The following is a 144,179-nucleotide window of genomic DNA, read 5'->3' as shown; positions in this document are numbered from 1 at the left end:
CAGATCCCATAGGTTGTTAATTCTAAGAATTAGTATTGAGAAACTTAATGGATAACACATATTTCTATTGTGTTTTGAATCTGTTTATATAATGTCATGGTGATTTATGTGATATTTTTCTTTGTATAATAGATTACACACATATACAGCCTTGAATGAGGGTGGTCTCAAGAGATATAATTTAGATCCTCATTGATGTTCCACATTTATTTTATTAACACCGTCTGTAGTATTAAGTCAGCTAAATTATTTCAGTAAAAGAAAACAAAACAGCTTTTTTCAAAAAAAAAGTAAAACTTTTATGATTATTCTAGAAAATAATCTAATACTGTATTAAATTTTTTTTTCCCTGGAGTTCCTGTCGTGACTCAGCCAAAATGAATCTGACTAGTATCCATGAGAACACAGGTTCCATCCCTGGCAGGCTGGGGATTGAACCAGTGCCTCCACAGAGACAAGATGGGTCATTAATCCACCGTGCCACAGCAGGAACTCCTATATTCAATTTTTTTCCCCAGAAATCTATGTTCAGAATCTTTTGTTTTGTAATACTATTCCCTTCTGCTTTCACTAAATATTTAGCCCAACTTTAGGTTGCGATTATTTGTTATAGAACAAAGGATAAGTATCATTTATTCACTTCAGTCATGAAATTGTGTACTTTGCTTAAAATTCTCAGTTGCCTGAAATTGTATAAATTATTATTATTTTTTTTTCCTTAGGGCCCACACCTGCAGCATATGTAAGTTCCCAGAATAGAGGTCAAATCAGAGCTGCAGATGTGGGCCTACCCATAGCCACAACAACAGTAGGTCCGAGCCGCATCTGTGACATACACTGCAGCTCACAGCAACACTGGATCCTTAACCCACTGAGCAGGGCCAGAGATCAAACCCGCATCCTCATGGATACTAGGTTCGTTACTGCTGCACCACAGAGGGAACGCCAGGGTTTTTCTTTCTTTCTTTCTGTTTTTTTGTTTTGTTTTGTTTTTTTGTTTTTCCCTCTTTATACAGATGCATCTACAGCATGTAGAAATTCCTGGGCTAGGGGTCAAATTGGAGCTGCAGTGCCTGATCCTTAACTCACTAGTGGGGTCAGAGATCGAACCTACATCCTCACAGACACTGTGTTGGGGTCTTAATCCACTGAGCCACAACAGGAACTCCAGGAATTGTATAAATTCTTGCTGAAACTCTTTGAATATAATACAAACTTTCTTTACCGCTTAGCATTGTTGCTGACCTCAAGGGAGCATATACTTTCAGTTTTGTGTTTTACACAGTACTCTTCATTGAATGGCTATAGACTTCATAGGATTCTTTTTTTTTTTTTTTTCTCTCTGTTTAGGGCCACACCCAAAGCATATGGAGACTCCCGGGCTAGGGGTCCAATCTGAGCTGTAGCCGCCAGCCTATACCACAGCCACAGGAACGCATGATCCAAGCCATGTCTGTGACCACCACAGCTCATGGCAACGCCAGATCCTTAACCCACTGAGTGAGGTCAGGAATCGAACCCACATCCTCATGGATGCTAGTTGGGTTCATTAACCGCTGAGCCACGATGGGAACTCCAAGACTTCACGGGATTCTTGGTAAGGGAATATTATTTTCAAATGGAATAAAGGTGATGTATAACTGAGGTAGTCCAGGATCCTAGGGCTGCCTTCTAGGCAGCATGTGTTGAACTTGTAGTTCTATAAAGAATACCTTGGGAGTTCCCATTGTGGCACAGGGAAAACGAATCTGACTAGGAACCATGAAGTTGTGGGTTCAATCCCTGGCCTCGTTCAGTGGGTTAAGGATCCAGCGTTGCCATGAGCTGTGGTACAGGTTGCAGATGCGGCTTGGACCTGGTTTTGCAGTAGCTGTGGTGTAGGCCAGCGGCTACAACTCCAATTGGACCCCTAGCCTGGGAACCTCCATATGCTGTGGGTGTGGCTCTAAAAAAAAGAGAGAATATTTTGTTTAGGCCAAGTAGTACATAGGAAAATGTGTTGGATTTTACATAAAGTAAATACGACAGTCTGTCCCATGGTACCTATTAGTCACTTAATACTAAAAATTAAGGTTATTGTGAGCATAGACACTGAAGATGGTTGCAAGACTTTCTGAAGAGCTCCTAGAAGAAAAAATACATGTAGATGAGAAGAAGAAAACGGCTGATGGAATTTTGATTCTAAGCAATGAGGGAGTTAGTGAGAAATCTACAAAGGATCAAGGCTAAGTCCTTTTAGGTGAAGATGACAGTCTGGAAAGACCTTGCAACAATAATACTGTTTAGAAAAGACCGAAATGTGTGCCACTAAAGCTTTAAGTACCTAATTTTTACAAAAACCCTGCTAACAATTGGTATTCAGACCCAAGAAATAATCAGATAACTGGCTTTTTGTTACCCAGAGACTGAAGACAAGAGTGTTTAATTAGAGATATTTTTACTGTCCTGCTCATTGTTACCCTGTTAGAGACTAAAGGCAAGAATGTTTAATTAGAGATATTTTTACTGTCCCATTTTGCCTCAAATAAACACCTTTTGTCAAGTTCTCTTATGACGCAATAGGTTAAGGATCCGGCATTTCCGTAGCTGTGCTGCAGGGTGCAACTGCAACACAGATTTGATCCCTGGCCCCCCTTTGGAACTTCCACATGACAAAAAAACCCTTTTGCCTTTTTTTTCGTCTTTTTTTTTTTTTTTTGTCTTTTTTTTTTTTGCCATTTCTTGGGGTGCTCCCGCGGCATACAGAGGTTCCCAGGCTAGGAGTCGAATCGGAGCTGTAGCCTCTGGCCTACACACGGAGCCACAGCAATGCAGGATGCAATCCGCGTCTGTGATCTACACCACAGCTCATGGCAACGCTGGATCCTTAACTCACTGAGCAAGGCCAGGGATCGAACCCGAAATCTCATGGTTCCTAGTCAAATTCATTAACCACTGAGCCACGACGGGAACTCCCAAAAAACCCCTTTTGAACTGCTGTAAAAATTGAATAGATGTACAGGAAAAATCTTAAAGCCTAAAACTCCATACAGAATGCCCGCCAAATTTATTGTGAACTGTATTATAATGAATATATTAATAAAAAGTATTATACTCTCTTAACAATGCTCAGTAATAATATTGTTTGTTGCTGAGTTTTTTAAACACCAATTCTTGCCAGTCCAGGATGACCCTTTTCAGCTTTGGGAGTTTCTTAGGAAAATTTATGATTATTTCTTCATCTGTAAAATAAGGATTAAAAATTGTAATAATTGTACCTACCCTCTAATCTCATAGGATTATTATGAAGATTAAGTCAGAAAGCCTCTAAAACTTTCTTGGCCTATTTGCTGACACATAGTAAGTGCACAATGTGCTTAATAACTGAGAAACCATCATTAAAAGAAAATGTGTATTCAAATTTTGCTGACAGTTTCAGGACATTGCAGCTAACCACCCATGGGAGGCACTAAGGTCCCCATTCCAAGGACTCAAGTGAAAAACTTAATGCCTTCAATTATTAGGGAAAGTCATGCCTAATGTAACCTCTAGCTTTTATTTTCCTAAAGAAATGTATTTCCTTCCTAAGACTCAATAGAATTAAATGACTTGGCCAAGGTCAACCTAGTTAACAGATTACTGCTACTACAAATTAATCATCAGGGTTATGAAGATTCATTTACTCTGAAGAACGTTGTATATTTTGATGGAATTTTGAACCAGTCACAGTAGGATTTACTATCTGTTGGATTCTAACTTTTTCTTATCTTTTTAGGGCCAAATCGGCAGCATATGGAAGTTTCCAGACTAGGGGTTCAATCAGAGCTACAGCTGCCGGCGTATAGCACAGCCAGAGCAACACAGGATCCAAGCTACATCTGCAGCCTATATCACAGCTCACAGCAACGCAGGATCCCTAACCCACTGAATGAGGCCGGGGATCGAACCTGCATCTTACGGATACTAATCAGGTTCATTACCACTGGAAGAAATTTTTTTTTCCCAGCCATGCCAACATGTGGAAGCTCCAAAGCCTCTGCAGTGACAATGCCAGATCCTTAACCTACTGCAGCACAAGAGAACACTAAAAGATTACTTCCGAAAGCAAAGCAGGAGTTCCCATGTAGCTCAGCAGGTTAAGGATCTGGCATTTCACCGCTGTGGCATGGGTGTGATCCCTGGCCCAGGAAATTCCACATGCTGCCAGCATGGCCAAAAAAGCAAACAAACCATAAAACAGTGCTATTGGAAGAGGGGAAGCCATGTGCTGGTGATAGAAAAGTGCTAAAGGAGGAGTTCCCGTCGTGGCTCAGCAGAAGCGAATCTGACTAGGAAACGTGAGGTTGCAGGTTCGATCCCTGGCCTCGCTCAGTGGGTTAAGGATCCGACGTTGCCGTGAGCTGTGGTATAGGTTGCAGACAGGGTTCGGATCTGGCGTTGCTGTGGCTCTGGCATAGGCTGATAGCTGTAGCTCCAATTGGACCTTTAGCCTGGGAACCTCCATATGCTGTGGGTGCAGCCCTGAAAAGACAAAAAAAAGACACAAGAACTAGAGGAGCATGAGAGCTATTGATGTGCATTAAGGGGACAGGTGGATTCTTTTGCCCACATAATATAATGTGGCTAATATAATTGTCAGCCTTACTGCTGTCCGCACAAATTATGCCACCATGATTGAAGCTCCTAAGGAGAAAGGAATTAAAGCAGCATAGCAACCAAAGCAGTGCTAAGAGGTGGTGGTTTTTTAATGTTAACAGTGCCGTTCATGGAGTTCTCATGTGGGGCAATGGGTTGTGTCCAGTATTATCACAGATGTGACACACACACGTATATGTCTTTATGTATGTGTGAAAAGTGTCATAGCCGATAACAAAACCAACTTGATTGTAGTTACTTCTGGGTAGTCGTACTAGTCTGAGGAATAGCATAAACAGAAGAAATGTACACTTCTATCATTTGAACATTTGAAAATCTTTTTACAATAAAAATATATTGCTTTTATAATTTTTTTTTGGCCATGCCCATGGCGATGGAAGTTCCCAGGCTGAGAATCAAACATGACAGAAGCCCCTACAGTGACAATGTTAGATCCTTAACCCCACTGCACCACAAGAGAATTCCATAATTTTTTTTAACTTTTTTTTTTTTTTTTTTTGTCTTTTGGCTTTTTCTAGGGCCTCTTCCGTGGTTTATGGAAGTTCCCAGGCTAGGAGTCGAATTGGAGCTGTAGCCACCGGCCTTCGCCAGGGCCACAGCAACGTGGGATCTGAGCCGCATCTGCGACCTGCACCACAGCTCATGGCAACGCTGGATCCTTAACCCACTGAGCAAGGCCAGGGACCGAACCCACAACCTCATGGCTACTAGTTGGATTTGTTAACCACTGCGCCACGACAGGAACTCAAACATTTTTTAAATGAAGACTATGTAGAAAACGAAACATTTAAGGTGATGAAAATTAAAAATAGGACGCAGTTTTGTGCCATGTGGAGTCCCTGTTGTGGCACAGCGGAAATGAATCCGACTAGGAACCATAAGGATGCGGGTTCGATCCCTGGCCTTGCTCAGTGGGTTAAGGATCCAGTGTTGCTGTGAGCTGTGGTGTAGGTCACAGTTGCGGCTCAGATCTGGCATTGCTGTGGCTGTGGCGCAGGCCAGCAGCTACGGCTCTGATTGGACCCCTAGCCTGGGAATCTCCATATGCTGCGGGTGTGGCCCTAAAAAGCAAAAAAATAAAAATAAAGTAATAAAAAATAAATAAGATTTTGTGCTATGTGTGATTGGCAGCCTCTAAGATGGCCCCCAATGATCCCTGTCTCTTGGGATTCATGCTCTTTTGTCATCCTCTCTCCTTGAGTGTGGGTTGGACCTACTGAATCACTTCTAGTGAGTAGAGATGTCTCTGCTGAGATTGTTCTAAACAGCCTGTGGTTTCCATCTTGGGCTCGCTCTGATTCTCTTCCTCTCAGATCTCTTCTGTGGCACTATAAGGGAACTTCTGGGAGGACTTTTTTTTTTTTGCTTTTTAGGGCCACACCTGTGACATATGGAGGTTCCCAGGCTAGGGGTCGAATTGGAGCTGCAACTGCTGGCCTCCACCACAGCTACAGCAACAAGGGAACATAGCCTCTGAGAGACCTACACCACAGCACAGGCAACGCCAGATCCTTCACCCACTGAGTGAGGCCAGGGATCCTCGTGGATACTAGTCAGGTTTGTAACTGCTTGAGCCACAATGGGAACTCCCTCAGAGGACAATTCTGAAAGGCTATTTTAGCTCCCAAGCACTCTGTAGGCTTGGCTGAAGTTGTCACTGGACTTGCATTGCAGCTTAACTTTTCGCTCTGCCCTATCCTACCTTCTTCCCTTACTGGTGTTGACTCCCATCAAATTCGTTAATAAATATTTTACACATTAAATTCAGAGGGTGCTAGCTAGAGAATCCAGTGCATGACAGCCATCCAGAATATCTGTGGACCCTGTGTAGCTGCTCTAATTATTACTGTGTCTCAGCCAACAAGAAGTGGAGAGAGAGAGGAAATGAGGACAAGCACTAACGTTTTACTGACACTAGGAGGTTGCCTCACTTCCACTCACAGACCATTGGCAAGACTTAAGAGTCACACTCACCTGCAAGAGAGGATGCTGGGAAATGCAGCTTCTAGCTGGCCAGCCATCTTCTCAACTAAAACAGATTCTAAAAGAAGGTGTTCTAGTTATCTTTTGCTGTGTAACAAACCATCCCAAAACTTAGTGTGTAAAACAACAACCATTTTATTAGGCTCGTGAGATTCCATGGGTCCAAAATAGAGAAAGAGGAGTTCCCGTCGTGGCTCAGCGGAAACGAATCTGACTAGGAACCATGAGATTGCAGGTTCGATCCCTGGCTTTGCTCAGTGGGTTAAGGATCCGGCATTGCCATGAATTGTGGTGTAGGTTGCAGACGTGGCTCAGATCCCGTGTTGCTGTGGCTGTGGCTTAGGCCAGCAGCTATAGCTCCGATTCGACCCCTAGCCTGGGAACCTCCATATGCCACAGGTGTGGCCCTAAAAAGACAAAACAAAACAAAACAAAACAAAACAAAACAAAAACAACAAAATAGAGAAAGAGCACAGAGAGATGGGGGCAACTTTTCTCTGTTCCCTAAGGTTGGAGCCTCAGGTGGGTGGCTAGAATATTCGGGGATGACTCCACACAGCTGGGGGCTCCCCAGGCAGCATCTTCACTTAAACGTTTGGCTTGTGGCTGGAACGGTGAAAGGGCAGATTCAGATGGGATTGTCTGCCAGAGCATCTACCTGCGGCCTATTCAGCCTGACAGTCTCAGGACAGTTGTACTCATAGGGTGGTTCAGGGCTCCAAGAGCAAGAGCATTCCCAGAGACCAAGAAGGAAGCTGCAAGGCTTTTTATGACAACCTCAGAAGGTAAAGAGCGTCACGTCACTTGACTGTACCTGACTGGTCAAGCCAGTCTCAGAACCCACTCGGATTGAAGGGGAGGAAGCACACATCCCACCTCTTGATGGAAGGAGGGTCATATAGTTAAAACCACTACAAAAAGAGTATAGGTATTGGGGGCCTGCAATGACAGATACTACAATCATGAAGAGGGGAGATGCACAGGAGAAAAAAAAAAAAGACTAATAAATTATAAAGTGAAGTTTCCATAATATACCAATTAATCTATGACCATTTTCTCATTACTTACCTCATACCCAACTCTACTCTGCTTTTGTATGCAGTACAGAGTTGCTAAGTCCCCTCTCATATGTAGGACAGTGATGAGGCCCTTCCCTTTGGCTCAAATTCTGTTCGCTTTTAAATATAATTCAAGAACCTTAGCACCTATAACTGAAATGCATTTTATGGGATTAAGGCTGTTTATAGGAGGAAATGAGGCCTTGTTAGGTTGCCTACAAATTGTCCAGCCTGGGTTGCTACAGATTAGGTAAATACTAGGCCAAATGAAGTAGTGTTCCTCAAGTAATATTTTTTATTTTTTTGCTTTTTAGGGCCACACTCACAGCACATGGAAGTTCCCAGGCTAGGGGTTGAATCAGAGATACAGCTGCCGGCCTACGCCACAGCCACAGCAATGTGGGATCCAGCTGCATCCGCAGTCTACCCTGCAGCTTATGGCAATGCCAGATCCTTAACCCAGTGAGCGAGGCCAGGGATGGAACCGGCATCCTCATGGATCCTAATCGGGTTCGTTAACTACTGAACCATGACAGGCACACGTCATATATTTAGTATCAGTTTGAATACAGTAGTAGAACCCAAACTATAGTTTTTTAGTACCTTCTATTCCATTCCCACTTTACAGGATTTACTATCTTCTTGAGCAGGATAAGTAACCTCCCTGCAAGACGATGTACTGTATGTTATTAATACAGACTTTTTTTTAGGGCTGCACCTATGGCATATGGAGGTTCCCAAGCTAGGGGTCTGATCAGAGCTACAACTGCTGGCCTACACCAGAGCCACAGCAATGCCAGATCAAGCCGCGTCTGCGACCTACACCATAGCTCATGGCAACACTGGATCCTTAACCCATTGAGCGAGGCCAGGGATCGAACCTGCAACCTCATGGTTCCTAGTCCGATTCATTTCCTCTGCTCCACGATGGGAACCCCCAGATTATTTTCTGAATTTAAAAAAAAAAAAAGGCAAGTCATGAAGGCAAACTAGGACAGGAACTGAGTCTATTGAAACCTTTAAACTCTTCCAAGACTTGGGGATTTTCCTCATGTTCCTAGGGTTAGGCTGACCTTGTCCTATTGTTCTAGAACAGAAGCATCTACTTTGCTGCTGGGAAGCCCTGGGATGATGTTGGAAATCTAAAAGGAGCAGTAAAGCATGACTACATTTCATTCATCTCAATTTCCCCTGCCAAGAATAAAGGCCAGCATTTTTTTTTCCTGCCTGTTTCTGTTTCTGTTTAAGACTTGAAGCAACCCAGTCTTTATCTGAGTTGTACTGTTGTGGATTAAGTTGAATCATTATAGAGCACATGCCTTCCAGAGGCTCCCCAAACCCTGAACTGTAATTTCCATAAAGGGTAAGGTGGAAATTTATGGTTTGCTTAGTAGCTGGAAAGAACAGCCCCACCCCTTCATGGGATGGGGCTTGTTTTGTACCTGCAAGCCCCCCCCCACCATCCCCGGGGGAATGAGGAGGGCGGGGCTGTGTGTCCCTGGGCAGCAGCATTCCCTTGAGAATTTGGAATTCCTCCTCAGTAACTTGTGTGTGTCTTTCCTCTGTGACCTATGCCCTCGCCTCCTTTACCCTTGACTTTCTAACCATCTCTCTAGGGTGTCCCTCTCTCTTCAAACCTTTTGTTCCGTGAGAGGTGGCATGTGTTCCTTACTCCTTCCATCTCAGTATCTCTGGGGAGTTGTCTCTAATGTTCTCACCTAATACTTTCCTCTCACATCATTCCCAGGCAGATATGAGGTGCTTTTTCTACAGTTTCCCACTGGTCACTGTCATCTCAGGTATTCTGATACCTTTCCTTCACTGTGCCTGAGCAAACAAAATATTTTGCCCTTTGGTAAAACGGGAATGATGCTCCTTCAAAACTGGAATATGACAACACATCTCTTGTAAGGGAATGGTTTTAGTCAAGTGGGGTACCCTGCATAAATCTATAGATTGCCAGAAAAGAGAGACCTAATCTTTTTTTTTTTATAACCTATTTGAGTCTTTGAGAATCTACATCTTATTCTACTATGATCTTTTTGATTGGAATTGGTTCTTCCATTTCATGTTTTCTGGTTTAATTCATTAAATCCCTATGCAAGAAAAGCAATTTTCAGAACAAAAGTGAAAAACACCCTAAAAGGGGATAGAGACCTTTCTGATGGGGATTATTAGGAGCTTCTAATATTCTAATACAGCAACCTGCTATTATCCTTAATAGCGTCACAGCTACGGCTCCTAGGCAAGGACTGTGCCTGCTCAATTCTTTTCCCTGGGTCGTACCCAGTGTGCTCTGAAATTTGAACACTGTGATGCTAACTTGAATTATTATGCCTGATCCTCAAGGTTGAGTGGATCAAGGTAATTACTCACTCCTGGGAGTAGCAGTTAATGTTTCCAGGTACCAAGACAGTGATTAGGTGCGGGGCAAGGAATTTTCCTAAATCGGCCCTGCAGCCCAGGAAGTCATTCTTTTTCCCTTGCGAGCACCTCCCTCCCGGAGAGCAAGGTTGACCCACCCTCTGACTCAGCATGGTTATACACAGTAAACGGTTGAGAAAATATTGTCTCTGCTAGAGGTCTTGATGCAGTAGAACATATGTATGTATTTAGTGACCAAAAAGATACCAGATGTCAATTTCCTAAAGGGCCTATAATTTTTTTCCCTGGTCATTTTTTCCCCCAAACCCATCCATCAAACTAATACATCAAATATTGGCTGGTCATTTACAGCAACATGGATCTAGAGATGATCATACTAAGGGAAGTAATTCCATAAGAGAAAGACAAATATGATATGATATCGGTTCTATATGGGATACGAAAAATAGTACAAACGAACTTATTGACAAAACAGAAACAGACTTACAGAGAAAATAGACTTACGGTTACCAAAGGGGAGGCAGGACAAATTGGGAGTATGGGATTAACACATGCATACTAGGAGTTCCCGTCGTGCTCAGTGGTTAATGAACCGGACTAGCATCCATGAAGACTCGGGTTTGATGCCTGGCCTCGCTCAGTGGGTTAAGGATCTGGCGTTACCATGAGCCATGGTGTAGGTTGCTGGTGCAGCTCGAATCTGGCGTTGCTGTGTCTGTGGTGCAGGCCGGCAGCAATAGCTCTTACTCGACCTCTAGCTTGAGAACCTCCGTATGCTGCGGTTGCAGCCCTAAAAAGACAAAAGACAAAAAAAAAAAAAAAAAGAAAGCACACGCACAGTATCATAAAACAGATAAACGGAGTTCCCGTCGTGGCTCAGTGGTTAACGAATCTGACTAGGAACCATGAGGTTGTGGGTTCGATCCCTGGCCTTGCTCAGCCCGCGGGTTAAGGATCCGGCGTTGCCGTGAGCTGTGGCATAGACGTGGCTCAGATCCCGCGTTGCTGTGGCTCTGGCGTAGACTGGTGGCTACAGCTCCAATTTGACCCCTAGCCTGGGAACCTCCATATGCGGCAGGAGTGGCCCAAGAAAATGGCAAAAAGACAAAAAACAAAAACAAACAAACAAAAAAAAACCCCAGATAAACAACAAGGATTTACTGTATAACACAGGGAACTATATTCAACATCTTGTGATAAACTATAATGGAAAAGAATAAAAAAAAAGAATATAGGAGTTCCCCAGTAGCCTAGCAGTTAAAGGATCTGGCATCGTCACTGTTGTGGCTTGGTTCACTACTATGGTGTGGTTTCATTCCCTGACCTAGGAACCTCCTCAAGACATGGGCACAGCCAAAAAATAGATAGATAGATAGATAGATAGATAGAGAATGTATAACCGAATCGCTTTGCTGTACACCTGCAACTAACACAATACTGTAAATCAACTATATTTTAATAATAAAAAAAAAAAGCTCAAGGAGTTCCCATTGTGGCTCAGCGGGTTAAGAACCCATCTAGTATCCATGAGGATGCAGGTTCGATCTCTGGCCTCAGTGGTTTAAGGACCTGGCGTTGCCACAAGCTGCAGTGTAAGTCACCGGTGAAGCTCGGATCTATGTTGCTGTGGCACAGGCTGGCAGCTGCAGCTCCGATTCAATCCCTAGCCTAGGGTCTTCCATATGCCCTAGGTGCAGTCCTAAAAATAAAGAAAAAAAGCTCAAGAAGTGTGAACAGTAATAACAATCCCTGGTTCTTGTACATTAACTGAGCAACTCCTATGGGTTAGGCACTCTACAAGTGCTAGAGATAGACCCCATTCTCAGTGGGAAAGACAAGACAAATCATTGATAACTGCATATATGTGCGAGTGCTGTGACAGAACTAGAATAGGGTGCCCTGGGAACAGCAGGGAAGGCGCCTTTGTGACAGCCCTGGCTGGGAGGGTATCGAGCTATCAGGGAAGGCTTACAAGAGGAAGTGTTTAGTGTGAGGGGGCTTGCAGGTCAAGTAGGAGTAAGCCGAGTGGACAGGAGGTGCACAGAGAGCAAGGACACGGACATCCGAGAAAGCAGGCCTCTCTGGGAAAGCAGGGAGCAGCTCTGACAAAATAGAGCTATAAAGGTTTGTAGAAGCCAGATAATGTGGTTTGCTTCAAAAGAACTGTATTTGGAGGCATCAATGATGTGCCCCCTCACCTAGAGAGGACATTTAAGTAGAGATGAGAAAAGAATCTCGAAAACATGAAGCAAATACAGGTCTGGGAGTTCCCATTGTGGCACAGTGGAAACGAATCTGACTAGTCCCATAAGGACACGGGTTTGATCCCTGGCCTTGCTCAGTGGGTTAAGGATCCGGCCTTGGTGTAGGTGGCAGACACAGCGCAGATCTGGCCTTGCTGTGGCTGTGGTGTAGGCCGGCAGCTGTAGCTCTGATTAGACCCCTAGCCTGGGAAACTCCATATGCTGTGGGTACGGCCTTAAAAAGACAAAAGATAGGAGTTCCTGTTGTGGCACAGCAGAAAGGAATCCGACTAGGAACCATGAGGCTGTGGGTTTGATCCCTGGCCTCGCTCAGTGGGTTGAGGATCTGGTGTTGCCATGAGCTGTGGTGTAGGTCGCAGACGAGGCTCGGATCCCGAGTTGCTGTGGCTGTGGTGTAGGCCAGCGGCTACAGCTCCAATTGGACCCCTAGCCTAGGAATCTCCATGTGCCACGGGAGCGCCCCTAGAAAAGACAAAAAATAAAAAATAAAAAAAATTATTCAGAGCGAAGAGTCTGAAATTATCTAGTTTGTCAAATGTTTAGTAACTGCATCTCTATAAATTTGAAAAATATAGAAATGTAGAAAAATAATCCATTTATTGACTAGTAACTCTTTCCTTTCGCTGTGCAATTTATTTGTCCTTCAGGAAACCATCTCCTGTTTCTTTAAAATTATTGATACAAAACCCTATTTATGAAATCACTTTGAAGTGATCAGCTATTCAGTAGAAACTAGTCATCTGTAGTCATATATGCTGATAAAACTTACTTTCAGACTATAATATAAACTTATTTTGAATATATTTTAGATTATGTGTATTTTATTGGACTATATAAATCACATTTCATACATACACTTCATCTATTTTATTCCAAAATTTCAATTATCTTGAATAATGTTCCTTCTTGTTGAGTGTATCCATATTTCAAAGGCTTGTACAAATGTGGATATAAATTGAATTCATTTCCCCCCTTTCCAATTTATCTAGACTTAAAACATTTTTAAAACTAGATTGGGAAATATCTATGAACTTCAACATAAATATTTTGGATTCGGGTGTTCTGAAATAGAAAAAACTTACAAGTTGCAAAAAAAAAAAACGAGTTCCTGTTGCGGCTCAGTGGTAAACAAATCCAACTAGGAACCATGAGGTTTCGGGTTCAATCCCTGGCCTCACTCAGTGCGTTAAGGATCCAGTGTTGCCGTGAGCTATGGTGTAGTTCGCAGACCTGGCTCGGATCCTGAGTTGCTGTGGCTGTGGTGTAGGCCAGCAGCTACAGCTCTGATTAGACCCCTAGTCTGGGAACCTCCATATGCCTCAGGTGCAGCCCTAGAAAAGACAAAAACAAGAAAAAAGAAAAACTTTACAAGTTTCTATGAATGAAGTATGTAAGAACTCAAATGTACAAATAAAGCCAACATGAAAAGCAACCTTTTAAATTAAATGTGACTAGAATGTATTATTAAGAATGTATCACAAGGAAGCTTAAATTTATTTGCCCAAGTTTCCATCCAGGATTTTCCCAAGAACTGGAGAAATAATATTGTTTTAAATTGTTTGGGCTGTTGTAACAATATATCACAGACTGGGTAGCTTATAAACAATAGAGGTTTGGAATTTCCTGCTGTGGTACAGCTGAAACGAATCTACTCTTCTTGAGGATGCGGGTTTGATCCTTGGCCTTGCTCAGTGTGTTAAGGATCCAGCCTTGCCATGAGCTGTGGTGTAGGTCGCAGAGGCAGCGTGGCTGTGGTTGTAGTGGAGGCCGGCAGCTGTAGCTCTGATTCAACCCGTAGCCTGGGAACTTCCATATGCCACGGGTGTGGCCCTAAAAAGCAAAAATAAAATAAACAACAGAAGTTTGTTTTTCACAGTTCTGGGGCTGGAAGTCCAAGCTCAGGTGCCAGCATGGTCGGGTTCTGAAGACCCTCTTGCAGGGCGGACTTACCACGTCCTGCCTCGCCCTCATGCGGTGGTTGGGACTAGGAGCTCTGTGGACTGTCTTTCCTAAGAGCACCAACCCCATTTGTGAAAGTCTATATGCACGATTTAAGCACCTCCCAAAGGCTCTGTTTCCTAATGCCATCACAATGGGCATTTAGGAAGGAAATTATTTCTCTTTGGCTATGCCCACAGAGTGTGGAAGTTTCTGGTCCAGGGACTGAACCCATACCACGCAGCAACCTTAGGTGCTGCAGCGATAAGGCCGGATCCTTAACCTGCTGAGCCACAAGAGAACTCCACAAATTGGGCATTCATTTAGGATTTCAACATAGGAATTTTAATGGGACACGAACACTGAAATCATAGCAAATACCTAAACTGGCAGCAGTCTTCAATTATGGGAAAATAATTGCCAATGGCAAAACAAATACGAGTGTATAGTTCTGCCTTACTCTTTTTTTTTTTTTTTTTGTCTTACTCAATAATTGTGCTGGGAGCTACATTCTCCCTGAGTCATGCTATCAAATCAGAGAGTCGATTTCAACAGCAGCAATGATGAACTTAAGTCTGAAATGTCCTGGGCTCCAGTCATTGTGTGTGTGTGTCCACAGGACTTGGATTTACTCAATCTGTGCAGCACTTAGGTTGTTTGTAAAATTTCTGTTCACGGTATGTATCACAGTGTATTGAAACTATAGTTTTTAGCTCTGTGTCAAAATTGGGGGAAATGACCCAGTAGTGAGCAGAATTTGGAGCACTCCTTATATCCAACATTTTAATTTTTATTTTATTTCATTTTGGGGGCTGCACCCATGGCATGTGGACGTTCTCAGGCCAGGGATCAAACCCATGCCACAGCAGCAACTTGGAGCCACTGAAGTGACAATGGCAGATCCTTAGGGAACTCGGAATCCCACTGAGCCACCAGGGAACTCCTAGATCCAACATTTGAAAGTTTTTTACTCGGTGGCAACACTATGTGATACTGTACACACTGATTTGTGTGTTAAAGGACAAAGCTTGGGAATCAGTTCCTCAGATTGAAGTCCTGGCTTTCCACGTAACAGCCACGTCATCTCTATTACTCTTACATATTGACATGGGGATGGTGATAATGATAGTAACACCTGCTTCACAGAGTTGACTAGATAACTTAACACATGAAAAGCCCTGGGCAGGAATAAGTGCTTACTAAGGGGAAGTTGTTACTGCTATTTCATCCTTTAAAAAGAAAGAATGAAAATGTATACCTAGAAGCCTGTGATTTAGTATGCAACCAATCCGTAGCTTAGTATTGGAATAGAAGGCATGAAATGGCTTTTTACACAAAATACTGTATATGAAACATTTTATTTCTAGTTAGTTGAAAGCAATACGAATGGGAAAACCTTGGTTTTAGAAATGACCTCCTAGTCAGAAAATAAGTGTATAAAAATTAGATACTTGAATTACTCCCTGATGTTAAACTGACAAAACAGTACCTCCATGTATATTTTTTCCTCCTTTTTAGGGCCGCACCCGAGGCATATGGAGGTTTCCAGGCTAGGGGTCTAATCGGAGCTGCAGCCACCGGCCTACACCACAGCCACAGCAATGCCAGATCTGAGCCACGTCTGTGACCTACACCACAGCTCATGGCAACACTGGATCCTTAACCCACTGAGCAAGGCCAGGGATCGAACCCACAACCTCATAGTTCCCAGTGAGATTCATTTCCACTGCACCACAACAGGATCTTTAGTACCTCCATATTTTGTCCTTTTTTTTTTTTTTAATCTTTTTAGGGCCGCACCCATGGCATTTGGAGGTTCCCAGGCTAGGGGTTTAATCAGAGCTGCAGCCGCCGGCCTACACAACAGCCACAGCAATGCCAGATCCGAGACACGTCTGTGACATACACCACAGTTTACGGCAACAGGGGATCCCTGACCCACTGAGAGAGGCCAAGGATCGAACCCACAACCTCATGGTTCCTAGTTGGATTCATTTTCCCTGCACCACGACAGGAAATGCAGTACTTCCATATTTTGAACCATGATTTATTACCTCTTACTGGTCATCATTAGTATCTATTGCAGTGTCTTGCCCAGTCAGATAGTCAATAAATATTTGCTCATTAAGTAAATGAATAAAAAGTAAAAGCACAATTATAAGCAAGAGTATGAAGAGAACGTTTAAATTTTTTTTCATTTCACTCTGGCAATGTAATTCCCGACCTGTAGTGTGCATACGGGTTTTATAAACTGAGCTCTCTGGACAGCAGAGACTGCATCATGGGAAATGTATAACCCTTGATTTTATAATTGGGTAGGATCCTGTAAAATCTGTGCTGTGGGTAACAAACAAATGAAGGAGGAGGAGAGACAGATGGATGAACAGGAGCTCCTCACTGCTGCTGGAGGACAGATCAAAACCAATGTCCTACCAATGGAGGATTAAGGACATCTACTTCTATAAAGGATTTAGACAAATGTACAAATATATTGCATTTTTCAAAAAAGTGACTTACTGCGCTATGAAGAAAAAGTAAAAAGGGACCTGGTATTAAAGGGCTATTTTCCTTTTGCCTGATTTATGTGGACTGATGGTCCTTTTCGTCCAAATATATTCACAAAGTAGGCAGAATAATGGCCCCCAAATATATCCATGTTTTGTTTTCTTTTCAAATTTTATTTTTTGCTCTTTAGGGCCACACCCACGTCATATGGAAGTTCCCAGGCTGCGGTTGAATCGTAGCTGCAGCTGCTGGCCTACACCACAGCCACAGGAACGTCAGATCTGAGCCACGTCTGCAACCTACACCACAGCTCATGGCAACACCGGATCCTTAACTCACTGAGCAAGGCCAGGGATTGAACCTGCATCCTCATGGATGCTAGTCGGGTTCATTACCACTGAGCCACAAAGGGAACTCCCTTACATTCATGTTCTGATCCCCAAACCTGTGAATATTGCCTTACAAGGCAAAAGGAATTTTGTAGATTGATTCAGTTAAGGCTATTGAGAAGGGGAGATTATTCTGGATCACCTGGGTGGGCACAATGTAAGCAAAAGAATCCTAGGAAGAGCAAGGCAGGAGGACAAGAGTCAGAGGAGATTGGAAGATGCTATGTTGCTGATTTTAAAGACAGAATAAAGGATCATGAGTCCAGAAAGGCAAGCAGCTTCTAGAAGCTGGGAAAGGCAAGGAAAACAGATTATCTCCTAGGGTCTCCAGAAAGAACACAGACGATACCTTAATTTTAGCCCGGTAAAACCCATTTCATTTCTGACCTGCAGGACTGTAAAATAATAAATCTGTGTTGTTTTTAAGCCACTAGATTTGTGGTACCTTGTTAGGACAGCAAGTGGAAACTACTGTATTCGTTAATCTGCATCTAAACTGTGGAGACGCTAATCTGTAGCCAATCCAAACTGAAAAGTATTTCTAGTTCTCTTGGATTAAAGCTGAAGTTGTCCTTGGAAAAGTGATTTACTCCAGAGCTGGGGCAGGAAAAGAACCCAAGATGAACCCAAAGTGTCTTGTGGTGCCAGAAATTCAAGAAGGGCTCAAAAAGGACACGGGCATGTAGAAAGCACACAGCCGCTAACCTGAAAGAGCTCCCAGCAGCTGAAGTTGGAACAATTTGAACAGCAAAATAAAGACAGTGTTAGATTCTAACTCCCCAAGTTCCTGTAGTGGTGCAGCAGAAATGAATCCGACTAGGAACTATGAGGATGCAGGTTCGTCCGGCCTTGCTCAGTGAGTTAAGAATCCAGCATTGCCATGAGCTATGGTGTAGGCGGCAGATGCGACTCAGATTCGGCATTGCTTCGGCTGTGGTATAGGCCGGCAGCTGTAGCTCTGATTGGACCCCTCACCTGGGAACCTCCATATGTCAAGGGAGAAGCCCTGAAAAGCAAAAAAATAAAAATAAAAATATTAAAAAATTAGATTATAACTCCCCAAATAAAATATATATCCATGAGCCTGCAATGAAATAAACAAAAATAAGTAAATAAATAAATGAGGGAGAATGGACAACTCCATTGATGAGGAGAAATAAAATATCTGCATAGTTCAAATTATCTCCCCCCAAGGTATCTTCTGATTGCAGACAGAAAAACAGTAGTGTCACAGTGGAGAAACCAGAAGACACCCGCTTAACCAAATAATCAAGCTATTATCACTAGTGTGACAGGCAGAATTCTCAGATGCCCAGTCTCCCCCCTTTCCTGTCCACTTTTGGTTTACAAGCCTTTCATAATCAGCCAAGCTGTGAATACAATGGATTTTAATCCTGTGACGAGGTTATATTATGTGACACAGACGACTTTAAAATAAAGGGAGGTTATGGGTTTGGGCCTGACCTAATCATATGAACCTTTTAAATCTGAGTCTGGAAGTCAGAGATTTGAAGTGTGCCAGGGATTGTAGGGGAGGGAAATCCTCCTGTGCCCTTGTAAACAGAGGCACTGCTAGTGAGAACTTTTTTTTTAATTGTTATTTCCCCAATACAATTTTTTTCCTACTGTACAGCATGGTGACCCAGTTATGCATACATGTGTACATTCTATTTTCTCACATTATCAGGCTCCATCATAAGTGATTAGATGGAGTTTCCTGTGCTACACAGCAGGATCTCATTGCTAATCCATTCCAAAGGCAATAGCCTGCATCTATTAGTCCCAAGCTCCCCATCCATCCCACTCCCTCCCCTTCCCCCTTGGCAACCACAAGTCTGTTCTCCATGTCCATGAGTTTCTTTTTTGTGGAAAGGTTCATTTGTGCCATATATTAGATTCCAGATATAAATGATAGCAGACCCTCATACTGAGTGAAGTAAGTCAGAAAGAGAAAGACAAATACCATACGCTAGTGAGAGCTTGATGGTGGCTTCTAAGAACTGAGATTGATTCCTGCTGCCAGCCAGTGAGAAAACGAATGGTCCACCCTGAATTCTGCCAACAACCTGAATGAGCTGTATGAGGACCCCAAGTTCTAGATTAGAACGTGGCACAGCCGGGACCCTGACATCAGCCTTGGGAGACCCCGAGCAGAGAGCCCAGCCACACGTGTCCTGGACTTCCAACCTCCAGAAACCCTGAGATAATAAGTGGATGTTGTTTGACGGTGCTAGGTCTGTGGCGATGTGTTACAGCAGCAGCAGAAAACTAGACCAAGTCACAACACGAGTCAATATCACATCCTCCTTGAGAGGATGCTCCGAAAGGGCACGTCACATCTGAGATTCTCTTGCCAAAAATACATCCCGTCATCTAATCACAAGGAAATACTGGAGTTCCCGTTGTGGCTCAGTGGAAACAAATCTGACTAGCATTCATGAGGATGCAGGTTCGATCCCTGGCCTCAGGCAGTGGGTTAAGGATCCGGCGTTGCCGTGAGCTGTGGTGTGGGTCACAGAAGAGGCTCGGATCTGGCATTGCTGTGGCTGTGGTGTAGGCCGGTGACTACAGCTCCGATTAGACCCCCAGCCTGGAAAACTCCATGTGCCACAGGTGTGGCCCTGAAAAGATTAAAAAAAAAAAAAAAATTCTGAGGGAAAATTATTAAAAAAAAAAAAGGAAATATCAAAGAAACTTAGATTGAGAGATATTCTACAAAATAACTGGTACTCTTCAAAAGGACGGAGGTCCGGAAAAACATGGAGAGACTGGTGTCTAGAGCAGAAAAAGGACATTAGCAGTAGACTGGCAAAATATGAATAAAGTCTGCAGTTTAGGCAACAACAACAAAAATTACAACAGCACATACCCAAAGTTATTTCTCTCTAGAATTGGGCTACTCTACGTAATATTAAGCAATTCATTTCTAGAATTTGTTTTTCCAATTGTTAGGTAACACGAAAAGCATTTGTAGTATGCTTTAAGGTTTTTAGCTGAAATAGTAGCAGTTAGGTTGCTTACTGCTTGTCTTTTTTTTTTTTTTTTTTTTTTTTTTTCTTTTTTGCCCCAAGCCCCCTTCCAGGTATATGGAGTTCCTGGGCCAGGGATCAGATCCAAGCTATAGTCTGATTCTAAGCCAAAGCTGTGGCAACACTGGATCCACAGTGCCAGGCCAGGGATGGAACCTGCATCCCAGCCCTCCCAAGACGCCATTGATCCGGTTTCATCACAGCAGAAACTCCACTGTTTGTCTTCTTTTTTTTTTTTTTTCTTGGTCTTTTTGTCTTTTTAGGGCATATGGAGATTTTTCAGGCTAGAGGTCCAATCAGAACTGTAGCTAGGGGTCCGAGGGGCTGACCTACACCACAGCTCAGGGCAACAACAGGTCCTTAACCCACTGCCTGAGGCCAGGGATCAAACCCGCATCCTCAAGGTTGCTAGTCAGGTTCGCTAACCACTGAGCCACGACGGGAACTCGTGTTTGTCTTTTAATAATACTGTTTTCTCTTAAGATGGCTTAATTTTGGAAGAAGTGGTGTGTTTTGGAAGACTCAGTATGCTTCAACAGTGTAACGACTCTGAGTCAATAGTACAGATTAAGGAAAACAAATACCATTAATGGGTGCAATCCAAAAATGAAAAATTTGACAACTTAGTTCCTCCATATACAGCAGGTGCAGCCCTAAAAAAAATTAATAAAAACCCCACACAAATAATAAAAACTGAAACTATAAATACACAAATTCCTTTCAATAGCTTAAAAGAATGAACATTTCAGAAGTGTCCTGAATTCAAGTGAAGATAAGAGAGGGAAGCGGAATTCCCACCCTGGTGCAGTGGAAACGAATCCGACAGGAACCATGAGGTTGCGGGTTCGATCCCTGGCCTTGCTCAGGCGGTTAAGTATCTGGTGTTGCTGTGGCCGGCAGCTACAGCTCAGATTTGACCCCTAGCCGGGGAACTTCTATATGCCTCGGGTGTGACCCTAGAAAAGACAAAAAAAAAAAAAAAAAAAAAAAAAAAAGAGGGAAGCAAAACCCGCCCCCTCAAAAATAACACACCAACAGTTTGATTCAGATAAAATAGAAACCCTCTTCCAATAGAGTTTTTTTTTGGTTTGTTTTTTTGTTTTTTGTCTTTTTAGGATCATACCTGTGGCATATGGAGGTTCCCAGGCTAGGGGTCATATCTGAGCTGCAGTTGCTGGCCTACCCATAGCAACAGCAACACCAGATCTGAGCCACGTCTTCCACCTACACCACAGCTCACAGCAACACAACATCCTTAACCCACTGAGAGAGGCCAGGGGTCGAACCTCTGTCCTCATGGATACTAGTTGGGTTCCTTACCCCTGAGCAATGATGGAAACTCCCTCCGTTCCAATAGAAAAGTAAAGACAAATGAGTTCCCGTTGTGGCTCAGTGGTTAACAAATCCCACTAGCATCCATGAGGATGCAGGTTCAATCCCTGGCCTCACTCAGTGGGTTAAAGATCTGGTATTGCTGTGAGTTGTGGTGTAGGTCGCAGACTCGGCTCAGATCTTGCATTGCTATGGCTGTGGTATAGCCCAGCGGCTACAGCTCGGATTTGACCCCTAGCCTGGGAACCTCCATATGACTCAGGGGCTGCCCTAAAGAGCAAAAAAAAGTAAGGACAAATTACCTGCATGGAGTTTTTACATGAGTTTTCTAGGAATTGTATCATGTGCCTCTCTCCCTGTGATTATTTTCTTAGCTTCATTTTTTAAATTTTTTTTTATTTTTTTGTCTTTTTTTTCTATGGCCGCCCTCGCAGCACATGGAGGTTCCCAGGCTAGGGGTCTAACCGGATCTGTAGCCGCTGGCCTACACCACAGCCACAGCAACGTGGGATCTGAGCCACGTCTGTGACTTACACCACAGCTCATGGCAACGATGGCTCCCTAACCCACCGAGCGAGGCCAGGGATTGAACCTGAAACCCCATGGTCCCTAATCGGGTTCATTAACCATTGAGCCAGGAAGGTAACTTCTTAGTTTCATTTCTGAGAGCTGGACACCTACTGTGAGATAGAGTGATAATTTATCACATCATCAGAGATTCCTGCGTGAACTGTTCTGACTTTGCTGCTCATACATTTTAGGTAACGGAATTCTTCCCTCCTTCCTCCAGGCAGAGAAACGTGGTGCCTACCATCTAGCTCGAGGCGGGCCTAACGGGCCTTCTCTGAGGCTAAAGTTAACATCCCCCTCTGGACAGAGCTATAGGAAGCATCTGTGCATCCTACCACAAACTGAGATGGTCCACTCTTTCCCCATGTGAAGTACAAATTCTGTTCGTATTAAATTACCTAATTGTGGAGTTCCCATCATGGCTCAGTGGTTAATGAATCTGACGAGGAACCATGAGGTTGCAGGTTCAATCCCTGGCCTTGCTTAGTGGGTTAAGGATCCGGTGTTGCCATGAGCTGTGGTGTAGGTCATAGACGAGGCTTGGATCCCACATTGCTGTGGCTCTGGCGTAGGCTGGCAGCTACAGCTCCGATTCGACCCCTAGCCTGGGAATGTCCATATGCCGAGGGAGCGGCCCAAGAAAAGGCAGAAAGACCAAAAAAAAAAAAAAAAAAAAAAAAATTACTTAACTGTGCTTGCTTTCTACATTTAAAATGTTTAGCTGTATAAAACATCATGGTAATAACCTCTGAGAAAAGTGACATGATTTATGGCTATGTAAATGTTTATTTAATTCTTCCCAGTTGGTCAATATTGATTTTTTTTTTCCTGTCTATAATTTGAAGGAAACTTGTATTATGAAAGCTATTCTGACAAATCTTTTGTTATTATGTTCTAGAACCATCTATGGTGACAGCAAAACTCAGGGAACAATGTGAGTTAATTAACAGCTGCCAAGTTACCTGGAGGAGCAGATGGTTTCATTGATCACGTCCTACAAGGTGGGGGAAGGGAATGCTCAAAGACATTTGCTCAAATATGCTCGAGAGTTTCCATACAAAAGGCTGTAATGAAAGCCCTATTTTATTTTTCCTCTTGTACGGTGATTCTCTTGTTTTCCAACCTGTTAAGTTTTCAATATTAAGTGATGCAAGTCATTTCAAAATAGAGTATACATTAGTTTTTTAGAAATAGAGCACAGATATTTTAAGTGTTTTTAGCAATAAAGAATGCACAACAGAAATATGCCAATAGAAAAAAAGCAGAATACTTAACACCACTCCCAGGGTTTGGCTGTTTTTTTTTTTTTATAGCTTGACTATCACAAGGTCAAATGGAATATAATGCTCAAAGGTTACGGGCATAATTAGAATTGCACAGATATTTTACTAATCATCTCGGACTCTTTCAGTGCGATTAACAGAAAGTCCACACTTGCTTCCTTAGAACGCTTCTCATTTAACTCATCTAAAAGCCATGTCTTAATTATCTAAGAGTCTCAGGGACTGTACTGCTTAAAAATTCAGTATCTAAAATATTCATTAATTCAAGAAATATTTATGGTGTGTATTTTGTGCTAGGCACTGTTCTGGATGCTAAGTCAACAAAACAGATCAAAAGAAAAAGAGGATAAAACCACTCCACTTTCATGGAGCTGATTTTTTTTTTTTTTTGGCCGAACCTCAGCATATGGAAGTTCCTGGGCCAGACAAGGAACTTCTGCCACAGCAGTGACCTCAGCCACTGTAATGACAATGTCTACCCTTAACTCTCTGCACCACAAGAGAACTCCATGGATATATATTTGGCCTTTTTAGGGCCAAATAAAGTCTTTTGGGGCTTTTGGGGGCTGCACTTATGCCATATGGAAGGTCCTAGGCTAGGGGTTGAATGGGAGCTGCAGCTACTGGCCTATGCCACAGCCACTGTCATGGCAACACGAGATCCAAGCTGCATCTGCAACCTGCACCACAGCTCATGTCAACACTAGACCCTTAACCCACTGAGCAAGACCAGGGATCGAACCCTTGTCCTCGTGGATACTAGTTGGGTTCATTACAGCTGAGCTACCACAGGAACTGCTTGAGCTGATATATATTTTTTTATTTTATTTTTTTATATTTTCTAGGGCCGCACCCTCTGCATATGGAGGTTCCCAGGCTAGGGGTCCAATTGGAGCTGTAGTCTCCGGCCTACACCACAACCACAGCAACGTGGAATCCAAGCCGAGTCTGGGACCTATACCACAGCTCACGGCAATGCTGGATCCTCAACCCACTGAGTAAGGTCAGAGATTGAACCCGCAACTTACGGTTCCTAGTCGAATTTGTCTACCACTGAGCCATGACAGGAACGCCTGAGCTGATATTTTTAAAGGTAGGATCTGTATAAAATATTACCCCCCTGAAAATAATCCTTTTCTTTCTTGCCAGACTTAAGCCACTTGAGGGCAGGAACCACTGTTTCCCCAATACTCTAACCACAATGCCTGGCACACTATAAATGATTCATAGGTACTCCTTGAATAATTAAATAGCAGAAGATCCTTTTTTTTTTTTTTTTTAAATAGGGCTGCACCTGTGGCACATGAAGGTTCCCAGGCTAGGGGTTGAATTGGAGCTGTAGCTTCTGGCCTACACCAGAGCCACAGCAACGCAAGACTCAAGCTGCATCTGCAACCTATACCACAGCTCACGGCAACGCCAGATCCTTAACCCACTGAGCCAGGCCAGGGATCGAACCTGTGTCCTCATGGATGCTAGTCAGATTTGTTAACCACTGAGCCACTACAGGAACTCCCAGAAGATCCTTTTTGCTTAAGCACAAACAATGGTTCTTCATTCCCTGTTATATCTGTTCAAACTTTTTGGCTTAGCTTTCAAAGTCCTCTTATTTGGGCTCTACCCTACTGCTTTTTTTCCCTCTATTTTTCTGCAACACTTTCTGTGGAAGCATGCTCACTCCTGCTTTACCAAATACTATTTCCTCTGCTGCAGGGAAATAGAAATTCTCTCCATTTAGATCAACAAACACTGATCTAATATCTTCTATGTGCCAGGACTGTGTGAGATGTCCACGAATCTTCTTGAATCTGCACACACTTTTTTTTCGGTTTTTAGGAGTAGGATAAGCTCAGAGTTCTGAGAGCAGCCCCAGGTCCCTCGGCTAAGTCAGGCTGCCTTCTCTCCTGACCCTGCCCCTTTCATTCTCTACTAAGAGCCCTTGCTTGGTCTCCAATGGCTTTCCAGATGGTATTTATTTTTGCAACTAGATCATAAGCTCCCTGTGCATAACTGTGTATTATATTTTCTTTTCTGTCTCTGAAGAGCCTAATGGAGTACCATGCCCAGCCAGCCTATTTATTATCACACTGAGAAGGTTAACCAACTCAGGCTAAGTTTCATACTTTCGACTGTAAGAAAGTTAACCTTTGCCACAAATTCTGTCTCTTAAGTTCTATATGCTCAGAACCTGCTGTGTGAAAAAATACTTCCTTTTAATCTTATTTGAGATTCAAGTTCTTTTTTTTTTTTTTTTTGGCCGCACCCACAGCATATGGAGGTTCCCAGGCTAGGGGTCGAATCAGAGCTAAAGCTGCTAGCCTGTCCCATAGCCACAGCAACGTGGAATCCGAGCCATGGCTGTGACCTACACCACACCTTGTGGCAATGATGGATCCTTAACCCACTGAGTGAGGCCAGGGATGGAACCCTCATCCTCAATGGATACTAGTGGGGTTCAATACCGCTGAGCCAAGATGGGAACTCCAAGCTGTATTTTGATGAGATAACCTATCCAGATCAAAAGTTTTCATCAGTCAGCAAATTTGCCATCAACATGTTTTCTATTCTATATCGTTCTATTCTTTTCAGTAGGTTACAAACTGCTAAAGTGTTTTTTTATTTTTTGGCTGTGCCCATGGCATATGGAAGTTCTGGGGCCAGAGGTCAAGCCGGTGCCACAGCAGCAACCTGCTGCATGCAGCGACAACACCAGATCCTTAGCCCATGCTGCCACGAGGGAACTCCTGCTAAAGTGATTTCTTAAGTTCCCTGTTGTAAACACTCATTCCACAGAGTTGAGTTGCCTTGACACTGTGCAACCCAGCACCCTGAATAAGACCCCTATAATCATTTTCTGTTACAGCCAAATGCCAGGGAAATGCCTAAGTATCTGGCACATGGCTGAGTGAATAAATGTTTGTGGTTTGTGTTGGCTGAGCCTGTTCCTACTATGAAAACATATAGTTCAATTATATTTTTAAAAATTAATCAGTTGCCCAAGAACACTAATAACTTTAATCAAAAAGAGAAATCTCGGAGTTCCCGTCGTGGCTCAGTGGTTAACGAATCCCACTAGGAACCATGAGGTTGTGGGTTCGATCCCTGGCCTTGCTCAGTGGGTTAAGGATCTGGTGTTGCCGTGAGCTGTGGTGTAGGTCGCAGATGCGGCTCAGATCTGGCGTTGCTGTGGCTCTGGCGTAGGCCAGTGGCTACAGCTCCAATTAGACCCCTAACCTGGGACCCTCCATGTGCTGCAGATGTGGCCCTGGGGAAAAAAAAAAAAAGATCTCACACAAATCATGCAAGAAAATAGTAAATTATGTAAATAGGGTTTTAATTAATTTGATATTTGCTTTTCAATAACTTAGAAATTGACTCTAGAACAAGGTCCCTTTTTACAGTTTTTTTTTTTTTTTCTGCCTTTTTCTAGGGCCGCTTCTGTAGCATATGGAGGTTCCCAGGCTAGGGGTCAAATCGGAGCTGCAGCCGCCAGCCTATGCCACAGCCACAGCAATGTGGGATCTGAGCCGCATCTGCAACCCATACCACAGCTCATGGCAATGCCGGATTCTTAACCCACTGAGCAAGGCCAGGGATTGAACCCACAACCTTATGGTTCCTAGTCAGATTCGTTAACCACTGCACCACGACGGGAACTCCATTTACAGTTTTCTAATTAAAGACCTACTTTAATTCCAGGCGCTTTCTATGAATTCAGAGAAAAGAAACAGAAATGGACAGTTATGGAGTAGTTGTTATATGTCATACATTATACTTCCTATGGTCCTATAAATCATCTCATTCAAGCAATTGTGCTGAGAATGAGAGCACTGAGGTTTGAGAGGCTAGGGAACTTGCCTCAGTTTGTACAGTTAGTAAATGAATATTAGCTCTTGAGTTCCCGCTGTGGCTCAGAGGAAATGAACCTGACTAGCATCTATGAGGACGCAGGTTCAATCCCTGGCCTTGCTCAGTGGGTTAAGGATCCAGTGTTGCTGTGGGCTGTGGTTGCAGATCTGGCTCAGATCTGGTGTCGCTGCACCTGCGGTGTAGGTTGGCAGCCACAGCTTCTAATTTGACCCCTAGCCTGGGGAACCTCCATATGCTGTGGATGTGGCCCTAAAAAGATAAAAGACAAAAACAAACAAAAACTATTAGCTCTGGGATTCATACAAGGTTTTTTTGGCAGGCGGCGGGGGAGGGGGGGTGCTGGGCCTGCGGCACACTGAGGTTCCCCAACCAGGAATCAAACCAGTGCTATAGCTACAACCTGAGCCACAGCAGTGACAACACCAGCTCTTTAACCCACTGTGTCACTAGAGAACTCTGCATGTGCATTTTATTTATTTTTCTTTTCTTCCTTTCTTTTCTCTTTTCCTGGGGCATATGGAAATTCCCAGGCTAGGGGTCAAATCAGAGCTGCAGCTGCTGGCTTACGCCACAGCCACAGCAACACCAGATTCAACCTACACCATAGCTCTTGCCAACACCGGATCCTTAACCCACTGAGTGGGGCCAGGGATCAAACTCACATCCTCATGGAGTTCCCATCGTGGCTCAGTGGTTAACGAATCTGAGTAGCATCTATGAAGGTGCAGGTTTGATCCGTAGCCTTTCTCAGTGGGTTAAGGATCTGGCTTGCTGTCAACTGTGGCATAGGTCACAGACTTAGCTCGGAACCTGCGATGCTACGGCTGTGGTGTAGGCCAGCAGCTACAGATCTGACTCGATCCCTAACCTGAGAACCTCCATGTGCCACAGGTGCGGCTGTAAAAAGCAAAACAAAACAAAACAAAAACAAACAAAACCCAAAAAAACCCACATCCGCATGGATACTAGTCATGAGGTAACAAAACCCTGCTGAACCACAACAGGAACTCCCTGAACATATTTCATAAACCTTTCTATGCCTTGCTGTCAAAAGTCTTTCCTTTTCAATACCTCATATTGAAATTTAAATGCTTTTCTCTCTCTTTAGAATGGCTGGGGAAAGTGTTAATTAGTCACGATATTTCTCCTGTTGTGTAGTCCCCCTATGTACTCTTTCTGCACCCCATTTTACACACACACACAAACTATTTTTGGTCACATCCAGAGCATGTGGAAGTTCCCAGGCCAGGGATCGAACCTGAGCCACAGCAGTGAAAACACTGGATTCTTAACCAACTATACCACAGGAGAATTTCTCCCATTTTATATTTTTAAGACCTTGATTGAGTCTGAAGGACACTGAAATCTTAAAATTCTTTGTTGCAGACTGTCAACTATCTGGGTATTCCAAAATACCTGGAAAAAAAAAATCAATGGACTTTTTTTACAGGTAGCTGGTATGCCATAATCATAATCTTCTATTTTTTTTTCTGTGTTGAATTAACTTGTGATTGGTAGCTGCTAGGTCCACTGTCTCGGTAGTGTTTAAAAACAAAACAAAGCAAAACACAGAGAAAACATGGCTCCATGACCTTGGGTAGTGCCGCCTGGCAAGGTGTTTATTGGCAAGCAACCCAAGAGAGCAGTGACCTTTACATGGCACTAAGACCCCACCTCGTGCCTTACATGCACTCTGCCCTGTAATCCTCAACAACACAAGGAGGTAGACACTATTATCCCCAAGAGGTTAAGTGGCTTGCCCAGGGTCTCACTACCAAGGAAATTTGTGGAGCCAAGTTGCTCAATCAGATGGCCTTGACTGAGGATTAAATTCTTAACCACTACAGCTCTCTGGCACCAGAGGAACCCATGGGGGGGCATTCTAGAAAACAATTCAAGGCATTAACGTAAGAATAAGGTCATTATACACTCAAGCTGGCACAAGAAGGCTTCAGGAACAAGATTTTGGGCAAGGTATCAGAGCAGAGTGGGACTTAACTGGCAGTGCTGAGAAGGAGAGAGGCATCAAGAAGGGTCAAGGCTTGCCATGGGGGCAAAAAACGCACGTGTAAAAGAAGGAGGCTAGGTTGGGTAGTTTTTTTTTGTCTTTTGGGCCACACCTGCGGTATAGGGAGGTTCCCAGGCTAGGGGGCTAATCAGAGCTGTAGCTGCCAGCCCATGCCACAGCCACAGCAATGCAGGATCCGAGCCGAGTCTGCGACCTACACCACGGCTCACAGCAACACCGGATTCTTCACCCACTGAGTGAGGCCAGGGATTGAACCCACAACCTCATGGTTCCTAGTCAGATTCGTTTCTGCTGTGCCACGAGGGGAACTCCTAGGTTGGGTAATTTTTAGTAGAATCCTATCTACTTCTGCTGCCATCATTTCTTTCTCTTTCTGGTTTTCCTTAAGAATTCCATAAAACAGGAGTTCCCATTGTGACTCAGTGGGTTAAGAATCTGACTAGTATCCATGAGGATGTGGGTTCATTCGCTGGCCTTGCTCAGTGGGTTAAAGGATCTGGTGTTGCCGTGAGCTGCGGTATAGGTCACAGACAGCTCAGATCCCAAGTTGCTGTGGCTGTGGTGTAGGCCAGGAGCTGCAGCTCTGATTTGACCCCTAGCCTGGGAACTTCCATATGCCACAGGTGCAGCCCTAAAAAGTGGGTTAAGGATCCAACCTTGCCATAAGCTGCAGTGTAGGTTGCAGATGAAGCTCAGATCTGGCATTGCTGTGGCTGTGACACAGGCCTGCAGCTGCAGCTCTGATTTGACCCCCTAGCCCAGGAACTTCCATATGCCGCAGGTACAGCCCTAAAAAAGAAAAAAAAATTAAAATGCAAATACCTACTTTAAGACCATACGGTATCCAGACATGCATAAAACAGAAACACCAGTGTATGCAGTTAAGGTAAACAGTACAATTTTTAATTATTGTTATTTTTTTGTCTTTTTGCCATTTCTTGGGCTGCTTCCACGGCCTATGGAGGTTCCCAGGCTAGGGGTTGAGTCAGAGCTGTAGCCGCTGGCCTACGCCACAGCCACAGCCATGCGGGATCTGAGCCGCGTCTGCAACTTACACCACAGCTCATGGCAACGCCGGATCGTTAACCCACTGAGCAAGGGCAGGGACTGAACCCGCAACCTCATGGTTCCTAGTCAGATTCGTTAACCACTGCGCCACAACGGGAACTCCCAATTTTTAATTATTGACTGAGGTCTTTTTCTCCTTCCTGGTGTACTACAACTGGCCTTACCATTTTATATATTTGATAATCTTCCTTCCTTGAATTTAAATCAAGCAGTTTAAATTGTGTTAATAGTTATTCGTTATTTTAATTGAGGGAGAGGATTTCCCCCTTTTCCCCCACCCTTACCATTGAATTCCAGTAAGCCTGTAACAGATATATGGCCAAGATATTATAGTACAGGAAGTCCAAACTTATTAATGGGCTGTGTTCCAGAGGATCGCTGTAAATTAGCTATTTGGAGCCTGGGGTTTATTTTCCCATGGAGATAGTGGTTAAGTTCCCAGCGGGTCTGCAAAAGCTTAACCAGGAATGTAGCAGAAACGAACACTGTCACCTTTGTGTCGATCTTACTCCAAGGACTCTGTGGATTTCTCTTCTTACTACAATGTTTTAGCTAACCACCACTTTTGGGACACAGTTTTCTCATTACTAATTACAGGAAAGGTTGACTATCAGTTGTAACTCTACCCAAATCCAATTTTTTTTTTTTTGCTTTTTAGGGCCTCACCCGAGGCATATGGAGGTTCCCAAGCTAGGGGTTTAATTGGAGCTGTAGCTGCTGGCCTACTACACCACAGCCACAGCAACACAGGATCCTCAACCCACTGAGCCGGGCCAGGGATCGAACCCAGAACCTCATAGTTCCTAGTTGGATTTGTGCTGCGCCATGACGGGAACTCCCCAAATCCAACCTTTAATGCTGTTTTGGGGTGTTTCTTTTTACTAATCATTAGTAAACATCATTAGTAAGGAGAGTTGTTCTCCGTAGCCTAACGACAGGAGTCAATAGAATGGCCCAAGAATGCTGATAGCCCAGGCAAGCTCACATTCTCTGCCAGCAGCAGGACAAGAAGGCAGTGAAATGGCACAAGGGACACGTCTTGTCCCTGCCACCTCCACTAACCATCTGGTTCCCAGAGGATATCTTTTGTCCCTTATGGGAATGAAAAAAACCCCAAAACCTTCTTGGTTTCTGGCTTGGCATTAGGTAGTAGTTCCCAGATCTTAGTGCCCCTGGGTAGGTGTTAGAACTTGGAGATTACCTGATCATTCTTTTCCTTTTTTTTAACTTAATTATTTTTTGGCCATGCCCACAGCATGCAGAAGTTCCCAAGCCGGGGTGAAGCCTGTGCCACAGCAGTAACCAGAGCCAAAGCACTGACAACCATGGATTCTTAACCTGCTGAACCAGGGAACTCCTACCTGATAATGTTTTGACTATAGTTGAATCTATATTACAGAAACTTCATATTTGAATAACCTAAGGCTATGATGTGGATGTCTCCCAAATACAAAGCTTGTCTCAGATACATTTTCTTCAGGGCATACTAACCATAGTGAAACCAAAATCTTTGTTTTAGATAGAAACATTGCCAATAAGTGTTTCCCAAACAGAAATGCTTAAAGTGAAAAAAATTTACAGGAGTTCCCATTGTGGCACAGCAGAAATGAACCCGTATCCACGAGGATGCAGGTTCGATCCTTGGCCCCCATCATCGGGTTAAAGATCCATTGTTGCTGTGAGCTGCGATGTAGGTCACAGACGCGGCTCGGATCCTGCATTGCTGTGGCTGCGGCCAGTAGCTGTAGCTCAGCTTTGACCCCTAGCCTGGGAACTTCCATATGCTGTGGGTGTGGCCCTAAAAAGCAAAAAAAAAAAAGTAAAAAATAAATTTACTGAGTAGCATTGAGAACTTTGTCTAGATACTCATGTTGCAACAGAACAAAGGGTGGGGAAAAAAAAAGTAATTGTAATGTATACATTTAAGGATAACTTGATCCCCTTGCTGTACAGTGGGAAAATAAAATTAAAATAAATAAATAAATAAAAGCAAATAAATAAATAAATAAAAGCAAATAAATAAATTAATAAATTTACATTTACGACCATAATAGTATGATTTTGAAAATTTTTAGGCTCTGTACACACCCTGCTTCTTTTCAGCTCCTTGGGAGTTTTTAAACTACTGGGGACCCCTTGGTATGACTTAGAAAAAAACATTTCTGTGATTAGGGAAGGTTTACATTCACACACCTACTCCTCCCCCAAATCCTCCACTAAATTTGCATAACCATGTCTGCTGTCAGTGTCTATTTATTTTTTTATTTATTGTCTTTTTAGGGCCACAGCCTCGGCATATGGAAGTTCCCAGGCTAGGGGTTAGCCTGCCTCTGCACAGCCACGGGGAACACCAGATCTGAGCCTCATCTGCCATCTTCATACACTGCAGCTTGTGACAACGTAGGATCCTTAACCCACCAAGCGAAGGCTAGGGACTGAACCTGCATCCTCATGGATACTGAACGCCTGTCGGTGTCTTTTAAATACTTGGTGATTCTTTATTTTATTTTATTTTTTTGTCTCTTTAAGGGCACACCCGAGGCACATGGAGTTTCCCAGGCTAGGGGCTGAATCGGAGCAGTAGCCGCCAGCCTACGCCACAGCCACAGCCACGCCAGATCTGAGCCCTGTCTGCGACCTACACCACAGCTCATGGCAACAATGGATCCTTAACACACTCGAGCAAGGCCAGGGATCGAACCTACAACCTCATGGTTCCTAGTTGGATTCGTTTCTGCTGCTGCGCCACACGGGAACTCCAATACTTGGTGATTCTGTCAGCAAACATCTGGCAATAAAGGCATTGCTTAAAGATATCTAGTATAGTAAACACGCATAAATCTTTCACTTTAAATCCACACAACCTGTGAATGAGCTCTTTTAAGGATATAGGTGTTATTTTCTTAATAAAAATATTAAGTGTTCACATGAGGTGGCTAATTTTTACAAAATTAAAATCATTAATACCAAAAGACAGACTGATTAAAGCTTCTAATAAGAGTAAAAATATTAAGCAAGTGTATCCTATTTCAACTAAAGACCAAACAAGCTACTTGAGAAATAAAGGCGTAATAACAGAATAAATAAAAGACAGTACTGCCTTTCAATGGACAAAAAAATATAACTATATACATATATATTTGCATTCCTCAAAACAACGGAGAGAGTAAGGGAGTTGGCAAGGTGAAACAAGCCACGGGTTGCCACTAATGAATGAAGGGGGTGCCAACTGCTGGCTACTCAAAGTTTGTTTCTGGCAAAGAGTAAACGGCAGGAACTTAACATTTCCAGACAGACAGTATAAAGCTAAGCTAGCCACTTCATAAACTATAGAGCAAAAGGATTTGGAATCATATTGGGAAGCTTTAGGGCCAAGAAGCTCTGCACTCCTTGAAAGTGAAGACAATTATCCCAACTGCTTTTTTTTTCCCTTGGTCTTTTTAGGGCCGCACTGGTGGCATACGGACGGACATTCCCAAGCTAGGGGTGGAATTTGAGCTGTAGCCGATGGCCCATACCACAGCAACGTGGAACCCAAGATGCGTCTGCTACCTACACCACAGCTCATGGCAACGCTGGATCCTTAACCCACTGAGCCAGGCCCGGGATCGAACCTTCGTCTTCATGGATACTAGTCAGATTCGTTTCCGCTGAGCCATGACGGGAACTCCCCAACTGTTTTTAAAAGAGGAAAAAAGGGGAAAGAGGGAACAAGGAAGGAAAGAAAAATAACAGTTTTTGGGGCTCTTGAGGGAGTCAAAGGAGAGCACATACGTGAAAGTGTCTAGCAAGGTTACCGAGATGTATTAGGTGCTCAGTCTTGGCCAAATTTGAGCATTGGGAATTTTATTGGCCAAAATAGGGTTATTTAAGGTTAATGATGTCAGTTTTGTTAGCACCTGTAGTTTCTAGGAATTAGAGACTTAACACCTGAAATGAGTTCAATTGTCAATCGAAATAAACACTGACCAATAAAATTCACCAATATTGCAACCATAGCAGGATTCCTTTCTGGTTTGGGTTGTAACTCCCCAAGTCTGGGCTACCTAGCTCAGCTGGTGGATAAACATCATGGATTACAGCCCAGAAAAAGTCAAGCTTCATAAAGGGAAAGACATTGAAATGTTAAGATTATGCACCATAACCCTCTCCCCAGACAGACATCATACCAACAAGCTTGCTGGTCACAAGAGGGATTGCATAAAAAGGTGCAGTCAGCTTAAAGCAAATACATCTTAATTTCTTGAAAAATTCAAAGCATATCTATAAAGTCACATCACATACAAGGAACAGGTTGTTCAAAACATGTTTTTCAAGTCTACTAAATTTCTTCATCGAGGGAACGGATTTCCTTGTCATGATCAAGGTGACCGATTTCAGAAAGTTGTAAGGGAAAGAAAATCAGGACTATTCAGGTACTGTATTCAAAATTAAATGATAAAGATGGGGGTCGGCATGAAATTAATAAAAATCTGTTATACGCATTATCTGAACTCACTTTACGGGAATTTCTAAATTTGGATGCTCAAAAAATAAGCATTTTTTTAAAAAATGAGTCAGCAGTTATTTCTAAATGCTTTGTAATAAATTTTAAATGAAAATTAAATATTCAACTTATTCAAGGCACTAATATTACAAATTCATTCCTCCTATGTTAGCCAACATGGGTCAGAAAAATAACTTTTAGTACAAGAATCAATTCATCTTTCCCTGTAGAACATACAAAAAACCTTTTGTTCATTTTCTAGTACTCTTCTCTTTCTTTATGAAAATAGCAAAATATCTCTGAAATTTATTCTCCTCCAATAAGAGTTTTATGGGAATTGTTGCAAGTGGGCAGCATCCTATTCTCCCTTACCTCTGGGTTACCTCAGCATTGGGTAACTTTGATCCCATCTGTCTACAAAGCTTTGCTCATTAAAAAAAAAAAAAAATAGATCCATGACATTCATTGCAAAATATTAAAAGTATTTTATACAGTTTGACAGCACACTGGAAGTTCTGAACATGTCAACTCTTAACAAAAATGTAACAAAAATTGACATATTTCTCAAAAAGTGGACAGCAATATGTGTAATGCACCAAAGATCTGAACCTTAAAGGAACAAAATAAAAAAAAAATTAAATGCCTGGTATAATTCTAAATAAGCAATTTTTCTTTAAGAAAATCTAATGCTGTCTTTAAAATCTATTTCCAGTTTTACAGTAACCTTTCTTCATGGGCAGAACATAACAGCATTAGGATTTTTTCCAGAAACGTGGTCAGTTATACTTAAGTTGTATTTAACCCCCCAGTGATCTCTGCCTTAATTTGCACTGTGAAAAATAAACTGCTCTATCTTGCCTTTCTGGATTGTCAATAGGTTTTATTTACATTGCTTTGAGAAAAGGAGACAAAAGACATCCTTTTACAATTGTCTTCCAGCAATCTCAGTTTGGAGAAGGCTATATAACACAAATTCTTATATATAATATAAGGAGACATAAATATTTTCTATACACAAATGTGTAAGTAGGCAAAGATAAAGTGGCTATGAAGTCTCTTAAAGTCCAAATTTATAAACTGACCACCAGACCCAGAACTTAGATCTGTAATGAAAAAAAAAATCATTATCAGCCTGAAAAAAAAATGTCATATCCCACTGTCACTAACATGGAAAAAATTAAATAGAAAATAGAAAATAATAATCACCGGAAAACCTGTGTCTTGTAAAGATTTCTTTCCATCAGAAGATGCAGAAACATTTTTCCCCCTGGTGCAAATGCAAACGTTTCTCAAGCACCCCCAGTTTCTTGCCCGCTTTTTTCCCCCAGGCGCCGGTGTAGACGGCCGGTGTGGACCTTTTTCCAGAGATGAGAGGTAGAAATTTGTACTTTATCGGGAGCGGGTGCACTTTTCCCCCCGGCCCCCCTTTCCTCTGCCTCCAAGATGGTAGGAAAGTTGTCGTTTCGGAGGGCAGAGGAGCTGCTCTCTGGTGTTATGTCCTCGCAGTGCCTGTAGTGGTGCTGTAGGAGGCTGCTGCCTCTTCTTGTGCAGCCCCGGCAGCCCTGCCTTCTTGGCTGGAGAGTATATTCAGGGATTTCCCCTTAATAATCACCGACCCTGGGAGCACTTTTTAGTTTCCAAAATAAAAATATGATCCTCACCCCTCTTGCTTGACAGGGAAAGGCTCTCGCCGGAGCCCAGGGGGGAGCAGTAGCAGCGGCAGCCGAGCTTCCTAGTCCATTGCCAGCGCCTCTCACTCTGATCTGTCAGCCCAGCCGAGGGAAAAGGGGGGAAGGAGAAAAAAAAAAAAGCAGCTGAAAGGTAAGCAGAGGCGGCCCCAGGCCCGGCCCACATCCCCGGGCTCCCGTAGGGCGGCGGGCTGGGCCGCGCTGGCAGGGCGGGCGGCGAGCGCGCTTACGTGAGGCCGGGGATTCGCCGGCCCGCGCCAGGCCCCGGGCAGAGAATGAAAGGGTGAGAGGGGCCAGCGCCGGGGTGTCGGGGGCTCAGGGCCCGGGGACCTGGGGGGCGCCCACGGGCAGCGACGGCCGGCGGCCGGGCGGGGGTCCAGCTGGGACCGGAGCGGGGCGAACGGCGCGGCCTGCGCGGGCCGGGATGGGGGTGTGGGGCGGGGGGGGGGGGCGCCGGCTAGGCCTCGGGCCGGCGGGCCTCTCGGGGGCCGCGCCCTGCCCCCGCAACCCGGGCCTCCCCGCGCCCTTCGGCTCCCCCGGGGCCTCCGGGCGGGACGGCGGCGCTGCTGGGCCGAAGCCTGCGCGGGCCCCCGGGAGGCTCCCCCGCGGGGCGGCAGGCCCGGGCGGCCGGGACAGGGGCGTCAGGGCCTAGGAGTGGGGAATGGGCGCTCAGTCGCCCCCTCCCCCGGGTCTCTCGCCGACGCCCCCCACCCCCGATTCCGGTAATAGTTGAATTTATTTCTCTCCCTCCTCTGCGCTCCGGGCGGCCAGGCCGGGGCGGGGCGGGCGGCCTGGCGGGCGTGGGGTGGGGTGGAGGGGCGGTGAGGAGTCAGGTGCAGCCGCGGCCCGGAAAGTTTCCTTTTAGGCCCGAATTGGGGGCTGGCCTCCTTTCGGGGAGCCCGGGTCCTAGCGCTCGCGACCCCCGAGGGCGTGGGGGAGAGCACTCGGCTATTTTGAAACTCTTTGCCAGTTCCCGTCCGTGGAAGGTACTCCGCCCCTGCACCCCTCGCCCGCGCCCCACCCCGCTCCCCCGGCGAGCCCTTCCAGGGCTGCGAACTCCAGCCCGGTCCCCGGGAGCCCCCCGGCTGGGGAGAGGGCCCTCTCTGCCCGTTTGCAAAAGTTTTCCAGGGATTTGTCTTAGTCTATTAGTTAGTGACTGGGCTTTTTGCAGTGGGAAGGGAGGAGGTAAATTCAGGTGGTATTTCTACTGGGCAGGCTTTCCTAATCGCTTTTTCAGCCCTTACCCGGGAAAGCGGGGGGGTGTTAATTTCAGATTTCGCACCCACCCTTCTTTCATCCCGGAATCCTTTGGGTCTTGGGCCCCCTTTTTTGGACAGCCCTGCGGGGGGAAAGATGTAGGGAGCGGCGAAGAGACTGTCAGTGAGAGGGGGCTGAAGCAGCCCCCAGATGGAGGAGTTTCCTGTGCTATTTGGTCACTGTCCGGGAAAACAAACACGGGGACAGGAGCCAAAGGGGGAGACCCTGGCTGTCAGGACGGACCCTGCTGGGAAGCAGTAAGAATGGGGGAGGAGAGGAGGTGGGCAGGGCAGCTCCTGAAACGAGGTCTACAGTTTAAAGATGAGTCGTTTATTTATTCTGATGATAACTATTTGGATTTTTGCAATACTGTTATGTTCGACCCTCGAAATAGAAAAAATGGGGATTTTAAGGAAACTTGTTATTGCCACAGCTCAGAAGGGTCTGTGGAAGAGCCCTCGGGGAACTGAACATAGCTGACACAGTGTGGTTTGGGTATGGTTTTTGTTTTTTTTCCTCTATGTTTAAACGGATTTAGCTATATTTTGGTGGCATGAGTTTTGAAAGTTAAAAAAAAAAAAATGTCGAAAGCTGAAATTTCCACATCTAGATTTCCTGCTTTTCGGGGATGGGATGTTTCCTGTGGCTATACACTTAACCTCCTGGGGTTCTTTAGTGTGGAAGTCGAGATGTTAATGTGCCCTGCCCCCTACTCCCAGCCCCCAGCCTGGGCAGGTTTGCAGAGGTTACTTTGACTCTTTCATTTGTTCTTTTCTTCCCTGCGCTTTTTAGCGGACCTAGGGCAGGAGCTTGTGTGTGGGTATGTGGGTCCTGCCTGGTGCAGCCTGGAGTTCGCTGGTAAAGGTGTTCCACATTCTGACCACTCAGCCCCCAGAGCACTATTTCCCAGGGAGAAGCTGGCACTTGCAGAGCAATGGGTAACCCATGACTTGGTCAGTGCTCACTTCTGTTGGTGTGGAAGCAAGATTCCTTCTGTAATCCTTATTAAGTGTTGTGTTTTCCTTTTGTCTGCCTAAAATAAAACTCCTTCTGTTTCTCCACAGTGACAGCTACCCAGCCATTTAGCATTTTACTTAAGAAAAGCGTGATATTTGAGATTGTATGGGTTTCATACAGCAATGCAAATTACATTTAATGGTGGTTTAACATTATTGATTAATTGAAATTGCTTATTGATTTGGGTGTATTCATATACTGGTGTACCCAAAATTGTTATTTCTGTTACAGCTTGCCTTTATTTTTAGAGCATATTGGATAGACGAAATCACTCTATGAGTCTCTTAGGACTTTATAAATTTTTAAAAAGTTTTTTGCCTCATAATTTGATATTTTTAAGCTAATTCGGTCAGTTTCACATTGCTAAGCTTTCAAAAACTATATATGTACAAATCCCAAAGTTCTGTACAAACCCCCCTCCCCCACTTTCCTAATCTAATCACCCATGGGCCACTTTATTCTTGAAGGAATGGTGCATTTGATCATCTAAACAGTTACATTGTATTTGAAACTAAAAAGGCTTTCAGGGCAAATATTGACTTAATTTTAAATTGCTAAGGTAATGTGCTTTTTTGCTATTAAACATTTAGTTTCAAAAGTAGATGATTAATGTATATATTTGAAGTAATCAAGTTTTCTTTCCTCTGAAAGATTGTATTAAGGAAATTTGTATACCCTACCCCAAGCATTTTTCTCAGCACATCATGTCAGTGCTGTTTTTAGAGAAATGAAGTTATAGTTTACCTGGGTTTAAAAATTTCTAAGTCAGAACACCCAAAGTTAAATATGTTATTAAAAAAAAAATGCTGATCCATTCATTCTTATGGGAGATGCCCCCCCCCCCCCAGGGCTTGCAGCTCTCACTGTCCAGGTTTGGAACGGTAGATATGGAAAATGAGAGGTCGTTTATATCTGAGTACAGTTAGCAGTATTCTCAGACCGCACCTCGTAGTGGTAACTTGTAAACAGTGGATGAATAGGTGAAGACTGGGTTGGAGGCAGCAAATTGTTCTCAAAGCAGATACTCTGCTGCTTCTACACTGGTCTCCCATCTAAGTCCCTTTAACTAATGCTAATGCAACTTTGTGCTTTGCAAAACAAACTGAAGTGGAGTCTCCTTCCCACTCCCATCTGGTAACAGTTTGTCTCAGAACCCAGACTGTAGTGGCTGGTTTTAGACGGTGCTTCTGGATTTAGGGGAACACTTGCAAAGATACTCTTGATCAGCTTAAAGTGCAAACCTTAGGCCTCTTTTATTTCTTCCCACCTTGCATTTAAGATGCCAGGCTACTTGGTTTTGATTCTTTCCCAGATTTGACTTGTTTTTAAGAGCGTTTTGGTTGCATTTTATTTGTACCAGGGTATCCTGCACTCAGCCACATTTAGACTGGGCCTTGGGTTCTGATCCCAGTTCTTCCACTGGGCGGGTTCCTCGGTAAAATGGAAGTAAAATTTTTCTGAGGTAAAGGTTAGGTGAGCTAGCCCATGTGCTTGGTCTAGATTCCCCTAGCCCACCTTACTTTTCTATTAGCAACATCTAAATACTGTTTCTATTGTTTGTTTGCTTTTTTTTTCTTACTAAAGGTAATATGTGCCCATATTCATCCCATTCAAGAGATAAGCATTTTTGGAGTTCCCATAGTGGCGCTGTGGTTAACGAATTCCGACAAGGGACCATGAGGTTGCAGGTTCGATCCCTGCACTTGCTCAGTGGGTTAAGGATCTGGCGTTACCGTGAGCTGTGGTGTAGGTTGCAGACGCTGCTCGGATCCCGCATTGCTGTGGCTCTGGCGTAGGCCAGTCGCTGTAGCTCCGATTTGACCCCTAGCCTGGGAACCTCCATATGCCTTGGGAGCGGCCCTAGAAAAGGTGAAAAGACCAAAAAAAAAAAAAAAAAGAGATAATCATTGTTAACATTTAGTTGTGTTTTCTCTTTCTATTTTGTCATTGTATGAGTGTATATACCACATAATCCTAGGAGCATACATTTAACAATGTTAAATAGTTTTGTATTGGTTAAAAGCTTGGGCTGAGGAGTCAAGTTAACCTTCAGTCCTACCTATGTGACTTGGATAAATTACCTTATCCCATTGAGTCTCGTTCATCTGTGAAAGGGGGTGATAATAACACCTTCTTAATAGGGTTGCTGAGATGATCCAACGAGGAATTGCACAGAAAGCCTTTAGCGTGGTGCCTGGTGCATGACCTTTATATACTATTTTCCTTTAAAAAATTGTAATATTCTTGATGTGAATTATTTCAGTGTGAATGCTTGACTCAGTAATACTAGTATTTGGGTACAGATGCAATATAATTTCTTCTATCGGACAAATAAGTGTTTTTGTGCCAATAAAAAATCAGGATATTCACAAAGTTTCAGCAGCTTGATGTTTAGCCTAGTCTCTGCTGTTGAACTCTTGAGGCGGCAAAGGTGGGTTTACTTCTAGCCCCTTTTTAAATTCTTGCAGTAATCTGCCTGCAGGTATCTGTGTTGCCTGGCTTTGAAGGGCCGAATAGTCTGTGGCTTATAGGCTCACCTTGGGAGGGTGGGATGTTTATCTGAGTTGATGATGGGATTTGCTGAAGCCAGTGCTGTTTCCTTCATTAAACTTCTTTAGTGGTAGCTACAGGCCTTGTAATAAAAAGACTCATTCTCTGCCCTTGAGGAGTTTTCAGTCTAGTGGAGAAGAAAAATAATGCTGACATTTACAACATTGAATGATGGGGGATAGATTAGCCCGGAGGAAGGAAACCTACTTATTCTGGCCTAGGGGCAAGCAGTAAGGATTTTTTTTGGGGGGGGGCGGATTTCTACCCTAAGTGAATGGGAGGAGTTAGAAAGGCATTCCAGGAGGTGGGACCTGCAAGTAGAATAAAGGCCTCAGGACAAAGGAGTAATCTGTATTGCAAATTGGAGGAGCCGGGGAGTGGGAATAAATAGTGGGCAAGGGAGGGGCCAGCCTGGCCAGGTCCTAAGGAGTTTGGATGTAGGCAAAGGGGTTTGGATGCCGTTTCCATTTGTGAAGGCCTTTGGCCAGATAAATTGTTTGCATTTTAGAGGATTTGAATCGTACAGAAAGTGGAACAAAGGAGGGCCAGTGAGACAGCTGCTGAGAAGAGAGTGAAGGTTTGAACTAACCTGGCAGTGGAGATGGAGAGAAGTCAGTGGAGAGACGGGTTATAGAGGTAAAGTGGTCTGCAAAGATTGACCGGATGTAGGTGTGGGAAACCATACTTCTGTAGATGGACAGCTGAAGCTGTAGGAGTAGAAAAGTTTGGCTGAGTCGGTGGTTCTTAGCCTTTTTTGGGCAATCTGATGAACTTTCTGGACTCTTCTCCAGAAAAGTGCACTTATGCATATTCACAATTGTATATATTTGGCTTGAAACCTGGGATAATAACTTCTGGTTTGGGGTAAATAAAATGAAAGCCTATAAAAATGTTTGGTTTGACACTCATTCTGTGTGTGTGTGTGACTTTGTCACAGACACTTCACAGATGAGGAAACAGCTTTATGAAATAACTGGCTCAAGGTCACACCTTGTATTTTAACAGTTTAAATGAGCTGCTGACCTGAAAAAGATTTTGTGGGAAAATTTGGATTTTTATTTTCTTTTGAAAAATTGGAAGATCCAGAAACCTTAGATCTGCATTTTTTTACCCCCTAATCGCAATGACTTGTTGGAACTGGTTTGAGTCTGCCCTTTAGATGAGCAAAGTCTGCCCTTGACCCACCCCTGCAGCCTGTGGAGGCATTTCATCTTGCATCCCTATAAAATAAGATTAAAAGAATCTTGGGGAAAATTGACATATAAGTGTGGAGGCTAAGAGAAAGGAGGCCACTGGCTGAGCAGCCACAAAGAGATTTTTTTAAGAAAGAGAAAGTAGTCAGCAGTGTCAAAGGCTGCGGAGAGGTCAAGTAAGATAAGCATGGAAAAGTGTACCTGGAATTTAGCAACTGAGAGGCCATTAGTTTCAGATTCTTAGTATAGAAGAACTTTGAGGACTACAGCTACAATTTAATTTTTCTTCTTCTTGTCCTGCACTATAGGGTTTCTAATTAAGAGTGACTGTGTCATGGATAGGACCTCAGAAAGCATTTGTTGTAAAGGGTTATTAACTGGAACTAATAAACGCTGTGACCCAAACACTGCTCATGGTTAATATTTTCCATCCCAAGAAGACCAGTATGTAGAGTGTAGGAAATATGATTTTTATTATGGATTGTAGGAAACAGTTCTCAGTGGATTTTGTTACCCTTACCCCCAAGAAGATGGGAGGGCCTGATTTAATGGAGAATTACATAGTACCATTCAGAAAACCACCAGCAGCTGGAGACTGCATTTCAGCCCTGCAGATCTTTGATTAAAATGATAATACCAATAAACTACTACTTAGTGCTCTAATAGTAGTTAACATTAAGTGATTACTATGTGCAGAGTACCATGCACATGAAATACCTAATTTAATTCTCTTAAGTGACTCAATGAGGTGTAGATACTATTATAATCCTCTCTTTGCAGTTGAGAAAACTAAATAACTTGCCCAAGGTCAAACACCTAGTTATTAGCAGAACCAGATTTGACCACAGTCTTTGAAACCCCCTAAAGCCAGTGACTGGATGAGCTATCCTTTCCTTTTTAATAAATTAGGTAAGGAACTCAACTAGCATAAAGGCCATTTTAATTACAATTTATAATGCAAACGTATTTGTACAATACTGTTTGAGCACAGTATTTGGCACATAATAGGCATTCGATAAGCTTTTGATTTATTTTTAAATATTCTAGTTTGAATTTTATGTTGGGTATTGTTTATATTTTGGGGCGATAGGCAAATTTTCTCACTGACCTTTCTCTTTGAATCATCAATTGATAGATTTTCATCATTTCTGAGCTAATTTTACTACTTTTCACATTGATGTGGGATTTAAAAAAATATCAATACATTCATCTTTTAGTATCAGATTTTTATGCTCCATGAAGTTGATTTAAAACTCATTTCAGGAGAGTTCCCTGGTAGTCTCGTGGTTAGGAGTTGGCGCTGTCACCACTGAAGCCTGGGTTTGATCCCTCGTCTGGGAACTGAGATCCTGCATTAAGATCGGCATCAGATCCTGCTGCAGGCATGCTGAAGCCAAAAAACAAAACTCATTCCAAAAAAAAGCTTAAAATGGTGGAGGAAGGACACATTTTTTAAGACTTTACAATATGTTATCTGGGATGAGTAAATATTTGTTTGTATTAAATATATTAGCGGAGTTCCCGTCGTGGCGCAGTGGTTAACGAATCTAACTAGGAGCCATAAGGTTGCGGGTTCGATCCCTGGCCTCGCTCAGCCGGTTAAGGATCCGGCATTACCATGGGCTGTGGTGTAGGTCTCAGATCCCGAGTTGCTGTGGCTCTGGTGTAGGCTGACAGCTACAGCTCCGATTAGACCCCCAGCCCTGGGAACCTCCATATGCCGAGGGAGTGGCCCTAGAAAAGGCAAAAAGACAAATAAATAAATTAAATAAATAAATAAAAATGGAATGGTATTACCCCCCCACCAAAAAATGAAAGAAGAAAAATTGTAAGGTTATGTTGTAGGACTAGGCTCCTAAAAGGGGGTAGGTATACAATTACAGATGGCAATTAGGGGAGAATGCTGTGGCGGTGAAATGAACATGCTCCTGAAACATGAGACTCAAAAGAACAGTAATGACATACAGAGATTACACACAGAGGTGAGACAGCAGCAGTCCCAAAGAGAATAATGTTCATACTTTTGGTTTATGGTTGCTATTGCAAAACCAGAAGGACTGTATGTAGCTTTTGCTGAAAGCTTATCTTCCTTACTTTTCTCCCTGCTGTTGTCTTATTCTTTCATATTTGCAGGAAGAAAGAAACTATGGAAAGGAATTGTTTGATTTTTCTTTCTTTCTTTTTTTTTTGTTTTTTTTGTTTTACATTTTTTTTTTTTTTTTTTTTTGCTTTTTTGTTTTTTAGGGCCACACTTGCGACATATGGAGGTTCCCAGGCTAGGGGTTGAATTGGAGCTATCCTTGCCAGCCTACACCACAGCTACAGCAAAGCCAGATCTGAGCCCTGTCTGTGACCTACACCACAGCTCATGGCAACACTGGATCTTTAACCCACTGATCAAGGCCAGGGATCGAACCTGCAGCCTTATGGTTCCTAGTTGGATTCATTTTGGCTGTGCCACAACTGGAACTCATCCTTTTTTTTTTTTTTTTTTTTTCTTTAAATGGTCACACCTGAGACATATGAAAGTTCCCAGGCCAGAGGCTGAGTCTGAGCTGCAGCTGCAGCAACGCTGGATCCTTTAACCACTGTGTCCAGCCTAACCCACTGTGCCTAGCTGGGGATCGAACCTGTAACTCCACAGTACCTGAACTGCTGCAGTTGGATTCTAAACCCACTGTGCTACAGTGGGAACTCCTGTTTTATTTTTCAATTAAATTCAACATATAATATCAAAGAGGATTTTTTTTTTTTCTTTTTAGGACTGTACCCTCGGTGTATGGAGGGTCCCCGGAACCAGGCCGTGTCTTCAATCTACACCACAGCTGGATCCTTAACCCACTAAGCAAGGCCAGGGATGGAACCCGAGTCCTTCTGGATACTAGTTGGATTCATTAACCTCTGAGCCACAACGGGAACACCTTTTTTTTTTTTTTTTTTTACGATTTTACACCTACCCATACCTCCTGGAGTTCCCGTTGTGGCTTAGCAGGTTACAAATCTGACTAGTATCTGTGAAGATGTGGATTTGATCCCTGGCCTTGTTCAGGGGTTAAGGATGCAGTGATGTTGTGAGCTGTGGTGCAGGTCACCTGTGGTGTAGGTCGCAGATGCAGCTCAGATCTGGCATTGCTGCAGCTCTGATTGGCCCCTGGCCTTGGAACTTGCATATGCCGCAGGTGCAGCCCTAAAGAGAAAAAAAACCACCTACCCATATTTCTTACCCCTGAATTCCAGTATATGGATATGCTTGCTGAGCATATTCTTTCTGTGAGTCTGTTTTAAGTAATTGTTATTTTGCTTTTTGGGGGGGTAATAATTAATAAGGGTATCCTAGTGCTGCTTTAAAGTGCTTAATTGCCTTAATTCTCTTCTGTAAGGGAGCATAGATGTGTTTGTATCCTAAGTAGGCTATTTCCACAGTTGAAGAGTATCTGCTATGCCTGTGGTAAATTTAGCCTAGTTTGGATTTCTTTTTTAAGTGATAGTCATGTAGTAAAAGATGAAGCTTAGGTGTAGTTCTTCATGGATTAGACAATGGGGTAGTATTTAAATCTTAGAGTCTGTAGTACATTTGATTATGATCATGTGGGCTTTATATAGTGTATGTTTCTTTTCTCAATTATATCTTACAATGCAAAGAGTGAAGGCCATGTGAACTTGGCTTTTGGTAGAGTAGGGGTAGAGAGCTTCGGTGGTGGAAGACTCGATGTAAGGAATGAAAAAATAATAGAGTTCTTTTTGTTTTTTCCTGAGATCTACCTTAGTGCTTTTGTCATTCTTTCTTTCTTTCTTTCTTTTTTTTTTTTTTTTCCTCTCTTTTTCTAGGGCTGCACCTGCAGCATATGGAGGTTCTCAGGCTAGGGGTTGAATTGGAGCTATAGCTGCCGGCCTACACCACAGCCACAGCAACTCAGGATCCGAGCCGCATTTGCGACCTACACCACAGCTCATGGCAATGCCGGATCCTTAACCCACTGAGCAGGGCCAGGGATCGAACCCACAACCTCATGGTTCCTAGTCGGATTCGTTAACCGCTGCACTATGACGGGAACTCCATGATTTCTTTTTTAATTAAAAAGAAAAAAACTTTGGAAATCCCTTGTAGCCCAGTGGCTTAAAGGTCCAGTGTTGTCATTGAGGTGGCCTGGATTGCTGCTATGGCATGGGTTCAATCCCTGGCCCGGGAACGTCCACCTTCTGTGGGCACAGCAAAAAAAAGAAAAAAAGAAAAAACCTTTAATGTAGAAAAAATCAGATGAATACTTGTTTCCAGTTTATAGACAAAATGATTTTGATATTAAATCATACTCATTTAGAAGGAAGTTAGATTTCATAGCAGAGGGCCATTTATCCCAACAGTTTTTCCTTTTATGGTATATAAAGTGAGTCTGAATACATCAGGAAATTGAAAATATAAGTAAAAAGATTAAATTGGGCTTTTAAAAGACGGGTTTGAAAGTGGAGAACAGGTAAGTGGTTGTTCAAAAAGAAGGTGGAAAGAATAATACAAAGTTGGCATTGAGTAGGACTTCAAAACATTAAAAATCAAAGAACTAGAAAAAAATAATCATAAGTAGATGTAAAAAAGTTTAAGATTGAAGAGAAGTTTTTTATAAGGTGTTGCAATTAAGTACCCTTTGTAATGGCATAGAGGTGATTAGGGAGCGCTTTGGTACCTTGTGGCAAATGCTGAAAGAGGGCAGTTGGATAGATAATGTATTCTTAGCTTGGTGAGACCAGAGGAGCCTGTGGTGCTCAGAGCTGAGTGAAGTCTGTCAGTAATTCACTTCCTTTTTTTTAAATGCATCTCATTGCAGAGATTATAATCTTCTATGAGCAAAAACTATATTGTTTCCTACTATATCCTACACAGCTTCTTGGGAAATGATGGACTTGTCATAGTGTTTAATATATAAATACTTGCCATTAAAGCTAGAATCGCATAGTGGAGATAAACTGAATCAAGTTTAGTAACTTCCTTAATAGCAGGTTGATTCTTTTGTCTTTTTGCCTTTTCTAGGGCTGCTCCCGCGTTATGTGGAAGTTCCCAGGCTAGGGGTCGAATCGTAGCTGTAGCCGCTGGCCTACACCACAGCCACAGCAACGCGGGATCCGTGCTGTGTCTGCAACCTACACCACAGCTCACGGCAACACTGGATCCTTAACCCACTGAATAGGGCCAGGGGTCGAACCCGCAACCTCATGGTTTCTAGTTGGATTTGTTAACCACTGCGCCACGACGGGAACTCCTCAGGTTGATTCTTTAAAATGAAAAAAACAGCAAATGATTATATAAGGACAAGTTTGTTGAAAAACTAGACAATAAATTTATGATTTTGATTTTATTTTGGTATATTTTTCTATATTAAAGATATTTAATATATCTTTATTAAAGATAAAGTTTAAAGATATTTCTGTTAATGATGGAAGGATACTGACATCTCTGTTCTCTCTAAACCAACTAAAAAGAATAAAAAGAATGAGTTACAGAAGAGAAGCTCAATCTTTGATGATTAACAAAATCTTGGAGTTCCCGTCGTGGCGCAGTGGTTAACGAATCCGACCAGGAACCATGAGGTTGCGGGTTCGGTCCCTGCCCTTGCTCAGTGGGTTAACGATCTGGCGTTGCCGTGAGCTGTGGTGTAGGTTGCAGACGCGGCTCGGATCCCGCGTTGCTGTGGCTCTGGCGTAGGCCAGTGGCTACAGCTCCGATTGTACCCCTAGCCTGGGAACCTCCATATGCCGCGGGAGCGGCCCAAGAAATAGCAACAACAACAACAAAAGACAAAAGACAAAAAAAAAAAAAAAAAAAAAAAAAATCTTGTAACCAGAATATATGGGAGTTCCCTTTGTGCCTCAGCAGGTTAAGAACCCAACAAGTGTCCATGAAGATGTGAGTTCGATCCTTGGCTTAGCTCAGTGGGTTAGGGCTCCGGCATTGCCTGAGCTGTGGTGTAGGTCACAGATGTGGCTCGGATCTGGTGTTGCTGTGGCTGTGGTAAAGGCCTTAGGTGCAGTTCTGATTTGACCTCTAGCCTGGGAACTTCCATATGCTGCAGGTAATGGGCCTAGAAAGAAAAAAAATTAGAATGTATGAATTAATGCTATTTAAATGTGGTAATTGAATGGGACATGGAGTTCCCTTGTGGCACAGTGGGTTAAGGACTCAGCCTTATCACAGCTGTGGTGCAGGTTTGATCCCTGGCCTAGAAACTTCCACATGCTGTGGGCATGACCAAAAAAAAAAAAAAAAAAAAAAAAAAATCGAACCAGGGCAAGAGAGGATGATTTCCTCTGTAGAACTTCGGCACAGTCAGGGGGCAGCCTTCTCCCAGGTAGTTGACACGATGGGGACAAAACCAGTGATCCCCACATTAGGAGTGCCAAGGTTGGCACGTACATTGTGCCCCCTGAGTGGCAAGAGAGGTGGGGTTGAATAGCAAACTGCGTAGTCATACTGTTTTGCGAGAAGTTGAGACGAGGGGAGAAACTGGCAGCATGCAGTTGTATAGCTACTGCTGTTGGTCAGCTGGAGAGAAATAAAGCCTAAATGATCATCCCCTAAAAATCTATGCCATGTGGGCCATTGTGAGGTGGGGAGACTAGTCCAGCATTGAGTCAAGCCTCAAAGGAGGAGTGTTGGAGATGATCATTTTCAGAAAGAGCAGAGAAAGTAAAAGTTATAAATAGTTCCTTATAGTGGAAGGTAGCATGTGGAGTTAAGGGTGAGCCATGGCTCCTCTGAAACAGGAATTTAAAGATGACATAAAAAAGCTCAAGAAATTGGGAGTTCCCGTCGTGGCACAGTGATTAATGAATCCAACTAGGAACCATGAGGTTGCAGGTTCAATCCCTGGCCTTGCTCAGTGGGTTAAGGATCCGGCATTGCCGTGAGCTATGGTGTAGGTCACAGACACAGTTCAGACCCCGAGTTGCTATGGCTGTGGAGTAGGCCAGCAGCTATAGCTCCCATTAGACCCCTAGCCTGGGAACCTCCATATGCCGTGGGAGTGGCCCTAGAAAAGGCAAAAAGACCAAAAAAAATCCATTTCGGATTTGATCCCTAACCTGGGAGCTTCCATATGTTTCAGGTGTGGCCCTAAAAAGAAGGAAAAAAAAGAAAAAAGAAGTGAAGGTCACTTTCAAGATGGCACATATTCACTATAGCCGAGGATAATGGAGATAAAGCTTGAGAGATTTGAGCAATCCAAAATGGACAAAGTAAAATTTAAGAAAGACTAGAGAGACAGTGATAGATATGGAAGATAGTAAATCTAGCATATTGAGCATTGGTACCCCTGAAAAATGCAATAGAGTAAATGGAGTAGGAAAACATCTTAAGATAATTAAGGAAGAGGAATTCCCATTGTGGCACAGCAGAAATGAATCTGACTAGGAACCATGAGGTTGCGGGTTCGATCCCTGGCCTCGCTCAGTGGGTTAAGGATCCAGTGTTGCCGTGAGCTGTGGTGTAGGTCGCAGAGGCGGCTCAGATCACGAGTTGCTGTGGCTGTGGTGGAGGCTGGCAGCTGCAGCTCCAATTTGACCCCTAGCCTGGGAACCTCCATATGCCAAGGATGCAACCCTAAAAAAAAAAAAAAAAGCTAAGGAAGGGTTGAATTGACTTGAATTTCTAGGATGGTTTCTAGTTTTTAAATATGAAGACTTTTATTATTAGGTCAAAATTGGGTGAAAAAATCGTACCTATAAAAGAGCCTGGCCTTAGGCTTTTTCATTCTAGAAGTCTTGGAAAAAAATTGTACAAAATCAGTAGACCAAAAGACATACGGCCCAAGAATTTTACATCCAGGCAAGCTCTAGTTTATTATCAGTTGACACACACACAAACATACACACACTTTATTTTTTTGGCCAACCCATGGCATATGGAAGTTCTCAGGCCAGGGATCGAATTTGGTTGGTAGCTGGGACTTTGCTGGATCCTTAACCCAGTGCACCAGGCCAGGGATCAAACCTGTGCCACCACAGAGACAGCACTGGATCTTTAACCCACTGTGCTATGGTGGGAACTCTTTGTCAATTGACTTTTTTTTTTTTTTTTTTTTGTGGCACCTGTGGCATATGTAGTTTCCCAGGCTAGGGGTCAAATCAGATCTGTAGCCGCTGGCCTATGCCACAGCCACAGCTGTACGGGATCCAAGCCTCGTCTGCACCTTACACCACAGCTCACAGCAATGCTGGATCGTTAACCCACTGAGCAAGGCCAGGGATTGAACCTGTGTCCTCATGGTTCCTAGTCAGATTCCTTTCCCCTGAGCCACAAAGGGAAGTCCTCAATTGACATGTGTTTTAAACAGAAAAACCATGGCTAATTTTTTTATAAGTCAGCCTTTGGAGGGGAGGTGGAGAAGGGAGGTAACTATATCATAAACTATTGAATCAACAGTTGAATTGAAAACTGAAGTTAAAAGTATTGTTGATTGAGGAGTTCCCCTTGTGGCTTAGTGGGTTAAGCCTGACATTGTTGTAGGCTTCAGCATAGGTTGCAGATGCTGCTTAGATCTGGTGTTCCTGTGGATGTGTAGGCTGCAGCTGCAGCTCTGATTGGACCCCTGGCCTGGATACTAAGATATACCTCAGGTATTGCCTTAAAAAGAAAAAGAAAAAGGATTGGTGGTAGCATTGCATAATTTGAAATGTAAACATTAAAATGTCATAAATTAATGATAATATGAAAACAGTAATTTAAGGAACAAATAGTTGAAGATGGGTAGGTAGCTACAAAATGGAAAATTTTCTCATGAGGTCAATCACAGTCATTGTAAATACTCTAATTTTCTTACTTTGGAGTAAAAACATGTGCTTGGTTTTTTTTTTTTTTTTTTTTTCGGCTGCACCTACAGCATATGTAAGTTCCTAAGCCAGGAATGGAATCTGAGCCACAGCTGTGACCTATGCCACAGCTTTGGCAATGCAGGATCCTTTAACCCACTGCTCCAGGCCAGGATGGAACCTGTGCAGTGACCCATGCTGTTGCAGTGAGATTCTTAACCCACTATGCTATAGCGGGAATGCTTAAGAAAACATGCTATATAATGAAATACGTAATAGTAAGATAGAATTGAAAGCTAAAAGCAATACAAAAAAAAAAATGAGATAATAAAATTAAGGTGGGAGTACCCGTTGTGGCTCAGTGGTTAACGAATCTGACTAGGAACCATGAGGTTGTGGGTTCGGTCCCTGCTCTTGCTCAGTGGGTTAACGATCCGGCGTTGCCGTGAGCTGTGGTGTAGGTTGCAGATGCGGCTCGGATCCCAAGTTGCTGTGGCTCTGGCGTAGGCCTGAGGCTACAGCTCCAATTTGATCAACCCCAGCCTGGGAACCTCCATATGCCTCAGAGCGGCCCAAGAAATAGCAAAAAGACCAAAAAAAAAAAAAAAAAAAAAAAAAAAAGGTGAAATATTTGTTATATGAGTAAATATAAAATGAATCAGATTGACTCATTTATAAAAGAAAATGACTCAGATTGGAGCAAAAAAGTGAAACCTGTTAGAGATGCAGCTCAAAAGGAACCAGCAAATAATATTTTAGTAAATATTTTAGGCTTTTTATGACTCTCTGTCACAACTACTTAGTTCTGTTACAGCATGAAAGCAGTCATAGACAACATATAAATGAATGAACAGTACAGTATTCCAATAAACCTTATTTACAAAAACAGGCAGTGGACCAATTTATTTTATAAGTGACAGAGTTTGCTGACCTGTGATCTAAAACAGTGCTTGACAAAACTTAAGAGTAAAAGGGTGGGCAAAGACCTAACTTAAAGCAAATTCAAATCCGAAATTGGAGTCCAGATATTAGCGTCAGACAAGGTTCTTCTCCTTTTTTCCTTGTGAATTTGTTTTTATTAGGACATAGGTGATGGCCTGAGAAATAACTCCATGGGCATAAGCAGGGAAGTGTCCATTCTAATCTTCCTGGATAGCTTTTGAAACCTTTTCTTAGATCTGCTGTTCTTGCTTCCAGCAGATTCTAACAGTCCACTGCTCAATGGCTCCTCCTTGTAAGAGAATTTCCTCTTTTTCTTGGGGACACTCTTGCTTCCTGACTCTTCAGGGTCACTAACTAGTTCCTCTTTGGGGAAAGATTTCTTCTACTGCTGTCAGTCTCTTCAAGATCACTACTAACCAGCTTCTCCTTGGAAAAAGTTTCTTTTTCTTAGGTTTGTAGAACGACGTGGGTCTTCTAGGATGTTCTCCTGGTGGGGGGCCTCCTGGGGTTTTTGCTTTTTTTTTCCTTTTGGGGTCTTTTTTTTTTTCCTCCTTTTTAAGGGCCTCACCCAGGCATATGGAGGTTCCCAGGCTAGGGGTCCAATCGGAGCTACAGGTACCGGCCACAGCCACAGCAACAGCAACACAGGATCCGAGCCATGTCTGTGACCTACACCACAGCTCACGGCAACACTGGATCCTTAAGCCACTGAGCGAGGCCAGGGATCAAACCTGCAACCTCATGGTTCCTAGTTGGATTCGCTTCCTCTATGCCATGGTGGGAACTCCCTCTTTTGGGGTCTTACACTCCTGGGAGGCAGCCAAGGACAGAACACACTTGCCCAGGGAACAGTGTGTGCTCCAGCCAGCTCTCTGGACTCACAGCAAGCTCTCAGCACCTTTCTCCTTGTCTCATTCCTGCTCTGCACTGCTACTGTGCTCTGAAGATGCAAGGGCAATTGCACCCAGCCTTTTCTTCAAGCATTTTGTCTCCTATTTCCCCAGCTTCCTAGTTAATCTCAGCAGCCACTTCCTCTGCCTGAACCATTGCCTCCTTCATGACATCCAGGGTCTTTTGTGGGAATCTCTGTGGTCTCAGAGGATAGCCACTTCTCGGCTTGTTCTCAAAATTTCTCCCCAAATACTCTTATGGCTGTCTCAGAGAAGCAGTCAGTTTGTGAGGCAATACTGCATTTGTTGGCTAGATATTAGGAGATGCAGCCTTTGTTCTTGGCAGCTGCTCAGCCATGAAGGTGAAGTGGAAAATGAGTACATGCTCTGGGATGTTACCCCTTGTCTTCAGGTTTCCGGAAGCTTGGTCCCTTTGCTGGGCCCAGGAAATTGCTCAGACAGTAGTATGGTATGTGCCTTCTTCTTCTTCTTCTTCTTCTTCTTTTTTTTGTCTTTGTCTTTTTGCCATTTCTTGGGCTGCTCCTGAAGCATATGGAGGTTCCCAGACTAGGGGTCCCGAAGCATATGGAGGTTCCCAGGCTAGGGGTCGATTAGGAGCTGTAGCCACCGGCCTACGTCACAGCCACAGCAACTTGAGATCTGAGCCGTGTCTGCAATCTACACCACAGCTCACGGCAACACTGGATCCTTAACCCACTGAGCAAGGCCAGGGGTCGAACCTGCAACCTCATGGTTCCTAGTCAGATTCGTTAACCACTGAGCCACGACAGGAACTCCAGTATGTGCCTTATTCTTAACAAGAACTAAAGCATAGGGAGGCATAAAACTCTACCATCTGAAAAAATTAAATAACTCTTGAATCAGAGAAATTAAAAAATAAAAGCCAAATTGACTAGAAAGTACTGATGATCAGAATTCTCTGTATTAGTACCTATGGGATATGATTAAAACAAAGCTCAGAGAAATTCATAGATGTAAACAAATTACTAAGCGAGGAAATAATGGCAATAAAAATTCAGCCCAACAGGAGTTCCCATCATGGCTCAGTGGAAACAAATCCCACTAGGAAACATGAGGTTGCCTTGCTCAGTGGGTTAAGGATCCGGCGTTGCCATGAGCTGTGGTGTAGGTTGTAGACGTGGGTCAGATCTGGCGTTGCTGTGGCTGTGGTGTAGGCCAGCACAGGGGTCTCTGATTAGACCCCCAGCCCGAGAACCTCCATATGCTGCGGGTGTGGCCCTAAAAGAAAAAAAAAAGAAATCAGCCCAAATTAAAAAATAATAAAATAAATGGAAATAAAGCAGAAAGAAGGTATTAGTAAAGATAAAAATGAGAAATTGATGAATTAGAAAATATACATGGAGGTGCTAATGAATCCAAGAGATTTTGTTTGTTAGTTTTTTGGGGGGTATTGGTAAAAATATTTAACAAATAACTCCTTTTGAGCCAAATCATGAACAAAGGGAAAAAGCATGAATATCACATATGTCTATGGACATAATCAGAATATGAAAATGAATCATAGACATTTAGGAAACTGAGTGTAAGAGGTTGTATTGCTAAACTGTATGTAAATAAATTTGAAAACAAAAAAGCACTACTAGGCCTAGGCAACCCTCTTTTTTTGTTTTGCTTTTTAGGGCCGCACTCGTGGTGCATGGAGGTTCTTTCTGCTTTTTAGGGCTGCACTTGTGACATATGGAAGTTCCCAAGCTAGGGGTTGAATCAGAGCTGTAGCCGTTGGCCTACAGCACAGCTCACAGCAGTGCTGGATCCCCGACCCACTGAGCGAGATCAGGGATTGAACCCGCATCCTCATAGATCCTAGTCAGGTTCTATTATGCTGTGCCACAACCAAACTCCCTAGACAACCTTCTAATAAGGAAGATTATAACTACAATGTTTTTTAACTTGCTCAAGAACATAGAAAAAGACAAAAAATTTTCTTAATTGTTTTTTGAAGTATTAACACCTAATTTTGACAAAGTATACACACACAGACAAAACTCTAGACATTCTCAAAATACAAAAATTCTAACTAAGAGTGAGTGTAACTCAGCCACACTTTAGAAGAATAACAATTAATGACCAAGTTGTTTTTAATCCCAGTGTTATAAGATGCGTATAGTATCAGGAAATATTAAATAGTTATAGTACGTGTTTTTAAAAAATACAAAAGAGAAAATGATCATTTCTCTAGAAGCTGAAAAAGAATTTGGTAAAATTAGCCATCAATTCTGAGTTTCTTTGTTAAAAAAAAAAACCCTCTTGGTAAAGTAGGAATTACTTCATACTTCCTCAACATAATAGAGAAGGCAGCATTATTCCTGCCATTGACTTCAAACAGGAGTAGCAGTGGTTGTTATTATTAACATTGTTCCAGCAGTTCTGGCCAATTCAAATAGGAAAAGAAAAGACGCATAAAGAAATTAGAAAGGGGAAATCATCAATCTTGATAGATATGGTGCCACCTAAAATATGTCGGAGTGAAATGTCAATGTTACCCACGTGTGTCTTATAAAATATTCTCGTACGTATAGATACATAGGCGTCTGGCACTCTGTAGGTGACACCAAGGCGCTGCTGGACCCGTGGGTGAAAGCATTTTAAAGGTTATCTGCAACTTCTGACTGGGGAAAGATGGTCAGCATCTTGAAAGGAGTGCTTATAGAATGCGACCCTGCTATGAAGCAGTTTTTCCTGTACTTGGATGAGTCCAGTGCCCTGAAATTCATCATTCAAGACATTGATGACACGCAGGTCTTCGTAATATCAGAGTTGGTTAATATTCTCCAGGAGCAAGTAGGTGAATTGATGGACCAAAATGCCTTTTCTCTTACCCAGAAGTGAGAATATTAGATATTGACCATTTAGGAATTTAAAGTAACAAATGTGACAGACTCTCACCATTCAATATCTTATGTAACTGGTTAGATTTACAGAATTGCTTGGAAGTGGGCGACAGGCAAGACTGTGGTATTTTTTTTTTTTTTCCTCATAAAAAAAGCCCCCTGGAACTGACTGTCTTCTGTTTTTTTCAGTACATAGATCCTAAAATCCAAAAAAAAAAGCTTAAAAAAAAAAAAAAGATATGTAGGAGTTCCCGGCGTGGCTCAGTGGTTAACGAATCCGACTAGGAACCATGAGGTTGCAGGTTCCATCCCTGCCCTTGCTTAGTGGGTTAAGGATCCGGTGTTGCTGTGGCTCTGGTGTAGGCCGGTGGCTACAGCTCTGATTGGACCCCTAGCCTGTGAACCTCCATATGCCGCAGGAGCGGCCCTAGAAAAGGCAAAAAGACAAAAAAAGGTATATAGGCTTTTTTGATAATGGCAAATTTGTTTATGTAAGTTGCTTTTTTCATATTTATATTCAGCCTACTTATTTGCCGAATTTCATATAGACTCACCTGAACTAATTCATGAAAGCTTTCTTTGCCAAGTGGATGAGCAGGCCAAAGAGAGAGTGTAAAAATGAAACATCATAGGTTTGCTTTGAAATAATTTCCTGTCTTAAACATCCAGACCTTTGGGACAGCTAAATTTACATTTTTAATCTGACTTTTCTCCCTCTCCTCCTAATAGAGTGAAAATAGAAAGCTCTTATTTTTGTTTTACATTAATGTATAGGTTTACTCAGTAATAAATGTGATTTCTGTGAACCAAGCTAATATTTCAGGGTTTGGGGTTTTTTTTTTTTTCCTGCTAGGGTAAGTGAAATGCTTCTCAAGGGTAATAAAAATTCTCTACCTTTATCATCAGTAGTAATAAGAATTAACATTATGAGTAATAATTTCCACTTGTTTAGTGCTTACTAACATACTGGTCATGGAATTTAGTGTGTTGCCTGCTTTGTATCATTTGCTACATTGAGCAACCTCATAACATAGTTACTAATACTATTCCTATTTTACAGATGAGAAAACTGAGGTTTAGAGGATTTATTCAAGGCAACACCACAGTTACTGGATTTGAGCATAGATACTGGACTTGAGTAAACATATCTTCTGACTGCTCAAAGATTTATGTATCTTGTCATTCGTTGGTGTAAGGAATTTCATAATTGGTTTTACAAAGGAGTCTTTCTGTCTTTTCTCTCTTTCTTTCTGTCTGTCTGTCTGTCTGTCTTTCTCTCTGTCTGTCTTTGTAAGGATCGCACCCGTGGCATATGGAGGTTCCCAGGCTAGGGGTGGATTGGAGCTACAGCTGCCGGCCTCCACCAGAGCCACAGCAACTCAGGATCCGAGCCGCATCTGTGACCTACACACACAGCTCATGGCAACATCAGATCCTTAACCCCCTGAGTGAGGCCAGGGATCAAATCCTCAACCTCTTGGTTCCTAGTTGGGTCCGTTTCCGCTGCGCCACGACAGGAGCTTCGAGAGAGTGTTTGTTTCTTGAGTTTCTCTGTAGCTGATATTTAAGCTGTTCTGGGTGATTTGGGGAGTGTGGAGAAGGTGGCGTAAATCATAGCAGCCCCTTATGATCCTGCCTTGACCAATTAGTTGTTTCTGTTTCATTGTAGACTGTATGGTTACATGAGACATAAATGTCACTGCTGGAAGTTTTGTGTGTGGAGAGGTAGTGACTACTGTGTGATTTCTTCCTTCCATTTTCTTACTAAGCCTCCAAAGACTCAAAAGCTGCAACTGTTATGCTCTTTGGGGTAATTGGGAGCACAGTGTGGTGCAGAGCTCTGGACTGAATGATGGAAATATGGTGATTAGTCTTTGGGCTCACGAAGTTTATAGTTTGGATGGGATAGGTGTGGAGGAGTATTAGAGGGAAATGACTTTTTTTTTTGGTCTTTTCAGGGCTACATCCACAGCAAATGGAAGTTCCCAGCCTAGGGATCAAATAAGAGCTGCAACTGCCAGCCCACAACACAACCGCAGCAACGCAGGATCTGAGCTGCATTTGTGACCTGCACCACAGCTCACAACAGCACCAGATCCTTAACCCACTGAGCTAGACCATGGACTGAACCCGAATCCTCATGGATACTAGTTGGGTTCGTTACCGCTGAGCCACAACGGGAACTCTAAAAACAACATTTTTAATACAGGAATTTCTTCTTTTTTTTTTTTTTTTTTTTGTATTTCATAGAAACATTTACAAATTGCTAAATGTTTTGCAAACATATTAAGAAGTATAGAATTTCTGAGGGAAGTTTTGGGTCTGTAGAGGTCATTGCATGGCATTTTAAAGAGATTTGGGTTCTGAAAATAGGTATAGCATGCAGAGAAATAATAGTAATGAAAAGGACCTACCACCTTATGACATTCGATTGGTGGAAGAGCCCTGCTGCTTTGAGGTATTTATAAAACAATCAGAGTAAAAATTAGTTCAATTCAGAGTGGTAGGGTTACTTAATATTTTATAATGTTTCTAATTTGAATTCAGTACTGAAGAATCTGTCCCGTTAGGAAGGGTGATATCCTAGTATTTTACTTCCCAGGTGAGCAAGCTTTATTTATTTCTATTTGTTAACTAGGCCTTTTGATATTTTTGTAGACAATCTGCTTCATCTTGATTCTGCAGCATTCCACACTGTGGTATCCTTGGGGTTCTCTTAACATTGCTATGGTGCAGAAGATTTAAAATCAGGTATGGCTGTGGGGGCAGAAGTCCCTCAGGGAAATTCTCAACCTAAATCTGCCTTACATTCTCTGATTTATCATTTGGGTTTCTTTTTTTGTGGTGGTCTTTTAGCTGATGTTCACAAGGAATAGAGTCACGTGATGTATGAAGGGAAACATATACACTTCTCTGAGGTTGACAATAAGCCCTTGTGCTCATATAGCCCCAAACTGTGCAAGCAGCGGCGACTCAACGGCTACGCTTTCTGTATCAGACACGTTCTGGAGGACAAGACTGCCCCCTTCAAGCAATGTGAATATGTGGCCAAGTATAACAGCCAGCGCTGCACCAACCCCATCCCCAAATCGGAGGACCGCAGGTAAGTACTTACAGTGGGGAGCAGTCTTTGATTTCATTGGCAGACTTGGAAGTTTCTCTTTCTCTCTCTTTTTTTATTTTTTATTTTTTTTCTGATATGATGAATTGAAATGCTGAGTTCTAGGGATAATCTAAGTAAACTTGGGAATGGTTCTAAAAATGAGAGATGGCAGTTTGAAAAAAAATGGAGTTGTAACTTTGGAGAATTATTTGAAAAGTATGTTTGATTTAAAAAAATTTTTTTATTTAATAGGCTGTCTAGGATTATTTTTTTAAATGTTTGGTTTTTTGTTTTGCTTCGTTTTGTTTTTTGATTTGAAGTCTTAGTACTGATGTGTTTGGTTTGTAGCCATATAAAGTATTTCCTGACTTCTCTACTTAGTTTTTTCATCCGCCTAAATGAGAGAAATTATAGGAACTGCTTAGGGGTTATAATTAATGATAATAATTTTGGAATTTTTAAATCTGTGCTTGAAATGTAGCAAAAGGTATGTACTTACTGAAAAAGAATTATTCAAAAGAATGATTACTTGAATCATTCAGAAGATTTACTTCCTCTTCTGGTTAAAAAGAGTTCCATATAGACTATAATTTACATAGTAAGGTAGGTTTTATGACTAGAATTATGAATTTATACCTTGCTGAATTAAAATGTGGAGGTGTTTTTAAAGGCGTCTTATGCTGATAATTCGTCTTTCATATTCTTGGGAAATTTTACACTGTATTTTCCTTTACAATCTCTTTTCTTTATGGTTCTTTTTCATCACTTCTCTGGATGATCATTGTAGGATATTATAGAGAGATGCATACTTATTTTCCAAAAAGTTTCAAATACTTGTTATCTTTAGGGAGAAAGTTTGAACTTTTTACTCCTGTCTTAAAAAAAATACTTATGTATGTAACCTTTGTTTTTGATCCTATACGTAAGCAAATGTTACCAGCATACATTGGTTGAAAAGGAATTGTGTATTTTATCTGTCATGGTGAGCAGTTTTTAAACTTTTAGGGTAAAATAAATAATTCTTGTTGATAAATATCCCACCAAAATGAGTATAGTATAATGTGGTGATTTGGGAATACTCTCTTAGAATTTCTAATGAGCACTTAAGGCTTCAGATTACAATACCCGAAAGTTAGAAACAGCTGTTTAGTGAGGAAAGGAATAAAATTTTAATCTCAGGTAAAGAAAAGGTACCACTGTTTTAGCTAAGCATGTCTGCCCAGTTGGTTTTAGCTGACTGAAAAAAATTTCTTACTCTTACCCTTTTTTAACATGAGGAGTAGATAAACTTAGATTAATTTTTTCCTTCAAGTTCCATTATAATTACATTTCTATAATTTTGTCTTAAATTCAGTTTATCACAGTTACAATTGTCAACCTTGGATTTTTTTACGTTTCAGTCAAAGCAAGTATTATCTTAATAGCTAACAGCAAGAAGTAAAGTGAGAGTCACACTGAATTTCTCCAAAGTATTAATTCTTTGAAGCGTACGTCTTCACCTTTATAGTCAAAGTAATTTTCTCTTTTTAGAACCAGATAAGAAGGGAAAGGACTTTTATGTTGCTTTGTCAAGGAGAAACTGTGCTTAATAAGCACTAAGTTATATTTTTTCAAAATTGGTCCGAGACCATATGAACACAAATGCTATTAATATTTGTATTGTTTGTAGGGTTGTTTGAAAACAGATTAAAGTAGGCATGAGTAGGAGATAATATTCTTTATTTTACCTCAAGAAATTCAGGTTGAATTCATGTAATCATATGTTTAAACTTGTGTGTAATAGTTATAACTGTACTATATGACAGTGTAGAAAAGAGTTAATATTCTTTTGAAAATAAGCTTTCATCATTATTAAGGCAGTTACTCCTTGGACACTTAGGGATTTGAAAAGGTTTTTTTTTTTTTCCTTTTTTCCCCTTTTCTTTTTTCTTTTTTTTTTGGTCTGCCACGGCATATGGAAGTTCCCAGGTTGAATCAGAGCTACAGCTGCTGGCCTCCACCACAGCCACAGCAACGCCGGATCCGAGCTTCCTCTGCAACCTACATTACAGATCAAGGCAAAACTGGATCCTTAACCCACTGAGAGAGGCCAGGGATGGAACCTGTGGCCTCACAGATGCTAGTCAGATTCATTTCCGCTGTATCACGACGGGAACTCCTGCTTTGTATATTGTTTTAAAAAACAAATTTCTGGAGTTTCCATCGTGATGCAGTGGAAATGAATCTGACTGGGAACCATGAGGTTGTGGGTTCGATCCCTGGCCTCGCTCAGTGGGTTAAGAATCCGGTGTTGCCGTGAGCTGTGTGTAGTTTGCAGACTCGGCTTGGATCTGGTATTGCTGTGGTTGTGGTGTAGGCCAGCGGCTACAGCTCTGATTAGACCCCTAGCCTGGGAACCTCCATATGTCGCTGGGTGTGGCCCTAAAAAGACAAAAAAAAAAAAAAAAAAAGAGAGAGAGAGAAAAAGCAAATTTCTAAGAACTTTTAATTGACAAAATTATCTGGTTGGTGGTCAGCTAGAGGGAAGATTCATAAAAATATATGGCGTGTATTATAAATGCTAACTTCTGGGATTCCATATTTTTGATAGAATAATATTAATGTTTAGTAGAATTACTGGTATAATTAAAAAGTAAGTCCAGAATTCTTGTGAGGCACAGCAGGTTAAGAATCTGATGTTGTCATTATAGCAGCTTGGGTCCTGGCTGGAGTGCTCTGATCCCTGGCCTGGGAATTTCTACATGCCCAGGGCATGGCCAAAAAAATAAGAAAGAGAGAGGGAGGAAAAATAAAAAGTAAAGTCCATGTTGTTATGTACTTATACAGTGGGATGCTAAGGCTCATTACTGTGGCCTTGGTATCACAGATAAGTGGTTATATTAAGTTGGTTATTTTATATAGTTTAAATTTAAGCTTGCTATAATTATATATTACATATATATAATTATATTTATTTTTAGTAGTATGGGAGTTCCCATTGTAGTGAAGCAGAAACGAACCCAACTGGTATACATGAGGATTTGGGTTCCATCCCTGGCCTTGCTCAATTGTGTTAAGGATCCATTGTTGCCGTGAGCTGTGGTGTAGGTCAGAGACACGGCTTGGATCCTGTGTGGCTGTGGCTGTGGTGTAGGCCAGCAATTGTAGCTCCAATTGGACCCCCTAGCCTGGGAACTTCCATATGCCACAGGTGTGGCACTGAAAAGCAAAGAAAAAAAAAAGGAAAAAAAATATATATACACACACATATTTAATAGTATATATTTACCAAGAAATGCTCATTTCCTATATTTATTCTTTGCAAGGACTACTTAATTAAAATATAATTCATATACCATACAAGTAACCCATTTGAAGTATAGAATTCAGTATTTTTTAGTGTATTTACAGGAGTGTGCAACTACCACCACAGTCCACTTTTATATTTTCATCCCCCCAAAAGGACCCATTAGCAGCCAGTTCCTGTATAGTTGTTCTTTTAGACTGGAAATTCATATTTATTTAATTTAATTTTATTTATTTACTTATTTTTGTCCTTTTAGGGCTGCACCCGTGGCATATGGAAGTTCCTAGGTCAAATCAGAGCTGTAGCTGCCAGCCTACACCACAGCCACAGCAATGCCAGATCCGAATCGTGTCTGCAACCTACACCACAGCTCACGGCAATGCTGGATCCTTAACCCACTGAGCAAAGACAGGTATCGAACCTGCATCCTCATGGATGCTAATCAGATTTTTTTTCCTCTGAGCCATGATGGGAACTCCTGCGTATTTATTTTAAATGCTATTCATAACTAAGTAAGCTGTTCTAATTCTAGTTGTGAAGAATTTCCCCTTTTAGAAGAGGCAGTGTTTTTAAGAGTTTAGGCTAAATGTTGTGATACTGTGACAGTGGCTGGAGTGAGCATTGAGGATGAAGGTGAAGGAGGACTGTACCTGCTCTCTTTTGCTATGTTGTATAATGTAGCACATAGTAGCCTCTTTTATCAGTGCGGCTGCCCATGTAAATGAGCAGAAGAATTTGATTTCTAAATTAAACCCCTCACCTCATTTCTATCTAACAAAAATACTAATCCTTTTGTTAATTTAAAAATCACTTGAGGAGCTCTTGTTGTGGCTCAGCAGGTTTAAGAACCCGGCATTGTCTCTCTGAGGGTGTGGATTCGATCCCTGGCCTCGCTGAGTGGGTAAAGGATCCAGTGTTGCCACAAGCTGCACTGTAGGTTGCAGCTGCAACTCCAGTTTGACCCCTGACCTGGGAACGTCCATATGCCTTAACTGTAGCCTTTAAAAAAAAAAAAAATCAGGAGTTCCCGTCGTGGCACGGTGGTTAACGAACCCGACTAGGAACCATGAGGTTGCGGGTTTGGTCCCTGCCCTTGCTCAGTGGGTTAATGATCCGGCATTGCTGTGAGCTGTGGTGTAGGTTGCAGATGCGGCTCGGATCCTGTGTTGCTGTGGCTCTGGCGTAGGCCAGGGGCTACAGCTCTGATTCAACCCCTAACCTGGGAACCTCCGTATGCCGCTGGAGTGGCCCAAAGAAATAGCAAAAAGACAAAAAAAAAAAAAAAATCAGTTGAAAACAACAAAAGCCATTAACTTTTTTGGGGAAGCTCTGTACAGTTATCCCTGAAATACTTCTCTTTGTTGGCTACAGCTTTATGAATATATTCTGCTTAAGATCTTATGGAACATAGCTCACATCTGCTGGGTATACACACACAAAAACATACACCCAATGCAGAGTTTCTTTACTGTACAGAAAGCTTTCCCTTCTTTTTTTTTTTAAAAGGGCCATACCCACAGCATATGGAAGTTCCCAGGCTAGGGATCCAATCAGAGCTACAGCTGCTGGCCTACAGCAACGCCAAATCTGAGCCACATCTGCGACCTACACCATAGCTCATGGCAATGCTGGATCCTTAACCCATTGAACGAGGCCAGGGATCAAACCCTCGTCCACATGGATACTAGTCAGATTTGTTTCTGCTGTGCCACAGCAACTCCCAGAAAGCTTTCTCTTAGTAGTTGTATTTAAAATAAAAAAGTGCCTCTGATAGATTTATTTTTTAAGACAAAACCACAAAGCCGTGTGTCCTGATTCTTTGCTGAATCTGTGTTTTTAACAATTATTTAAAACAATTTTTCTGTGCAGTCCAATGAGTTTGGGGGTTGACATTAATTATTCACCCTATTGCCTTTTTTTCCCCAACTGTGTTCTTTGGAGATGTCCCAGGAATGCTGCAGTAAAAATAGGTGCCATTTTCAAATAAGTTTGAGAAACACTACCATATGGGGCCATTTCCACCCTGGGAGCTTAATGCACATTATCATACAAAATGCTTGAGAGGTTGTTCAGCAGAAACAAATGAAAGAATAGTTGTCTAATTCTGTTAAAGCCAGCATTTTCCAAATTTATTTAAGCCTGGAATACTGTTTTTACGGTATGCTTGGTAACACACCATGGACTAGTTGAGGAACACCAGTTTGGGAAACACTACCTTTTTATAGGTTAAAAGTCTCCAATAGGTTTTCAGCGTGGCATATCGGCATAAGACAATATTCTACTTTCTAATTCTGTAGAAAGAGTCTGTCCGTTCTGACTTTTTTGTTCATTTGTTTGTTTTCCTTTTTATGACCACATCCACCCCACATTGAAGTTCCCAGGCCAGGGACTGAATCTGAGCCACAGCTGCAACCAATGCTGCAGCTTCGGCAACGGCTGGATCCTTTAGCCCACTGCGCCAGGCCAGGAATTGAAAGTAGGGACTGAAGCCGCACTTTTTTTTTTTTTTTTTTTTTTCTTTTTGGCTACACTTGTGGTATATGGAAGTTCCCAGGCTGGAAGTTGAATTGGAGCTGCAGCTGTCGGCCTGCTCCACAGCCACAACAATGCCAGATCTGAGCCGTGTCTGCAACCTACACCAAAGCTCACAGCAATGCCAGATCCTTGAACCCACTGAGTGAGACCAGGGATGGAACCCACATCCTCATGATACTAGTTGGGTTCTTAGCCTACTGAGGCACAGCGGGAACTCCAGCAGTCGGATTCTCAACCAGCTGTGCCACAGTGGGAACTACCACATTATTTTTAAAAATAGCATTTACAGGAGTTCCCGTTATGGCTTAGTGGAAAGGAATCTGACTAGTATCTATGAGGATGTAGGTTTGATCCCTGGCCCCGCTCAGTGGGTTAAGGATCTGGTGTTGCTGTGAGCTGCGGTGTAGGTCGCAGACGCGACTCATCTGGCATTGGTGTGGCTCTGGCGTAGGCTAGCAGCTACAGCTCCGATTGGACCCCTAGCCTGAGAATCTCTATATGCTGCAGGTACAGCCCTAAAAAGACAAAAGTAAAATAATAAATAAAAATAGCATTTACATTACAAAAATAACCTGCTCATTGTTGAAGACTTTTATTAATAAGTCATCATGAGTTTAGAGTTTTGGTTTAGTTTTGTCACTTTCCAGATACGTGGTTTGGGACAAGTTATTTAATTTCCATAAAATATAGTTTTCTCACGTGTATAAAGGGTGTTATTTTGGTACCTACTGTGGGTAGAAGCTAGAGGAGATAATCCATGTATTTAACATCTGGCTATTGAGGAACTCATTTAATCCATAATTTCGCTAACTAGTTTTATTATTATATTTTCTCCTCCTCTTCTATATTCTCCTTCTTTCCCTCCCTCTTTCTGTCTCTCTCTCTGTGTGTGTAGGACACACAGTAGGTACTTGACATTCTTAAGGGTTTTGTCATGAGAGCTTTGTGAATCTCCTTTACTTGAATGGCATTGGAACATACATTTTTTTCTCTGTAAGAGAATTTTAAGTGATCTTTAGACTCTTGAGGAGTTACTTTGACATGAATAGAGAATAGCGAAGCGGTGTGAGAAGCAGTAGCTGGGTGGTTATCCAGCGCCGCTCGCTACTTCCTTGACTTGAGTGACATGCTTCTGTGTGGCAGCCTCTTCACATATGCAGTTCGTATATTTGCTTTAGCAAAATTGCACAAACTTTGAGGACTACTTGAGAGTAGTGGGAATGGCATATATTAAAGCCACAAATGCCAAAGCGTTATTATGGTCATGCATTTTTAACCTATTAGAATTCATATTTTATGATAAGCAGTTTTATATTCTACTTCTCCTAATATGTTTCATGAACATTTTCCTGTATATGTGTGTATTTTCAAAGGTACTGCAACAGCCACTTGCAGGTTCTTGGCTTTATCCCGAAAAAAGAGAGGAAGAAAAAGAATGATCCTATAGATGAGGTAAAGGTCAGGCACCAGATGGATACCATGGCCTTTAGCCTGACGGTGCCCACGTTGGCCTTGAAGATGCCCAATGGACTGGATGGAATGTCCCTCTCTCCACCCGGGGCAAGGGTCCCTCTCCACTACCTGGAAACTGAGTTGGAAGACCCATTTGCTTTCAACGAGGAAGATGATGACCTAAAGAAAGGGGCAACTGTGAAAAAGAAGTTGCAGAGCAAGTTGGCCCAGAATCGGCAGCGCCAGAGAGAGACCGAGATTTTAAAAGTTCGACAAGAGCACTTTAGTCCCCCTCCTGCACCTTCTCAGCAGCAGCCGCAGCCTCCGCAGCAGCACTCCCACCTGTCACCTTTATCCACTTTAAAACCTCCAGCGCCACCGCAGGGTTTAGTCTGCAAGTCACCTCAACCTCAGAACACCAGCCTACCAATGCAGGGAGTGGCCCCCACCACACACACTATAGCACAAGCAAGGCAGTTGTCTCACAAGAGGCCTCTGCCCCTCCTGCCATCCAGTAGGGCTCCCGTCGTGGACCCACCCAGGACTGACCAGGTCCTTATGAAAGCCACAGCCTTCTCTCCACACTTCTCTTGTATAAGTCGACTGCAGAGACTGGTGAAACTGTGCACCCAAAAACATCAGTTGGACACTGATCTGTTTCCCCATTTAGGTGAGTTAAATATTCTACCACATTACGTGTGCATAATATAACAAAATGTGCCCTTTTGCCCAAGGTTTTGTTTTTTTGTCTTTTTAGGACCACACGTGCATCACATGGAGGTTCCCAGGCTAGGGGTCGAATTGGAGTTGCAGCTGCCGGCCTACACCACAGTGACAGCAACACAGGATCTGAGCTGTGTCTGTGATCTACACCACAGCTCACAGCAATGTGGGATCCTTAGCCCATTGAGGGAGGCCAGGGTTCAAACCTGTGTCCTCATGGATGCTGGTCAGATTCGTTTCTGCTGAGCCACAGTGGGAACTCCAGGTTTTATTTTCATAACCTTTCCATATGTGGTAGAGGTGGAAGAATGTTTGGATAGGGTGGTCCAGTTAAAGATTCTGTATCTAGACGGACCACTTTAAAGTAAATATGCTACTAGAGAGGATAATAATTGGTATACAGGATACAGAAGACGTAGGAGCTGGGAATTTAGAATTCTAGTTGTAGCTTCTAACTGTGGTAGTAGCAGTATCAAAAGGAAGTCGTGTTTGGTTTTGTGCCTCTGTGAGCTCAGTACCTGTTGTCTAATGAAGTTCTCAACCTGTTTTAACAGGACTTTGGAATAATGATAACTTTGTTAACATCTGCCCACAGTTTCCTTAAAATATATATATATTATATATATAAATGTATATATATATATACATAAAACTCTAAGGAGTTCTCTTGTGGCACCGCAGGTTAAGGATCTGGCATTGTCGCTGCTGTGGTACAGGTTCGATCCCTGGCTGAGGGACTTCTGCCTGACATGGGTGTGGCCAAAAAAAAGAAAAAACAAAAAACCTTTAATATAGTCAAATATCTATCTTTTGTTGCTGCTGAGTTTTCTGTCTTTTTGCTTTTTAGGGCCACACCCGCGGCATATGAAGGTTCCCAGGCTTGGGGTCTAATCAGAGCTGCATCTGCTGGCCTATGTCAGAGCCACAGCAACGCCAGATCCGAGCCAAGTCTGTGACGTACACCACAGCTCATGGCAATGCTGGATCCTTAGCCCACTGAGCGAGGCCGGGGATCAAACCCGCATCCTCATGGTTCCTAGTCGGATTCATTTTTACTGTGCCACAACAGGAACTCCTGAGTTTTCTGTCTTACTCAAGAAAATCTGATAGCAAGTTTTTACAGATATTCTATATTTTCTATTAATAGCTTGTTTTGTTTTTGATCATTTAAACCTTTGATTCACTTGGAATTTATTCTTGAATGTGGTATGAGCTGTGATTTTAAATTTAGGAAAAATTATTTTCATGACATATGACAGCAATAGAAAAATGAAAATAGAGGAAGAAGAAATATGAATAGTCAATGAACAAGTGAAAACCTCAATCCTGGTAACAGGGACATGCAAACTAAAAAAGCAATGAATTATCAGATTGGCAAAAATTCTCTGTGTTGTTGATGAGGATATGGGATCTCATACATTGCTGGTGAGTAATGTGACATTATCTACTAATTAAAAGTATATGTATAGCCAGCAGACTCACTTTTGGGACTCTATCCTATGGATAAAAAATAATTTCAGAATGTAAGGCTATGTGTTCAAGGATGGCTACTGCAGCATTGCTTACAATATTAAAAAATCTACAAATTGGAGTTCCCCAGTGGCTCAGTGGGTTAAGGACCTGGTATTGTCACTGCTGTGGCACAGGTTCAATCTCTAGCCCAGGAACTTCTGCATGCCATGGACGTGGCTGGAAACAAAAGGATGTGGATAAGATGTTTGGTATGAGCATAGTTTAAGTGTGAATGGATGCACACCATTGGGCTATTAATGCTGGCTACCAAGGTGGTGGTGGAATTTTAGGGAGATGGGTGTGATAACTTCTTATATTGCTTTATATTGTTTTGCCTGTTATTAAAATATGTATGATTTTTGGTAATTTAAAAAACTAATAAAACTTAAAGAAAAAATAGAGATAAAAGTTATAAATTAAAATACCCCAAACCTTATTACTACCCATTTATTAATACTTTGGTATATTCTTTCAGATATATAAAATTAAGTTCTTGCTAGACATACAGTATTATAACCTACTTTAAATTTTTTTGCAGTGTATTATCAAGTTAGTAATTTTTTCATGTACAACATAGTTTTCTATAGCTGAATTCTTTTTCTAAATCATCTGCAGTTTATTTCATTATAGAGTGTGGTAGCTGAATAATCACAGTAAAATAATTACCATCACGTCTTTAATTTTTTTCCTTCACATAGATTCCAGGAAGCAAAATTGCTGATTCCAAGCTTTTGTACTTTTTAAAAAGATTTTTAATATATGTTGCCAAATTTTCCTTCAGAATTTTTTTTTTTTTGGCTTAGGGCTGAACTAGCAAGCATATGGAAGTTCCCAGGGTAGGGGTCCAATCAGAACTATAGATCCGAGCCACGGCTCTAGCTGCAACCTACAACTGCATCACTACTCTCAGCAATGCTGGATCCTTAACCCACTGAGTGAGGCCAGGGATCCAACCCGCAGCCTCATGGTTCCTACTCTGATTCGTTTCCACTGCACCATGACGGAAACTCCTCCTTTATTTTATTTATTTTTTATTTTTTATTTTTTTATTTTTTGTCTTTTTGCTATTTCTTTGGGCCGCTCCCTCGGCATATGGAGGTTCGCAGGCTAGGGGTCGAATCAGTGCTGTAGCCACCAGCCTACACCAGAGCCACAGCAACGCGGGATCCGAGCCGTGTCTGCAACCTACACCACAGCTCACGGCAACGCCGGATCGTTAACCCACTGAGCAAGGCCAGGGACCGAACCCGCAACCTCATGGTTCCTAGTCGGATTCATTAACCACTGCGCCACGTTGGGAACTCCGGAAACTCCTCCTTTAGAATTATTTTGTCAGTTTACTTTTCTTTCAGCAGTGTATAACAGTTTCACTACATCTTTATAGCCCTAAATATTTGATGTTATTACTGTTTTGCCTTTGCAAATGTGATTTTTAAAAGTTTGCTTTAATTTGCATACCTTAGGGGTTCCTATGTGGCTCAGCAGGTTAAGGATATGGTGTCACTGCAGTGGCTGGAGTGGCTGCTGTAATATGGGTTTAATCCTTAGCCCTGAAACTTCTGCATACCTTGGGCGTGGCCAAAAAAATTAACTTGTTTCCATTGTGGCTAAGCTGTTACCAGACCCAGCTAGTATCCATGAGAACACAGGTTCTATCCCTGATCTTGGTCAGTGGGTTAAGGATTCAGCCTTGCCATGAGCTGTGGTGTAGGTCGCAGACATGACTTAGATTCCATGTGGTTGTGGCTGTGGCATAGGCTGGCAGCTATAGCTCCGATTTGACCCCTAGACTGGGAATTTCCACATGCTGCAGGCGCAGCCCTAAGAAGACAAAAAAAGAGGAGTTCCCGTCGTGGCTCAGTGGTTAACAAATCCGATCAGGAACCATGAGGTTGTGGGTTCAATCCCTGGCCTTGCTCAGTGGGTTGAGGATCGGGCGTTGCCATGAGCAGTGGTATAGGTTGCAGATGAGGCTCGGATCCCGCGTTGCTGTGGCTGTGGTGTAGGCTGGTGGCTACAGCTCCGATTCAATCCCTAGCATGGAAACCTCCATATGCCGCAGGTTCGGCCCTAGAAATAGCAAAAAGACAAAAAACAAAAACAAAAAAAGAAAAGAAAAGCAAAAAAAAAAAAAAAATTAACTTGCGTACCTTACATCAGTGTTTCTCAAATTTTTGGCCTCAGGATCACTTTTTTGGGGCTCAAAAATTATCAAGGATGCAGTAGAGATTTTTGTCTATGTGAGTTATATCAATTGATGTTTACTGAACTAGAAGTTAACACTCAGAAATTTTAAAAATACTAATTCATTTAAAAAATAAAACTAAACTCACTGCTTGTTAACATGTTCTTTTTTTGAAAAATGTTTCCCAAAACAGAAACAAGTATAATGGGAAAAGCAGCATTGTTTAATATTGTTTCACAAATCTTATTGTCTGTTTTCTTTTTTTTTTTTTTTTTTTTTTTTTTTTTTTTGTCTTTTTGTCTTTTCTTGAGCTGCTCCTGTGGCATATGGAGGTTCTCAGGCTGGGGGTCCAATCTGAGCTATAGCCACGGGCCTACACCAGAGCCACAGCAACAGGGGATCCGAGCTGCGTCTGAGACCCACACCATAGCTCACGGCAACGCCGGGTTCTTAACCCACTGAGCAAGGCCAGGAATCAAACCACAACCTCATCGTTCCTAGTCGGATTCGTTAACCACTGCGCCACGATGGGAACTCCTTTTTGTCTGTTTTCTTAGAAGACTCCTAGCTATCTGCTTCTGCATTCAGTGTGTCCTGATGTGTGACTTTGGTTAGTAGATGAAAACATGGCCTTACACATTTGCAGTTGGAAAAGGGGGAAATATTTTAATAGTTTTTTTTCCCAAATAATTGTTGATGTTTGTAATTGATTCCACACTAAAACTTAACAAGTAGTAGTTTCTCAAAGATTAGTTTCAATGTGGAATCTGAAACCATGTCAAAGAATTTTGTATACTGTTACATTAAAATCCATTGATTTACCCTGTACTGTATTTTTTTCCTTTTTTTCTTATTTTTTTAATGCCGTACCTGTGGCACATGGAAGTTCCCAGACTAGGGGTCCAATTGGAGCTGCAGCTGCAGGCCTACACCACAGCCATGGATGGCAGTGCTGGATCCAAGCCGAATCTGCGAACCTCGACGCAGCTTGCAGCAACGCCAGATTGTTAATCCACTGAGCAGGGCCAGGGATTGAATCTGCATCTTCAAGGAGACTATGTCTGGTTCTTAACCCACTAATCCACAATGGGAACTGCCTACCCTGTACTTTAAATGGATCTTTTACTCATGTGTGATTTTGTAACATATGTTGGTCATTTGGAAAATATGGGTTTACTGAGTTATACAGATTCCCAAATATAAACATATTTCATTAAGCAAAAATTTTAAATTGCATTAATATTAGCAGCAATCTTACTAGAAAAGTCTTGGAGTTCCTGTCATGGCTCAGTGGTTAAGGAACTTGACTAGCATCCATGAGGATGCAGGTTTGATCTGTGGCCTCGCCTGGTGGCTTAAGGATCCGGCATTGCCGTGAGCTGTGGTGTAGGTCACAGACGCGGCTCAGATCCCACATTGCTGTGGCTGTGGTGTAGGCTGGCAGCTACAGCTCCGATTCCACCTCTAGCCTGGGAATCTCCATGTGCCTCGGGTACAGCCCTAAAAAGACACACACACACACAAAAAGATTTCTTCCTTTTTAAATTAAAAAAAATTTTTTTTTGGAGGGGCGTACACCCATGGCATATGGAAGTTCCCAGGTTAGGGGTTGAATCGAAGCTGCTGCTGCTGGCCTGCGCCACAGCCACAGCAACACTAGATCCGAGCTCTGTCTGTGACCTACACTACGGCACATGTCAGTGCTGGATCCCTAACCTACTGAGTGAGGTAAGGGATCAAATCCGTATCTTCATGGATACTAGTCAGATTCTTAACCTGCTGAGCCACAAAGGGAACTCCAAGATTTTTTTCCTTTTGAGTCAGGTTTTTTTTTTTTCTGAACTTGTTTAGGCTCTCTTCATTCCAAGAGGATATAAATATATTCACCTATATTTTCTTCCAGTCCTTTTATTATTTTATTTTTTACATTTTAGTCATCTATTTGGAACTCATTAGGAGTTAGTTTTGAGGCAAAAATGTAATTTTTTTTCCAAATGTCTGCCTCTTAGTCCACCATTTACCTTTATCATCTGCTAAATTTTTATTTATACTTTTATTTATTTCTGGATGCTGATAATTTTTTAGCTTTTAAACATGAAATTTTATGTTGAGGGCTGATTTTCATTTTGAATAGAAGTAAAACTCACAAAAAACTATTGTCTTTTTATTTTTAAAAAGGTCACGCATAGGAAGGAACCAAGTTTTCACAATAAAGGTTATGTTGGAGAAACCAGAAATTCTAATTCACTTCTATGACCAAGCATAGTATGCATTCATGTCAGCAAAGAATACTTAAAGAAAAAAACACAATATTTAATTGACTTTTTACGGTCCTGCCTGGACTGGTTATCACAATTAGTTACGTAGAACTGGTGATAATGAAGCCAAGTTCAAAGGTTTGCTTCATTGGACCGTTAATTTTACAACAAAAGAAACCCTTCCATCTTAGTTTTTATGACTTAGATCTTGACTTTTTTAGAGAAAGCATAGATGTCCTAGTAGACATTATTATAACTTCTATAGAAATAATAACAAATAGCAACTCATGTTCTATTTTTTTTTTTTTTTTTTTTTTTGTCTTTTTGCCATTTCTTGGGCCGCTCCTGCGGCATATGGAGGTTCCCAGGCTAGGGGTCTAATCGGAGCCGTAGCCACCAGCCTACGCCAGAGCCACAGCAACTCGGGATCCGAGCCGCGTCTGCGACCTACACCACAGCTCACGGCAACGCCGGATCTTTAACCCGCTGAGCAAGGGCAGGGATCGAACCCACAGCCTCATGGTTCCTAGTCGGATTCGTTAACCACTGCGCCACCACGGGAACTCCTCATGTTCTAATTTTTAAAGGTACTTTAAGTGTCACTGTGTTTGAAAGATCTCACATCTCAACATCCCAAAACTGATGATATTGTGATCACCTATTTTTTTTTTTTAATTTACTTTTCAACAAACTACTGTTTATTTATTTATTGTTGTTTTAGGGCTGCACCCACGGCATATGGAGATTCCCAGGCTAGAGGTTCAATGGGAGCTGTAGCCGCTGGGCTACACCATGGCCACAGCAACAAGACATCCAGGCCGCATCTGTGACCTGCACCACAGCTTATGGCAACCCTGGATCCTTAACTCACTGAGTGAGGCCAGCGTTCGAACCTGTGTCCTCATGGATGTTAGATTTGTTTCCTCTGAGCCAGGACGGGAACTCCACAAACTACTAATTATTTAGATAGAGAAAGTAACTTGATTTTTAAGATGATCTGACATTTTGGATAGTCATCTTGGAACCACGGTTTGGAGTATCTTTGTGCCAAGGATAACGTTACTGAATTTTAAGCATTTATATTTTGCATTTCAATTAACCTTTTCTTAATTTCCATCTTTGGCACATGCAAACTTATTTAAATTGCAGAAGAAATCTATGAGGTTCTTTTTAAGTGTGTCTAATGAAGATGGTCTTCTGATTTTTTGAGGGTTTCAAGGAGAAAGACATAGAATAATAGTCATCAAGGTATCAAAATGTCATAGTGGTGTGAGTACATTAAAGTTATGAAGTCCCTACGTAGTGTTGTATTTTAGGCGATGCAAATCAGTATTTATCAAGACCACTTCAAGATATAAAAATTTTAAGTATGTGAAACCTTTATGTTGGGTTCTAACAATTGTCTATCCACTCATTAAAAATAATAGCATTTAACAAAATAAATAAGTATTGTTCGTACTACATTTCTCTACTTTTCCCTCTAACCTTATTTTTCACAATGAACACAAAACGTGACGGCTGTTGTTTAAAAGAACTAAAAGAGGAGTTCCTGTCGTGGAGCTGCAGAAGCGAATCTGACTAGGAACCATGAGGTTGCGGGTTTGATCCCTGGCCTTGCTCAGTGGGTTAAGGATCCGGCGTTGCCGTGAGCTGCAGTGTGGATCGCAGATGAGGCTCGGATCTGGCGTTTCGGGGGCTGTGTTGTAGGTCGGCAGCTGTAGCTCTGATTCGACCCCTAGCCTGGGAACCTCCATATGCTGCTGGTTCGGCCCTAAAGAAATAAAAATAAAAGAACTAAAAGAAACCTCCAGCCACATTAGAAATAGTGCTTTGCTATCCTACTCTTCCCTCTTCCATAGGGGGCAAGAGCCAAGGAATGGCCCTGCCTGGTGGGTGGAGTCCTTTCCCCAGAGATGTGGGGAAAGCGGGATGACTGTGCCTGCCTTTGACAGCCTATTCCAGGGCCCTTTGTTGAGGTATAGAGTTAGTCCACTGGCACCTCTTTAACTTTTTCTTGCTTGAACATGTATTAAGCTTCTTTTCCTGCTGTCTTGAATAAGTTTCATGTTTTTCTGACATTATTTTCTTTCTTTCTTTTTTCCTTTTTAAGGCCACACCTGCAGCATATGGAAGTTCCTGGGTTGGGGTAAAATCGGAGTTGCAGCTGCAGACCTACACCACAGCCACAGTAAGGCAGGATCCGAGCTGCATCTGCAACCCACAAGGCAGCTGTGGCAACGCTGAATCCTTAACCCACTGAGGCGGCCAGGGATTGGATCTATATCCTTGCAGAGACTATGTCAGGTTCTTAGCCTGCTGAGACACAACAGGAACTCCTTTGTGACATTATTTTTAGTGGATGATGTTTTGATACTTAAGAAATTCTGCTGTGTTTTTTTTGTTTTTGTTTTTTTTTAACTTGAACTCTGTGCTTGTGTTGTTTCTACTCCATTTGTGAAGCATTTAACAAAAGCAGTTCATCCTTGGAATATAGCCTTGTTGTTATAATGTCATTAATTTAAATATGAGTACATGTCATTATTAATATCTTGGCAAGAATAGGGGTGAAACTCACCAGGAGGCATCTGTTTAATCACAGTATGATAGTCCTTGCTAGAGGTGGTACGTTATGTATTTCGGGTAGCCTTTTATCTAAATTTCAGATAAATGGAAATTTTTTTCTAACTGGCAACGTCCTCTCATCTGCCCCAGGGTTGGACTGGTCTGAAGAAAGCGGAGAAGAACCGGAGGACTCAGAGCAGGCCTCGCCATACCAGGTCGCCTGGTCCATCCGAGAGACCCTCAGATACGACAGACACATGTGAGTCTTCTTTATCCTTTCTCTTCTCAAATTTCTGCCAAAGTAGATTGATTTTTCCCTACATACACTAATTTTTAAAATGTAATTGGATGTAGTTTTATTGTAATGGAGGTAAAATAGATTCTACTTGGGAAGAAATGTGCTATATTATTTGAGAAGAGCTACTCTTAAGTTTTCTTGGTAAATTTGTTTGAACCTTTCCCAGCTGGAACAGAAAGAACCAATTGTAATAGATTTTTTTTTTTTCTTTTTAGGGCTGCACCCACAGCATATGGAGGTTCCCAAGCTAGGGATTGAACCAGAGCTACAGCTGCCAACTACTCCACAGCCACAGCGACACAGGATCTGAGCCTTGTCTTCAGCCTACACCACAGCTCACAGCAACGCCAGATCCTCAACCCACTGAGTGGGGCCAGGGATCAAATTCGCAACCTCATGGTTCCTAGTCGGATTCGTTTCCACTGCACCACAATGGGAACTCCAGTAGATTTCATTTTTTATTGCATTTTTTTTCTTTTTTCGCCACCTGGCAGCATATGGAATTCTAGGGCCAGGGATCAGATCTGAGCTGCAGTTGCAACCTACACCACAGTCGTGGCAGTGCCAGATCCTTTAACCCACTGTGCTGGGCTAGGGATCGAACGTGAGTCCTGGCACTGCAGGGACACTGCCAATCCCTTTGCCCCATAGGGGGATCCCTTGTAATAAATTTTAGAATTGAAAGGTACTTTTGAGGTTATTTGTTCACATTTCTCCATTTTATAGAAGAAGAAAGCAAGGCCTTGTTAGGCCCTCGTGGTCCCAGGGCTACTTGAGGTCCCTATCTGACTTCTCTAGGTCTTCTTTGGCCCTGTCCTTATAGCAGCTGGAAATAGTGCTTTTTACTTCACCTCTACCTTCTGCAAGGCCGATCCATTCTTTAATATTTCTAATATGTTAAAATATTTTTTGAAATAGTGTCACTAAAAGTTCTTGGAATCTATCCACCTTGTCAGAAAGCTGTAGGTAGGTTCATGCCCAGCCCCTCCAGTGGTAGTGAGAAAGCGAGTTCTCTTTCTGGGGGGCTGAGTCAGCATCATAGGGATATGCTTGCTGCAGTGTGACAGTCCCGAGATAGATCCTTGCCTCTGGAGCCAAAAGATGACTCAAAACACTTAATACATTAAGGTACTGTGGTTTGAATAGATATTCAGCAAGATGTAAGGGAAACTAGCTATCTGCCCCAGGCCAGCTCCTAGAATTTCACAGTATCATTGTATGGATATATATTCTAGGGTCTGGTGTTTGAATTTATAGGCTTAAAATGTGTTTTGTTAGTACTCCCAGAGGTGATTAGGCATAGGAAACTGATTCACTAGCGACTATAAACTAAAATGTCAGTTTATATTGAGAAATAAAATCATTAAATCGTGCAAATGTTCACTAAGCAAAACTACATGGGAAGCACATTATAATCAGAAGTTTATTTGGACATGACATTAGAGCAAGGAGAGCTGGTTGGATTTATTAATGGCCAGTGTCATTAAAATGTAATAGCCCGATACTCCATTTCTGCTCTTGAGATTTCTCTTCCAAAGAGTCATCTCTGTCTCCCCTGCCTCCTAGGAGTACTGGAAAAGGCCATATGTATACTTTCTGCTCTGAAGTTCTACTTTGTATGTCGTTCAAGACTGTTTCCTTACCATGAGCATCTTCTTGGTTTCAGACAGAAATACAGTTGAGCTTAAGCTTTCTAAGTTATAGATAATATCAGTTGTGCTTTCTAACGTTGATATACATATCAGATTAGCTTGGGGTATTTTGGGTCAGTTTTACAAATTGCTGTAAATGAGGTAACGTAAGTAAATGCTCAGCGCAATACCTGGCTCATTGGAAATGATTGATAAATGGTAGTTATGGATCCCGTTTTAATTCTCAAGATTACCTGAATATCAGAATTGGGAGTATTTGCTCTTTTTTTTTTTTTTGTCTTTTTGTCTTTTTGCCTTTTTCTAGGGCCACACCTGCTGCATATGGAGGTTCCCAGGCTAGGGATCTAATCGGAGCTATAGCTGCCAAACCTACACCACAGCCACAGCAACGCCAGATCTGAGCCGCGTCTGTGACCTACACCACAGTTCATGGTAACACTAGATCCTTAACCCACTGAGCAAGGCCAGGAATCGAACCCGCAACCTCATCGTTCCTGGTCGGATTTGTTAACCACTGAGCCACGACAGGAACTCGGGGAGTATTTGCTCTTGATGAGGAGCAATGTGTATTCTAATTTTGCTTTCTATTGCAGAGTTTTCAGAACATTTCTTTTTGTTTTTGTTTTTGTTTTTTTTTGCTTTTTAGAGCTGCATCCTCGGCATATGGAGGTTCCCAGGCTAGGGGTCAAATCGGAGCTGTAGCTGTATTTGTTGGCCTACACCACAGCAATGGAGGATCCGAGCCATGTTTGCAACCAGAGTTCACAGCAACGCCAGATCCTTAACCCACTGAACGAGGCCAGGGATCCAACCTGCACCCTCATGGATCCTAGTCAGGTTCCATAATCACTGAACCATCACGGGAACTCCTCTTTTGTTGTTTTAGACTTGTGACCATTCTTATTTTCTTCGTCTCTGGTATTTTATTTTCTTGGCCACTTTTGCTAATATGCTTGTTTGACTTAATAACTCTGCTTTGCTGGTTCCTCTTTTCCTTCAGTATCTATTTCTTTTTATAAACAATTATCCTTACTTCTTGCCCAGCTGTCTCTTTAAACTTTTCCTTTTCACTCATTCATATTTACTCACTCATCATATCCTTGTAAGCTCTTATTATACTTCAGGCATGGGGCACTATATTCTTTGCCTTGGGTGAAACTGGGATTCTGTTGGTTTGTCATCCCATTTGTGCTTGCAGCTCCACCTCTGTATCTGCCACTGTGCCCTCGCACAGGAACCTCTGTCCTGTACTTTAAACTACCTATAGAACTTTATTCCAGTGTCTTGTTGGAGGTACCTGTCATTTATTTGTTAAATTTCTGTTTATTTATTTAGCCATGGCTATGGCATATGGAAGTTTCCAGGCCGGTAAATGAATCTGTACCACAGCAGCAACGCAGGGCACTGCAGTGACAGTGCCAGATCCTTAACCCACTGTGCCACAAGAGAACTCCTGCTTCTGTCTTTTTTTTTTTTTTTTTTTTTTTTTTTTGTCTTACTGCCATTTCTTGGGCTGCTCCCGCGGCATATGGGAGGTTCCCAGGCTAGGGGTCTAATCGGAACTGCAGCCACCAGCCTACACCAGAGCCACAGCAACACAGGATCCGAGCCACATCTGCGACCTACACCACAGCTCATGGCAATGCCGGATCGTTAACCCACTGAGCAAGGGCAGGGATCGAACCTGCAGCCTCATGGTTCCTAGTCGGATTCTTTAACCACTGCACCATGACGGGAACTCCCCCTGTCTTTTTTTTTTAATCTCATTCTTTATTTATTCTTTTGTTGTCTTTCTATCTTTAGTAGTTACATGTGGATTTCTTTTTACGTATTCTCTTTAGGATTGGTTGGGCTCTTTGAATCTATAGAGTGATGTCTTTCATCACTTGTGGAAAATTCTCATGAAGTACTGCCTTTACCCCCTTCTCTCTCCTTAGTGAAAATCCAGTTAGACGCATGATATACCCTTTCACTCTGTCATCTGTTGCTTTTGTATTTTTTCTTTCCTTGGCTCTTTGTACTGTATTCTAGATTATTTGCTTAAGTCTGTCTTCTGTGTCTGATCTGCTATTCACCTGTACATTGAATTTTAAATTTCAGTTACTATAGTTTCCATTTCCAGAATTTCTCTTCAGTTCTTATTCACATCAACTTGTTGTTTATTCAATTAAAAAAAACCTTTCTTTTATTTCTTGCAATGTATACATTTTTTATTGTTTGATTTGTCCAATATCTGAAATTAATTTTTGTTTCTGCCAGACCTTATTCAAGGTGCCTTTGTTTCCTTTTATGTCTCTAGGTGTTTTCAAAATATTTTTGTATGTTAAAGTTTTAAGGACAATTATTTATGAGACTTTAACTCAGAGATAGAAATGGATTCTTCCAAAAAGGATTTATGTTTGCTTCTGTAAGGTACTTAGTGACACTGTCAGTCTAAGACCTTTTTTTAAAGTGGTAAAATATACATAAAATACAATTTACTGGAGTTCCCGTCGTGGCTCAGTGGTTAATGCATCTGACTAGGAACCATGAGGGTGCAGGTTCAATCCCTGGCCTTGCTCAGTGGGTTAAGGATCCGACGTTGCTGTGAGCTGTGGTGTAGGCCAGCGGCTGCAGCTCCAATTAGACCCCTAGTCTAGGAGCCTCCATTCGCCATGGGAGCGGCCCTAGAAATGGCAAAAAGACAAAAATAAAATAAAATAAAATTTACTGTTCTCCCCTCCACCTTTTTTGCAGGGAGGCCACCCCTGCAGCATATGGAGTTCAGATCTGAGCCACATTTGGGACCCATGCTGCAACGCTGGATCCTTTAACCCACTCAGCCAGGCCAGGGATTGAACCTGCATCCTGGCACTGCAGAGATGCCACCAATCCTATTGGCCACAATGGGAACTCCCCATTTTAATCTTTTTTTTTTTTTCTTCCCTTTTCAGGGCCGAACCCGTGGCATATGGAGGTTCCCAGGCTAGGGACTGAATCGAAACTGCTGCTGCCGGCCTGTGCCACAACCATAAAACTGCATGATTCAAGCCATTTCTGCAACTGACACCACAGCTCATGACAATACCAGATCCTTAACCCACTGAGCGAGGCCAGGGATCGAACCCACAACTTCATAGTTACTAGTCGGATTTATTTCCAATGGAAATTCCAAAATGGAAACTTGCCCGTTTTAATCATTTTTAAGTGTATATAGTTCAGTGGCATTAAGTACGTTACATTGTTGTGCAACTGTCACCTCTGTTCAAAATGTTTTCATCTTCTTAAACCTAAACTCTGTACCCATTAAATAATTGCTTTACATTTCTCTCTCTCACCAGTCCCTGGCAACTCCTATTCTACTTTCTGTCTCTATGAATTTGTCTACTCTAGATAACTCATATAAGTGGAGTTGTACAATAATTGTCTTTTACTATCTAGCTTATTTCACTTAGTATAATGTCTTCAAGGTTTATCCATATTGTGCATGTGTCTCTTGAGATGGTGATTTATTTTTTATTTATTTATTTATTTTTGTCTTTTTGCCATTTCTTGGGCTGCTCCCATGGCATATGGAGGTTCCCAGGCTAGGGGTTGAATCGGAGCCGTAGCCTTCGCCAGAGCCACAGCAACGCGGGATCCGAGCCGCGTCTGTGAACTATACCACAGCTCATGGCAACGCCGGATCCTTAACCCTCTGAGCAAGGCCAGGGATTGAACCTGCACCCTCATGGTTCCTAGTGGGATTCGTTAACCACTGAGCCACAACGGGAACTCCTGAGATGGTGATTTTTTTTTTTTTTTTTTTTTTGGTCTTTATTAATATGGTCTATTACATTGACTAATTTTCATCTCTGAGTTCAGTTTGTATTTTTTGGGTAAATCTCATTGTTTGTGATATATAATCTTTTTTTTTTTTTAATGCAGCTAGATTGGTTTGTGTTTGTTGAGAAGTTTGCATTTATACTTATAAGGGATATTCATCTGTTTCTTTCTTTTGGTGTCTTTGTCTGACTTTGGTATTGGTGTTAAACTGGCCTGATATAATGAGTTGAAAAGTATTCCCTCTTTATTTTTTGGAAGATTTTATGTGAAAGGTTGATGGCAATTCTTCTTTAAGTTTTTGATGTAATTCATCAGTGAAGCCATCTGGTTATGTATCTTTTCTCTGAGGGAAGATACTGCTTTTTTGTGGTTTAATAAAGTAAATTAAAAAGAATTTTATTTGGAGGATTTCTTGTCATACCTTGAGATTATGAACAAGCCCGAAGTCTTATGAAGTCAGGTTTGGAATTTACTGCTTTGTATTTGGAGCTGTTAGTACTATTTTAATAATAATACTTATGATTTCCCATGCATAATTTCTTTTCATTCTCTTAACTGGGGGAGCTAGGCAAGCCAGTTATATTTCTCATTTCACAGATGAGAAATGCTAACGAAGGAAGGACTCTTAACATATTGAGCAATGCCATAGTTGCCAGACCTTGTCCCTGCTGCTAAATGATGTGAACTGGCCTTTCTCTTCCTAGTTGCTACTCTGCCTCAGCAGCCAGGTGTGAAATATTAGCATCTTAGAAGTGGGAGGCATCTTGGAGATTTTTTAGTCTAGGGTCATGCCAGGGATGATCTGTGGACCTGGGCTAGTCTGCAGTGCTTGTTACTGGGCCACAGCAAGGTAAGTATGGCAGTTATCAGTAAGCTTTGCAAACTTTTATGACGACGTAATGTGCCTCAACATCCAGGTGCCTCTTTCCATGGTTAACTTGAGAGCCACTAATCTAGTCCGTTTTCCCTGCAGTGATAGTCTTTTCAAATAACAATTTTGGCAGTTGGTTACCCACTGTAGCTTTATTTTCCCTCTAAGACTTGCTATTTCTCTTTCTTCCTCTTTCTGTTATGGCACTTCCATCCTCCCAGTTATTCAGATTCAAAGTCATTATCGACTTTGTTATCCTTCATACCCAGTCACTGAACTGAGTTCCTTCTTTTATGATAATGGCCCTTATATATCTTGTTCTTTCTATTATCTCTGTGGCCTTTTATGTTTAGTCACTCCCAGTTGTTATTAGCTGTTGATTCTGAAATTTGTATCTCTTCCCTAAATGTGTTCAAGTTTATAATTCCCAATGGTTTTTCGCCTACTCCCTTTGATGCCTTGTCTGTACTTTAAATTCTTTGAGTCTAAAATGGAATTCTGGGGACTTCCCGTTGTGGCACAGCAGAAACAAATTCAACTAGTATCCATGAGGATGTGGGTTCCTTGCCCTCACTCAGTGGGTTGCGGATCTGGCATTGCTGTGAGCTGCAGTGTAGGTCGCAGACATGGCTAGGATCCATGTGGCTGTGGCTGTGGCGTAGGCCAGCGGCTGTAGCTCCAATTCAACCCCTAGCCTGGGAACTTCCATATGCCGCAAGTATGGCCCTAAAAAGCAAAAAAAAAAAAAAAAAAACCGAGGAATTCGTGATGCAGGTTCAATCCCCGGCCCGCACAGTGTGTTAAGGGTCTGTGGCCTAGGTCCAATAGCAGCTCGGATCAGATCCCAGGCTTTGGAACTTCACGTGCATTGGGGCCGCCAGAAAAGAAGAATGAATGAATGAATGAATGAAAAATAAAATGGAATTTATTTCCTATTTCAAATCTGCCCTTGCTCCTGTTTTCTGGTCTTTGCGGATAGAAACCGCTGAGTGATTATTGTCCCTCCAGTTTCTCATTGAGAAAATCTGACTTTTATACATGCAGATTACCTCTCAAATCCTCTGTCCTGCTGCTGCCCCCCTGGTGTGGGGTCCTTGTTATTTCCTAACCTGGAGTTTTATGATTATAATTTCCTCACTGCTCTATTCTATTTCTCCATTTGTACCTCTGGACAGTATAATCTTTCTCATGAACAGGTCTGTTATTGTTACCGTTTTTTTTTTTTTAATAATTACCAAGGTTCTTCATTGCCCATGGAATAAAAGTTAAACTCTTCGATCCGACATTTCGGCTCGGAAAGGCTGCCTTACCCACCATCACTCTCCTTCATACCCGACTCCTTAGCCAAACCAAGCCAGTCAGTCCTTGCTCTTCCCCATCCTGTCCATCTCTGTATCTTGGCTTGTATTGTTTTATCCTTGTGAGGTACCTCTCTTCTCTCTTCTTCATATTCTCCCCTTTCTTTAAGGTTCAGTTCTGTTGTCATCCCTTGACAAAGCCTTTCATGCTGCAGTCTTGCCAGCAGACTTTAAAAGCATTTAATCCGTACTGCTCTTATGTTACTTGTTTTCTACCTCACACTGAAGAATTTTCTAGCACTTACTCGCTCTACTAGAACTCCCAAATGGAGACCTGCTGGGGGGCTTTGGGGGAACAATTAAAGTGAAGATTTCTACCTCCCATCCCATGGAAGTTCTGGTTCAGTAGATCTTGGATAGGTCTTGGGAAACTGAAAATTTAAAAAGCTCCTAGATTTTTAAAATTTGAGGTCAGATATTTTAACCATTGGTCTGTCTTCCCACAGTTTTATTTTATTTTATTTTTTGGCTGTATCTATGGCATGCGGAAGTTCTCAGGCCAGGGATCAAGCCTGTGACACAGCAGTGACGCTAGATCCTTAACCCACTAGGCCCCTAGGGAATTCACATCCCACAATTTTATTTTGTTTTTATTTTTTATTTTTATTTATTTACTTATTTAGTTTTGCTTTTTAGGGCAGCACTCGTGGCATATGGAGGTTCCCAGGCTAGGGGTTGAATCGGAGGTATAGCTGCTGGCCTATACCACAGCCACAGCAACATAGGACCTGAGCCTCATCTGTGACTTACACTGCAGCTCACAGCAACATCGGACCCATAACCCACTGAGCGAGGCCAGGGATTGAACCTGCGTCCTCATGGATGCTAGTTAGATTCTCTAAGCACTGAGCCACAATGGGAACTCCTGTTTTTTATTTATTTTTTAAATTTTTTTGTTTTTTTATGGCTTTGCCAGCGACATACAGAGGTTCCCAGGCTATGGGTCCAATCGGAGCTGTAGCCGATGACTTAATGCCACAGCCGTAATGTGAGATCGGAGCCTTGTTTGTGATCTACACCACAGCTCATGGCAACGCTGGATTCTTAATGCACCAAGTGAGACCAGGGATCGAACCCGAATTCTCATGGATGCTAGTTGGGTTTGTTAACCGCTGAGCCACGACGGGAACTCCTTGTCCTACAATTTTAGATACCCATTCTATCCTCTTTTGAATTGTTTAATTTGGAAGATGTGTTTATCTTGTCAAAACAGCATTGCAATATTTTGTTTCCCTGTAGTACACAGCGTGATAGACAGAGTAAATGTTGAATAAATGAAAAGATTGAAATGCGATCCTTCAATTGGTTTAGCTGTAGTTAAGAAACTATCCTGAAGAGAACATGTCTCTTAAGACAGCTACTAAACAAGTTTACACAGTAGCCTGTTTTGAGGTATTCTGAAGGGAAAAGGGGTGATATCACTAAAAAGTGAAGAGAAGCCAAGCAAAGATGTACAGATTAGTAAGATAATGTATCGCCTGTAGTATCACATGTGTGCTGTTTGTTTATGTTATGATATAAAAGAATGAAGGTAAAATTAGAGGTCAGTTTTCAAGTCTTGTGTGCATGAGGAAAAAAAAGTGAGATCGGGAGTTCCCACTGTGGCATAGCAGGTTAAATACCTCCCCTTGTCTCTGCTGTGCAGGTTCAGTCCCCTGCCTGGAACAATGGTTTAAGGATCAGGCGTTGCTGCAGCTATGGCGTAGGTCACAGCTGTGGCTTGGATTCAGCTTCTGGTCTGGGAACTTCCAGATACCTCGGGTGTGGCCAAAAAATTTTAAAATAAAAACAAATTTTAAAAATACGTTGAAAACATTTAGAAAAAAAAAATGAGATCACATTTGTTCCATAAGAAAGTGATCTTTTTAACCTCCCTAGTGGTAGCGATTGCCAACTAGTCACCGCACTCTTTCTTGTTGAGCCTAGTTGTGCCCTCGGTATCACTTTCAACAAAGCTTTCTAGCAGGGAGGGACTTTAGCATGATGACAGAAAAACCCCAGTCACCATTAGCATAATGACAGAAAAACCTCTGTGCAATTCCCTGATACATGGAATGTTGTTTAGGATATCCTCTGTAGCTTAAAAAAACAAAACAAAAAACTGAAGAATGATTGTGTGATCCTTGCAATCAAAAGTCTTTAACTGCTTGGCAAAAAAAGGATACTTAAAAACTAGTACATCTGAAAGGGCAGTGCTCTGATAGTACGCTGTTAGAATTGACTGCTCTGTGACCTGTCTTTTATAAAATTATGCTGAGAGTTTCCTCATAACCATCATGTCATTTACTCAGATTTAGTAAGTAAGAAGTCCCTGGTCACTTAACATTCAGGAGACACTGATGCACTGGGAATCTAATTATGACAAACCAAGAAGGTTCAGCTTCTCAGAGCATTGGATTGTCTCTACCGCCTCATTGACTGTGAAAACATCATGGTTATTTTCAGCTGCTCTACTGAAATTCTCTTCTAGTTTGTTAAGTGTGAACTCCGAGTGCCACGAGTTTCAGCCCTGTGCATCCAGCCACCCTGCCTCACCCTTCCATTCCGTCACGTGTAATCAAGTTTTTTGCTTCTCTCACTGCACTTTCCAGGTCGGATGACGATGATATGGAGAGTAGGAGCTCCAGGGTGACCCAACTTTGCACTTACTTTCAGCAGAAATATAAGCACCTCTGCCGCCTGGAGCGGGCAGAATCTCGTCAAAAGAAATGCCGGCACACGTTTAGGAAAGCCCTGCTGCAGGCAGCCAGTAGAGAACCAGAATGTACTGGCCAGTTGATCCAAGAACTGCAGAGAGCTGCATGCAGTCGAACCAGGTCAGAGCCTCACAGCCATCTGTGTCCAAGAACTCCCCTCCATCTGTCTGCTCTATTTTTTGAGAGGCTAGTCGAGATTCAGTGGGCATTGGACATTGTAGTGGATAGCTATCTTCATATTAGCAAGATCAAAACATTTGTTTTGTTGGAATTATTTGGATAATACATCATCATAGTAGGCATTTTTACCTTAATTATCCATGTGGATATTGAAAATGTGACTTTGGGTTAATTTTAAGAGACAGATTGGTAGGTTGGAATATATCAGTGATTTTAAAAATGTAACCAATGTTTTACCTTTTTTTTGGTCTTTTTTTAGGGCCGCATCTGTGGCATATAGAAGTTCCCAGGCTAGGGATCGAATCAGAGCTGTATCCGCAGCTTGACCTGGGCCAGATCTAATGATGATAATAGTAGCAGTGACAACCATCGACTCTTTACTGTGAACCCTAGTGTACACTGTATGCGGTGTTTTAGGTTGTTATGTCCTTTGATAATTACCTGTTAGCCAAAGGTACTCTTATCTGCACTTTCCAGGTGAGGAGGTTGAGTCTTAAGCGAGGCTAAGTAACTTGTCCAAGGTCACACGGCTAGTAAGAGGTAGAGTCAAGATTCAGAACCAGGTCTGTCTGATCTAGTCTCCGGGTCTTCATCACTATATTGCCTCTTTTTGAAGTAAAAGGAACCAAAATATCATTTAAACAAGCAAGCAAACAAAAAAACACAGTTGAGACCAATTATGATGTCATTATTTGTTTTGTCAGTGGACTGGGGAAGTATTGAAACAGGTACTGGTGACTCATGTTTGCGTTTTAATTAATAAGTGTGGATCGTTAAAATGTGGGTGGTACAGAGTAGTAACATTATTTTGAATAATTGCCCCAGTTGAGACATTTTTTAAAAATTAATTTTGTGCTGTTCGCTCCCTAGTCTAAGCCGGACCAAGTTGAAGGAGGTGGAGCCAGCAGCATGCAGTGGGACCGTGAAGGGCGAGCAGTGCACCAACAAAGCCCTTCCATTCACCAGACACTGTTTCCAACGTATCCTCTTAACTACTTCAAGTGCGCATTAGAAAGTACTGACTCCTTTGGGAGATGTATTTCATTCTCAGGCCAATTTTGAATGACTGTTGAAGTCATAAATATTTAATATTTAAAATAATTTTCATATAACTTCTGATGTTCAGTGATGTCCTCTGAATAATTTTTTTTTTTTTTTTTTGCTTATATCATTGTGATTCTTTATTCAAGAATCATCTAAAAATAAGCAAAATTGACAGCCAGTAGTAGGTTCTTCCAGTGGCTACCACTTAAATTTTGATAACAGGATTCTGGTCTTTCTAGTGCTTCTAGGAAGTTTGCAAGAGGCAACTATGACACTCATTGACGGGAAAACCAAATCCCATTATTCAAAAACTATTTTTAGTCTTCCAACAAAGTTATGCAGTTTTATAGTATGCTTTTTTGCTGTGGGATTAATTTACTATTTTTATTGAGTATGCTGCTGATTTGAAACAACTGAAAGATAACAAACAGCACTGACTAGGAAAGAAGATACCATAAGACAGAATATACTTGAGGAAAACCTCTATTAAAGAGCTTCAGGCTGGTTGTGAATCTTATTACTCACTTTTATTAAACATTTAAAGTTGAGTAGCATTTAAAAAACTTATATAGTAGCAATTACTTACTCTTCTTTACTAGTTGATCTTTGCCTTCCTTTTTGTTCTTGGCATTGTATTTTCGCAGCTTTTCCAGCTGCAGTTCTATGCAGTAAAGGCTTTATAAATGACCTTAACTATAAAAGCATGAAGGAAAAATGAATGGTATTTCCTTAATAGATATAAAGTAAATCTGTAGAAATATAGTTAGTGACTAAAAGTATGGATACTTAAAAATATTGATTATTTTAAAGAATATTTTTAATTATTTTTAAAAGATTGATTATTTTAATTTTGGAATGTCAAGCTGACATCCCAACTTTAATAGTACACTTTTGATTTAAAAGTGATTTTTCCTGAGTTGCAGGTTTGAGTTTGGTGTTGAAAATGTGAAATGAAGGATCCAAAATTAGATGAGTTTTTGGTAATTTTATCTTTAAATATTTATTCTTGATGAGTATCACAGGCAGAAATTTTCCTTAAAAGATTAAGGTTTTAAAAAAAAAAACCCAAAACCAAAAAACCACGTTGCCACTATGGTAGAACTTTCAGGAGTTAAGCGTGTTAAGAAGGAAATGACCCTACTAACAGGAATCAGAACGGCCGTAAGGGAAACTCATGTTAGGAAGCCGTTAGCAAAAGAGACTCCTTTACAAGTATCTTCTGATAAATGAAGATGATAAATTCAGCAGTTGTAGTTTTCCTGCGTTGGTATTCAGGTTGGTTCTTTAGCTTTTATAGATATTAAAGTGTGTACTTACTAAGTACAGGTAAGGGAAGAAGCAACTTCTATATGCAAATTGAAAAAATAAGTACTGCTTCAGTGTATTTTATTCCTAACTTTAAAAAAAACCAGATATCCTCTTGAACCGCTCTCAGCAACTCTTCTCAAGTTGCACGGCCAAGTTTGCAGATGGACAGCAGTGTTCTGTGCCCGTTTTTGACATTACACACCAGACACCTCTGTGTGAAGAACATGCCAAAAAAATGGTGAGTTCATATTTTATTTTCTGCAACAGAGGCTTTCAAGGTTTTAATAGCTATCCACAGCAGGTAATATTTTGTGACGATACATACTATGTGTGTATGTAAATCACTGAGACAAATTTTATGAAACAATAACTTTGTTAATACCTTGTATTTCATAGACTGTGCTGTTTTCACCAAAAGAAAAAAAAATACTGGTTATAACCATTGAATTAATTTTATACCCTGGTTTGAAAAAAAAAATTCTAGGAAGTATGTAGTAATTACTTAGATATAGTCATTTTGTTTATTATCTATACCTCTCCTATACGACTCTTCTCCTTAAGACACATTTTCTGGAGTTCCCGTTGTGTTGCAGTGGTTAACGAATCTGACTAGGAACCATGAGGTTGTGGGTTCGATCCCTGGCCTTGCTCATTGGGTTAAGAATCCAGCGTTGCCATGAGCTATGTTATAGGTTGCAGACGAGGCTCGGATCCCACGTTGCTGTGGCCGTGGCGTAGGCTGGCAGCTACAGCTCCGACTGGACCCCTAGCCTGGGAACCTCCATATGCCGTAGGTGCAGCCTTAGAAAAGACCAAAAAAAAAAAAGACACATTTTCTTATACACAGGCAGATTTCCCAAGACTCCCATTTCTCTAGGTTTTGCTTTTTTTGTATACAATTCTGTGCATGTCTTGGGTATTTGATGAAATTTCAGTCAAAATCAAAACCTTACCATAATTCTGTTGAACCTAATTTTTGCTTTCATTCATGTATCTTTAGCTTAAGTAATTCAGAATAATTTGGAGGAGAGACAAGTATGAATTAGTGAACTATCTCAACTATACAGTCACTTAAAATAAATGCATTTCACCCATCAGACAATTATTGAGTTCGTCTGCCCTTTGTGAAGTATTGTGCTAATTACCCTGTGTACTAAAAGACTGAGTAAAACAACTCTTTCCCTTCTGTAAGCATGTTTCAGTTTGTGGGGGTACATCTCGATAACTGAGTGGCTGTGGACCAGGATTTAATAGTGTAAGGCTGTGGTCCTTGCATTGCCACTAGCTAAATGGATAACAAGGACTGATGACTCAACGTTTCTAGACCACAGTTGCCATGGATGTATGGCCTCTTGTCCAAGAACCTCTTTTGTCTTTGTTTTTGGGTTTTTTGTCTTTTTTTTTTTTTTTTTTTTTTGTCTATTTTTTAGGGCCGCCCTTCGGCATATGGAAGTTCTGGGTTAGAGGTTGAATTGGAGCTATAGCTGCCAGCCTAAACCACAGCCACAGTAACACGGGATCCAAGCCGAGTCTGCAACTCACACCACAGCTCACGGCAACGCCAGATCCTTAACCCACTGAGCGAGGCCAGGGATCAAACTTGAGTCCACATGGATGGTAGTCAGATTTGTTCCTGCCAAGCCGCAATAGGAACTCCTCTTTTCTTTTTAAAATTTCTTTTATGGACCATATGTTTTGAACAGTTGTGTTCTAAACTACATATACAAATGTTGAATGGTTACTTTTCCATCTTAATTTAAAAACATTTAAAATACAGATCTTCTTGGGAGTTGTGTCTTCAGTGGTAAAGAATCTGACTAATATCCACAAGGATGCCGGCTGGATCCCTGGCTTTTGCTCATTGGGTTAAGGATCTGGCGTTTCTCTGAGCTGTGGTGTAGGCAGGTCATAGACGTGGCTCAGATCTGGCGTTGCTGTGGCTGTGGTGTAGGCTGGCAGCTGTAGCTCCAAATGAACCCCTAGTCAGCGAACTTCCATCTGCCGTGGGTGTGGCCCTAAAAAGACGTGTGTGTGTGTGTGTGTGTGTGTGTGCGTGTGTGTGTGTGTGTGTGTGTGCTTGTTAGCTTCTTGAGGCTGTATTATGATTAAGGAATGACTTCCATATGTTTTTTGAACCACTTTTGTGGACTTTCATTGATGACTTCACGGACCCTTGGTAATGCGGGCACTGCAGTTTTCAAACTACTGACATAAATGATCCTGGTTGTAAATTTTCACTTTATTTTTTTATTTTTTGTCTTTTTTTTGTCATTTCTTGGGCCGCTCCCACGGCATATGGAGGTTCCCAGGCTAGGGGTCTAATCAGAGCTGTAGCTGCCAGCCTACGCCAGAGCCACAGCAACGTGCGATCCGAGCTGCATCCGCGACCCACACCACAGCTCATGGCAACGCCAGATCATTAACCCACTGAGCAACGCCAGGGATCGAACCCGAAACCTCATGGTTCCTAGTCGGATTCATTAACCACTGCGCCACGATGGGAACTGCCGTAAATTTTCACTTTAAAATTATACTATTCATGAATACTTCTAGTTTAAGACTAGGAAAATGTTGGAGGCTGTACTTCAGGGTCTGCTTTATTGATTTAATGAGTTGTTGATTAGTATAACAATTTTTTTTGAAGAAATTGAAAATAGTTCTTTTCAGCTGAGTTCCCTGGTAAGAGACTAACACTGGGTGACAAAAACTGCAAATGTCATGGCTCCACTTTCAAACTGTATCTTTTTTTTTTTTTTTTTGTTATATATTAGAAATGTGTATTATATTTATTTTGTGACAAAAAACACAGAACATAATATTCACCCTGCCAACAATTAACAAGTGTACATGCTAGTATTTTCTTTCTTTTTTTAATTTTTATTTTTACTTATTTATTTTTTATTTTTTCCCGCTGTGTAGCATGGGGATCACGTTATCCTTACATGTATACATTATTTTCCCCCATCCTTTGTTCTGTTGCAATCAAACTATATCTTGAGTTGGTACGCATTTTACCAACTTCACTGGTACCACCCTATCATCAGCTTTGCCTGCATTATTATTATTATTTTTATCTTTTTCTCTTTTTAGGACCGCACCCACGGCATATGGAGGTTCCCAGACTAGGGGACCAATTGGAACTGTAGCTGGCAGCCTGCGCCACAGCCACAGCAACTTGGGGATCCGAGCCCCGTCTGCAACCTACACCATAGCTGACGGCAATGCCGGATCCTTAACCCACTGAGCAAGGCAAGGGATTGAACCCGAAACCTCCTGGATGCCAGTCAGGTTCCTTAACCACTGAGCCATGATGGGAACTCCATGCCTGCATTATTGTGTAGTCTCCTCATTAGTCTCCCTTCTGCCATGCCCCCTGCACCCACATGTATTGCCCACATAGCAGCCAGAGTAGACTAGGTCTATGGGTCCCACTGTCTCTGAATTTACAAATTTTATATAGTAAAGTTCACTCTTTTTGGTCTGTGGTTCTCTGAGTTTTGACAGTGTGTATAGTTGTTTAACTACTACCAAAATCAAGGTAATAGAACAGTCCCGTCTCCTTCCCCCCAAAATTCTCTAGCGCTACCCCTTTGTAATCATCCCTTTTCTATCCTCACCAGTCTATTTCTGTCCCTATAATTGTACATTTTTCAGAATGTCTTGTGAATAGAATCATCTAGTATGTGATCATATTATACATAATATAACCTTTAGAGCAGGCCTTTTATTTTTTTATTTTTTAGGCCCTGCCCATGGCATGTGGAAGTTCCCTGGCCAGGGATCAAACCTGAGCCATGCAGTGACCCAAGCCCCTGCAGTGACAATGCCAGATCCTTAACCTGCTGTGCCACGAGAGAACTCCCTAGAGCAGGACTTTTAGAATGTACATTTGAACATTTTAGTTCCCTGTTTAAAATTTTCCAGTGGCTTCCCATCACATCTGGAATCCAATCCAAAATTCTTATCATTGGCTATGAGGCACTTGCAGATCTGGCTTTTGCAACCTCTCCAGCTTCACCCTATACGCTCTCTTCACTTCCAGAGTTCCAGCAACATTGGCTTTCTTGCTCTTTCATCAAAGAAGTCTTTCACCGCCTGTCTGCCCTGCCACTTTTTTTTTTTTTTTTTTTTTTTTGGTCTTTTTGCTATTTCTTTGGGCCGCACCTGTGGCATATGGAGGTTCCCAGGCTAGGGGTTGAATAGGAGCTGCAGCCACTGGCCTACGCCAGAGCCACAGCAACGTGGGATCCGAGCCGCGTCTACAACCTACACCACAGCTCACGGCAACGTCAGATCGTTAACCCACTGAGCAAGGGCAGGGACCGAACCCACAACCTCATGGTTCCTAGTCGGATTCGTTAACCACTGTGCCACGACGGGAACTCCTACCCTGCCACTTTTTATCCTCATACTCTACCTGATTTTTCTCCCTAACATGTGTATCTGCCTAATGTTTTTTAAAGTTAATTAGTTTATTTGTTGTCTGTATCCCCCTACTAGAATGTAAATTTCACAAAGGCAGGAGTATTTTGTTCATTGCCATATCTTCAGTGCTTAGAACAAAGATGCGCCATAGGTAATTGTTGAATAAATGATGAATTTGTCACATAGCTTGTGGGCTAGAGGTCAGGGCTGAGGTTCTGGACTAGACTTGGCCACTGGTTAGGACAGGCATTGATAGAAGAGGCTCAAGCTGCAGGAAGTCCAAGCTGGCAGACAGAACATGTATTTAACTGGTATGAGACCGTTTAACAGATGGTAAGTTACTAAATGCATTGTCCTGACATAGAAGTGGAATGGGACAGTGAGAATGCTGGGGTGAACAGTGTTTATAAGTAGTGTGGGTAAATGAACAGTCGGCTTTAGGAATGCCTCTGGGACGTGTCTGCAGCCTACACCACAGCTCATAGCAATGCTGGATCCTTAACTCACTGAGTGAGGCCAGGGATCGAACCTGCAACCTCATGGTTCCTAGTTGGATTTGTTTCTGCTGTGCCATGACAGGAACTCCTGCAATTTTTGTTTTATATTATCAAAGTAGCTTCCTTAGACTTAGATATTTTTATCTTCAATATCACTCTTGGTTTCAGCTAATTCTTGATGTGTGAAAGGCAGTATTTTTGTATACATCTAACACAGCTTTGTCCACTTTGTGATTTTTTTTTCCCTTCTCATTTGGCTGTCACCTTGCAAAAAAAAAGCGGTAGAGGGGATTGTGGTCACTTCTTCAGTAATGAATATTTGCTTCACTAATAACAGTTTTATACTCTGCTGCTTTTTGCGCCTTTCTGCATACACAACAGTTGTTCCTCTACATGTAAAACTAATAGTGCACATACCTTTTTGTGTGTGAGTGTGTGTTTTAGGGCCACATGAACAGCATATGGAAGTTCCTGGACTAGGGGTCGAATTGGAGCTGCTGCGGCCACCCTACTCTACAGCCACAGCAACGTCAGCTCTGAGCTGCATCTGCGACCTACACCACAGCTTGCAGCAACACCAGATCCTTAACCCACAGTGGAGCGAGGCCAGGGATCAAATCCGAGTCCTCATGGATACTAGTTGAGTTCATTACTTTTGAGCCATAATGGGAACTCCAATAGTGCACATACCCTAATTTAAATGATGGCAGTACAAAGAGCTATGACCAGTTTTGAGCATGTGTAGGCAATGCCAACTATAATCTCTTGACCGACAGCAGTGATAAGATGCTGTTATTGTAATATTGTAATATCTCTGTTATTGCAGAGATAATAAAATGTGCATCTGAGAATTGATGGAATCTATACTCAGATTTAAGGGTACTAGCTGAAGAATGGTGGTTATATTTTAACTTTCTTGTTCTTCCTTCCTGGTTCTTCTTTGCCTCCTCACTTAATTGTGGCAGATTTAGAAAGCTGGGTCCCCACTCTCTTCTCTCTCTACCTTGTCTCCTGGCCCACGTACGTTACTTGAAGGACTTGTGCTGTGTCACGACTTCCAAGTCGACACCTCCATCCCTCTCTTTACTCCTTTGCACCGGATTCAGTTTTCTCCTGCCTCGCTGAACGTCTTGACACACTGTATGCCAGCCTAACTGAATTCCTTAGCTTTTCTTCTGGACTCTGTCTGCTCGGTTCTCTCTCCTACCTGAAGACATCATCACCTAATCGTCACCTCACCTAGAGACCCTAGAAACACTTGAGAGTTCTCTATTCCCCCTTATCCTCACCACATCCGAGGAGATGGCAGGTCTTGGACTCTCTCAGCAGGCCCTTTCGTTTCCATCCCTGCTCACTTTGCCCTCAGCTGTCTTAGCTTTTGTTTGTTTGTTGTCCTTTTTGTCTTTTTAGGGCCACACCCTCGGCATATGGAGGTTCCCAGGCTAGGGGGCTACACCACAGCCACAGCAACACAGGATCCGAGCCGTGTCTGTGACCCACACCACAGCTCACAGCAACACCGGATCCTTAACCTCTGGAGCGAAGCCAGGAACCGAACCCTAAACCTTAGGGTTTCTAGTCGGATGCGTTTCTGCTGCACTGCGACGGGAACGCCTCCGCTGTTTGACTTGTACCAACTGTTGAAAGAGCCCTCTGGTGGGAACTTACTTGCTGCTTCTCTCTGTCCCTTTACCTAACTACCAGGGTAGTTAATCCTTTTGAAACATCCACTCCTTTCATCAAAAATCATTCTGCATTGCCAATAAAATAAAGTTTAAACCTGTAACAGGGTATTCAGAGTCATAAGTGATCCAGTCCCAAACTTCATTCCAGCTGGCTTACTCTTACCTTTTATCCTCCATTATGCCATAAATAACAGCCACACCCAGGTTCTTGCTGTGCTTTCTGTGTTCTTTCTGTCATTTCCTTTAGCCCTAAGGTGATCTTTCCCCTTATCCCAATGACTTAAAAGCTCTTTATCCTTGAATTCCACATCACTAAAAATAGAGGATTTTCCTTGTGTGTACCCTTAAAAGGTATTTATGTAATTATTGCCCAGTTTCTTTTACTGTGTTTGTGTATACTTGTAGTTGTATTCCCACCCCCATGCCCCATGGGAGACTAAGTAAGCTCTTTGAGAGCACAAATCAAACTTTATTTAATTTTTTATACTGCCGCACCTGTCACAAAGCCTGTAAATGTGGTATGACCTATATGTATATACTGATTGATTTGAATTAAATTTCAAAAAATTTTTATTAAAGTATAGTTGATTTACAGTGCTGTACCAATTTCTGCTATACAGCATGGTGACCCAGCCATACATATATATACACATTCTTTTTCTCCTACTATCCTCCATCATGGTCTATCCCAAGAGATTGGACATAGTTCCTTGTGCTGTACAGTAGGACCTCGTTGCTTGCCCATTCTAAATGTAATAGTTGGCGTCTATTAACCCCAAACTCCCCGTCCATTCCTCTTCCTCTCCCCTCCCCCTCCCTTTAGCAACCACAAGTCTGTCCTCTCTGTGAGTCCATTACTATTTTGTGGATTGGTTCATTTGTGCCATATTTTAGATTCCACATATATGTGAATCATATGGTATTTGTCTTGCTCTGAATTAAATTTTAAAATGAATTTCGTATTCATTTAATTATCGCTTTACATAGTTTTTGGTACCATATAGAATATCGAGAAAGTATTTTTTTCAGACAGCTTTTAGGTTTTTCCCAAATAATCTCAGTTTAAAAATAGCCATTTATTGTAGTCCATGTTGTGGCACAGCCGAAACAAATCCTACCAGCATCCATGAGGAGGCAGGTTTGATCCCTGGCCTCGCTCAGTGGGTTGAGGATCTGGCGTTGCCTTGAGCTGTGGTGTAGATGGCAGATGCAGCTCGGACCCTGCGTTGCTATGGCTGTGATGTAGGCCAGCAGCTGTAGCTCTGACCCCTAGCCTGGGAACTTCCATATGCCATGGGTGCGGCCCTAAAGAACAAAAATAAAAAACAAATAAATAAATAATACCCATTTATTCATTCCACAGGATAATTTCTTGAGAGGAGATAGCTCCCGCAAAGTTCAGCACCAGCAGCAGAGGAAACCCAGGAAAAAAACCAAGCCTCCTGCACTTACCAAAAAACACAAGAAGAAGAGAAGGCGTGGACCTCGTCGACCCCAAAAACCCATTCCCCCTGCAGTACCCCAAGGGAACCTCAGCATGCCCGCCAGCGTCTCACTGCCAGTGGAGGCCTCGCAGATCCGGTCAGTGGCAGCACCAGAGTTTGTTTCTTTTACGCGTTCCCACTGTTCTCAGAATACCTGGCCTCGTTTCCTTTTCTAGTGGTGGAGGTCGGCTCTAGCAACCATTCGGTGTATCAGTCCAGAATTGGTGATGTTCAGTACAGTGTTTTTTTTTTTGTTTTTTTTTTTGTTTTTTTTTGTCTTTTTCACTATTTCTTGGGCCGCTGCTGAGGCACATGGAGATTCCCAGGCTAGGGGTCAAATCGGAGCTGTAGCCACCAGCCTACGCCAGAGCCACAGCAACGCGGGATCCAAGCTACATCTGCGACCTACACCACAGCTCACAGCAACGCCGGATCCTTAACTCACTGAGCAAGGGCAGGGACCGATCCCGCAACCTCATGGTTCCTAGTCGGATTCGTTAACCACTGAGCCACGACGGGAACTCCTCAGTACAATTTTTAGCAAAATATCGGACAGGCTTAGATCTGAAATAAAGGTTTTGATTATAATCACGGGAGCAGATGCTGAAATCAAGAATTTAATTGTCTACTCTCAGATTTTTCTGTTTTAACAGAAATTCCATATATGTTTCAACAGAAATATTGCATCAGAAATCTGATGCATTGGTAATTTTGGCAGGGGGTAAGCATTTTGACCAGATTTTAAATTCTACTAAAAAGTATTAAGACACACTTGATGTACCCAATTGTGATTGATTTTAGTAATTTGCAGTAAAAATATGATCTCAAAATGGTTGTCTTCTCCTAATATATGGGTAGACGTTGCAGAAATGGTGACCGCACATGGTGAGGTCTATTGTTTTGTGTTCAAGTTTCCTTCGCTTAAAGTAGGAGAGGAGACACTTTGAGTTTCCGTTTTCCATTTTCATGTTTGACAAACCTACCTGGGTGACGTTGGTGTGAGGGTGCAGAGGGGGCAGTGGGGCCAACCGTGTCGTCTTCCCCAGGAGCCCGTCCACGCCAGAGCTGAGTGCTGATGAGTTACCGGATGACATTGCCAATGAGATCACTGACATTCCACACGACTTGGAATTGAACCAGGAGGACTTCTCAGACGTCCTGCCGCGGCTGCCTGATGACCTACAAGATTTTGATTTTTTTGAAGGTATGGTCCAAGAAAACTGGTTTTTATTTTTATTATTTTTTGCTATTTCTTTGGGCCGCTCCCTCGGCATATGGAGGTTCCCAGGCTAGGGGTCAAATCGGAGCTGTAGCCACCAGCCTACGCCAGAGCCATAGCAACATGGGATCCGAGCCACGTCTGCAACCTACACCACAGCTCACGGCAACGCCGGATCGTTAACCCACTGAGCAAGGGCAGGGACCGAACCCGCAACCTCATGGTTCCTAGTCGGGTTCGTTAACCACTGCGCCACGATGGGAACTCCGAAAACTGGTTTTTAAAGTTGAGTCTTGTAAGAAGGGAAATAGCTGTTTTGCAGTGTGTTTGAAGTGCTCCCCCTCGTACGTTAATGTCTTTCACTGTAGATACAGAATATAAAGAGTAAAACTAAAGCTGTTTTACTCTTTTAGAAGGTGAAGCCTGTGCAGTTTTTGTAACCATCTTACAGGCGTAGTGGATCGATAGGTTTGATGGTTAGGTTTGTAACTTTGTTCCTTTAAAAGGAATCATTTTGCTTTAGGTTTTTGGGGTTTTTGTTTTTGTTTTTGTTTTTTTTTTTTTGCTTGTTTTTTTACTTTATTTTTGAACAAAGCCATTTGAAACTTGAGTTTTATTGAAAGCTTTCAGAACTTGTCCTCATTTTAATGCCCCACCCTGTACTTCAACTGAAGTGTGCTTTTCCAGAACGAATTTGCTTAATCGCATCAATTCTCTAGTGCTTTCAGGGAACATCTTTTATACTCTTAAGAATGTTTCTTTCACCATTAAAAACTAGGTATTTTTGTGGAGACTAATCAAGTTTCTAACCATAGATTTTTTTTTTAATAGGGGAAATGAAATCAGTATAGGCCTGTGGGCTTCCTGTTGTATGAAAACATGTTGGAAATGGGCGAAGAATGGGCGGGGAGGGATAGAGAGTAACGCAAAAGCCCGGAAACGGTAACCTGTGAAGGCAGCGGATCACGTGGTGTGAGTCCCTGTGTCCCAGTCTTCACGGCTGCCCTGGGGTGGGGTAGGCGGGGGCTCCTGTGCAGCCTCTGGTCTCACAGCTGAACCGATGGCTGTGTTTTCCATTTCAGGGACTTTAATGTGAAAGCATACATTCGTCCCCACAGTAGTCACCGCGAGTTTTATGTTGGTAACCCTTCAACTCCCTAAGAACCGAACACTCGGATAAGATGGTCTTTGAGAGTAAATGAACCGAAGCTGTGATTCAGGCTCTGGGACAGCAGGACACCTGAGACCTGTCCCACCGAGGAATGTTTCCCTCTTTCCTTCCAGTCCACTCTTTGGAAAGTCCTCTTCAGGGGGACCCTGGGGTTGTTTTGTCTTTTTTTTTTTTTGTCTTTTTGCCTTTTCTTGAGCCGCTCCTGTGGCATATGGAGGTTCCCAGGCTAGGGGTCAAATCGGAGCTTTAGCCGCCGGCCTATGCCAGAGCCACAGCAACTCGATATCTGAGCCGCGTCTGCAACCTACACCACAGCTCACTGACAATGCCGGATCCTTAACCCACTGAGCAAGGGCAGGGATCGAACCTGCAACCTCATGGTTCCTAGTTGGATTCGTTAACCACTGCGCCATGACGGGAACTCTGGGGACTCTGTTTTTGATAGGATCTTGTTACTGCTAATTCCAGTGTGTGATTTCTGTGTCAGGGGCAGTGAAAGCTCTGCTGACTGTCGATGGCTCTCGTTTGCTCAGGAAAGAACGGAGACCTCCTCCCCACCACCGAAGAGGCCGAGGAACTTGAACGGGCCTTGCAGGCCGTGACTTCTCTCGAGTGCCTGAGTACCATTGGGGTGCTCACCCAGTCAGACGGTGTGCCCGTCCAGGAGTTGTCAGACAGAGGAATTGGGGTGTTCGCCACAGGGACCGGAGCTTCAGGAATTCAGTCCTTGAGCCGAGAGGTAAACACGGACCTGGGGGAGCTGTTGAATGGGCGTATAGTCCACGACAACTTTTCTAGTCTAGAGCTGGACGAGAACCTGCTCCGTTCTGCTACCTTGTCTAACCCACCTACACCCCTGGCAGGGCAGATCCAGGGGCAGTTCTCTGCCCCAGCCAACGTTGGCCTTACTTCTGCCACTCTGATCAGCCAGAGTGCACTTGGGGAGAGAGCCTTCCCAGGACAGTTTCATGGACTTCATGATGGCAGCCATGCCTCCCAGAGGCCACATCCTGCCCAGCTGCTGAGCAAGGCAGACGACCTAATCACCTCACGACAGCAATACAGCAGTGATCATTCACACTCCTCGCCCCACGGAAGCCATTATGATAGTGAGCACGTGCCGTCTCCCTATAGTGACCATATCACCTCTCCCCACACGACATCTTACTCGGGTGATAACATGGCAGCTACCTTTTCAGCAGAGATGCCCATCATGGCGCAGCACTTGCTCCCAACCCAACTTGAGGTGCCACTTGGAGGCGTCGTCAACCCCAGAACTCACTGGGGCAATCTCCCTGTCAACCTCGGAGATCCCTCTCCATTTAGCAACCTTCTCGGCGCAGATGGACATCTTCTTTCCACTTCCCTATCCACGCCGCCCACCACTTCGAACTCAGAGACCACCCAGCCTGCCTTCGCCACCGTGACCCCCAGCAGCTCCAGTGTGCTCCCGGGGTTACCGCAGACCAGCTTCAGTGGCATGGGGCCTTCTGCTGAACTCCTGGCCTCCACCTCTCCCAAGCAGCAACTCCCTCAGTTCAGCGCAGCCTTCGGCCACCAGCTGAGTTCTCACAGTGGCATTCCCAAGGACCTGCAGCCCAGCCACAGCTCTATAGCCCCTCCCACAGGCTTCACAGTAACAGGTGCCACAGCTACAAGTACCAATAATGCATCTTCTCCCTTTACCTCCCCTAACTGAGCGTGTCTGTGTGTCTGCAGGCAGGTGGGGAACCTGGTGTTTTCTATCTTTTTTTCCCTCTTTTCTCACCCCTTTCCCCCTTTCCTAAAGAAGATTTTAAAAACAACAGATGGGGACTAGAGGAGAACTCCCTTTTCCAGTTAAACGAGTCAGCCTGCGGTGGACCTCGCCTCAGTGTTCACATGTGCTCCTTCGCACTGGTGCTCATCCCCTCGCGGCAGGTCCCCTCTCCCCCGTGGTCTCCTTAGCGGCTCAGCACAGTGACTGGAGAGAATCGATTGTTAGCAGCGAGTCCTAGAAGTGGAAGATACCTCAGATTCCCAGTGCCCTTTACTATTTCCTAGTATTCAGATCAACGCTTTCCATTCTAATGCCAGGTCTTGACATAGGTGGGTCTAGATGGCAGGAGTTCCTGTGTAAGAGATAGCAAGTGGTGCGGAGAGGCAGACCCACTGCCCGCCACCGCATGAGGCCAGGATTCCATTCCTAATTGTGATCATGTTCAATTAAAAAGAAAAAAATGTAGTCTTCTGACTGCCTTTGTGTATGTGTGCGCCCACGCGTGTGTTTTTGTGCAGGGCAGGAAGCAGCTGTCCCATTGTTACGTTTTATTTTTTTTCCCCCTAATGAGTAGAAGACTCTTCTCCTTCCCCACATCTCACCACCCTTCATAAGGTTGGTCGTTCTTTCCCACTGAGTTAACTGAGTTTCCTGAATGGAGAGGGCGGTGGTCCGCTGGCGTGAATAGCGCAGCCCTGTTCTGCTAGGTTAGCCCAGAACACAGAAAGCGGGAGTTCACGGCAGTGCCCTGGAGATGTTGTGAAAAGCTTGCCTGGATTGACTGCAGGATTGCTGCGATTCTGAGGTCTGGTGGTTGGTTCTATTGCCTTGTAAGACATGCATTTGTTTCTGAATCCCCTTTCCATGGAATATATTCGCAAGATGTAATTAAAGAAGATATTTTGATGTGGAAAGCAGGATAGGTCAGATAGGTTTGGCGAGATGGGATCTGTGAACCCCTTGATCTGTCTTTTGCTTTTGAATTTTTCATGTTTACAGTAGTGATTCTTTGGTAAGATTTGTAAAATGTTGAAGACACTTGTAGAATCAGTGTACCAGTTGTGAAGTGATGTGTAATATCTGAAGGATATACATTTTAAAGTTCTTTTCAAAGCATAATATGGAAATTAGACAAATTTTACCCACCCTTTGGTACTTTTAGAATAATTTAAGTACTTAGGTTTGAGTTTGAGGAAATTTTTTTTCTTCTTAAAGTACCAGGATTTTAGGGTTAAAAATCATATTGAATAGTTTAGTAAGTTGGTGACTATGAAATGAATACGTGAGGTTTCTTTTTACCTGCCTTCTCCCCGCCCCCCCATCCCCCACCCAAGGGTGGAACTAGATTTTAAAGGCATCTGTACTCTGCTTTTGCTGAGAAGTTTCACTGTCCCCTGAGATACCATTGGCTATTTATACCTGAGTCTAGTCTAATTTACATATATATATTTTAAAAGATGAGTAGAGAGAACATATCTATTAATGATGTGATATAATAATTCATTTGTCAGGGAATATTTGATCTTAATTCCTTTTCAATAGGTAAAGATTTGGATGTATTTTCCTACTTCCTATATGTATTCTCTTTATGCCATGCTAATTCTAACCAGTCCCTTCTTTTGAAAGCTTTTCTTTCTCTGCTTTTTAAAGGAATGATGGTGACCAGCAGGCATTATGCAGATACCACGTGCCTGAGATTATGGAGGGGGAAATGTCACATGACTGTATGAAATCATTATATGCCCTATTTTGTATTTATTGAAGTTTCTTTTTGTGGGCCAAAAATATGTTTGTAATATATTAAGTTTTTTTTTAAATCATGGTAATTGATTGGAAGATTTATTTTTTAATAGCTTTGCCTTTTTTGCAGATTGAGAAATTTCTAAATTATAAAATTATGTCACAAAGCAAAATTATATTTGGTAGCACCATAAATTTCTATTCTGAATGGTGAGAACAGATAATTGAATATTTCTCACCTGCGAACCTATGTTAGTAAGCTTTTTTATTTTAATGTACTGTAATGAAATGATGATGAGTAGTTACCGCTACTCAAAAGCGTCATGTAGTTTGCTAAACTCTTTTCACATCCCATTACAATCATCACGAGATAACTGTCCATTCCCAGTGATTCGGTTTTCATCTCTGTTGTGTACTAATTATAAAGGTTGTCACAGAGCAGCCCGTTGACTTTCTTTGTTACTGAGGAAAAATTGGTATATACACATTGACTTTCTTATCAGCTCTTCTTCTACAGCAAAGGGGAAGTCATGGGATGTTGATTTGAACTTTTCTGGCTATTTGTCCCTCGTGGTAGCTGCTTAAAATTCTTCAGTTATCAAAACTGAGTTTGCAGTAAGTTGCACATTTTATTGTTTGCAATTTTCTGTTTTCTGTGCATTTTAAAGCCCTTTTCTGCTTTCTGATAAGGAGGCATGAAATGATCAGGAATGTTGCCAGTTACAGCTTCACACCAAAAACTTTGAGTAAATTCATTTTTTTTTTGTAGATGCCCACGACGATAGCTCAAGAAAGGGCACCAGTAGGAAGTACCAGTGTAGGTCTGCAGAATTAGCAAAAAACAAATCTTTCTTCTCATTTCACCTGCTTCAAAACAAATACCCGAGCTTGCAATTTGCTTTGCTCTTGCTGTTCTCGAGAGTCCCTTTTCGGAAGAGAGGAGAACATCTGTGAACCCAGAGATATCCGTTCTGTTGTTCTTTTAGCTAATGGAGCAATTCTAGTCTCTTAGTAGTAGGTTTGCAATTGATGTGTATAAAGAAAGGAATGAAGTGTCTTTTACTCCAGAAATATGAAAATCAGTGTCTTTTAAAATATCGCTTATGCTATATATCAAGGCAATACTGGAATCAAAAACAAATGTTACATAAGGTTCTATCTAATTAGGTGGATACCAGCTTTCATGCTAGTGTTAAACTCATGAGAAATAGTGGCAAAGAAGGTTCACTCTGTTTCTGCAGTTCTTTGGGACCATTTATGAAGGCCAGTTAGATAGTGTTAATGTGACCTAATTTACCTGCTGCAGTTAATGGATACATTCTGTGCTCTGAGAATCTGAATTCCATTCTAATGTGTAATATTCACTGGCTGTGATCTATAGCATCCAAAGGAAAGATGTGTTTTTCTCCTTTACACTCTCTATATAATTGTTTATATTATTTTAAAGTACTTAAGACGTTGTTTTTCCTCTGTACAAATGGCCTAGCAATTTGCACATCTGGGTAGATTATGTAGTTAGTAAACAAGTCACAATAGTAAATAGCAATTACACTTAACCCACCAAGTGACAGACTATGCAATGGAGAAAATTTTCCAGTTATCGCCGCATAGCTTGTATGGCAAAGGATTATTTTCTCTAGTGATCTACCATGTGAGATAGAACTGCTTCATAAATGACTTCCTGAGCGATTTCTTGTTGGCAGGCGGTGTGGTCTGTCTCGTGTCCCTCCACAAAAAGAGTCTAATTTAATGAGGAGCAAGTAGTAGGTATGGAGATAAAGTTGGAAAATTCTGTCTTCTTTTCCTTAAAATTGTAGTTACTCTCTTGAGCGGTTGAAGGCTAAAGAAAGCTAATACTTCATCTTTGCCAAATAATTATGAATAGTAGTTATTTTTTAACTACGCCCGAGCTCCCCGCCGCAAGTTAAGAATCATGGTTTTCTGTGACTAACACTAAAGCTTTTGCTTATCAGAGCTCATTCTCAGTCCCCAGTCATGGTCCAGAGAGGCTGAGACAGTTGTTTGACTTGGAAGGAGATGCTGTCCGGGATCCACACAGCTGCCCTCGCCACACGTACCATTCTCTTTTTACATGAAAAGTTTTACCGTTTCTGTTGCCCTGAACCGTGGGGCTTTTATCATTTGGCACTAGAACGTGAGCCTATGTTGGGTCGTACCCGTGCTGTAAGTCTGCGGTACTTGCCTGCATCGGGGGGGTGGAGGTGATGGGTGGTGGGTTTCATCAACACTTGCGGGAGGCCTTTGGTCCCGATTAGTCCAGAAGGTGGCTATGGATCAGTATGGCCAAAAGAGGAGGATCCTAGTAACACTAAACTCAAGCTAATAGGTTTGAAATGCATTTCAATGTTGTCTAGTGTCCAGTTTCTTCATCCTCTTTCTTTTTAGCCTTCTTTTCACATTCTATTAAATTCTCTTTTTCATCTGGTATGTATAGAATAACATAATGGTCTTTTAAATGGTCGATGGAACTCTGAAGTTCAATGAGGCAATTTAAAGGATTCCCTGAAAGAAAAATGGAGTCATACCGAATCTTTCCTCGCAGACACCTACATCGCTCCAAGGATTTTTTTCCTGATGAGAAATACATTTCTTGGGGATGGGGTTGGGGGAATGTATATGTGATGGAACAAAGATTTTTTTTTTCTCTTCCTATCAGTACATTGAAAACAACTGGATTTTCATGGGCATTCTATAGAAAAGTAAAACAGTGTAACAACTTCTGAACATCTTGAACTTTATAAGCTTTCCAATATCATATTCTGGAGGGACCCCCAAATCCATGTTTAATAGATTCAAGTAACATTTTTAAAATACTGTCTCTCAGAAGATGTGTAATAAAATATCAGCAAAGAACATATTTGGATATTCTATTAAGCTTTTTCTTCTGAGCAGTGATTTAGGAAAGAAAACATAAAGTATAAATGAATAATCATGTCTCTCCTGATAACCAGTGTCATGAATGCGAAAGTGGTGGGTCAAACAGCCTTATTTCTAAGTAGCAAAAATTCTCTTTTCACTCCAGCTCTTACTTTTTATTAGCTTTCCTCTCTCTGCACTGTGATACAGAGCAAATAAAGGGAAACGTGGCATTTCCGAGAGAGAGCAAATTTGGAATGACTTTTTTAACCCCAGGTTCCCAAACCTTGGGAATGTTTGGCTACTTTGAATGGCAGGATTTTTGTGATCTAAAGTTCAGTCTGAAAAACCCTCTCAGAAGAGAAAGCCTGTCTACCCCTTAGTAGCTCTATGTTGGGCAGCTCAGCTTCCCTTCCTCCTCCTCTTCTGCCTGCTCACGAGGCTCACCCCCAGCCCTGAAGTGTGCACACGCCCACAGGATCTGTACTGCTCCTGGCCCAAGACTCAGAGAATCCCCTTCTTTCACTTGGTTTTGGTTTGTTTCTTTAAGCTGGGGACCACTGAAGTAAGCTCTATGTGCACCCAAAGTTCCCCTTGGAAAAAATTTCAACCTGCAGTGCAGAAGGCTCCAATGCAGTTAAATGTCACCCTTGCTTTTACTCGTGGAATAGACTGATTTGCCCTGAGGTGACCCCACCCTGCATCGTTAAAAGGTACAGTTGGCTCCAGCCGATGATGAGTGTGGAAGGGATGGGGAGTTTGGTACTCGGTGACGTTGTCTTCATCTGCCTGGGGTTGAATCAGTTCCTCTCAACAGTGATAGTTCTTTTCACTGTATAGTGTTGAGTATGTCTCAGGGATTCCTTGTGGAAATTAGGGCAGTTTTTAAAATACGAAAAATAGTTTTAAAAGAAACTAAAGGTGACTCATCATTGAAGAGAGCGCAAGAAAGAGACGACATTTGGTTTCGTAGCCCACAGTGTCTTCTTGCATGGGACTCTTCCTTCTCCTTCGGGCTCTCATCTCAGCCTCAGCATACAGAATCCTTTCCCACCACGCACAGCTTTAAAACTTTTATTTAAAAATGTCCTTCCCCAATGAGCTTTCAGAATACTTATTGTAGAATTTAAGAGAAAAGGTATATTAATTTATGCTATTAACATCACCTCATAAATTATAAGTTTTATACTAAAGCTGTATTGAGTGTAATGAATTATGTTGCCTATGTGTTTAATAGCTAAAAAATTATATATGAGCTTTTTTTTTTTTTTTTTTTTTTTAACAAAACAAACTAGTGAAGCACCTTTTTACACTGGATCTCTGCCGTGTCAAGGTGTATAGCTATCCTTTGCTACCTTGCAGATATAGAAAAGGATATCCTGGGGCCTCAAAACGTAGAACACCTTTAGACCATTTATTACTGCTCATAGAACTGTTGAGAATCATGTTTCTTTAGTAAATGATCTGTGGTTTACACTTAAGATGGCTAGAAGCTTAGTAACAGGGTAAATAGAAATACATAGATCAAGTAAAACTCCCAACTACTGTAGCTGGAATTTGTAAATTAAGTTTTTAAGTCCTCTTTTATTTCCTATGGATTTATTCTTTAATTACAGTTTATTCTGTAAGTTGGGAAGTACAATAGAGAAAATAATAAATCTAGATGTTCTCAGTGTCTTATTCAGGAACTTCTTATCCCTCCTCACTAAGGAATTCCCACTGTGACTTCAAAAATAGAATTACCGTACTTGTGTGCATGTATATGTCTGTGTTTTTACACACATGCAAAAATATACATTGGGGGCACGTGTGCGCGAGAGAGGGATGTGTGCTTAGGGAAAAGAGAGAAAGCTAACAGAATGTATTGTAGAAATAGGATTTATTTAGTCGAGGATATTGGACTTTGTCATCGTCTCTTGTTATAAGTACACCAAATTCTTGATTATGTTATGTTAAAAGGCTAGCTCTGATATCATGTGCATTTGATTTCAACCCTTTGATTAACTTATATTGTTTTTAAAATGACATAAGAAACAGCAGGTTCTAAGACCAGCCTCTCGCTTTTGAGCGTAAAAATAAGAGAGAGACAGACCTGGACACGAGCTGTGTTTCTGTTGGGGTGATGGAACCAGAGATCAGTTGAACCACCTTTTTTATGTTCGTATCATATTCTGAGTTATAAAATATGATTGATCACCCTTTCTTGGTAAAGTTAAGAAAAGGATAGGCCTTTTATAAAGAATGCCATTTTTTGAAGGGGCTGCTTTGTTTAAAGAATTGGTAGGATTTTTTCACCATGCACATTTCAGCTGGGTGGATTTCAGTCATTTCCAAGAATTAAAATACAAAACAAAACTACTCAGCTATGCTATTATTTATGAAGTTAGCGTGCCTGCCAACCCCCATATTTTGACTATAGGAAAATTATGCTACCCTTGGCTTTTACGTGATTCATGTGGGATTTTTTTTTTTTTTTTAAGTACATTCCTATATTTTGAGTTTTGTCATTTTGCTGTACATTCATTACTGGAGTATCTGGTTGGTCTAAAATAGTCAAAACTAGAGTTGTTACTAAATGCTCCAATCACATTTATTTTTTAATATTAAAAAAATCATGTACTTTGAAACATGTCAGAACAACTTCAGATAATACGTCTGAATTCGTAGTTAACTTTGAAGCCTCGTTCATCTTAGATATATACTCAAGACCTAGGAAAGCTTTGTATGTTGTTCTTTTTACAGTTGTATTTTCGCAGCATCTCCCAGTTTCATCCATTCTCGCTTTATGGATTTTCCAAAATCTGCATATTTCTTGTACATATGCATGCAAAAGAAAGAAGGGAGGTTGTATTGGTGCCATTTCTCCCTTCAGTTACTGGTTAATGGGATTTGCTAGAATAAATTCCCCCTGATTGAAGGGTGAACACAGACCCTTTTGTGTATATCTATCTGTACAGAGGTGTATATGGGATGTGGTGGCACTTTGCTGAATGTGAACTTGCCTTGTCAATGGGAAGATTGAGAAGTATTATGTTTATTTATACATTTGTATAAATCTATATATACACGTATGTATATGTGTGTGTATAGATAAAGCTATATACATATATTTCCCTAAAAACGTGTGTGTATAATAGATAAACAGCCTTTGTTAAGCAAGATTATACGTCTATGGAAAGTTCTGGATTGTTCTATGAGCAGGAGGAGGTCATAGTCTAGAGTGGTGGTCAGAGCCTACAAAGATGGGAGTCCTTTGGATGATAGTCTTGTCTATGAATTCCTCTTAGAACTGTTCTTACTTGCCAATTCCACTTATTCTTCATTTTCATTACCTTCGAAGTCAGTCGCTCACCATTTAAAAAAATCACACTTCATTGTATTTTTCCCTTTATGGCCTTTCTAGCCAGAATCATTTGGCTTAACTATATTTCATTAACTCTTCAGTTGTTTCCTTTAAAGATTTTGGCTCTGAAATTTCCTAGAAGGTAGAAGTTTTGGTAATTTTTCTGTCCAGTAATTTTGAGAATTGTATATCATCTTTATCTCAGAAATAACCAATAAAGAAAAGACAGCAACATTCAAACAAAACTAATTTGAAAGTTTTACCTAGATAATTGTGGGACGTTTTACTTAAATTGAAAAAGGACTTAATTATGATTTTATGATTGACATTAACGTTAGGTTTCTTTTGTCATTTATGGTCGTAAATGTGTCATTTTAAAAATTTGGTTTACTCTGTGACTTAATCATAAACTTGCCATTTTCATGTTAATGAAAAGCCTCTCGAATTCTAGAACTCATTTTATTCATGATGAAACTGCTTTAATGAATTCTCACATAACGAATTCTGCTATATTTCCTTTTGACTTTTCTCGCATTTGTGACATTCTTTTTAACTTTGCTGCAGCTCTCTTGCATCCCTATATATTGTGCCTTTAAAGCTTTTATGCACACACAGACAAAAGTGTATATATACATGTTGGAGCATGTGTACATATACTTTCGTATATACTCACACAGTATGTCTCTAGTATATATTGTGGGAGTGGACATATAGATACTCAAAGGCAATGGAATGTTGCTCTCTAGGTATATATGTATATAAATAGTGTTGATATCCTGTATATACACATGTATATGTACGAGTTTTAAATGGCAATCTTTTACATTTAGCAAAATGCTGCCCCTACTGGAATATTGTCACTGCAATGGCAGTTGTATGTAGTGATTTAAAATACATTATCAAAAGTTATTTAAAGAACATTTTAAAGTCACATCTAAAGACATCCACACATTATTTATTAATCTTCCGTTTCCTTTTATTGTTATTATTATTTTTAACTGAAAGGGAGACTGTCATTTTTAAAATGCCATCTGTCCCATGAGAGAAAGAGAGGGCTGGAGACTCACTTGAGGACCCTTGTGCATTTTCCTCTCTCTGCAATGGAGATGTGCCGCAAACCAGCCTGTTTATTTCAGTTATAAAGCAAACCTAACATTTCCATTACTGCATGTCACCCACCATCTCCTAGATCAACTTAATTCACCGATCTGCCTCTTCCTTTCATTAATAAGTAATGATCCTTGAGATCATTTTGCCTGGGGGAAGTGAACTACTCTCTAGCTGCAGGGGAATCTATCACCTAATTGTTATTCTGCCTTGTTCAGAATTCAACTTTGAGAGAAGGCAGCCCTATCATGAAGCTGTCTTACGCATGTTTTGCATTCATTTAGTTAAAGGTTTTCCCAACCTCTTTTTTTTTTTTTTTTTTTTAAATCAGAGAACTCCAAGTCTGCATGCACTTGACATAGATTTAATTCTTACTCCCCACAGCTTCAGGTATTTTTCATTAGTAAATCAATTTGACACACTGAATGGAATAATACTAAGAAAAAACTGTTAAGTATTTTATTTTGTGATGACTTGGCAGCAGATTACGTTTCAAGACCTTACAGAGAGAGGAACATAGATGGACAATCCTAGATCGTAAAATGCTAACAAAAAACAGGTGGAGTAAGAGTACCCTGAAGACAAAGGGAGAGGTTGGGGCTTGAGAGATTTCACAGAGTAGCTTAGCTGAAACCTGATATCAGAAGCAGCCTTTAACAGAAGCCTCTTGGCAATTACATGGTACTAACCAGAGCACGGAAGTACAGGTTGAAACCAAGTTGCAGTGGGAAATCAAAGGTGAGAGGTAGTTTATTGGAAACCAGTAAATGACAGGTTGCACAGTCCTGAAATCTCTTCTAACAAAGTAACTGCACGGTAGCAAGGACTAGCCATTCTCAAAGCCCTTCTTTTTCAGTGTTCTCCTTCACCTTGGCACACAAGTATGTTTTAATGCCATACATTAAAAAAATATTTACAAAAAAAAAAAAAAAGCGCTGCTTAAAGGGAATTTACAAACTGAGAATCTTCTCTTATTTATGTTAATAGTGGCTGGAAGCTTAGTTATATGCACAAAAACTAGGAGCCACTTGTTTCTGCACAGACTGTAGGAGCAAGGAGAAGAGATTGGCAGGTTTGGGAAGAGGCCCCCAGTTCAGTGGAAAGGCATGTTTAGGCATTGGGTGTGGCGTTGCTGGGGGAGACCACATCTGGGGAGATGATGGGCTTCTGGTTTGTAATTTCCCTTTAAACAAGAAGAGATGGCTCACATTTTCCATATATATCTCAATGAATGTACTGTATTACTGTTTTAAAAAATTTGATGAAATAATAATGGATTGGTCTCCTTTTGTTATCTGGTCCTTGTTTAATTTGTTTAAGGGTTTTTGTATACAAAAGTTTACATTTTTATGTATATTTTTCTTGTGTAAAAACTGATGTAATATGTGTATAAAACACTGTATGTATTATCTGTATATAGTGTGACAAAAATGATTTTTCTTTCTTTCTTTTGGATGTATTAATAAACCTTGCTGTGAAGTAGCCTTGCTTTTGATAAAATTCCCTTTGGCTGGATATTGATAGAAGCTGCTAATCTAGGGTGAGTATTTTTTTCTCCTTTGTTATTTAAATAGTAAATATTTTGGAGTTCCCGTCGTGGCGCAGTGGTTAACAAATCCGACTAGGAACCATGAGGTTGCGGGTTCAGTCCCTGCCCTTGCTCAGTGGGTTAACGATCTGGCGTTGTCGTGAGCTGTGGTGTAGGTTGCAGATGTGGATCGGATCCCGCGTTGCTGTGGCTCTGGCGTAGGCCGGTGGCTACAGCTCCGATTCGACCCCTAGCCTGGGAACCTCCATATGCCCCGGGAGCGGCCCAAGAAATAGCAAAAAGACAAAAATAAATAAATAAATAGTAAATATTTTTTTAATCTATTTTATATTTTGTCAAGAACTCCAGGGAGCTGTATTCATCGTTCTTTCTGGCGAGACTACCAGTGATTAATATTTGTGTAATAGCAAAAGAAAAAATATTTGCGTAATAGCCATGGATCAATTAAATGCTAATGAAGTTGACTTTAATGTGGTATCCAACCTAGAAATCCAACCAGAAGTTGCATTTGAAATTGTTATATGCTCTAATGGAGGTCTTGCAAGCCAATTTCTCTTCCCTTAATCAGGAGCCCCTTCTCTCCTCATTTTCATAGTTTCACAAGTATAAGGAAAAACTTCATGTTGTATAATGAAAGTAATAACAAACAAAAAACTGAAAAAAAAACCTCTCCCTTTAAGGCATTGCCAAATCCCTGCCTTCTATCTCCTTGGAATTGAATTACTTTTTTTTTTTGTGGCCCTACCTGAGGCATGTGGAAGTTCCCCATCCAGGGATCAATACGGGCCACAGCATCGACTGGAGCTGTGGCAGTGGCAGTCAGATTCTTAACCCACTGTGCCACAGCGGGAACTCCAAATTGCTTTTTTTATTTTTTATTATTTTTTTATTTTTAGGGCCACACGCATGGCATATGGAGGTTCCCAAGCTAGGGGTCCAATCGGAGTTAGAGCTGCCAGCCACAGCCACAGCCACAGCAACACGGGTCCGAGCCTCGTCTGTGACCTACACTATAGTCCACAGCAACAGCCCACGGCAACACCAGATCCTTAACCCACTGAGCGAGGCCAGGGATTGAACCCAAAACCTCATGGTTCCTAGTTGGATTTGTTTCTGCTGCGGCATGACAGGAACTCCAAATTACCTTTTTTAATATGTAGATTGGAACTTTTCATTTCCTGTGATGGAGGAATTTTGTGGTACAAATAGATGCTAGGACAAAATTCACCAAAAATTAGTCTTGTGACATTTCTCCTGTCAAGTGCTTAGAGTGATGGAATGCTGTGCTAAGTTCATGTTAGAAAGAGGTCATTTCCAAACAAAGGAGAGAGAGAATTTTGTAGAGGACAGTGCATCTGACAGAGTATTCAAGGATGAGCAGTATTTAGACATTTCTCCAAAAATGGAGAAAGAGAGTTCCCTGGTGGCCTAATGGTCCAGCATTGTCACTTCTATGACATGGGTTTGATCCCTAGCCTGGGAACGTCCATGTGCCAAGGATCTGGGAAAAAAAAAAAAAAAAGAAATGGAGAAAGCTGAATAGCAGTTATGTTGCCTTATGGTTTGTGTGAGAAAGGGAGCCATTTATCCCGACGTGTGTGGATGTATGGAAAGTGGTGAGAAGTAGAGTGGAGAAGTCGCTGGGGGTGAAAGCATAGTGAGCATGGAAGCCTAGACCAGGCGAGTGAGACAAGGGAAGGCTGGTCAGCTGTGACCCCGGAGGACAAATCTGGCATCATTTAAGAGGCTGAGGTCCACGACAGAGAGGAGAGTTAGGATGTGGCTACTGCAGTGGTGAGGCTTGTTAATGAAGTAGAAACTTGTGGCAGTAAAAGAAGGGAGGGAGTAGAAATAATTTGGAAACCTACTGATTAGATGTCGGGAACGAGGGAGGAGGAGGAGGAATCAAATGAGGTCTTACCCCTGAATTTCTGGAATGCTGGTACTGGTGGCAGGAGTGGTCACATCAGGGGTTTTAGAAAATCAGTGGGGTTTTTTTTGTTTGTTTTTTGTTTTTTCTTTTTCCAATAGGTTTTACATACAGAAGTTTTGAATTGGAAGCAGGGGCATCCAGTTGGCATAGTTAGGGCTCTGAAGAGAGGCTCAAGCTGAAGCTACAGATACAGAAGTTATGGACGTAGAGTTGATGGTTAAAGCTGGCTGTAAATGATCAAGGATGAATAAGGAGAGGTTTGGGAGAACCCTTCTGTAATCTATTTTATTTGTGGAGTTCCCATTGTGGCTCAGTGGGTTAAGAACCAAACTAGTATCCTTGAGGACTTGGGTTCAATCTCCAGCCTCATTCAGTGGGTTAAGGATTTGGTGTTGCCGCAAACTGCAGTGAAGTTTGGGGATGCAGCTCAGCTCTGGCGTTGCTGTGGCTGTGGTGCAGACCGGCAGCTCTGATTCCACCCCTAGCCTGGGAACTTTCAAATGCCTCAGGTGCAGCCCTAAATAATAAAAGAAAGATGGTAAGTATGGATTTAGACAAACTAAATTGAGAGTGATGACTGAATATGGAGGTGCAGGTCCTCGGGAAGCCGTAGGAGATGTGAGGCTGTAAAGCAGTCAGAATGGTGGACGTAGGTTTGGAGTTCATCTCGAGGGAGCTCAATGTTTAAGCTGTGGCCGTCGAAGGATCCTACCCCGGGAGCGCCTGTGCAAGAGAAGAACAGAGAAGCTGAAGAACGAGCTGGAGACATATTCAAACAGGAGGAAGAAAGAGTAGTTGGAACTAACAAAGAACCCAGAAAAGACGTAATCAGAGATCTGAGTGGAGAAACTGGACAATGAAATGTCCTCGATGCTGACAGTGTCAGAGAGGTTAAGGAGAATGACACAAAGGTCAGCAATAGCCTTGGAAAGGATAGCTTCAGGAAAACCACAAGGTGAAAGCTAAATTGTAATGGATTGAGGAAAAGCAAGTGTAATGTTTAGCAGTAGAAATTCTTTTTTTTTTTTTTTTGGTCTTTTTGCCTTTTCTACGGCCGATCCCACAGCATATGGAGGTTCCCAGGCTAGGGAACTACAGCTGCTGGCCTATGCCACAGCCACAGCAACGCAGGATCCGAGCCACGTCTGTGATCTACACCACAGCTCACGGCAACCCCGGATCCTTAACCCACTGAGCAAGGCCAGGGATTGAACCCGCAACCTCATGGTTCCTAGTCAGATTCGTTAACCATTGCGACAAGATGGAAACTCCAGCAGTAGAAATTTTAGCCTTAAAGAAACATCTGTGGTACAGAGGTAAGTACTGCAGGGTACCATGTTTGACCTTTATGGACCGTGGAGGTGATATATGGTTGACTCTTTAATTTATATTTTTTTAGTTTAGCAGGTGATAGGCACATCTGTTGATAAAGGACCTTCTACTAAGTCTTTATACTTATATTTTATTTTCCTAAATACTTTTTTTTTTTTTTGGTCTCTTTAGGGCCACAACTATGGCATATGGAAGTTCCCAGGCTAGGGGTCAAATCAGAGCTGGAGCTGCCTGCCTAACGCAGGCTCCGAGCCTTGTCTGTGACCTACACCACAGCTCACAGCAACGCTGGATCCTTAACCCCCTGAGTGGGATCGGGGATCACAGATGAATCCTCATGGATACTAGTTGGGTTTGTTATTGCTGAGCCACAACAGGAATTCCTATTTACCTAAATACTGTTTAACCCGAAGTATATTCTACAAGTCAGGATACAATGATATATTTTGTTCCGTTACATAATGCTTTGTATGGTATAAGATTAAATGTAGGGTTTATAAAAGTTATAAAGCAAAAGACAAATATATTTCGGTGAGCAGTGTTTCAGTAGCTGAATATATCCTGGAATATTCAACTTCAATTCTTTATCTGTTGGTTACTATGACCTCGTGTGTTAGAAAAATCAACACTCCTTTATCAGACCCTTCATCATCAGAAATTTCTCGCCTATCCCCAGCCTCCTTCTCCACAGCTAACTTTTGTTCATTTGCTCATTTCCTTTCCACCTTCCCCTCTACACCTATATTATTTGTATCGTCAATCTTTTTCCTCTAGTTATAAAATGAGCATAACTAAAATAACCAAGGGTTTACTTAGTGTGTGCAAGGGACTCCTCTTAAGTGCTTTACATGGTTATGTCATGTAAATGCATTGTGTCCCCATGCACTTTATGGATGAGGGAACTGGAGCAGGGAGAGGTTAAATGACTTACCCGAGATCACATGGTTTGTAAATAATGGAGTCAATATGAAAACCAAGTCTTGGGAGTTCCCGTTGTGGTGCAATGGATTCGAATCCAACTAGTATCCATGAGCATGCGGATTCAATCCTTGGCCTCACTCAGTGGGTTAAGATCTGGTGTTGCTGTGAGCTATGGTGTAGGTCGCAGATGTAGCTCAAATCTGACCTTACTGTGGCTGTGGTGTTTGGCAGCTATAGCTCCGATTCAACCCCTAGCCTGGGAACTTACGTGCGCTGCAGGTGTGGTCCCTAAAAAAAAAAAAGAAAAAAGAAAAAAGATCAAAACGAAGTCTTGCTTCAAAATCCAATTGCTACCCTGCCTCTCACCAGATCCTGGAAGTCTCTTCAATACTCTATTCCTTCCAGTCAAAAACTTCTTCAGAATACGAACTTCATTCAGTAATACTTTCCTGTGATTGTGGGCAACCACGCTGTGCTCAGGGCTGCGGTTTCAGGCTCCAACAGTGTGGACACAAGCATATGTCTAGGTGAGGTGAACAAGAAGTCACTAGGCCGGAGGTGGGGAAGGGGCTGACTCCTCAGCACTTACTCTGGGTGAGCCAGTCTGCTAGCCTTTACCAGGTAGGAGACTCTGGGAAAAGTATTTAAGCTCTTTTTGGCTTGCAAATAAAGTATATACATATTTTTTTCTTTTTTTGTTAGGGTCGCTCCTATGGCAAATTGAAGTTCCCAGGCTAGAGGTCAAATAGGAGCTTCACCCACAGCCACAGCAACACAGGATCTGAGCCACGTCTGCAACCTACACCACAGCTTAGGGCAAACACCAGATCCCCGACACACTGATCAAGGCCAGGGATTGAACAGGCATCCTCATAGATACTAGTCGGATTCGAACCCATTGCACCACAACGGGAACTCGCCAAATCCTTGCTTTTCCTTGGCAGCCTTCTTTGCCTATAGGAATAATTTGATGCAAAATATGTTTCCTTGATTTCTATTTATCTTTCTATGTTCTATGCCTGCTCAAGAAGATTAAACTACATTAGGATAGGGACCTATCTTTTAAAATCCTTACTGCTTGGAATGCTGGCCCAATGCATATAGCAGAACCTCAATAAATTGTTGCTCAATATGATGCTAGCAGAAGTCAAATACAACTAGTTTCTTTGAGTAGAGGGAAGACGAGGAACGTTCAAATATATCTTGATACTTAAATTTGGTGATCTTGTTTATGACACTCATTTGTCGCAGCATATGATAGATTATCATCATTTCATTTAGCCACGTCTTTCTCACTCAATATATGTGCAGAATATTAATCCTTAAGAATGTGTACCAAAGAGAGAGAGAGAGGGTTCTGGTGGTGGCTCAGCGGTAATGAACCTGACTAGTATCCATGAGGAAGCAGATTTGATCCCTGGCCTTCCTCAGTAGGTTAAGGATCTGGCGTTGCTGTGAGCTGTTGTGTAGATCACAGACACTGCTTGGATCCCACGTAGGCCGGCAGCTCCAGCTCTGATTCAACCCCTGGCCTGGGAAGTGAGGCCCTAAAAAGCAACAAACAAACAAACAACATAAAACAAACACAAAATGTGTACCAGTGTTTTTTTTATTTATTTGGTTTTTATATACTGATGGAATAGCTGTGCCAAAATTATATTTGAATTTTGGTGTTGAAAATATCTCATGGCTATTACCTACAACATTTCTTTCTGAAAACAACAAGAAACTTGAGGCTATAATTTATTTGTATTGTTATTATTTCTTTCTCTTGTCATACTTCTGTTTAATTACCAAGCTACTTAACAATATAAGTTTACTGAAAAGTTGTCAGTAAATCTGATCTATATTAATTAGTCATATTTTCTCATTGACAGAAATTACCAAATTGGAGATGCTCTCCTTTGGGAAGTGTTTTAGGTCTATGACTAAATTAAAGTAATGGTAGAAAATGCAATGAAACATTAAGGTCACATGTTCTCAAAATTTTTTTCTTTTTCTTTTTCTTTTTTTTTTTTTAGGACCTGCATCCGCGGCATATGGAAGTTTCCAGGCTAGGAGTCAACTGGAGCTACAGCCGCCGGCCTACACCACAGCCACAGCAACGCCAGATCTGAGCTGGATCTTAACCCACTGATCGAGGCCAGGGATCAAACCTACATCCTCGTGGATCCTAGTCAGGTTCGTTAACCACAGAGCCACGAAGGAAACTCCTCAAATTTCTGATAAAATCACGCTTAAATTACTGAGAATGGAATCTAGTCTTGATGCTGTGGAACTAGTCCAGTGGGGCAGGGGCAGTGATTTTTTTTAAAGCATAATTTCAGTCTCAGAACAGCAGATTTCTAAAAGCCTGTTTTGCTTTGAGACAATTCCATATTGGTGCAATTTTGTATTAATAAACCAAACTGTGTAGCAATTTAGAAGTGAGTAGTTCCCTGGAAACAGCATTGTACTGTGAAGAAATGCTCAGATATGCAAGCTATTTCTCTAACCTACAAGTTTAACCTTGGAAAAAAATCACCTTGTCCCATCTGGACCTTAGTTTTCTTATCTGTAAACTAAGAAAATTAGGCTAAATTAGTGGTTTCTCCGTTTTGCTCTGGGCGTGTCCTCCAGGCGCCTCTGAGCAGTGGGTGGGATTAGAACTCGGTGAAGTGGGATGGACTGTCTTCTTTCCCTTCTCATGGGCTTTTGTTTGAACAGTAAGTTCTGGAGCTAAAAATGTTTAATGTTTGGAAATATTTGAATTACCTCATCTCCAAAATTCCTTCCAACTCTAAAATTCTAACAACTTTTATTTTTGTTTTGGAAATTGTGTCTTTACTCTGAAGTATAGAGGGTTAAGCACACAGCTGCTTTGGATCTCTCTCTGTCTCTCTTTTTTTAAATCCTACTTTTCTCTGCTTATTCCAAGAGGTTCTAGCTGTACAGGGTCTGGAGGATTAGGGAGGTCCTGGTTCAGAGCATCCGGTTGAGCACAGTAATTAGGGAACACCAGCTATGACAGAAACCCTTCAAATGCATATTCATGTAACATAAATACTAGCTTTCTCAGAACAGTTTGTTTGTTAGCCTTTAAAAACCCTTTGTTCTGGGAGTTCCCCTCTTGGCTCAATGAAAATGAATCTGACTAGTATCCATGAGGATGCAGGTTCCATCCCTGGCCTGGCTCAGTGGGTTAAGGATCCAGCTTTGCTATGAGCCGTGGTGTAGGTCACAGACACGGCTCAGATCTGGTGTTGCTGTGGCTGTGGTATAGGCCGGCCGCTGTAGCTCCGATTCGACCCTAACCTGGGAAACTTCGTGTGTTGCAGGTGCAGCCCTAAGAAGGCAAACAAACAAACAAAGCCAACAAATCTTTGTTCTGAAGAGCTTAAACCTTCTGCTTTGATTCTGCTGATGAAGTAGTGTTTTCAGATCTGTGTGCTGGGGATGTGTGCTGGTATGCAATGGGCTTTTCATCAGCTCCTTGCCCTTAGTGGGTCCCACCTCAGTGAGGCAATACTGTGGCTCCTCTTCCCCTTGCGGACTAGTCAGTGACCCAGCTTCCTAATCAGAGCCCCTTTTACTTATTATTATTATTATTATTATTTTTTTTTGGCCACACCTGTGGTGTGCAGAATTTCCCGGGCCTGGGATCCAACCCACACCACAGCCGTGACAACGCCAGATCCTTAACAGGCTGAGCCACCAAGGAACTACCCTTTTGACTGTTTTTAGTGACTTCTGCATGTCATTGCTCCCTCTCTTCTATCCTCTTTCCCAAGAGACTCTTTAAACCCACCATGGTATAGGGGACCGGCTCCCCTGGCAATCTGTGCATGTCTCCCACACGCCCTCTGGTCGTCTCAGACACGAGAGGTTTGTGAGAAGATGCTGTTGGACCGTTTTCCACTTGCCTCGAAATTCCTCTGGAAAGCCAATGAGACAGTTCCTCATTGCTTCCCGGCCTTGTCCCCACGGTTAGGGCACAGCAAAGGCTTTCAATGGCTTAGCTGCAGCTTGGCAATGGCTTCTCAGCAACAGAGCTTCCTATCATCCCAGCTGCAGTCACCTGGCTCCTCCTGTTTCAATGCTGTTCTGTGAGAGAGAGGACACGGGGGAGCTGGCACCCTTGCTCCTCACTCTTTTCTTGTCTGTGTAAATAATAAATTATTTGACTCTAACAGGGCTCTGGCCAAATCTGCCACCCCCGTTTGACACCTGGCAGTTATCAGTAGACATGTTATATCTGCCCTGTCATTCTCCCAATTCTTTTCCAATATGCTATAGAAAAATTTAAAATGTACTGGATTGGAGAAAATGTTCCCAGATTGTATTTTAAAGGCAACTTCTCCACTATGGCAATTCCTGTTTATTTCTGTATAGTGTTTCCTTTGGAGCAAACTTGTGGTCCGCATTCATTGGCATTGGGGAGATGTTTGGATTAGTTTTAGCAGCATTAAGAATGTTTGTCAGGGGAGTTCCCATTGTGGCTCAGTGGTTAACGAATCCGACTAGGAACCATGAGGTTGTGGGTTCGATCTCTGGCCTCGCTCAGTGGGTTAAGGATCCAGTGTTGCCGTGAGGTGTGGTGTAGGTTGCAGATGTGGCTCAGACCTGGCATTGCTGTGGCTGCAGCTGGCAGCTGCAGCTCCGATTTGACCCCAGCCTAGGAACTTCCATATACCGCAGGAGTGGCTGTAAAAGCAAAAAAAAAAAAAAACAACAAAAACAAAAAACATATGTCATAATAATAGCCTTGCAGCCTAAATTCATCAATTATTCAAGGACTAATTTTTCTGTTCTGTTTGTTATTCCAGCTTGTTGGTTCTCCTAATTCTTCCTCTGGTTACTTGTTTTACAGACATTTCCTGTGGGATAAGCCTAGGTACCACAGCGTGGTTAGGGGAAATAAGGAACTTGGGTCCGTTCTGACACTTCAAAAGTTGTAATTGGAGAATTCAGGGGAGGAGGCGTTTTTAAGAGAGCTGTGGGCCTTAGTTATCCCAGTAGTCCTAATGCTGCCTCTGGTATTCTTTTTTAGTAGCCAATGCATAGTATTCTTGAATGCTTCATCTGGGGGATGTAACATCAGAATTGGAAGGGTAATTTAGACTAATGTTATAATGCAAAGACCATTCTTTTTTTTTTTTTTTTTTTTAATGGCCATAGCCTCGGCATATGGAATTTCCTGGGCCAAGTGTTCAATCCAAGCCACAGCTACTATAGCTAAGGCAATGCTGGATCCTTTAACCCACTGCACTATCCAGGGAACAAACTTTCACCCCTGCAGCGACACAAGCCGCTGCAGTCAGATCCTTAATCCATTGCATCACAAAGGGAACTAGGAAAGAAACACTTCAAAGATGTCGTCTAGATGTGGCACATATATACAATGGAATATTACTCAGCCATAAAAAAGAATGAAATAATGCCATTTGCAGCAACATGGATGCAACTAGAGATTCTCATACTAAGTGAAGTAAGTCAGAAAGACACCATGTGATATCACTTACATGTGGAATCTAAAATATGGCACAAATGAAACTATCTACAAAACAGAAACAGCCTCACAAACACAGAGAACAGACTTGTGTTTGCCAACAGGGAGGTGGGAGGAAGTAGCATGGGTTGGGAGTTTGGGGTTAGCAAATGTATTCTTTTTTTTTTTTTTTATAGTGAATGAAAAAAAAAAAAGAAAGAAAGAAAAAGAATGAGGAGTTCCCATCGTGCCACAGCAGAAACGAATCCAACTAGGAACCATGAGGTTGCAGGTTCGATCCCTGGCCTTGCTCAGTGGGTTGCTGTGAGATGTGGTGTAGGTCACAGATGTGACTCGGATCCTGCATTGCTGTGGCAGTGGTGTAGGCTGGCAGCTGTAGCTCCGATTAGACTCCTAGCCTAGGAATCTCCATATGCTGTGGGTGCAGCCCTAAAAAAAAAAAAAAAAAAAAAAAGGAGTTCCCGTCATAGCTCAGTGGAAACTAATCTGACTGGGAACCATGGGGTTTCGGGTTCAATCCCTGGCCTCCACCAGTGGGTTAAGGATCCGGTGTTGCGGGGAGCTGTGGTGTAGGTCACAGACGCGGCTCGGATCTGGTGTTGCTATGGCTCTGCCGTAGGCTGGCAGCTGTACCTCCAATTAGATCCCTAGCCTGGGAACCTCCATATGCTGTGGGTGCAGCCCTAAAAAGACAAAAGACAAAAAAAAAAAAAAATGAATAAGCAGGGAGGTCCTATTGTACAGCAGAGAACTATATCCAGTCTCTTGGGATAGCCCACAATGGAAGATAATATGAGAAAAATGATGCATATATATATGACTGGATCACTTTACTGTACAGCAGAAATTGGCATAGCATTGTAAATGAACTATAATTTTTAAAAAAAGATGTCTTCTACCTTTATTCCTTCTCCTGTAGCCCATTCCATTATTACCTCTCTAGCAAGAAAATGTTATACTTACCTGAAATGTATACCTCCCAGCTATTGCTGTGTGCTCTGTATTTGGGGGACACACCATTCAAGTGTTCATTCTCTTCCCACTATAAAGATCTAGGTTCTGCTGCTAATTTGCTTAGAATCTGTTTAGCAAACATCTTAATGTCTCTTTTCTCCTTTTTTTTTCCTCTATGAAAGAAAGAATGTGCATTGATAGTACTTAAATTATCTTCCAATTCAAAAAGTCTAGGGTTCTGTGATTTTAGCAGTGAAGTCAGTATTTCCAATGATTCCTAGTTATTTTTTTTTTTTCTTTGTCTTTTTGCCTTTTCTTGAGCCGCTCCCGCAGCATATGGAGGTTCCCAGGCTAGGGGTCCAATTGGAGCTGTAGTCGCTGGCCTACACTACAGCCACAGCAACACGGGATCCAAGCCGAGTCTGCGACCTACACCACAGCTCACGGAAACGCTGTATCCTTAACCCACTGAGCAAGGCCAGGGATCGAACCTGTAACCTAATGATTCCTAGTCAGATTCGTTAACCACTGCGCCACAATGGGAACTCCCCTAGTTATTCTTAAAAATGAATTAGAAATAGGTCTCAAACATGGTTTTATGGTCACTGAATTCAAATGCGCCTACCCTGAATGCTGCCAAGCAAACTAGTGAACACTTTACTCTTCTCCCTCTCCTAGGTGAGAGGGCCACACTTTCTCCTCTTCCCTCGAATCACATCCTCACCTTAAGCAGATATCCTAGCTTCCTATTTCACTAAGAAAAGTAAAGCAAAGGCCCATCTTAGACGCTCTTATAAGATGCATCCATTCCCATTTCCTCCACCTTCTTTCTTGGTACCATGGATGATGGATCTGTGCTCCTAGCAAGGGCTTCCCATTCCACCTGTCATTGGGTCCCATACCCATTCATTTACCCGAAACACTGCTCCAATAATTTTCCCTTCGATTCCCTACTGTTTCTACTGGATCATTTCCACTTACAGACAAACCTGCTGTCATGTTTCACATTTTAGGAAAAGCGAAACAAAAAAACCCCTCCCCTGATTTCTCATCTCTAGTTATTATTCCATTTTCTTTCTTCCCTTTCAAGGAAATCTCCTGAAAAGACTTATGCATTCTTGCTCTCTCCGGTCTCCCTCCTCCTGGTCTCTCTTTTTTTTTTTTTGTCTTTTTGCCTTTTCTAGGGCCGTACCCATGGCATATGGAGGTTTCCATGCTAGGGGTCTAAACAATAGCCACAGGCCTACGCCAGGGCCACAGCAACATGGGATCTGAACCGCGTCTGCCACCTACTCCACAGCTCACAGCAATGCTGTATCCTTAACTCATTGAGGGAGGCCAGGGATTGAACCCGCAACCTCATGGTTCCTAGTCGGATTCATTAACCACTGCACCACGATGGGAATTTCCCTCCTCGCCTCTCTTGATCCTCCTCCTGGAAGATTTTCAGCTCCACCTCCAGCCCCCATTGTTCCACCAGAACTGCCCTGGCCAAGTCACTTCCGCCTCCATGTTGCTAAAGCCCAAGGTCACTCTTGCTTCTCAGTTCACTTATCCTGCAGCAGCCCCTGACCCAGTTGACCACTCCCTCCATCTTAAAACTTTTTTTTTCAGTTGTCTTTGAGGATGCTAGAGTCTCTCAGTCTATTTTCCTTCCTCACTTGGCTGTGTCTCGGCCTCCCTCTGGGCTTCCTTTTCTCCCTGACTTCCTAACGTTGGGTGTATGGGACTCAGACCAGGAGACCAGGCAGCTCTTCTCCCTACTCTCACCATCCTGTCCTCTCCTGCAGCCTCCTAGCTCTAAGTGCAAGCTATTTGACAGCTCCTGACATAACATCTGGTAAAAACAAGACAACAGGCCCCCCAAGGAAGTCGCATATGCTAAGCCCCAGGTCTCCAAACTGAGATTTTTAATTTTTTTTCTTTTTTCTTTTTAGGGCTGCACCTGCAGCCTATGGAAGCTCCCAGGCCAGGGGTCAAGTTGGAGCTGTAGCTGAGGCCTATGCCACAGCCACAGCAACATGAGATTGAAGCTGCATCTGCAACCTACACCACAGCTCATGGCAACGGCTGGATCCTTAACCCAATGAGGGATCAAATCTGCATCCTCATGGAGACAATGTTGGGTTCTTTTTTTTTTCCCCCTATTTTTAGGGCTGCACCTGTGGCTCATGAAGTTTCCCAGGCTAGGGGTCGAATCAGAGCTGCAGCTGCTGGCCTACATCACAGCCACAGCAACGCCAGATTCGAGCCTCCTATTCGACCTACACCACAGATCATGGCAACCAACGCACGATCCTTAACCCACCGAGTGAGGCCAGGGATTGAACCTGCCTCCTCATGGTTGCTAGTCAGATTCATTTCTGCTGAGCCACAACGGGAACTCCTATGCTGCTGGGTTCTTAACCCACTGAGCCACAGTGGAAACTCCCCAACCCAGATTTACCTTATAGTTTTGATTTTTCCCAGAAATGGAATCTCAAACCAGTCCATCAGGAATTCCCTGACCAGCCCTAGTGAGATAATCTGACTGATAGGCCCCGGCTGTCCTCTATAAGAAAAGTAACCTTGAGAAAACCAGCCTGATTTTTTGCTTAGTATGACTTCCTTGTTCTTGCACCCTACTGCCTATAAAAAGTGTTCATTTTGTACAGTTCCTTGGAGTTCCATTCTTTGTGCTAGATGGGATTCTGCCCGTCAGAGCTTTAAAATTTCCTCAGTTGAAAAACAAACAAAAACAAAATTAAATTTCCTCAGTTGAATTTTGTTTCATTAACGTATCTCTATCCAGTGTCTTTTCTCATCTCCAGAAATTTTGTCTTCCTGACATCACTTGGTTGTTCAAGAGGTTTTTTTTTTTCTTTTCTTTTCTTTTTTTTTTTTTTTTTTTTTTTTTTTTTTTGCTTTTTAGGGCTGCACCTGCGACACATGGAGGTTCCCAGGCTAGGGGTCGAATCGGAGCTATAGCTGCCAGCCTACACCACAGCCACAGTAATACAGGGTCCTTAACCCACTGAGCAAGGCCAGGGATTGAACCCACAACCTCATAGTTCCTAGGCAGATTCGTTTCCACTGCACCACAAAAGGAACTCTCTGTCCAAGAAGTTTTCAGATTTAACATCCAAAGATGAGCTCCTAGAGTTCTCATCATGGCTCAGTGCTTAATGAACCTGACTAGTATCCATGAGGATGCGGGTTCGATCCCTGGCCTTGCTCAGTGGGTTAAGGATCCAGTGTTGCCTTGAGCTGTGGTGTAGATCGCAGACACGGCTCAGATCTGGCATTGCTGTGGCTCTGGCATAGGCTGGCGGCTTCAGCTCTGATTGGACCCCTGGGAACCTCCGTTTGCTAATGGTGTGGTCTAAAAAGACAAAAGACAGGAGTTCTCGTCGTGGCGCAGTGGTTAATGAATCCAACTAGGAACCATGAGGTTGCGGATTCAGTTCCTGGCCTTGCTCAGTGGGTTAAGGATCCGGTGTTGCCGTGAGCTGTGGTGTAGGTCGCAGACACAGCTCGGGTATCAAGTTGCTGTGGCTCTGGCATAGGCCGGCGGCAACAGCTCCAATTAGACCCCTAGCCTGGGAACCTCCACATGCCGCGGGAGCGGCTCAATAAATGGCAAAATGACAAAAATACTACTACTAATAATAATAAAAATAAAAGACAAAAGACAAAAAAAAAAAAAAAAAAAAAAAAGGCTGAGATCCTGATAGCTAACCCTATCTGACCCTTGCCCTGTCTTTCTCATCTCAAATACAATCATTGCCACTGCTCCCCCTGAAATTCTTTTGGGGTCATTCTTTCTTTTATAGGGCTCCTCTCTTTCTTTTATATCCCACCTCTAGCTCCTCAGCAGATCCTGAGGATTCTACCCTCAGAATATACTCTAGTCACTAACAATTGGTTACTCTGAATAGCCACCACTTCTGTTTTCCATGCTGGTCCAAACCACTGTCATCTCTTGCTTAGATTATCAGTGGCCACCTGGTCACCCTGCCTTTGGCCTTGTCTGCACTGCAGTCTATTCTCAACGCAGCAGCCAGAGTGGTTCTGTTAAAACAGAAGTCAGGGGAGTGTCCGTCGTGGCTCAGTGGTTAACGAATCCGACTAGGAACCATGAGGTTGCGGATTCGATCCCTGGCCTTGCTCAGTGGGTTAAGGATCCGGCGTTGCCATGAGCTGTGGTGTAGGTCGCAGACACGGCTTGGATCTGATGTAGCTGTGGTTGTGGCTGTAGCCTAGGCCAGAAGGTCTAGCTCCGATTGGACACCCTAACCTGGAAACCTCCATGGGTACGGCTGTACATGTAGCATATAGAAGTTCCTAGGCCAGGGATTGAATCGGAGCCAAAGTTGTGACCTATGCTATAGCTGCAGCAATGCTGGATCATTTAATTCACTGATCCTGGCTGGGGATTAAAGCCACGACTCTGCAGCTACCTGAGATGCTGCAGTCAGATTCTTAACCCACTGCACCCCAGCAAGAACTCTTCTCATTTCTTTTTTACTATTTGTGTTCTTCATTAGAAGGTACATTCTAGAAGTACAAGGACTTTTGTCTGTCTTGTTCACTCTTGTCCCTTAGCACCTAGAAGAATGTCTGCCATATAATAGTCATTCATTGAATGAATAAACGGATGAAGAATGATTTGTCATTGGCCCTTATCTGCTATCAAGACTGGCTATAATTTATTTATACAAAACATTATCTGGAGTTCCCATCGTGGCGCAGTCGTTAACGAATCCGACTAGGAACCATGAGGTTGCGGGTTTGGTCCCTGCCCTTGCTCAGTGGGTTAAGGATCTGGCATTGCCGTGAGCTGTGGTGTAGGTTGCAGACGCGGCTCGGATCCCGAGTTGCTGTGGCTCTGGTGTAGGCCAGTGGCTACAGCTCCAATTCGACGCCTAGCCTGGGAACCTCCATATGCCGCGGGAGCGGCCCAAGAAATAGCAAAAAGACAAAAAAAACCCTCAAAAAACATTATCTAACTGTATTATACAAGAACCACATGTTCTTATAAAAGAATTAGAAAATGCTGTTATGCAAAAAGATGAAAATATCTATAATGCCTTCATTCATAAATAACCTTTGTAATATTTTATTTTATTTCATTATTTTTTGTCTTTTTAAAGCCGCAACCCCGGCATATGGAAGTTCCCAGACTAGGAGTCAAATCAGAGCTGTAGCTGCCAGCCCCAGCCACAGCAACGCCAGATCCGAGCCGCATCTGCGATCTACACCGCAGCGCACGGCAACGCCTGATTCTTAACCCACTGAGCGAGGCCTGGGATTGAACCCACATCTTCATGGAGTCAGGTTTGTTACCACTGAGCCATGACGGGAACTTCCCCTTTGTAATATTTTTGTGTGTATTCTTCTGGACTTTCCTCTTTGTTTAGCTATATTTATATATATTTTTAAAAATGGGATCCTACTCTACGTACAGTTTTCTGTCCTGCCTTTTAATCATTTCACACATGGTAAAAATCTTTCAATGTCAATAAAACTACATTTTCATCATCATTTTGTAATGGCCTCATAATCCACTGTGTGGTTGGACTACAATTTACTTGACTAATCCTCTTTCTGGATAATTATATTATATATATTGGTCTCAAATTGATATAAAGGTGTTGGCAGATTTGTACAGGAACGGATCTAGGACAACTGCGCCAGAACAGCTGTCTTCAATTATTTAAAGGATAAGGATGACATATATTTTGCATCGTTCCGGAAGATAGGAATTGGATGAGGGGATGTATGTTAAATAGAAGTCAATTTCAACTTGATAGGAATAATTTTGTAATATTTCTTTAAAATGGGAAAGAGCATCTTGTTGAGGTAGTGAACTCTTTCTGAAAGTTCTCAGGGAGGGGCTGGTTGTCCTTGTTTCTGAAGAATGCCTGCCTCGCAGGGAGTTTGAAGTCAATGGTCCACCATGTCTGTGACTTCCAGAAGCAAATTCTGTAGACGCGTCAAGAGGGATCCTCTCATGCTGGTTTCTTTTTTCTTTTTTGCTTTTTAGGGCTGCACTTGCAGCATATGGAGCTTCCGAGGATAGGGGTCTAATGGCGCTACAGCTGCTGGCCTACACCAGAGCCACAGCAATGCAGGATCCAAGCCGTGTCTGCGATCTATACCGTAGCTCACGGCAACAGCAACGCCGGATCCTTAACCCACTGAGCAAGGCCAGGGATTGAACCCACAAACTCACGGTTCCCAGTCGGATTCATTTCCACTTCTCTGCAATGGGAACTCATGCTGGTTTCTATGGCTGAATACTGTGGCTTCAAGTCTTCTTCTGTTTCTAGGCTAAGGCAAGAAAAAAAAAAAAATCTCTCAAATTTGTCTTATGTGCGGCCTGGGAACTAAGAGTGAGGAAGTGAGAGAGCAAATAGAGGTTAATTGGTTAGAGGAGTTTTTCTTTTCCTTGGGGTTCTTTCATCTTCCGCTTGTCTCACTTTCCTTTTTCTCTTTCCTCTATCCTTTCTTTAATTGCTTTTTTGCCTTCTTCGATTTTAATACTAAATTCAAGTCACAGAATTGGTGAGTTTCGCTGTGGCCTCAGAGTCTGGGGCAGGGACCCAAGCAGCAGCGGGTCAGTGACGGGTGGTAAAAGGTCAGGAAAGGGCAGTCCGTTCAGGAGCTCTGGGGGATCTCTCTCTCTCTCTTTTTTCGTTTTAGGGCCACATTTGCGGCATATGTAAGTTCCCCGGCTAGGTGTTGAATCAGAGCTTCTGCTGCCGGCCTATACCACGACCACAACCACAGCCACAGCAACACCAGATTTGAGCCATGTTTGCAACCTACACTGTGGTTTGTGGCAACACCGGATCCTTAACTCACTGAGTGAGGCCAGGGATTGAACGCAGATCCTCATGGAGGCTAACTAGCCAGGTTCTTAACCCACCGAGCCACGATGGGCACTCCATCTGGGGCCTCTTCTTCGCCTCTCACCACCACTCTTGGCCACCCTTAACTACCCATGTGCTTGCTAGATTCCCTGGCAGAAGGCTCCCAACTGCAAATGCCCTGCTTCCTCTCTTGGAATCATTCCCCTCTCTGTTTCTGATAAGTAGACCTCAAAAGACAAGATCTTTCTTGTCTCCATTTCTGAGTCTCCAGGATCTCCTTAGCAGACCTCTCACCAGGAAAGAATTGAGTGAAAATAATTCCCCTTAATGTTGGCTGGTGAGGTATTACAAGGCCCCATGAGGAGGTCCCTAGGGCCTGGGCCAACAGCAGCCACTGGTCACATGTAGCTACCAAGCCCTTGAAACATGGCTCATTGGAATCGACATGTGCTTTAAGTACAAAATACATCCCAGATTTCAGATACTTAGCATATAAAAAGAATATAAAACACCTCATAAATTCTTACATTCATTATGATGGCATTCTGAATCATTGCAGTAAATAAAAATGTAGTATTGAGATGAATTTCATCTGCTTCTTTTTATTTTTTATGTTTTTGCTTTCTAGGACCGCACCCGAGACATATGGAGGTTCCCAGGCTAGGGGTCGAATCAGAGCTGTAGCCACTGGCCTACACCACAGCCACAGCAATGCCAGATCCAAGCTGCATCTGCAACCTTCACCGCAGCTCACAGCAACACCGGACCCTTAACCCATGGGGCAAGGTCAGGGATCGAACCTGCGTCCTCATGGATGCTGGTCAGATTTTTTTGTTGTGGTTGTTGTCTTCTTGCCTTTTCTAGGGCCACTCCCTCAGCATATGGAGGTTCCCAGGCTAGGGGTCCAATTGGAGCTGTAGCCACCGGCCTTCGCCAGAGCCACAGCAATGCAGGATCCGAGCCACATCTGCCACCTATACCACAGCTCACAGCAACGCCGGATCCTTAACCCACGGAGCAAGGCCAAGGATCAAGGTCCTCATGAAAGCCAGTCAGATTCATTAGCCACGACGGGAACTCCTCTTTTTACTTTTTTGGCGTAGCCACCAGAAAGTTGGAAACGACGTGTGCGGCTCGCATTTTGCCTTGCCTTGCATTTCTTTTGACCAAGACTGTTCTGGAACCTCACTGCTCAGTGTGGTCCCTGCTTGAGCAGCCTCCGCATTTCCCAAGGACTTGTGAGACATACAGACTCTCAGAGCTAACTCCAGACCTAAAGAGTCCGAATCTGCCTTTCAGTCAGATCCACGGGGGATTCAAGCTCGAGAAGCCCTTCTCGGAGGGTTTCCTATAGGTTTAGCAGATCCGTTTGCTACCAGGAAATCATGCTGGCACGGCCCCTGCGGGGTGGCATACTGAGCAGCATGTAAGAGGCTTTCAGACATTTGCTGCCAATATTGTTATTTTTTTTTCCCCTATCTCCCAGTAGGAACCCTTTGGCTTGAGTTGAACTTCCACAGGGAGGCTGTTGTCTGATAACATTTTACACACACGGTGGGGTGGAGGGAAACAGGTGTGTCACAGCGCAAGAGGGAAATCTCAGAAAAAAAGACGAAGTCCTTGTTTGGTCTCAAGTTAATAGTTAACCCACCAAGCAGAAAGGAGCAGTTCAGAGCCTGGACTTTAGTTTCTGGCTCTTTTCCTACAAATTGCTGTGGCCCCGGTTTAATTATCCTCCTGTCTTGGAGAACGGCAAACACTGGGAATAAATCGGGCCCTTTTACAACCAAGGCTTGTGAACTAGAGGGTTAGGCCAAGAAGAGCAAGGTCTGGGCTTTTCACTGTGGCTTGGTTTTCTGCTCCTCTCTGGATAAGTTAGGTAAGTCAGAGAGCCTCAGGGACCCTCAGTAGATTTCCAACCTATAAATAATGGACTCGTGTTTTGCAAATAGTCATGAATAAATGATCCAATAGTCTTTGTGACAGCTTTATTGCATGTCTTAGTCCATCCAGGCTGCTATAACAAAGTACCATAAACTGGATGGCTTATAAACCGCAGAAGTTTATTTCTCCCAGGCTGGAAGTCCAAGATCAGGGTGCCAGCATGGTTGAATTTTTCCGGGTTGTGACAGGTACTTTCTCGTAGTTTCTAGTATTTGCAGGAGCAGAGAAGGGAAGCAAGCTTTCTCCTCACTCTTATTAGGGCACTAATATCCTCATGGCCTCGTCCAATCCTAATTGTCTCTCAAAGCCACACTGATGGGTAGGGTTTCAGTATGGATTTGGGGGGACACAAACATGTAATTTATGACATTGACTTGAAATTTATATGCTGTAACATTCACCCATTTTACTCTATTTCTTTTTACAGCCACACCTGCAGCATATGGAATTTCCTGGGCCAGGGGTCGAATTGGAGCTGCAGCTGAGGCCTACGCTGCTGCAGCTTGTGGCAACTCAGGATCCTTAACCCACTGAGTGAGGCCAGGGTTCCAACCCACCTCCTCACAGAGGCAGCATTAGGTCCTTAACACACTGAACCACAATGGGAACTACTCACCCATTTTAAATATACAATTTGGAGTTCCCGCTGTGGGGTAGCGAGTGAAGAATCTGACTGCTGGAGTTCCTGTCGTGGCTTAGCAATAACGAACCTGACTAGGATACATGAGGACTTGGGTTCAATCCCTGGCCTTGCTCCGTGGGTTAAGGATCCGGCATTGCCGTGAGCTGTGGAGTATGTTGTAGACGTGGCTCAGATCTGGCATTGCTGCGGGTGTGGCTGTGGCTGTGGCTAGCAGCTACAGCTCTGATTCGACCATTTGCCTGGGAACTTCTGTATGCCCTGGGTCGCTGTGGAGGTGTGGGTTTGATCCCTGGCAGGGCACATTGGGTTAAGGATCTACCACTGCCACAGCTGTGGTGTAGGTCACAACTGTGGCTCAGATTCAGTTCCTGGCCTGGGACCTTCATATGCCGCACCTTTGGCCATAAAATTACAAAAATGTACATTTTGAGCAGAACTTTTATTATAACTAAGTAAAAAAATAATGGCATTTTCTCAGGCCTCTTGCATTAGATTCAGTCACTGAACCTGTGAATGTTTACTTGTTTTTGACCTGTGATGTGATTCAAATTTACCTCTCAAATGCTGTTTGTTAAAATTCTTTCCCAGCAAGAAAGTATTTTCCCAGAGAAATTTTCAGTTAGAATGATGTCATTCATATTTCATAGCTCTCTTCAAAGTAAACTGCAGTAGAAGATGTTATGCAAATCTAGATTCAATAATTCTATTTTTCCCCCAAATAACTCCTTTCCTACTAATTCATTTTACACTTGGAAAATGGATTTTTTTCATCCAATAAACAAATCTAATCAACTTTTTTTCCGAAAAGATTTTTCAATATTCAGAAAAAAGAATGAGGAGACCTGAGGGAAAACTAAGCATAAATATTTTGCTATGTGTAGAAATTATGATTTTCATAAAGAAAATAAACATACATGCAATAAAACCCAGAGATATAAATGGAGAAATGAATAACAAGCCCAGAGTAAGTAGCAGACCCAGTGTAGCTCCAGCCCAATGAGCTCCTTGGGCTGAAAATGAAATGTGAATATTAAAGCTCTATTTTATCTTCTCTCAGTGTCTTCGTACCATAACCAAGAAATACACGTTTGAGGAATGCAAACACCCATTGCATACATACACGCACACTTCTGTGTGTGTGTTCTTCTTGGCTAGAAAGAGATGTCTTGTTTCACCCCTGTTGTTTTTTTCTTTTTTTCTTTTTCTTTTTTGGGCTGCACAGCATATGAAAGTTCCCAGACTAGGGGTCGAATCGGAGCGGCAGCTCCCTGCCTACACCGCAGCCACAGCAACTCAGGATCCCAGCTATATCTTTGACCAATGCTGCAGCTTGCTGTGACGCCAGATTCTTAGCCCACTGAGCGAGGCCTGGGATGGAACCCGCATCCTCATGGATATTACTTCAGGTTCTTAACCCACTGAGCCACACTGGGAATTCCTGCCCCTGTTGTTTCTTTACTGGACTTTTTTTTTTTGCTTTTTAGGGCCACCCCCGCGGCATATGGAATTTCCCAGGCTTGGGGTCCAATTGGAGCTACAGCCACCGGCGTAAGCCACAGGCGCAGCAATGCGGGATCCGGGCTGTGTTTTCGATCTACACCACGGCTCACAGAAATGCCAGATCCTTAACCCACTGAGCGAGGCCAGGGATCGAACCCACATCCTCATGGATCTTAGTGAGTTCATTGACCACTGAGCTATGAAGGGAACTCCCTTGACAGGACTTTGAGTAGCTCTTCTCTCTCTCTCTCTCTCACACACACACACGCACACACAGACACACAGACACACACACACACACACACACACATGCCATTAGGCAGAAAGAAAAGAGGAAGTGCAATATGGATCTTGTTGATGCTGACTGCCGTGAGGAGGCAGCTCCCCGGCCCGGACAGTCCTGTCCCTCTCTGTCTGGCAGTCACTGCTTTTCCCTCCCCTTCCCCATCCCTCACCCTCCCTTTCCTACTCCCTAGTATTATTGCAAAGCGAGCTTGGGCAGGTTCACAACCTGGCCCTTGGGACTGCTGCCAGCTGCTCAGACAAGGGCCTCACGGAGGGATTTTGCAAGTGGACGGAGTGAATTTTTGACCTGCACATATAAAGGGCAAAGAAAGTCTTTAAAAACAGATGTCAAGTAGAAAAACACTTTTTTTCACAAGAGCCAAAGGAGATTTTAGGGGAGAACTTGACACCCTGTGCCTGGTCTCAGTGGGGAGAGCTGGTGTGTGTGTGTGCACTGGCTCCTGTGGTCCCGTCCTTCTCACCCCTCCGACCTTGTCCTCCAGGGAACTGCTTCGAATGAAGGGTTGTTGCTTTTTTAGTTTGTGCAGTTTGGCTTTCCAAGCCCATCATTCGTGGAAGAGGAAGAAGCTTGTCGTGGGAGATTAGACTGTTGCCTGTGGAGACGTTGCAGAGTTTTAGGCTCTCCGGTCGCAAATACTGAAGATGATCTCAAGTTATTTTTCCTTTTATCCCCCATGAATCAAGCCTAGGGAACCCCTTACCACCTGAGTTTACAAGTCTATGTCAGAGAGATTTGCTCTGTGGCCTTTGTGGATCGGCCTCAAGAAGCCCCTCCAAGGTTTATTGCCACTGAATTCTCAAAAGGTATGTGTGTAATTACAGCAAAGGCTTGACAAGACAACACTGTCATTGGCACATCCATACCCAATAAAACTCATCCTGCTGTGCCTTGGGCCTGAATGGCTTGATACCATACATCTAAATAGGTAGCTTTCCCCGTTTTCTTGAAAAGAATACACTCTTTTTTTTTCCCTTTTTCTAGGACCGCTCCCGCGGCATATGGAGGTTCCCAGGCTAGGGGTTGAATCGGAGCTGTAGCTGCCAGCCTACACCACATCCACAGCAATGCAGGATCTGAGCCGCGTCTGCAACCTGCACCACACACAGCTCACAGCAACGCCGGATCGTTAACCCACTGAGCAGGGGCAGGGACCGAACCCTCAACCTCACGGTTCTTAGTCGGATTCGTTAACCACTGAGCCACCACGGGAACTCCAAGAATAGACATTTTTGATCAAATATTTTCTTAAGATGTAACCCAAGAATAGGTGTGTCATTCAGTAGCTGAATGGGAATGGCTTTAGCAGAAAGACTTTTTTTTTTCCTTTTAAGGCTGCATGTGAAACATATGGAGGTTCCCAGGCTAGGGGTCGAATTGGGGCTGCAGCTGCCGGCCTACACCACAGCCATAGCAACTCAGGAGCTAAGCTGTGTCTGAGACCTACACTGAAGCTCATGGCAACGCCAGATCCTTAACCCACCGAGCAAAGTCAAGAATCGAACACATATCCTCATGGATACTAGTCAGGTTTGTTACTGCTGAGCCACAATGGAAACTCCTGAAATATGACATTTAGATCTAAATTTCTCTCCATTTTCCTTTCTCTCAACACTTTTTTGGAGTTCCCTGGTGGTGCAGAGGGTTAAGTAATTGGTGTCATCACTGCTGTGGCTTGGGCCATTGCTGTGGCCAGATTCAATCCCTAGCCTGGAAACTTCCACATGCTATGGGTGCAGCCAAAAATAAAAATAAAATGCTATGGTAACGCTTTTTTTCCTCCCTTACCCACCTTGCTTCACTGCCAGCATTGTAATCCCCAACAGATCACAGAAAACTGGGTGCATGTGTACACACATACACACACTCACCCTACACACACCCTACACACACACACACACAGTGGGAATGTACACGTGTGTGTCATTTCACCTTCTGCTGAAATTCTCCTGACACTTGCAAGGCCCTAGGGTTGTCTCTGGAGAGCAGGGGAAGCTGGTGGAAATGCTCTTTCTTCTAACCTATGCAAATATTCTCCTGCGGCACCCTGCAGGGCAGAGCTCTCCTCTATCCCGCTGTAATATACTTGGAGGATGTTGTTTCAATTATTGATTGGAAGAGATTGAGGCTTGAAGGAAGGGCTGGGGATGGAGAGTTCAGGATTCCATTTCTCTACTTCCTCTATTTATTTTGGACAGTCTGGTGTTTTCTTTAATTGGCAATACCTTTTCATTGTAGTGTTTGAAGCCACTGTTGAGTCTAATTCATTAAAATTTCTTCTGGGCAGTTGTGGCACCTCCCAGTATTTTCTTCTTCTTTTGCTGGTCCTTTGTCTCTTTTGGTACCAAAGCTTTAGGTTTTTTTTTTGCTTTGGCATATGGAGGTTCCAAGGCGAGGGGACGAATCAGAGCTACAGTTGCCAGCCTACACCACAGCTGCAGCATCACCAGATCTGAGCCACATCTGTGACCTACACCAGAGCTCACAGCAACGCTAGATCCTTAACCCACTGAGCAAGGCCAGGGATCCAACTTGCAACTTCGTGGTTCCTAGTCAGGTTCATTTCTGCTGCGCCACAAAGGGAACTCCCCAAAGCTTTAGTATTTTCATTCTTGCCAGTTCCACTCTTCACATGCGTGCACGCATGTGTGTATTTCACTTTCCTAATCTAAAAAAGAGTATTTCTGGAGTTCCTGTTGTGGCTCAGCAGGTTAAGCACCTGACTAGAATCCATGAGGATGTGGTTCAATTTCTGGCCTTGCTCAGTGGGTTAAGGATCAGGTATTGCTGTGAGCTGTGGTGTAGGTCTCGGATGTGGCTTGGATCCCGCATGGCTGTAGTTGTGGCGCAGGGTGGCAGATACAGCTTTGATTCAGCTCCTAGCCTGGCCACTTCCATATGCCTCAGGTGCAGCTCTAAAAGGACAATAAATAAATAAAAATAATAAAAAAATAAAAGACATCTTCTGCTAGAATGTCCCTTCCCTAGGAACTCTGTCCCTGCTCTGAGCCTTCACGGCTTCTTTCCTCCCCCTTCCAGAACTTCCAACTGTATGATCAGTGATCTTGTCCTCACCCAGCCCTTCCACAAGCTCAGATGTGGGCTCCCACAGCCCAAGAACCCCAGCTGCTGCACCTATTGGGCTTGACCCATGCAAGTTTCTCAGCCTCTTAGAACTTCGGTTTCCTCTCCACTTATACCAGAGTGGCCCATGGGTCCAAATCTGGCCCACAGATACAGGTGTTTTGTTTACTCTGCATTTGTTAAGAATGTTTAACATTAAGAGAAATATGTAAATATGAATATATAGAATGTATGTGTGTATATATGTATATGTTCCTGTATATATGTGTGAGTATATGCACATGTTTTATATATATTTTATATTTTCTAGATAGATAGACAGATATAGCTTCTTTGAAATCTCCCCAAATCTGACTGCTCTAACCTTCCTCCAGCTGGGCCTAGCTGAGCCGTGGCTCTTGCCTTCAGATGACAAACTCTCTCTCATCACCCTCTACCATGTTGATATTTTAGTTTCCAATTATTGATGGATCTGAATGGCTTTGCTGGCTCTTGGAGGCCAGCTGCTTCCCGACCGGCCTCTGGACTGCATTTCTTTTCTTTCTTTTTTTTTTTTTTTTTGTCTTTTTTGCTATTTCTTGGGCCGCTCCCACGGCATATGGAGGTTCCCAGGCTAGGGGTCGAATCGGAGCTGTAGCCCACCGGCCCACGCCAGAGCCACAGCAACGCGGGATCCGAGCCGCGTCTGCAATCTACACCACAGCTCACGGCAACGCCGGATCGTTAACCCACTGAGCAAGGGCAGGGACCAAACCCGCAACCTCATGGTTCCTAGTCGGATTCGTTAACCACTGCGCCACGACGGGAACTCCTGGACTGCATTTCTGAGTTCCTGGGAGCAGGAGGAAAGGGTGGTAGATGGGGGACACGTGATTGCGGAGCCCTGCGTGTGTTAAGTGCCTTTCCCCCTAGCATGGCATTGTCACGCTCGGGACCTTAGCTCATGCTGCACTGTCAGTCTGGGCTGTCCTTTCCCAGTTCTTCAGCAGAGAAGGCATCTCCTTCTTCAAGGCCCAGAGGAAAGGACACCCATCCCTCCACTGGGGCCTCTTCTGCTCTCCCTCAGCGCCCAGGCGAAGTGCCTCCATTTAGTGCAGGTCTGTCATTTCCACGCTGGCCTTCTCCACCCAGCTCCATTCTCCCGGGAGGGGGTTCCATCCAGCTCCCCACAGATCCCTTCTCCCTTTCTTGCTGTCTAGCCCTCTGGCCCTGAATGCACTCACTGTCTGGCACTAAGTTAAGGGCCGTAGATGTTTGTCGAATTGAACTGAATTCTTTAGGGAAATTCAATGTTCTATTTTCAGATTTCAGATTGAGGAACTAAACATATGAAGAAAACTACCATTTAAAGTTCTAGAGCTCTATAATGGGCTGATTCGGTCTGACTTTTTTTTTTTTTTTTTTTTTTTTTTTTTTGCCTTTTGTCTTTTTAGGGGCCGCACCCGTGGCATATGGAGGTTCCCAGGCTAGGGGTCCAATCGGAACTACAGGTGCCGGCCTACACCAGAGTCACAGCAACGCCAGATCCGAGCCGCATCTGCGACCTACACCACAGCTCACGACAATGCTGGATCCTTAACCCACTGAGTGAGGTGAGGGGTCGAACCTGCAACCTCATGGTTCCCAGTCAGATTTGTTTCCACTGTGACACGTCAGGAACTCCCGGTTTGACTTTCTAATTCATTCCTTTGCCAACACCTGGCACCACATTGGAGTCCAACAAACAGTGAATAAAGGAATGAGTGAATGAGGTATTTATAGCAAAGGCTGGAAACAAGTCTCTTCACCGTCCCCTAAACAAGCAGGAAGCCGAATTTAATTCTGCCTTGGATGTGAACTGACGTTTTCGAGAATGTTCTCTTTCCAGTTGGTCAGGATGCTGCATTCTGTCCCCACAGAAAAGTTGTCCTGCCCATTTCTAGCCAAAGGGACTTCTTGTCAGATTCAGACACTGTGTTTCTCTACCTTTGGCTCATCCCACTGAGTGGTGGAAGGAAGTGAGAAAGTCTCAAATCATAACATCAGCAGATAACTATATCTTCCAGGCAGTTTGATACAGAGCATCACTTCTCTTTGTTATACTTCTTAGTTCTTTGTTCAGAGGAATCTTCACATCCATCTTCTCCGACTCAACCTTGTTCTCCCAAAATGAGCACAACTTTTATTCATACACAGTTCAAAGAGGAGAGGTTCACACACCGGTTAGTGGCAGGTACCAAAAGACCATTTTCACCTGACTTGCTGCATTTCTAACTTATAATTGGATGGTAGATACATCTGAAAGAGAAGCATTCAAGTTGAAGTAACATGTTAGGGAAAAAAGAAATCTCATTATAAAATTCCCTTAATGTACACCCTACCTTTTCCTCGTTGGTTCTACATGGTAAGTGACAGTTTCCAAAGTTGTCAATAAAAGTGGGGCTTCTTATTTAGTGTATACATATGGCAGGTTGGCCAAGCTCAGGGAAGGATTTTTGATATCTTTAGGATCTAGGCATTTGGAGTTCGTTCCAGGGAGATTTTTGCTTCCCGTTATGTGCTGAACTGTGTCCCCCTCAAATGGAAATGAATTTGAAGTCCTGGGGTTTCTGTCATGGTGCAGCGTAAACGAATCTGACTAGGAACCATGAGGTTGTGGGTTTGATCCCTGGCCTTGCTCAGTGGGTTAAGGATCTGACTTTGCCGTGAACCGTGGTCTAGGTTGCAGATGCAGCTCGGATCTGATGTCCCTGTGGCTGCGGCAGAGGCTGGCAGCTATAGCTCCAATTAGGCCTGGGAACCTCCATGTGCTGTTGGTGTGACCCTAAAATGCAGAAAAAAAAAAAAAAGAATCCGGAGTTCCTGTCGTGGCGCAGCAGAAACGAATCTGACTAGGAACCATGAGGTTGTGGGTTTGATCCCTGGCCTCGATCAGTGGGTTACAGATCCGGCTTTGCTGTGAACTGTGATGTAGTTGGCAGACGAGGATTGGATCTGGAGTTGCTGTGGCTCTGGTGTAGCCCGGCAGCTACAGCTCCAATTAGACCCGAGCCTGGGAACCTCCATATGCCATGGGTGTGGCCGTAAAAAGGCAAAAAGACAAAAAAAAAAAAAAAAGAATTTGAAGTTCTAACCCTCAGGACCTCAAAATACGGCCTTATTTGAAAATTGGGTCGTTGTAGATGTAAGTGGTTAAGATGAAGCCCCTAATCCAATATAACTGGAGTAAGGAGGGCCCCTAATCCAATATGTCCTTATAAAAAGGGGAAATTTGCAGACAGATACATAAAACATGACAACACCATGTTAACATGAAGGCAAAGATGGGGAGATGTGTGTCCATCCACCAAGGACGGCCAGAGGCGGCCAGCAAACCCCCAGAAGCTAAGTAAGGGGCATTGAACCCATGCTCCCTCAGCACCAGTGTTGCGGAAACTCGGCCTCTGTCCACTGGTGCCGAATAGACACAAAACACAGTTTTGTGTGAAGGAGAAAAAGGCAGCTGTATTGCTTTACCAGGCAAAGGAGGCCACAGCAGACTAATGCCTTAAAGACTGCACCCCCCTTGGAGGAGATGAGAAGGTTGTTTTACAGTTTGGGGAGTGGAAATTAGGGCCATAGCTAAGGATCAGGGTCGAGGCAAGCTTGCATTGTCTTTCAAAGCTGGTGTTTAGTGACCCCAGGATTGGTTCTCCTGAATGAAGGATGCTCCATTAAGTAGTTCTTCCTTTTGTCGGGGGTTTTAGTTCTGCAGAAAAGCTCGAAGATAATGTTATGCATATTCCTTCAGGAGGAACCGGGACCCTGCTCCAAGGCTGCACTATTGTCTCTTGATGGCTCCTCCCTGGTCCCTGCATCCCTTCCCTGAATAGCAACTACCCTTTGGAACTCAGGGAAGGTCATGGAGGCTGAAGCTTATTCCCTATAAACAAGAAATGGAGGGTGCAGAAAGGCTTGTGTGCCCAGGAGCCCCTCGGGGCACTAGCTGTGTTACACCAGCAGGAGGAAGGATCCTTGCCGGTACCTTTCTCTTGGACATCCAGCCTCCAGAACTGGGCAAACTATGCATTTCTCTTGTTTAGGGCACCCACTTTTTGGGACTTTGGGCAGTCCCACCAAACAAATACACTTTCCTTCTCACTCCCTCTCTTCCCAAAGGACTAGTCTGCAAGGTGGAGGTGCCCTCCTGAGACTTGGCAGGAGGATTCACGAGGGGAAGAAGATTCTAGCATCTCTGTTCCCAGTGTTGCTTCTCCACTAGCAATGGGACACCATGGTTACAGATGTGGGCACTTGGGCTGGACTTGAATCTTGGCACCACCTTGTTGCTTATCTCCTTTGTTCTTGGATCTCCCTATCTGAATAAATGGGGCTACAGGAGTCCCCGTCGTGGTCCAGTGGAAACGAATATGACTAGGAACCATGAGGTTGCAGGTTTGATCCCTGGCCTCACTCAGTGGGTTAAGGATCTGGCGGTGCTGTGAGCTGTGGTGTAGGTTGAAGATGCAGCTCAGATCCTGCATTGCTGTGGCTGTGGCGTAGGCTGGTGGCTGCAGCTCTGATTAGACTCCTAGCCTGGGAACCTCCATATGCCACAGGTGCGGCCCTAAAAACACAAACAAATAAATAAATAGGGGCTACACACAGCACCACTGCTATAGGGTTGTCCTGTGGTTTAAATTAGATAAATCATAAAGCACCTAGAGTGTGCTCTGCACATGCTAAGAGCACAATAAATCCATGTTAGCTGCTATGGTTATTCTACTTGTGTTCTTTTTCTTTCTTTCTTTTTTTTTTTTTTTTTTTTTTTTTTTTTTTGCCTTTTAGGGCTGTACCCGCAGCATATGGCAGTTCCCAGGCTAGGGGTTTAATTGGAGCTACAGTTGCCGGCCTATGCCACAGCCACAGCAGTGCCAGATCTGAGCTGTGTCTTTGACCTACACCACAGCTCACGGCAACACCAGATCCTTAACCCACTGAGCGAGGCCAGGGATTGAACCCACAACCTCATGGTTCCTAGTCGGATTCTTTTCCGCTGCGGGACAACGGGAACTCCTACTTGTGTTTTTCAACGGACTCTCTCTCCCTGTTTCTCCCCAGCCAGTCCCTTTGACCTTGGGCCTTTCCTTTCAGATCACGTGTGTCTTTGCATGACTCATCTGCTGAGATGACCTGGGAAAAGAGGTGAGATTGTTTGTCTAGGGCAGTGGCTCTTGCAACCTGGCTGCAGGATGGGCAGCACCTGCAACAGCATCCCCAGGGGACTTTTCAAAATGCTGGTGCTTAGGCTCCACCCCAGATTTCCGGGAAGAGAAGTGCTGGGGGCGGGGCCCAGCCATCGGTTCCAAGTGATTCTGATGCTCAAGTTTGAGAGCCACTGATGCAGGTCAGCTTTCCTGCCTCTGGGTATGTGGCAGCGTTTCCAGATGTGCCTCCTCTCCCCTCCTTAAATCCATTTCTCTGGGCTGTCAGATAACATCTGGTCATAAAAGAGGAGGCAGGGACACAGGTAGCCATGCCCCTACCTACCGCCAACCTTCTTCTCGTGCATTGATGCTGCCCCAGCCTCGAAAAGGAAGATGGGTGTCTTTCTCTGCCAGGGACCACAGGAGGAGCAGCTTCTAGCTGACTCTGGGTATAACTACCTCCACAGTCCATTCAGGGACCAGGTCGCAGTCTCTCCATGTACTGTAGGGCCTGTGCCAGGCAGACCCTCAGCAATGTTTACTGACATAGGGACATCACGGCAACCCACAGGTTTCTTGGTGCATATCCTTCTACTGAGGCAGGTGATGGCTGGCCTGGGACTTCCATCATTTATGTCTAGTTTGTGCAGAACTGAATCAGTCAGACCCTGAGGTGGGGAGAGACTCAGGCTCGAGTGCTTGTCCTGGTGTTGCTGCTTCAAGGTCCCGTCCCTGGTTCTCGGCATCCTCTCTCCCCGGCGAATCCAGCTGGGCCCTGCATTGCCTGCTGTGCGTCCTGATTTCTTTCACATCCTTTCCTGCTCTGCTTTCACCTCAGGAGCTACTTGAGGTCTTCTCCAGCTGTACCCTAGTCCCATCCTGATGCAGGCGGCCGCACTGTCACCTTGGGAGAGTGAAGGAGTCTTCTCAGTGAGGGTGTGTGGGCTTGTCTCTGCCACTCTCTGCCTTCACCTCTATGTTTTGCTGTGAAACCCTGGACATTCTCAGGTTCCACGTCCTTTACTCTCTGTCCCATACTGGGACACCGCCTCCACGCCACCTCCAATCCTTCACCTGCTCTCACTGGCTGTCAGCCTCTTTTACGTGAGGCACATCCCACAGCCTGCCCATCAACACTCATGCCACACACACACACACACACACACACACACACACACACACACACACACACTTTTGGTTGAGCCCTGAGCTGAGGCTCACAGCAGTTTTTGCAATACCTGCATTAACACGTTTGAACACAGGCGGCCAGCAGTTTCTTTTGCAAGACTGCCTTCCACCTTAGGGAGTGATTGTTATTTTATAACTCTCCCAGGAGTATTTGCATGTTAATAGGAAGCTCTCAAAAGCCTTCAAGTCTCAAAGTCATAAATAGCTTAGGGTGGAATACAATTACCCACACTGGGCAGCAGTAAGGGATATGGGGGCTGGCCCTTCCCGGAGGCTGACAGCCAACCCTGGACCCTACCTTCTTTTCTAGTTGCTATAAATGCATCACTGTGTCTTAGGAGGAATCTTTTTCTGTCTTCCTTCCTTCCTTCCTTCCTTCCTTCCTTCCTTCCTCCCTCCCTCCCTCCCTTTCTCTCTCTCTCTCTCTCTCTCTCTTTCTTTCTTTCAAGGGCTGTACCTGTAGGCATATGGACGTTCCCCGAGATCCTTAACCAACTGAGCGAGGCCGGGGAAAGAACCCGTGACCTCGTGGTTCCTAGTCAGATTAGTTTCTGCTGCACCACGATGGGAACTCCAGGAATCTTGAACAGTCCATTTTTATTTTTAAAAATAACAGCTTAATTGATTTATAATTCATATACCATAAAGCTCATTCTTTTAAAAGTGTACACTCCAGCTTTTAAAAAGTATATCCATAGACTTATACAGCCATCACCATTATCTAATTTTAGAACATTTTTATCACCCAAAAAGAAACTTTGTACCCATTAGCAATCATTTCCCGTTCTCCTTCCCCTCAGCCCCTGGCAACCACTAATCTTCATTCTGTCTCTGTCATCTGTCTCTATGATGCCTATTCTGGACATTTCGTATACAGAGAGTCATCCAATATGTGATCCTTTGTGTCTGGCTTCTTTCTCAGAGCCTGATGTTTTTAAGATTCATCTGTGCTGTAGCATGTATGAGTACTGCATTCCTTTTCGTTGGTGAATAATATTCCACTGTATGACTATGTCACATTTTGTTTATCCATGTATCATTTGATGCACATTTAGGTGTATGTTTGGTTTTGTTCACCCATTATATGACCCAGCCATTTGAATTAAACCTAATCTGCAGAGGAAAAAGAAATCACTCTGTCAAGAGAAAAAGAAAT

General features: G+C 42.8%; 1 protein-coding gene, 1 long non-coding RNA gene and 1 pseudogene across 10 annotated transcripts; 2 read left to right on the top strand and 1 right to left on the bottom strand.

Annotated features, from left to right (window-relative positions):
• On the bottom strand, positions 35,286 to 37,284 carry LOC110257148. 2 transcript variants are annotated; one of them, XR_002339396.1, is made up of 2 exons: positions 37,224 to 37,284; positions 35,286 to 36,587 (listed from the first exon to the last, which is right to left on the bottom strand). It is a non-coding gene; the product is annotated as an uncharacterized LOC110257148 (long non-coding RNA). The 2 variants fall into 2 exon arrangements; XR_002339395.1 differs by lacking the exon at positions 37,224 to 37,284 and adding an exon at positions 36,743 to 36,917.
• Positions 36,254 to 111,115, top strand: INO80D (INO80 complex subunit D). Of its 8 annotated transcripts, none has more exons than XM_021076040.1 (11): positions 36,254 to 36,645; positions 58,689 to 58,781; positions 58,887 to 59,133; positions 66,328 to 67,076; positions 75,797 to 75,905; positions 86,221 to 86,445; positions 87,376 to 87,485; positions 88,962 to 89,095; positions 96,828 to 97,045; positions 97,995 to 98,152; positions 99,872 to 111,115. In XM_021076040.1, the coding sequence occupies exons 3-11, from the start codon at positions 58,916 to 58,918 to the stop codon at positions 101,035 to 101,037; spliced, it is 3,087 nt and encodes a 1,028-aa protein (XP_020931699.1). In that variant the 5' UTR covers positions 36,254 to 36,645; positions 58,689 to 58,781; positions 58,887 to 58,915; the 3' UTR covers positions 101,038 to 111,115. The 8 variants fall into 8 exon arrangements, with proteins under 8 accessions (XP_020931699.1, XP_020931705.1, XP_020931703.1 ...); XM_021076046.1 differs by having other exon boundaries at positions 36,516 to 36,645; positions 58,978 to 59,133; XM_021076047.1 differs by having other exon boundaries at positions 36,584 to 36,795; positions 58,978 to 59,133.
• Positions 54,413 to 56,254, top strand: LOC110257147 (annotated as a pseudogene).

This window comes from Sus scrofa, chromosome 15 (assembly GCF_000003025.6).
Source record: "Sus scrofa isolate TJ Tabasco breed Duroc chromosome 15, Sscrofa11.1, whole genome shotgun sequence".
In the NCBI taxonomy this organism is placed as follows: Eukaryota; Metazoa; Chordata; class Mammalia; order Artiodactyla; family Suidae; genus Sus; species Sus scrofa.
This window is presented reverse-complemented; position numbering and strand designations above follow the sequence as displayed.

Excerpts from the sequence above, each read along its gene's own strand:
- INO80D (XM_021076040.1), top strand. The coding sequence starts at position 58,916 with ATGTATGAAGGGAAACATATACACTTCTCTGAGGTTGACAATAAGCCC. Across the intron at positions 67,077-75,796 it reads TGATCTGTTTCCCCATTTAG|GGTTGGACTGGTCTGAAGAA; the intron begins GTGAGTTAAATA and ends CATCTGCCCCAG. Across the intron at positions 86,446-87,375 it reads GCTGCATGCAGTCGAACCAG|TCTAAGCCGGACCAAGTTGA; the intron begins GTCAGAGCCTCA and ends TTCGCTCCCTAG.